We start from the raw sequence: 144,179 nt of genomic DNA, 5'->3' as shown, positions 1-144,179 counted from the left end.
ATCACCTAAAAACACATACAATTTGAAGAGGAACGAAGAGTCCAAGTACATCAACGACTACAACCCGGTGATTTTGTCCATGTGGAATGCTAACATGGATATACAGTTTGTGGCTGATAACTGTATGGCTGTGGCTCGGTATGTGACGTCTTACATCACAAAAAAGAGAAGACAGAATTGAAGGATATGTGGGAGGACATTTCCCATGAAAAGAGCCTCAGCAAGAAGTTGTACAGTTTCAGTCTGAAGATGTTGTTGCATCGAGAAATTGGAGCTTACGAATGCTCTGACCGGTTGTCTTCAGCAAGTCTCTATGCCAAGTCCAGGAGTATCATTTGGGCGAGTCTTGGTCTTGCTGCAACGCGTAATCGAGTTCTGAAACCTGTGCGGGAAATTGAGTATTTGGCGGAAAAGGAGCCAAACAGTACCGACATTTTGAAGACCAACATGTTGGATACATATTATCCAAATAGAAGCAGTCACCTCGACAATGTTTGTCTGTATGAGGTTCTTCAAAATTACATATTCAAGAGGAACATCAAAGAAGATACTGAGAAAGGAGTGTATGCTGTAATAGGAAGTGAGGGATGTCTGGTCAAGCAAAGAAAATGCCACTTGGTAAACCATCGAAAATTGAGTGGCGAATCTCCTGAAAAAAAGGAGTTTTTCTATTTAGCACTTTTGCAACTTTTCAAGCCTTGGCGTGCAGAAGAGGAACTGCTTGGAGATTTCCTCTGTTACGAAGACTCTTTCAATGCCACCAAGGAGACCATAGAATGTCCTGCTTTTCCCAAATATGTAGAAATGTTGAATGCGGAAATTGAGCAGGAAGCAACGATTGCAGCCGAGATTGCCAGAGACAGTTCTCAGGACAGTCAGAGTTCTGCTTCATTGAGTCAGGATCCACTAGGAGGACCTGTTATCGAAAATGAAGCTGCCACTGCCATGAATGAAGTGGAAAGAGCTATGGCACATGCTCAGGAGGATGCGGTTAACTTAGAAGAGTTGGAAAGACAACTCAACGTTGAGCAGAGGAAAATATATGACGAAGTTACCATGCAAATTGATCATGGATTAAGTCATGACAAGAAAGAGTGCTCATGTACGTCGTTCAAGCCTGTCCGACTGTACGTGAGTGGAGAAGCGGGAACTGGAAAAAGTTTCTTCATTAAAGCAATTTCATGCTATTTGCAGGAAAGGACAGAGTCATCGCTGTCTTGTGTTGTCACCGCTCCAACTGGACTGGCAGCACATAACATTAAAGGGATTACTTTACATCGTTTACTGATGCTGCCAGTGGAGCATGACAACAAATTACAATATCACAAGCTATCTGGAGATGCTTGTTTTGAAGTTTCAAGAATCTTGAGGAAAATGAAACTTCTTATCATTGACGAAGTAAGCATGGTTTCCAATGTCATGCTTGCCTTTGTGCATTTGAGAATGCAAGAAGTTCTCAAAACAGAGTATGATGTGTTATTTAGTGGCAAACACATCATTGTTTTCGGAGATCTTCTGCAGCTGACACCAGTGAAAGGGCAACCTGTGTTCAAAATGCTCACGCATGAAGATACCAGGAAGTGCCTAGGCAGCATTGGCAACGTCAATATATGGTTAAACTTCAATTATGCTGAACTGCATGAAAATATGCGTCAGGCGAAGGATGAAGTTTACAAGACTATTCTACAAGATGTTAGAATTGGAAAAGTGACCGAGCATGGGAAAGAAGCTTTACATGCACGATTACTGTCAAATTTATATCCAGAACAAGATGTTGTGCCTGAGAATATTTTTCAGAAAATTACTGATAAGAAATCTGGAATATGTTTGATGCCAACTCTTGCAGAATGTGCCAAATTCAACAACAAAATGTTGCATTTAGAAAAGCAAGAGATTGTGAAACTGGAAGCTATTGACAGAGTAGAGCATATGGGATCAACAATTATTTTGTCTGAGAATCTGAAAACAAAATTGGATTCATTAGAGAAGAGTATATCTAAAACTGCAGGTTTTGAAAAGACTCTGAATGTGTGCTTGAACTGCCGTATAATTTTAAGAAGGAATTTACATGTTGAAAGAGGTCTGGTAAATGGATCAATGGGTAATGTTGTTGATTTTGTAAAATACAGAAATAGAGATGGAATTGAATTTTTAAAAATTAAATTTGATGGCATTGAGGAAGTACAGCTAATTGGTCGTTGCTCTGCTAGATTTTTGCTTGTAAAAGACTTATATGTTTGCCGTAAGCAGTTTCCTGTTTGCTTGGCATATGCGGTGACAATCCATAAATCGCAAGGTTTAAGTGTAGACTGTGCATTGGTGAATATTGGCAGTTCTGTGTTCAAGGAGGGTATGGCATATGTGGCATTGTCACGAGTTAGAACTTTATCGGGATTGTACTTGATTGAGTGTGATGTCACAAACATTTGTGCGGATCTAGATTGTGTTAAGGAATACAATAGGTTAAGAAGAGAGTATGCGCCACATTTGCCTCAGTATCCTTTGTTTGAGAAACGTGTGGTAGGCCGGAAACGAAGAAATGTGACCAATACTGGGGAGGTTGTAGCAAAAAGACGAAAAGTCGATGAACCTAAAATTACAAGCAGAAAGAAAAAGGATTCTGTTGAAGATGTTGTTGGTTTTCAATTTGAAAACAGTTCTGGTGTCAACTGCTATGCTAATGTAGTGGTTAATGTTTTGTTTTCTCTAGAAAATGTAAAAGAAGAGATTGTGGTCAATTCTGATCAAAGATTTTGCAGTTTGTTAAATTCTGTGTTAGAGAAATGTAGCACTGATAGAACAAACATAGAAAGTGTGTCTGAAATTCGAAATATGTTAGACAGATGTGCAGGCCAAACACAATTCTCTCAAAATATTCAGCAAGATTGTCAGGAGTTTTTAATGTATATGCTTGATGTATTGCATGCTGAAGGTGTAGATGTAGATCAGCTGTTTGGGCTTTCTTATCAATGGCAGCATGACTGCGAGAACTGTATGGTATCAAGTACTACTAGTGTAGACTCAGAAAGATTTATATATTTAACTTTGCCAGACAGTAAATCAGTCTCCTTTAATAAGCTAGTAAAAGCAGCTGATCACAACATGGAGTGTAGCCAATGTAAATCTGAAATGATGTCCACATTATTTATACGAACATATGGCCAGTATGTCATTTTAATGTTCCAACGATGTAGGCCTGATGGAACAAAATTGACAACTTTAATTAAAAAATTTGTAGCTTCGCAGTTGTCAATATCAGGAAGGACTTTTGTAACTGCAGCAATTATATATCATGACGGCCCTTCAATAACATCAGGACATTACACAGCTTATTTAAAGTCTAGAAATGGCTGGTCATTCTGCAACGATTCTGTTTTAATTTTCAAAAAAAAATTGCCGTATGACCTTAAAAACTCTTACCTGGTGTTTTTAAAACCAAAATTTTAGGGAAAGAATCTCGGGATGTGCTCTGTGGAATTTCAAGAAGTTCTAATGGCTCCTACACAATTTGGCCTTGAGGATAAGTGTAGTTCAGAGACATAACTTCTAACCATAAGACTGGACGTCATGGAGAAAGAAGTGCACTTTGAATGAGTTCAGAAAAACTATTTCTTTTTATAAGCTAATTGAAGCAGCCAATCAAAACATAGAGTAGAGGGAATGTAAGTCTGCAATGCTGTCTACTGTTTTACATTGCTTTGTGATTGAAAGTGATGTAGAGAATTAAATAATTGTAGTAGTCATAGAGTTAGTGTAAGTCTGCTTCATAGTAAGCAGTATCAGTGTCATAGGAAATGTAGAACATGACTGAGCAAGAAGGGGAAGATATTACTATTCCTGGATTGTGAAAATGATCTTCAACATTTTAATTCTGAAAGTTGCAGAAATGCCAAATGACGGGATTGGCTTACAAGAAATCCAAGAGTTATAAATGGCTCTGACAAGATTTGGCCTTGTGGAAACTTGTGGTAGAGAGCAAGAAGTCATTTATTGCATGTAACATGTTTTTAAAAACGATGGAGATTTTCTTTCAGAAAGTGGCGGGCTGAAAGTAATAACAGCACAACAGAGTGTAAGCTGTTCATAGGACATCCTTTGACGTCATGGAAAGTAAGTTAACTTTAAGGAGTTCTGAATTCTGATTTGTTATGTTGTATGGGTTTTTTAAACACAATCATTTTGATTGTGTTTTTTTTTCCCCGCTGTTATATGATGAATACCTTCAAGTCACTGTTTTTAGTGAATTTTGATACATTCTGAGAACAGCAAAAATAAACCATTTAACATGTATAATTAATTCTGTACTGTTTGCATTTATGATGTATATGTAGAACTGTGTAGGAGGCATGGAGAAGGTGAGGCTTCTGTAAGTGTCAAAGTTGTTGCATGCAGTGCTGCGCTTCTGCGTATTCTTTCATATGCTAGACTACATCTGCACAATGAGATACCTAAGCAAAGGAAACACAAGTGATGTGATTGTGAAATGAGCAAAATAAATTGCACGTATTTCATTTACATCACCTGTGTTTCCTATCATTACGAATCACATTGTGCAGATCAAGTTTAGGTCTGTCCAGGGAAACATAGGAGGTTTGGACTTTGTTCAAGAGTGCAGTGGACATGGCTCACTTCATTGGTAGACCTTCACATATATTATGTCCTCTATTCTCTTCAACAACTCGAAATTTCATCTGCAACCCTGAGTAGGCCTCACCTCAAACAAACCTCTGGATAGGAGACATCTTATTGGCATCCTGAAGCAATTATTTAAAATTTTAGTGTCTTGCGACACTTTTCTGAGACAACAGCAATGCAAAAGATGCACCATGTTTTAAGATAGGCCTCACTTCATCTGCATCAAGATACTGTTAGTTTAAAATGTATATCTTTAGGACTGTGTAGGGGGCCTGGAGAAGCAGAAGCTTCTGTAAGTGTCAAAGTTGTTGAAAAATTGTTTGTCCTTCAATCTTTTCACTTGTCTTTTGTAATTTTTAAATACATGTTTTAATATTTTTCAAATGTTTGTTCTCTCTTTCACAGATTGAAAGTATAAAAACAAAAAGTGAGTAATTTAACGACAATTATAAGGTAAATGTTTTGTACTCTTTTCGTTACATTTCTATCACATTTAACTTCTATTAGTTCCACAGCTTCATTTCTTTAACCCTCAGTTTCCTGCCTTTGCTACTTCCCTCATTCCTTTCTCTATTACCTACTTACTCAACTCCTTCCACTCTTTTTCTCAGTCCCTCTCTTCTCATAGTTCCTCACTCTTGTTCACTCACTCCGTCTCTATTACTCTTAGTGTCTTTGACTGATCACTCTATCACTATTTGTTCATAATGCTTTCTCTGTGTAGTTGAAGCACACTAAGGGGCATAATATAAACACAGCCAATAAAATTATTGCTCTTTTTATTGGCAGAAAACGGGTGCAAAAGTGGTTTTAGCCGCAGTTTTCTGCCGCAAAAGCAGCTTTAGCGACACATTTCTGCCAATAAAAGCTGCAAAACTTTTATTGCCTATGTTGATGATATGGCTCTATGTTACTTACATTTCTTTGCTGTTTCAATTAATCTTTTTCTGTTATTTTTTGTTTTCTGTTTTCTATTTTTTCTCTCTGCTATTCCTCATGTTTTAATCTTATTTTGAACATTCACTCACATTCTCCAAGAAACTCTTCTTTGTTAATGTTATACTCTCTTTTTTTTTCTTTCACTTCGTTATCTATTTTGTTTTTCACAATTATACCCTCTTCCGTCTTTTCTTCGGTAAATAGATCTATTAAACAGTATCTCTTCTTTACTCCCTATAGCTGTCTTTCTTTTAACATCACTCTCTGTTTACTTTCCTTATACTTACTCTTTTTTAAAAAAAAAAAGATTTTTTGGTTAGCTCCCGGTCCGCGTACCGGGAAGCTAACCGGGAAGCGAACCAAAAGAAATAGAGCTTGCCAGAGTGCTAAACATTCTAGCAATTTTTTTTGAAAGGGAAGGTAGTTCTGAAAAGAACTTTTTTTTAAATATTTTTGTTGTTTTATATTTTTTTTTTTTTTTGAAATTTTTTTGTTTTTTTGTATTTTTTGAACGATTTTATATTTTTGGGGGGTTTTTTGGGGGGGAAACAACAAAAAACAGGCATTGAAAAGGGCTCAACAGGAGCAAAAAAAAAATTACTGGGGGCGGTTAGGGCAATTATGGTGTTCATACGCCAGGTTGATAGCATTTATGCTCATATTGCAACATGCTAACAACGCACGACAGTGCATACAAGTGTGGATCATGTGGCCAAAATTTTCTTGTATGTTTGGCACAGTTTCCCGTGCCTCTGCTGGTGTCAATGAAATGGATATTCTTGATCTGGCCACAGGTGTTGATCTTGGATTTTCCTGCAAATCCCGTATTTCCGCCCGGCTATAATTGAGTGGATGCTTCCTTGTCATGTGCCTGTGCATAGTATGGTTGCCATAACTATATTTCTTATCCGTCCCTCTGGATAATTTTTCTTTACAGATGAGGCAGGTGATATACCTCGCATTCACTTTTTTTTGGCCAGGAGGGATCGAATAAAACTGCCAGATGAAACTGGCTTTCTTATGGGAAACCCGGGGCACCTCTTCTAAGAACTGTGGTTCTTCTCCCTCCTCTTCATCCATTTCTTCCTCTTCCTCCTCAGTGTTGGTCATCACCTGGGGAGGTGGTCCTCTCTTCCCATGAGGAGGTGGAGGTGGTGGTGGGGGTGCACCAGCTGAAGCAACTACTGAAGCCATTTCTGATATAGTAATAAAGGTCTTCCTCTCACAATGATGAAAGTCAGAGTGAGGAAAGAAGGAGGGGTTTTCATCATTTGGGAAAAACAATACTTCTCAACCAATGAAAAGTGTTATTTTTAGGTCACCTGACCTAGCCTTACATCATTATGAAACCAAAAGTGAAATGAACCAATGAAAAGTTTTATTAACAAGTCACATGACCTCTCACGCTCATGTTACGCGCTGCGGAACGCGCCCCGGTTAGCTTCCGGGTCGCTGAGCTTCGCGCCTCGGTCCGCGCCCCGGGACACTTCCGGGTGCGCTAACGCGGTACGTCACAAGACGCATTACGCGGCAACGCGATACGTCGCGCTTTCGCGACGCGCCGCGGATCGCTTCCGGGGAGCTGCGTTTCGCGCCTCGGTCCGCGCCCCGGGGCACTTCCGGGTGCGCTAACGCAGTACGTCATAAGACGCATTACGCGGCAACGCGATACCGTCACTATGTTGATTTCTTACCGGTTCGCGGACCGGGTCGCGGCATTAATTTGAGCTAACGGAAAGCTTCCCGGTTCGCGGACCGGGAGCGAAGCAAAAAAAATATTTAAAAAAAATTATTAATAAACATATGAAATATATTTTTGGATTTAAAGAAGAATACATTTTACAGCTATAGATATTAGCTTTTAAAAAACCAATGAAATTCACTGAAAAAACCATAGGTTATAGACCATATATAGTTAGGAATTAGCATTTACAAAACCTTGAAAATTCACTGAAAAAACCATAGGTTATACACCATATATAGTTAGGAATTAGCATTTAAAAAACCTTATTTTACTCACACAAAACCAATGAAATTCCATATATAGTTAGTTGTACTAACTATATATCGCACACCCGCAATCCACTGCTGATCATGTCACATATTACATCATTCATGACATGGTCAGTGACATCACTGATGACATCACTGATGACATCTCAAATGACATCACTGATGACATCACTGATGACATCTCAAATGACATCACTGATGACATCACTGATGACATCTCATTTGACATTACTGATCACATCACTGATGACATCATTCATGTGATAATACGATGAACCTCTTCAGACTCTAATATAACCTTAGATACACTCAGTGTAAACAGACACTCACAGACTGTCACTCATCCATGGAGTTACTTACACACCTAGTCAGTCATGCAAAGAATCAATCACACCTCCATTTTCACAACTATACAGTTATACACACCTTACTTATTCAAACATATACTAAAACATATTTACTCACTTATACAATCCTGGATACAAGTGCACAATGATCCATACAGCCACTCACACATTCACTGGCTCTTATGCACAGTTATTTATATATGTCAACTCTCACATGTACTGTATTTTACATATGTACTTACTTTGACATGTAGCACTGAGATATCTATTCACTCACCAATACAGTCATGCACACAGTCAAACGCCCATACAGCTGTTTCCACATGCACTTTTGAACCCATACATCTATGCACAGAGTCATACACCTCCCAGCCACCCACACACACACTCAGTCTCCCATACAAATGCTTGGGCAACCAATCAATAACCCATATAGTTACTCATATAGCTACTGATCAACACATGCAGCAGTTTACAGAACAACAGACATAATGATGCACAAATTAAGACAGTTTAGTCACTAACCCATGCACTCAGTGAGACACATTTAACCACTCACTCATACAGTCAGTCATGCACCTACTAAATCCTTCATCCAGACACTTATACATCCACTCATTCTTAAATATGTAAGACATATTTTAACTTTACAGAAAAATACAGTCACTGGATGTTGTCATCAGTGATGTCATCAGTGATGTCATTTGAGATGTCATCAGTGATGTCACTGACCATGTCATGAATGATGTAATATGTGACATGATCAGCAGTGGATTGCGGGTGCGCGATATATAGTTAGTACAACTAACTATATATGGAATTTCATTGGTTTTGTGTGAGTAAAATAAGGTTTTTTAAATGCTAATTCCTAACTATATATGGTGTATAACCTATGGTTTTTTCAGTGAATATATATATATATCCATCACTTGCAGGTACCCAGCCCGGTCGTGAATAAGAGCCCACCGCAGCCGCGGGTCCAGGCTGGTACCAAGGGGTCTCAGCATTTGGAAAGAAGAACCTGGCGCTCAGCAGGGGATTGCCAGGAACACTTCCTAATGGCATCTACAAAGCGGGACAGGTGTCCGCCGGAGTTTACTTTGAGCCACTTGGGATTTTAAGTTGTTATTTGCAAATTTGAAAGGCATACCCACTGAGGACTACGAAGTAACGCACTACATATCCCACAAGGCCGCAGTGTTGGCCACGCCCACTGGGCAGGGACTAATTAATCATTAAGAGGGCGCGAACAAACATGCTTTCATCTTTCCTGACAAGCACGCCGCTGACGAAGGGATCACTCCCGAAACGCGTTTGGCGTTTAGAACTTTCAAAGTTTGCCTCGGATGTGAACCTGTTTGCAAGTTGCCATTAAAACGAGTGAAGTACTAAGAACTTCTTGTGGCTTTTTTCAAAGGGTACCTGCAAGTGATGGATGTTGAAGACGGCCAGCCCGGTCGTGAATAAGAGCCCACCGCAGCCGCGGATCCAGGCTGGTACCAAGGGGTCTCAGCATTTGGAAAGGAGAACCTGGCGCTCAGCAGGGGATTGCCAGGAACACTTCCTAATGGCATCTACAAAGCGGGACAGGTGTCCGCCGGAGTTTACTTTGAGCCACTTGGGATTTTAAGTTGTTATTTGCAAATTTGAAAGGCATACCCACTGAGGACTACGAAGTAACGCACTACATATCCCACAAGGCCGCAGTGTTGGCCACGTCCACTGGGCAGGGACTAATTAATCATTAAGAGGGCGCGAACAAACATGCTTTCATCTTTCCTGACAAGCACGCCGCTGACGAAGGGATCACTCCCAAAACGCGTTTGGCGTTTAGAACTTTCAAAGTTTGCCTCGGATGTGAACCTGTTTGCAAGTTGCCATTAAAACGAGTGAAGTACTAAGAACTTCTTGTGGCTTTTTTCAAAGGGTACCTGCAAGTGATGGATGTTGAAGACGGCCAGCCCGGTCGTGAATAAGAGCCCACCGCAGCCGCGGGTCCAGGCTGGTACCAAGGGGTCTCAGCATTTGGAAAGGAGAACCTGGCGCTCAGCAGGGGATTGCCAGGAACACTTCCTAATGGCATCTACAAAGCGGGACAGGTGTCCGCCGGAGTTTACTTTGAGCCACTTGGGATTTTAAGTTGTTATTTGCAAATTTGAAAGGCATACCCACTGAGGACTACGAAGTAACGCACTACATATCCCACAAGGCCGCAGTGTTGGCCACGCCCACTGGGCAGGGACTAATTATTCATTAAGAGGGCGCGAACTAACATGCTTTCATCTTTCCTGACAAGCACGCCGCTGATGAAGGGATCACTCCCGAAACGCGTTTGGCGTTTAGAACTTTCAAAGTTTGCCTCGGATGTGAACCTGTTTGCAAGTTGCCATTAAAACGAGTGAAGTACTAAGAACTTCTTGTGGCTTTTTTCAAAGGGTACCTGCAAGTGATGGATGTTAAAGACGGCCAGCCCGGTCGTGAATAAGAGCCCACCGCAGCCGCGGGTCCAGGCTGGTACCAAGGGGTCTCAGCATTTGGAAAGGAGAACCTGGCGCTCAGCAGGGGATTGCCAGGAACACTTCCTAATGGCATCTACAAAGCGGGACAGGTGTCCGCCGGAGTTTACTTTGAGCCACTTGGGATTTTAAGTTGTTATTTGCAAATTTGAAAGGCATACCCACTGAGGACTACGAAGTAACGCACTACATATGCCACAAGGCCGCAGTGTTGGCCACGCCCACTGGGCAGGGACTAATTAATCATTAAGAGGGCGCGAACAAACATGCTTTCATCTTTCCTGACAAGCACGCCGCTGACGAAGGGATCACTCCCGAAACGCGTTTGGCGTTTAGAACTTTCAAAGTTTGCCTCGGATGTGAACCTGTTTGCAAGTTGCCATTAAAACGAGTGAAGTACTAAGAACTTCTTGGGGCTTTTTTCAAAGGGTACCTGCAAGTGATGGATATATATATATATATTCATATATATATATATATTCACTGAAAAAACCATAGGTTATACACCATATATAGTTAGGAATTAGCATTTAAAAAACCTTATTTTACTCACACAAAACCAATGAAATTCCATATATAGTTAGTTGTACTAACTATATATCGCGCACCCACAATCCACTGCTGATCATGTCACATATTACATCATTCATGACATGGTCAGTGACATCACTGATGACATCACTGATGACATCTCAAATGACATCACTGATGACATCACTGATGACATCTCAAATGACATCACTGATGACATCACTGATGACAACATCCAGTGACTGTATTTTTCTGTAAAGTTAAAATATGTCTTACATATTTAAGAATGAGTGGATGTATAAGTGTCTGGATGAAGGATTTAGTAGGTGCATGACTGACTGTATGAGTGAGTGGTTAAATGTGTCTCACTGAGTGCATGGGTTAGTGACTAAACTGTCTTAATTTGTGCATCATTATGTCTGTTGTTCTGTAAACTGCTGCATGTGTTGATCAGTAGCTATATGAGTAACTATATGGGTTATTGATTGGTTGCCCAAGCATTTGTATGGGAGACTGAGTGTGTGTGTGGGTGGCTGGGAGGTGTATGACTCTGTGCATAGATGTATGGGTTCAAAAGTGCATGTGGAAACAGCTGTATGGGCGGTTGACTGTGTGCATGACTGTATTGGTGAGTGAATAGATATCTCAGTGCTACATGTCAAAGTAAGTACATATGTAAAATACAGTACATGTGAGAGTTGACATATATAAATAACTGTGCATAAGAGCCAGTGAATGTGTGAGTGGCTGTATGGATCATTGTGCACTTGTATCCAGGATTGTATAAGTGAGTAAATATGTTTTAGTATATGTTTGAATAAGTAAGGTGTGTATAACTGTATAGTTGTGAAAATGGAGGTGTGATTGATTCTTTGCATGACTGACTAGGTGTGTAAGTAACTCCATGGATGAGTGACAGTCTGTGAGTGTCTGTTTACACTGAGTGTATCTAAGGTTATATTAGAGTCTGAAGAGGTTCATCGTATTATCACATGAATGATGTCATCAGTGATGTGATCAGTAATGTCAAATGAGATGTCATCAGTGATGTCATCAGTGATGTCATTTGAGATGTCATCAGTGATGTCATCAGTGATGTCATTTGAGATGTCATCAGTGATGTCATCAGTGATGTCACTGACCATGTCATGAATGATGTAATATGTGACATGATCAGCAGTGGATTGCGGGTGCGCGATATATAGTTAGTACAACTAACTATATATGGAATTTCATTGGTTTTGTGTGAGTAAAATAAGGTTTTTTAAATGCTAATTCCTAACTATATATGGTGTATAACCTATGGTTTTTTCAGTGAATTTTCAAGGTTTTGTAAATGCTAATTCCTAACTATATATGGTCTATAACCTATGGTTTTTTCAGTGAATTTCATTGGTTTTTTAAAAGCTAATATCTATAGCTGTAAAATGTATTCTTCTTTAAATCCAAAAATATATTTTATATGTTTATTAATAATTTTTTTTAAATATTTTTTTTGTTTCGCTCCCGGTCCGCGAACCGGGAAGCTTTCCGTTAGCTCAAATTAATGCCGCGACCCGGTCCGCGAACCGGTAAGAAATCAACATAGTGACGGTATCGCGTTGCCGCGTAATGTGTCTTATGACGTACTGCGTTAGCGCACCCGGAAGTGCCCCGGGGCGCGGACCGAGGCGCGAAACGCAGCTCTCCGGAAGCGATCCGCGGCGCGTGGCGAAAGCGCGACGTATCGCGTTGCCGCGTAATGCGTCTTGTGACGTACCGCGTTAGCGCACCCGGAAGTGTCCCGGGGCGCGGACCGAGGCGCGAAGCTCAGCGACCCGGAAGCTAACCGGGGCGCGTTCCGCAGCGCCTAACATGAGCATGAGAGGTCATGTGACTTGTTAATAAAACTTTTCATTGGTTCATTTCACTTTTGGTTTCATAATGATGTAAGGCTAGGTCAGGTGACCTAAAAATAACACTTTTCATTGGTTGAGAAGTATTGTTTTTCCCAAATGATGAAAACCCCTCCTTCTTTCCTCACTCTGACTTTCATCATTGTGAGAGGAAGACCTTTATTACTATATCAGAAATGGCTTCAGTAGTTGCTTCAGCTGGTGCACCCCCACCACCTCCTCCACCTCCTCATGGGAAGAGAGGACCACCTCCCCAGGTGATGACCAACACTGAGGAGGAAGAGGAAGAAATGGATGAAGAGGAGGGAGAAGAACCACAGTTCTTAGAAGAGGTGCCCCGGGTTTCCCATAAGAAAGCCAGTTTCATCTGGCAGTTTTATTCGATCCCTCCTGGCCAAAAAAAAGTGAATGCGAGGTATGTCACCTGCCTCATCTGTAAAGAAAAATTATCCAGAGGGACGGATAAGAAATATAGTTATGGCAACCATACTATGCACAGGCACATGACAAGGAAGCATCCACTCAATTATAGCCGGGCGGAAATACGGGATTTGCAGGAAAATCCAAGATCAACACCTGTGGCCAGATCAAGAATATCCATTTCATTGACACCAGCAGAGGCACGGGAAACTGTGCCAAACATACAAGAAAATTTTGGCCACATGATCCACACTTGTATGCACTGTCGTGCGTTGTTAGCATGTGGCAATATGAGCATAAATGCTATCAACCTGGCGTATGAACACCATAATTGCCCTAACCGCCCCCAGTAATTTTTTTTTTGCTCCTGTTGAGCCCTTTTCAATGCCTGTTTTTTGTTGTTTCCCCCCCCAAAAAAAAACCAAAAAAAATATAAAATCGTTCAAAAAATACAAAAAAACAAAAAATGTTCAAAAAAAAATAAATAAATATAAAACAACAAAAATATATAAAAAAAAGTTCTTTTCAGAACTACCTTCCCTTTCAAAAAAAATTGCTAGAATGTTTAGCACTCTGGCAAGCTCTATTTCTTTTGGTTCGCTTCCCGGTTAGCTTCCTGGTACGCGGACCGGGAGCTAACCAAAAATTTTTTTTTTTTAAAAAAGAGTAAGTATAAGGAAAGTAAACAGAGAGTGATGTTAAAAGAAAGACAGCTATAGGGAGTAAAGAAGAGATACTGTTTAATAGATCTATTTACCGAAGAAAAGACGGAAGAGGGTATAATTGTGAAAAACAAAATAGATAACGAAGTGAAAGAAAAAAAAAGAGAGTATAACATTAACAAAGAAGAGTTTCTTGGAGAATGTGAGTGAATGTTCAAAATAAGATTAAAACATGAGGAATAACAGAGAGAAAAAATAGAAAACAGAAAACAAAAAATAACAGAAAAAGATTAATTGAAACAGCAAAGAAATGTAAGTAACATATAGCCATATCATCAACATAGGCAATAAAAGTTTTGCAGCTTTTATTGGCAGAAATGTGTCGCTAAAGCTGCTTTTGCGGCAGAAAACTGCCGCTAAAACCACTTTTGCACCAGTTTTCTGCCAATAAAAAGAGCAATAATTTTATTGGCTGTGTTTATAATATGCCCCTTAGTGTGCTTCAACTACACAGAGAAAGCATTATGAACAAATAGTGATAGAGTGATCAGTCAAAGACACTAAGAGTAATAGAGACGGAGTGAGTGAACACGAGTGAGGAACTATGAGAAGAGAGGGACTGAGAAAAAGAGTGGAAGGAGTTGAGTAAGTAGGTAATAGAGAAAGGAATGAGGGAAGTAGCAAAGGCAGGAAACTGAGGGTTAAAGAAATGAAGCTGTGGAACTAATAGAAGTTAAATGTGATAGAAATGTAACGAAAAGAGTACAAAACATTTACCTTATAATTGTCGTTAAATTACTCACTTTTTGTTTTTATACTTTCAATCTGTGAAAGAGAGAACACACATTTGAAAAATATTAAAACATGTATTTAAAAATTACAAAAGACAAGGGAAAAGATTGAAGGACAAACAGTTTTTCAACAACTTTGACACTTACAGAAGCTTCTGCTTCTCCAGGCCCCCTACACAGTCCTAAAGATATACATTTTAAACTAACAGTATCTTGATGCAGATGAAGTGAGGCATATCTTAAAACATGGTGCATCTTTTGCATTGCTGTTGTCTCAGAAAAGTGTCGCAAGACACTAAAATTTTAAATAATTGCTTCAGGATGCCAATAAGATGTCTCCTATCCAGAGGTTTGTTTGAGGTGAGGCCTACTCAGGGTTGCAGATGAAATTTCGAGTTGTTGAAGAGAATAGAGGACATAATATATGTGAAGGTCTACCAATGAAGTGAGTCATGTCCACTGCACTCTTGAACAAAGTCCAAACCTCCTATGTTTCCCTGGACAGACCTAAACTTGATCTGCACAATGTGATTCGTAATGATAGGAAACACAGGTGATGTAAATGAAATACGTGCAATTTATTTTGCTCATTTCACAATCACATCACTTGTGTTTCCTTTGCTTAGGTATCTCATTGTGCAGATGTAGTCTAGCATATGAAAGAATACGCAGAAGCGCAGCACTGCATGCAACAACTTTGACACTTACAGAAGCCTCACCTTCTCCATGCCTCCTACACAGTTCTACATATACATCATAAATGCAAACAGTACAGAATTAATTATACATGTTAAATGGTTTATTTTTGCTGTTCTCAGAATGTATCAAAATTCACAAAAAACAGTGACTTGAAGGTATTCATCATATAACAGCGGGGAAAAAAAAACACAATCACAATGATTGTGTTTAAAAAACCCATACAACATAACAAATCAGAATTCAGAACTCCTTAAAGTTAACTTACTTTCCATGACATCAAAGGATGTCCTATGAACAGCTTACACTCTGTTGTGCTGTTATTACTTTCAGCCCGCCACTTTCTGAAAGAAAATCTCCATCGTTTTTAAAAACATGTTACATGCAATAAATGACTTCTTGCTCTCTACCACAAGTTTCCACAAGGCCAAATCTTGTCAGAGCCATTTATAACTCTTGGATTTCTTGTAAGCCAATCCCGTCATTTGGCATTTCTGCAACTTTCAGAATTAAAATGTTGAAGATCATTTTCACAATCCAGGAATAGTAATATCTTCCCCTTCTTGCTCAGTCATGTTCTACATTTCCTATGACACTGATACTGCTTACTATGAAGCAGACTTACGCTAACTCTATGACTACTACAATTATTTAATTCTCTACATCACTTTCAATCACAAAGCAATGTAAAACAGTAGACAGCATTGCAGACTTACATTCCCTCTACTCTATGTTTTGATTGGCTGCTTCAATTAGCTTATAAAAAGAAATAGTTTTTCTGAACTCATTCAAAGTGCACTTATTTCTCCATGACGTCCAGTCTTATGGTTAGAAGTTATGTCTCTGAACTACACTTATCCTCAAGGCCAAATTGTGTAGGAGCCATTAGAACTTCTTGAAATTCCACAGAGCACATCCCGAGATTCTTTCCCTAAAATTTTGGTTTTAAAAACACCAGGTAAGAGTTTTTAAGGTCATACGGCAATTTTTTTTTGAAAATTAAAACAGAATCGTTGCAGAATGACCAGCCATTTCTAGACTTTAAATAAGCTGTGTAATGTCCTGATGTTATTGAAGGGCCGTCATGATATATAATTGCTGCAGTTACAAAAGTCCTTCCTGATATTGACAACTGCGAAGCTACAAAATTTTTAATTAAAGTTGTCAATTTTGTTCCATCAGGCCTACATCGTTGGAACATTAAAATGACATACTGGCCATATGTTCGTATAAATAATGTGGACATCATTTCAGATTTACATTGGCTACACTCCATGTTGTGATCAGCTGCTTTTACTAGCTTATTAAAGGAGACTGATTTACTGTCTGGCAAAGTTAAATATATAAATCTTTCTGAGTCTACACTAGTAGTACTTGATACCATACAGTTCTCGCAGTCATGCTGCCATTGATAAGAAAGCCCAAACAGCTGATCTACATCTACACCTTCAGCATGCAATACATCAAGCATATACATTAAAAACTCCTGACAATCTTGCTGAATATTTTGAGAGAATTGTGTTTGGCCTGAACATCTGTCTAACAGATTTCGAATTTCAGACACACTTTCTATGTTTGTTCTATCAGTGCTACATTTCTCTAACACAGAATTTAACAAACTGCAAAATCTTTGATCAGAATTGACCACAATCTCTTCTTTTACATTTTCTAGAGAAAACAAAACATTAACCACTACATTAGCATAGCAGTTGACACCAGAACTGTTTTCAAATTGAAAACCAACAACATCTTCAACAGAATCCTTTTTCTTTCTGCTTGTAATTTTAGGTTCATCGACTTTTCGTCTTTTTGCTACAACCTCCCCAGTATTGGTCACATTTCTTCGTTTCCGGCCTACCACACGTTTCTCAAACAAAGGATACTGAGGCAAATGTGGCGCATACTCTCTTCTTAACCTATTGTATTCCTTAACACAATCTAGATCCGCACAAATGTTTGTGACATCACACTCAATCAAGTACAATCCCGATAAAGTTCTAACTCGTGACAATGCCACATATGCCATACCCTCCTTGAACACAGAACTGCCAATATTCACCAATGCACAGTCTACACTTAAACCTTGCGATTTATGGATTGTCACCGCATATGCCAAGCAAACAGGAAACTGCTTACGGCGAACATATAAGTCTTTTACAAGCAAAAATCTAGCAGAGCAACGACCAATTAGCTGTACTTCCTCAATGCCATCAAATTTAATTTTTAAAAATTCAATTCCATCTCTATTTCTGTATTTTACAAAATCAACAACATTACCCATTGATCCATTTACCAGACCTCTTTCAACATGTAAATTCCTTCTTAAAATTATACGGCAGTTCAAGCACACATTCAGAGTCTTTTCAAAACCTGCAGTTTTAGATATACTCTTCTCTAATGAATCCAATTTTGTTTTCAGATTCTCAGACAAAATAATTGTTGACCCCATATGCTCTACTCTGTCAATAGCTTCCAGTTTCACAATCTCTTGCTTTTCTAAATGCAACATTTTGTTGTTGAATTTGGCACATTCTGCAAGAGTTGGCATCAAACATATTCCAGATTTCTTATCAGTAATTTTCTGAAAAATATTCTCAGGCACAACATCTTGTTCTGGATATAAATTTGACAGTAATCGTGCATGTAAAGCTTCTTTCCCATGCTCGGTCACTTTGAACACAGGTTGCCCTTTCACTGGTGTCAGCTGCAGAAGATCTCCAAAAACAATGATGTGTTTGCCACCAAATAACACATCATACTCTGTTTTGAGAACTTCTTGCATTCTCAAATGCACAAAGGCAAGCATGACATTGGAAACCATGCTTACTTCGTCAATGATAAGAAGTTTCATTTTCCTCAAGATTCTTGAAACTTCAAAACAAGCATCTCCAGATAGCTTGTGATATTGTAATTTGTTGTCATGCTCCACTGGCAGCATCAGTAAACGATGTAAAGTAATCCCTTTAATGTTATGTGCTGCCAGTCCAGTTGGAGCGGTGACAACACAAGACAGCGATGACTCTGTCCTTTCCTGCAAATAGCATGAAATTGCTTTAATGAGGAAACTTTTTCCAGTTCCCGCTTCTCCACTCACGTACAGTCGGACAGGCTTGAACGACGTACATGAGCACTCTTTCTTGTCATGACTTAATCCATGATCAATTTGCATGGTAACTTCGTCATATATTTTCCTCTGCTCAACGTTGAGTTGTCTTTCCAACTCTTCTAAGTTAACCGCATCCTCCTGAGCATGTGCCATAGCTCTTTCCACTTCATTCATGGCAGTGGCAGCTTCATTTTCGATAACAGGTCCTCCTAGTGGATCCTGACTCAATGAAGCAGAACTCTGACTGTCATGAGAACTGTCTCTGGCAATCTCGGCTGCAATCGTTGCTTCCTGCTCAATTTCCGCATTCAACATTTCTACATATTTGGGAAAAGCAGGACATTCTATGGTCTCCTTGGCGGCATTGAAAGAGTCTTCGTAACAGAGGAAATCTCCAAGCAGTTCCTCTTCTGCACGCCAACGCTTGAAAAGTTGCAAAAGTGCTAAATAGAAAAACTCCTTTTTTTCAGGAGATTCGCCACTCAATTTTCGATGGTTTACCAAGTGGCATTTTCTTTGCTTGACCAGACATCCCTCACTTCCTATTACAGCATACACTCCTTTCTCAGTATCTTCTTTGATGTTCCTCTTGAATATGTAATTTTGAAGAACCTCATACAGACAAACATTGTCGAGGTGACTGCTTCTATTTGGATAATATGTATCCAACATGTTGGTCTTCAAAATGTCGGTACTGTTTGGCTCCGTTTCCGCCAAATAATCAATTTCCCGCACAGGTTTCAGAACTCGATTACGCGTTGCAGCAAGACCAAGACTCGCCCAAATGATACTCCTGGACTTGGCATAGAGACTTGCTGAAGAAAAACCGGTCAGAGCATTCATAAGCTCCAATTTCTCGATGCGACAACATCTTCAGACTGAAACTGTACAACTTCTTGCTGAGGCTCTTTTCATGGGAAATGTCCTCCCACATATCCTTCAATTCTGTCTTCTCTTTTTTCACATACCGAGCCACAGCCATACAGTTATCAGCCACAAACTGTATATCCATGTTAGCATTCCACATGGACAAAATCACCGGGTTGTAGTCGTTGATGTACTTGGACTCTTCGTTCCTCTTCAAATTGTATGTGTTTTTAGGTGATTTCTTCATGACATTATGTAGCAGCGAAGACATCAAACTGTTTACTCTTCCTTTAGAAATCACCGGTCGTGGAAAGCCGAAACGACATTTGGTGTAGAACTTGTCCTTGTTTCGGAATTTACGACGGCAATACTTTCCACATCGATGGCTTTGGAAACGCAGAACTTTTTCTCTTAGGCTTTTCTTCTCCTTTGCGTTTGGAACAACACACGTAGAATACTGTTGGATGAAACTCATCACTGAGTCTTCTGGATCCGTTCCAAATTTAGGTGCATCCTTGATCCACAGCAACATATGTATATGAGGAGCACCTCTTGCTTGGTACTCCTTTCTCCAGAAGAAATCCAACACCTCTCCAAGAGGTGGATTCTTCTTATTCATGATGAAAGACATCATAGCTTCAAATCTATGATTGAATTACCTACATACATTGACTGGATCCAAAGAGCACAGTTCTCCGGGTGTCTTGAATTCGATGTTATCTACGTTAGCATTTGCCTCTCGTAGAAATTCAAGTAAGTCTTCCCAGCCATACTCGGCACAGCTCAGAGTGAGGAACCATGTGGGAGTACCTAAGTTCCTCAGCATACATTTTAAATCACCATGACGACGGTACCAGTACTCATTAGTACCACGCTGACACGCCATGAGATTAATCAGGTGAGAATCCAAAATACTGTCTTGGACATTGACTTTATCCATAAAGTCACTTGCCGAGATGTTTTGCATGTGTATACCACTTTTCAAGATGTGGTTCAATGCATATGACAGTCCAGACAGATCGCTTTCAAACAGGAGATTAAACAAATAAGGAATGCATTGTCGAAACCTAGCATCTCCTGCATACAATCGCAAAGTCCGGTATTCAGAAGCAGGAATTTGATGAGGTCGCTCATCATATCTTCCTCCCTGACCTGTTGGAAAAAGCTGTGGGAAACACCGAGCTTCCAAACTTTCCTCCCAAACACTAATGGGACTCACTTTGGCTTGTTTCATTTGAAACAACTCAATAGCATTCCCCATGACTTCCTTGGAATGCAAAGGATGAACACTATAATGTTCATATATTTCTTCACTAGTAGAGGGTTCTACTTTCTCAATTTGACCAGCACACAAATCGCTATCCTCTTCCTCACTTACTTCCTCTTCTGCAACATATACATTCTTATAGTATTTATTATTTTTTTTCAAATACAATGTTGCCTTTTTAACGTTCCTAACATCTACTAAATCTTGCCATATTTTCGTATTCTTTGTCGGAACCCCATTAACTAAGATAACCAGAGGTTCCTCTTCCACTTTTCTACTCCAATTGTGTTAATGTTTTTCTTCAAATCTAGAGGCAAATAAACAACTCTTCCCTTTAATCCTCTCTGTAAATCTGATGGAGGCAATTTCCCTGTCTTTGGCTCCATTCTTACAATAGCCTGAAAGGGATGGATACTTTGAATCAAAATAGATTCATAAGTATTTAAATCCTTCAATTCAGAAGGAATCTCAACCAATTCCAGATTATTATGAACTGCTCTAGCAGGCATCTGGTTTTGATTTAATTTGCAACAACAATAAGTACACACACGTTGATCCAATCCCAAATCAAAACAATTTTCTACCATCAAGTATGTTGCAAAATCCTTCCATTCACTATTATTTTCCCTTTCACTTTTTGCATATAAATCCACTAACTTAGTCTGATTCTTATAATAAGTGCGTCGACAACACACACAAGTGAAATTTGGCCTCTCACTTGATTTGACCTGAAATGTGACAATTTCCCTCTGGAAATTATCTGTACTGGAAACCTGTACACTATCTTCCACATTACCCGCTTCTTCTTTGTCAATTTCAACATTCTCCTCTTTACTTCCAAAGTAACAAAACTCAATTTCTTCACATATATTCTTCACATCTATTTCAGAACCATGCAAAAGAGCAGCGCATAATTGTTTAAGCATAATTGCTGGACTCTTAGCATAATACAACATTCTAACTAATTTCCTCACTTTATTATGATGCACTGCTAGCATTCTGAAATGATGAAAAACACTCTGGCATACTCTCCTGGAAAGACAAGCCAGTGAATGACCATGCAAACCTGTCACTTCTCTCACTCTGCAAGGATCTAATTCTTGCAACAACCTTATTTTCTGCTTCAAACTTTTCTTATTAAACGACCGTACAAAATCATAAAGCAAATTGATGGAATCCTGTCTCACACTACAAATACTACTACACTTCCAGGTGTACACAGGACCCTTAGCACGTCTTCCTAAAACCTCATTACCTAACACCTCTTCTGCCTCTGTTGTCACAAGTTTTTCTTTTTCAACTGGACAACCATCTTTCACTTCATAAGCACGACCACTGGTGTCAACTGCATGCACCAAATCATTATCCTGGAAATAACTCTCCTCATTAAAAAATGCCTCACAGCTTGAACTATGAATCCATTCTCCAGAAAAAACTTCACAAAAATTACTACGATTAACTATTCTCTTCCATCTACTATTTCTTTTGAAATCATAAATTGCCTTGTTTAGCTTCCTAATTCTATTGATTATCAAAATAAATAACTTTCGTTTAATTTCAAATGCCTGATCAATAACTTTCTCAACTTTTTTTTTCTCTTATAAAAAACCACTTTCTGTTGACCTTTCTTAATATTTTTTAACAAATTGCCAATTATCCTGTTGCGGAACATTCGTTTACGAATGTCCCTAAACTGTTGTTTCCTTCTACTATCATGCACAGAGTTATCTCTTGCTCTAGCAGTAACATTTTTGATTGGCCTTTCCTTTCCATTTGAATTGGTTCTCTTTTTATGGACTGAAACATTTTCTGTAGTAATATTTTTTTTACTACACATATTTCTTATGAATGTTTTTGTACTCTTACCCGGTGCTTTCTTCGTGACTTGACAAATCTTTTTGTTAGAGGACTGCTGCTTCTTTTGATTCACCTGCTGTCTTTGACGTTTTGCAGCCTTTCTCTCTCTTTCTTTCGTTGGCATGGTGAAATGTTGAAATGATCTGCAGTTGAATCTGTGGTAAAATATATTAAAAAATGTTATTAACCACTATTACCAAACAGTAAATCAATAACAGTGATCAAAAACTTAACACACTACTTGACATTTTAAATAGAAGATTTTTTAGTCCTTGGCAAATTTACAATACAGAAATAGCAGAAAAGAAATGGAATTTATGTTCATGTTACCTGTGCTATTTTATATGTGAATCTGATCTAATTTTATGAGCATATTTTAATATTTTATTGAAGACACTACACATAACCTGTTTTTGAAGGTGTCTTTATTTTTAAATTAAACGGTTTACACTTTTACTTTTTATTTATTATAAATTTTAAAAATAAATGTTTATAGTTCCATAGGCTCAAGCAGGTCAGCTTCCCACCCTATGTCATATAATTCGGACAAATCTGCATCCTCATCACGCTCTTCTTCATCCTCAGGATTTAAATCATCCAAGGGATCAACATCCACTGATGTTTCAATTACAAGTTCAATGATGAGGTCAAAATCAACTGATTGCAGATTGTCGCTCATGTTGATGTTGTCTTTATCTTTAAAGAAAGATAACAACAATGAGATGTTGCAGAGTAAGAGACAAATCTCAGAGATTATAATAGTAAAATTGTTTAACAAGAGTAACATTTTGCAGCTATTATTTAGCCATGTCCAGCGATGCTGAGCAGGTGAAGCCTATGTCTAATTTTTCAGTGAACAGGACTCATCTCTTCTTAACCTTGGATAAGCCTCACCAACTCTGTGTCCCCTGCACATACTTAAATGTAAAGGGGCAGATTTATGTTAAATGGCACATCCCCAGGCATGCACCAGTTAACGTGCACCGCTGCTCTGCCACCCATGGTGTGCCGTATTTACAATCAGATAGGAGAAAGCTGCGTCAAAACCCTGCGCCTGCTTTAAGCAGGCATAGGTCTTGACGCAACATTGTGGAGATGGGGCACCCCTGAGCCTTGCTTGAGCTGCATCGCACTTGCGATACAACTCCAGCAATCACTACCTTTACAGCACAGATACGTCACGCATCTGTGCCATTTTTGCCCCATGATGCCCCGCATTGTAAATGCAGCACACCATGGGTGGCGGAACAGCGGCGCAGGATGACTGGCACATCCCTGGTGATGCGCCAGTCATCATAAATCTATCCCTAAGCTTCTTATCTTTTTACAGATAAACCGCCATATGTACCATCAAACTATTTTGCATTTCCTAATTAGCGAATTTTAAGGAATAAATAGCAATTCTTTACCATTCCTAATTTGCAATGAGCAAATTGCTAATTGCAAATTACCCATTCATTTCCATGGGCTAGGAGGCTCATAGGAATGAAGGTACAATTTGCGATTAGCAATTAGCTCATCGCAAATTAGGAATTTTTCCAAGGGTGCAGGGGTGTCTCAAGAACACCCTGCTGCACCCCTGAAAAAGAAATTTGGGGGCATATGGCGCACATAGTAATGGCGTCATATGGCACCTTTTGTTTTTTGGAAAAAAAGCTTTTTGAAAAGAATTCGCAAATTACCACAAACTAGAAGTTGGTGGTAGTTTCCAAATCCTTAATGTCATTTTTTACATATTTTTTGTTTGATACATTGCATTTAAGTAATCGCAAAATTTGCAAATCCTTCAGTGCAATCGCAAAATAAGGAATAGCAAATTTTGCTATTCCTTATTTTGCATCAAACTTGTTTGATACATACCATTTGTCTAATTAGCATTCGCAAAGGCCGAAATTCGCAGAATTTTGATCTTTGCAAATGCTAATTAGCTTGATACATATGGCCCCAAGTGAGGCCTGTCTTGCAACATGGTGCATCTTTTGCATCACTGCTGCATCGGTTTCATGTGGCACGTTTTTTTTACACCATGACACATCTGCCTAAATGCATCAATTTGTAATTTTGTCACCTCATAGCAAATCTTTTGCACTGCCACTGCATCATAAAAGTGACGCACAGTGGCGCAAAAGAGACATACACCTATCATAAATCTGTCTCTACCATTATAAATGATTAATCCAGGATGACGATAAGGTGTGGCCTATCCAGAGGTTTGTTTATGGTGAGGCCTACTCACAATTACAGATTAAAGTTACGCTTGATAAAGAATACAGAGGAGATAATACATGTAAAGGCCTACCAATGAAGTAAGTAATGTCCACTTTATTGCGCCAGTCATCATAAATGTATCCCTAAGCTTCTTATCTTGTTACAGATGAACCGCCATATGTACCATCAAACTATTTTACATTTCGTAAATAGCGAATTTTAAGGAATAAATAGCAATTCTTTACCATTCCTAATTTGCAATGAGCAAATTGCTAATTGCAAATTACCCATTCATTTCCATGGGCTAGGAGGCTCATAGGAATGAAGGTTTAATTTGCGATTAGCTATTAGCTCATCACAAATTAGGAATTTTTCCAAGGGTGCAGGGGTGTCCCAAGAACACCCTGCTGCACCCCTGAAAAAGAAATTTGGGGGCATATGGCACACATACATGCCCTAAGGGCATGTATTGGCGTCATATGGCACCTTTTGTTTTTTGGAAAAAAAGCTTTTTGAAAAGAATTCACAAATTACCACCAACTAGAAGTTGGAGGTAGTTTCCAAATCCTTAATGTCATTTTTTACATATTTTTTGTTTGATACATTGCATTTAAGTAATCGCAAAATTTGCAAATCCTTCAGTGCAATCGCAAAATAAGGAATAGCAAATTTTGCTATTCCTTATTTTGCATCAAACTTGTTTGATACATACCATCTGTCTAATTAGCATTCGCAAAGGCCGAAATTCGCAGAATTTTGATCTTTGCGAATGCTAATTAGCTTGATACATATGTCCCAAGTGAGGCCTGTCTTGCAACATGGTGCATCTTTTGCATCACTGCTGCATCGGTTTCATGTGGCACGTTTTTTTTACACCATGACACATCTGCCTAAATGCATCAATTTGTAATTTTGTCGCCTCATAGCAAATCTTTTGCACCGCCGCTGCATCATAAAAGTGACGCACAGTGGCGCAAAAGAGGCATACACCTATCATAAATCTGTCTCTACCATTTTAAATGATTAATCCAGGATGACGATAAGGTGTGGCCTATCCAGAGGTTTGTTTAAGGTGAGGCCTACTCAGGATTGCAGATTAAAGTTACGCTTAATGAAGAATACAGAGGAGATAATACATGTAAAGGCCTACCAATGAAGTAAGTTATGTCCACTTTATTTCGCCAGTCATCATAAATGTATCCCTAAGCTTCTTATCTTGTTACAGATGAACCACCATATGTACCATCAAACTATTTTGCATTTCCTAAATAGCGAATTTTAAGGAACAAATAGCAATTCTTTACCATTCCTAATTTGCAATGAGCAAATTGCTAATTGCAAATTACCCATTCATTTCCATGGGCTAGGAGGCTCATAGGAATGAAGGTGCAATTTGCGATTAGCAATTAGCTCATCGCAAATTAGGAATTTTTTCAAGGGTGCAGGGGTATCTCAAGAACACCCTGCTGCACCCCTGAAAAAGAAATTTGGGGGCATATGGCGCACATACATGCCCTAAGGACATGTATTGGCGTCATATGGCACCTTTTGTTTTTTGGAAAAAAATGCTTTTTGAAAAGAATTCGCAAATTACCACAAACTAGAAGTTGGTGGTAGTTTCCAAATCCTTAATGTTATTTTTTACATATTTTTTGTTTGATACATTGCATTTAAGGAATCGCAAAATTTGCAAATCCTTCAGTGCAATCGCAAAATAAAGAATAGCAAATTTTGATTTAAGGACATTTTAAGTCATTTCCACATGTGCAGTGTTTTCAAATTATGATTTGAAAATCGTTTTTGGGGAAAAGGAATGGTTTGCAAATTTATGACAAGGACATAATGGTGTATGCTTCTCTATAAGGCATTTCACTGTCTCTGATGTCATTTTCCCCATATTACATTATAAGACCTTTCCCCATGGAGCACATTCCTTGTAAATATGCTCCCACCTTTTGCATGGTGAATTTAGATTTTGACTGTTTGAGTCACATAGCCATGTTAAAAGTGACCCAAAAAAATTGCAAACGCTTTAAAAAAACACATTCATGTGTCTTAAGGACATTTTAAGTCATTTCCCCGTGGACAGTGTTTTGTAAGTGGCGCAAAAGAGGCATACACCTATCATAAATCTGTCCCAAGCATTTTAAATGATTAATTCATGATGACGATAAGGTGTGGCCTATCCAGAAGTTTGTTTAAGGTGAGGCCTACTCAGGATTGCAGATTAAAGTTACGCTTGATGAAGAATACAGAGGAGATAATACATGTAAAGGCCTACCAATGAAGTAAGTTATGTCCACTTTATTTCGCCAGTCATCATAAATGTATCCCTAAGCTTCTTATCTTGTTACAGATGAACCACCATATGTACCATCAAACTATTTTGCATTTCCTAAATAGCGAATTTTAAGGAATAAATAGCAATTCTTTACCATTCCTAATTTGCAATGAGCAAATTGCTAATTGCAAATTACCCATTCATTTCCATGGGCCAGGATGCCCATATGAATGAAGGTGCAATTTGCGATTAGCAATTAGCTCATCGCAAATTAGGAATTTTTCCAAAGGTGCAGGGTTGTCTCAAGAACACCCAGCTGCACCCCTGAAAAAGAAATTTGGGGGCATATGGCGCACATAAATTTTAACAACATTCCTTAACCTCAAAAACGATTTTCAATTCATAATTTGAAAACACTGCCCACAGGGAAATTACTTAAAATGTCCTTAAGACACATGAAAGTTTTTGATTGCCTTTCCAGCATGGTTGGGTCACTTTTAACATGGCTATGTAACACAAACATTTAAAATCCAAATTTGCCATGCACAGGTGGGAGCATATTTACAAGCAATTTGCGCCACAGAGAAAGGTCTTACATTAAAATGGGAAAAATAACATCAGGGACAGTCAATTGCCTTATAAAGAAGCATACACCATTATGTCCTTGTCATAAATTTAAAAACAATTCCTTTTCCCCAAAAACGATTTTCAAATCATAATTTCAAAACACTGCACATGGGAAAATTACTTAAAATGTCCTTAAGACACATAAAAGCGTTTTTTGATTGCCTTTGCAGCATGTTTGTATCACTTTTAACATGGCTATGTAACACAAACATTCAAAATCTAAATTTTCCATGCACAGGTGGGAGCATATTTACAAGCAATTTGCGCCACATAATTCATAATTTTCTCCTTAAAGCACACTATTCTCTATCTAAATTAAAGAAATATTTTCTCACCTTAGCAAATACTTTGAGTTTGAAAACAGTCTCAGAAACACACCAATTTGTCTTCAGCAGAGCAAAAGGTATGCACTCCAGAGTCTGCAGCTATCAAAAGCACAGAAATGCTGTAATTCTTCACACATATCTCTCATGTCACCCAATCAAAACTCTTCCCTCACTTTTTTTCAAATGAAAACCCTTCCCCCCTCTGCCATTTCATGCCTTTTCTGCATGGCAACCACCTCTTGGAAGACCTCTGGTGTTTGCAAGTTCACACAACAATGTTGCAATTGAACTCTGAACTCTCAGTGCACCTGCATATCCAGTGCATTCTTTCATTTAATGATTTTGTATTGACCATTCAAAATACATCTTTCAAATAACTCATCCATGCACCCTAACTTTCTGTTTTCAGCAATCAAAATCCACCAATCACTGTTACTGCTTCATGAACACAGAAACTCCACAGTTTTTTTCATTTTAAACTCTCATTTTTTCAACTGCCATTTCATTGCCACACTTCATCTGACTGCAGGAGAACCTTCTCTCACCATGTTTTCTGTCTGGATTGTTGGACATAGTTATATCCACTGGGCTCACAGGTATGCTGAGAACAGAAAATTACCTAACCTCAATTTACAAGATGTGGAAATTAAGTGGTTTGGCCACAGAGGATTAAAATGTCACCAATTGATACCATTGGTGAAAACCTTTATGCATTTGCCCAAACCTGACCTGTTAATTGTGCACTGTGGAGGTAATGATTTGGGCACTTTGACTGGGGTAGGTCTGGAAATGCTTTTAAAGGACACCTTTGAGCACTTAATGGCACTTTTTCCTCAGACTGCCTTGGTATATTCAAATATATGCCAAAGACAGAAATGGAGGTGGTCAAACCAATTTTGTCCACAAATTGAGAAGTCGAAGAAGCATGTAAACAAATCTGTTTCAGCTTACATGAGAGACCATGGAATGGGCTCCATGTACAACAATAACTTGCGTTACTACATGCAAGATATCTACAGAGGAGATGGAGTTCACTTCTCAGATGAGGGCAACAGAATTTTCACTCTGAATTTAAGACTGTGCATTGGTACCTACTTATAAGTACCTAAATGTACCATAAACCCAAAAGCTCTTCTCAGAGCTACCCTACATCTGATCACTCACAATTATTATTTTACTGTAACATTTTTCACTAATTTTCAACAAAGTACGCTCCCTGGGGCGCTACCCGGTACGCGAACCGGGAGCTAACCTCGCGAAATTTTTTAAAAAAATGTTTTTTTTTCGCACATATAAGCCTCCTCAGCCACCCTCACAAAACCTAGGGGGTCAAGATAAGTCTACCGTGCCCCCTTCTACCCATTCTGAACATTATTTGCCCTCCATTTTGTATCTTAATTCGACCGAAACACAAAATGGTGGACTCCCGTAACGCTTAAGGTTCGCGAACCGGGGCGCTCAACGGTTCGCGTACCGGGTCGCTCCCTGGGAAGCGCACCATCAAAAAAGGTGGGAAAGTAGTTTACAGAAAAGCCACTGGAGACAATTTCACCAAATATAGATTAGCTCATACTACATACCAATCCCTACCATTTTCACAAATTTGATTGGAATTCCATTTAGCCATTTAGCCTGTAGACCTCTCTAAATACCCTGAGGTAAATTACTTCTCAAAACACATCTGAAGTGTTGGAATTGACAACCAATTAAAATGTTACTTTCATTTTCTACTTTTTTTACCTGACATTTGATTGGTTATGTACCTGAATATATATAAAAGAAGAGAATGAAACACAGCCATTTTGACTACTACTTCCTGGTGTACATTTCAATTGGATTTTCACTAATCACTTCAACTTCTTTCTAAAGGTAAGTTGTTATTTTAAAAACTGAACTATATTGTGCACTTTAAGTTAATATGGTAAACTTTTTCTGATAGTTATATACTATCCCTCTGTAGTAGTTATAGATTTAGACAGACTTCTCTGTTATAGTTATGGATGGAGTTAGGCTTCTCTTTTATAAATATGAATTTACTTACGTTAAATCACATACACTTTTTTATATTCCTACTTCCACTCTGATACTATACACTGCCCAAAGATAAATTCTCTGTTAAAAAATGCCTATCTAAAATTAATCCCAACAGTGCCCTATCTCTACTAATATATATTTTTTGTATCCAAATTTCAGGCAACATGGAAGGCGAACAGAAAGTTTCATTTCAAATTGTCCTGCAAGAGAGCAGCCAAGAATTAATTGATCCAAATTATATAGAATTTATGGATGAAACTTGGGACCAAGAACTACTGCAATGTGTGCAAGCAGTGGATGACCTCCTTCAAAATGAGGACATTTTACACCCTCATAGATTACAAGCTATGTTCAATGAAAATGACGACATTTCAGACAGTGAAATGTTAGAAATGTTATTAAATTTTGAAACACAATCACAATAATAAATAATTGCTTAAAAAATAAAAAAAAATAAAAAATAATCAACAAAACCAACAATCAATTAACATACAGTATTTGAAAAGTCTATCATTCATTTTTCATTGCAGTACGCTGCCCAGAACGCTTCCCGGTTCGCGGACCGGGCGCTACTCACGCAAAAAAAACAAAAAAAAAAAAATGTTTTTTTTGCCCCGCGGGGCCCTTTTAAAACCTCCACATTAAACCTAGGGGGTCAGGGAGGATCTAGTATGCCCCCTTATGGTTATTTCCCCCTTTGTTTTGGCCTCCTCTTGTCTCTCAATCCTACCGAGAGACAAGATGGCGGCCGCTCCGGACTGTTTAGAATGTTGACAGACACCGGAGAGCCAATCAGCTTCGCTACGCGAAGTTCCGGTACGCTTAAGGTCCGCGGACCGGAGCGCTGCCCAGAGCGCGCTTACAGATATATATCTTTTTTTAAACGTTAATTTCTCAAAATCCACTGGAGCACATATATTGAGACCTACAAAAGGCACATCGGGCTACCAGTCCCTACAATTTTGCCAAGTTTCATGCAAATCCATTCCGCCGTTCGGGCTAAAAGTGAGGCCAACCGCCTTATGGAAAACTCAATGTTAAAAACACGTTTTGGGACCCCCCTTTTTTCTCGACCCCCCCTGGACGAACCCCCCCAAATTTCCAGGGGCTGCTCAGAAACAAAATGTTCCATTTTCCAGAAAATTTCAGCCAATTCCGTCCACAAACGCCAAAGTTATTAGACATAGAATTTTCAAAAATCCCATAGAGAAAAAATCCTAACTATATAGTACTGGCGGTCGCCAGTAGGTATATATAGTTAGGATTTTTTCCCTATGGGATTTTTGAAAATTCTATGTCTAATAACTTTGGCGTTTGTGGACGGAATTGGCTGAAATTTTCTGGAAAATGGAACATTTTGTTTCTGAGCAGCCCCTGGAAATTTGGGGGGGTTCGTCAAGGGGGGGCTGAGAAAAAAGGGGGGTCCCAAAATGTGTTTTTAACATTGAGTTTTCCATAGGGCGGTTGGCCTCACTTTTAGCCCGAACGGCTGAATGGATTTCCACGAAACTTGGCAAAATTGTAGGGACTGGTAGCCCGATGTGCCTTTGCTAGGTCTCAATATATGTGCTTCAGTGGATTTTGAGAAATTAACGTTCAAAAAAAGATATATATCTGTAACAGCGGACCGGGCAGCGCTCCGGTTCGCGGACTTTACGCGTAACGGAACTTCGCGTAGCGAAGCTGATTGGCTCTCCGGTGTCTGTAAACATTCCAAACAGTCCGTAGCGGCCGCCATCTTGTCTCTCGGTAGGATCGAGAGACAAGAGGAGGCCAAAGCGAAGGGGCAAATGACCATAAGGGGGCATAGTAGATCCTCCCTGACCCCCTAGGTTTAATGTGGAGGCTTTAAAAGGGCCCCGCGGGGCAAAAAAAGAAAAAAAACATTTTTAGTTTTTTTGCGTGGGTAGCGCCCGGTTCGCGAACCGGGAAGCGTTCTGGGCAGCGTACTATAAGGAAAAAAGAATGATAGACTTTTCAAATACTGTATGTTAATTGATTGTTGGTTTTGTTGATTATTTTTTAATTTTTTTATTTTTTTAAAAATTATTTATTAATGTAATTGTGTTTCAAAATGTAATATTTCTAACATTTCACTAGTTTATGAATTACATATAAAAATGATTAAAGACTCAAATAATTTTTTAATATTACATATAATTTTATTTTTCGGATTGTTTTTCAAAATTTAATAGAATGTCTAACATTTGACTGTCAGATATGTCCTCTTGTTGAGTGAACATAACTTCCCACATTTGACCGTCATCATAATGAAGTAAATGATCCACAGATTCTACACATTGAACTAATTCATGGTCCCGTGATTCATCCATGAAATCTGAGTCATCATTATCCTCAATATCTTTTTCTGTGTTGTTCTCCAGAACAATTTCGAAGGAAATATTCTGCTCACCTTCCATTTTATTGCTGTAATTTGCATAAAAAATAATTATATCAGTAGAGATAGGGCACTGTTGGGTTTAAGTTCAGACAGGTACTTGTGAGTTTATAACAGAGAAGTAATCTATGGGCACTGTATGGTTTCAGGCGTGAAGTAGTACTATTAAAAAGTGCCTGTGAAGAAGCCTAAGTAAATTCATAATTATACCACAGAAACCTAAATCAATCCATAATTATAATAAAGAAGCCTTTCTCAATGTCTAACTCTTACAGAGGGATAGTATATAACTATCTGAAAATGTTTTCAAATTTATAAAATAATATCTCACCTTCTAAAAACAAGTTTAAGTTGTGAGTGAAAATGATCTTGCAATGTAGTTCAGGAAGTAGTAGTCAAAATGGCTGTGTTTCTCTCTCTTCCTTTATATATATTCAGGTACATAACCAATCAAATGTCAGGTAAAAAAAGTAGAAAATGAAAGTAACATTTTAATTGGTTGTCAATTCCAACACTTCAGATGTGTTTTGTGAAGTAATTTACCTCAGGGTATTTAGAGAGGTGTACAGGCTAAATGGTTAAATGGAATTTCAATCAAATTTGTGAAAATGGTAGGGATTGGTATGTACTATGAGCTAATCTATATTTGGTGAAAGTGTCTCCAGTCGCTTTTCTGTAAACTACTTTCCCACCTTTTTTGATGGTGCGCTTCCCAGGGAGCGACCCGGTACGCGAACTGGCGAGCGCCCCGGTACGCGAACCTTAAGCGTTACGGGAGTCCACCATTTTGTGTTTCGGTCGACTTAAGATACAAGATGGAGGGCAAATAATGTTCAGAATGGGTAGAAGGGGGCACGGTAGACTTATCTTGACCCCCTAGGTTTTCTGAGGGTGGCTGAGGAGGCTTATATGTGCGAAAAAATAAAAAAAATAAAAAATTTCGCGAGGTTAGCTTCCGGTTCGCGTACCGGGTAGCGCCCCGGGGAGCGTACTTTGTTGAAAATTAGTGAAAAAAGTTAGAGTAAAATAATAATTGTGAGTGATCAGATGTAGGGTAGCTCTGAGAAGAGCTTTTGGGTTTATGGTACATTTAGGTACTTATAAGTAGGTACCAATGCACAGTCTTAAATTCAGAATGAAAATTCTGTTGCCCTCATCTGAGAAGTGAACTCCATCTCCTCTGTAGATATCTTGCATGTAGTAACGCAAGTTATTGTTGTACACGGAGCCCATTCCATGGTCTCTCATGTAAGCTGAAACAGATTTGTTTACATGCTTCCTCGACTTCTCAATTTGTGGACAAAATTGGTTTGACCACCTCCATTTCTGTCTTTGGCATATATTTGAATATACCAAGGCAGTCTGAGGAAAAAGTGCCATTAATTGCTCAAAGGTGTCCTTTAAAAGCATTTCCAGACCTACCGCAGTCAAAGTGCCCAAATCATTACCTCCACAGTGCACAATTAACAGGTCAGGTTTTGGCAAATGCATAAAGGTTTTCACCAATGGTATCAATTGGTGACATTTTAATCCTCTGTGGCCAAACCACTTAATTTCCACATCTTGTAAATTGAGGTTAGGTAAATTCCTGTTTTCAGCATACCTCTGAGCCCAATAGATGTAACTATGTCCAACAATCCAGACAGAAAACATGGTGAGAGAAGTTTCTCCTGCAGTCAGATGAAGTGTGGCAATGAAATGGCAGTTGAAAAAATAAAAGTTTAAAATGAAAAAAAGGTGGAGTTTCTGTGTTAATGAAGCAGTAACAGTGATTGGTGGATTTTGATTGCTGAAAACAGAAAGTTAGGGTGCATGGATGAGTTCTTTGAAAGATGTATTTTGAGTGGTCAAGAAAAAATCATTAAATGAACGAATGCACTGGATATGAGGTGCACTGAGAGTTCAGAGTTCAATAGCAACATTGTTGTGTGAACTTGCAAACTCCAGAGGTCTTCCAAGAGGTGGTTGCTATGCAAAAAAGGCAGAAAGGGCAGAGGGGGGAAGGGTTTTGATTTGAAAAAAAGTGAGGGAAGAGTTTTGATTGGGTGACATGAGAGATATGTGTGAAGAATTACAGCATTTCTGTTGTAGTGTAGTTCCTATTTTCCCAATAGGCTCTACGCATTGGAATAGTACCTACAGCAGTAAAGGCCTAGGCCAGACGTTAACTAGGTCTACTACTGTCGATACTAGACTTAATTTTTGGGTTTGCCAGCTAAGCTCAGAGTTCGCTAGAAACTTTCTCGAATGTTCAAGGAAGGATTAACTTCCCTGATTAGACAAGAAGGGATTTAGTTTCTGACAACCATAGAACATGACAACTTTGCTCTCCCCTAATCAAGAGTCAATCTCGAGAGTCGTGTGAGCACAAGGCAATTATTTTACTCAGTCAGTACGTGCATTCTTAGTCTCATCAGAATGTAGAGAAAAGGAAGAGACGGGCGTGTTCAATAAAAGATGTTATTTATTGATCAGTCTCTTTTCTCGTACAAGAGAAATGGATCGATATTATTGCAATACTTATAGTTAAGTAAAGTGCATACATTAGAAGCAATAGTATAAAATAATACTGTAAAAACATTGATATGGTTTCTGAGCCATATGATGTTTAAAATGATTAAAATATATTTACATACACATATACATTTGACTAAACGTACTCAACTGGTGTTTCTAAATACGCCTACCCCGTGTACCTGACCTAAGTCTAATGCGTGGGCGGGAATAGAAAGTTACAGTTTAAGTTAAGTTTGTTTTTGCCAAGTGAATAACTAAAGAATTCTCTGTGAGGGGTTATTCAGTTCTGTACCTGGAATTTAGGATGAATGAGGAATGATATCTCTTTCTCTGCTCTCGATATTCCAGGCTGCCTGCGAGGGCTACCCGGAAGCGCCGGTGCTGGGTCTCTCGGCTTGAGATAGCAGCGCGTCTCTCAGCGCGTCAGGAAGGCGGGGCTGTTGCCTGCGGGGTCTGCTTCTGCTCTCGGCTTCGGCAAGTATGGCTGCTCCGTCTTGTCACCACGCCTGTGTTTGCATAGGGCAAGGTCGGCAATATTTATACCTTAAAGGTGCCGGGATTGACGTAAGGATGGACATAGGTACGTCAATAAAGATGTCATACGACTTGCTCGTTAGCACATTCTTTACTAAAGTTCTCTGTGAAATCAAAACAATGGCCGCACGGATTATCCAGGTTGTCATAGGTTTGATTTGTTATGAGAACGTCGTATGCCTTATCAGGGGCTGGAGGAATGTCGCTTGTCTAATTAGATCTCAAGCGTTATGACCTAATCAGATAACACGTTCCTGTGCCGTAGTGTGACTGCGTCAGATAACGGTATCTGCATCATGGGGGTTTTCTTGCCTCATGGGCTGACTGTTAGTTAACTAGCTAGGTAGTTTAACCAGAATAGGGTCAGGAATAGGGGGATCGATTCAGAACCTATAGAAATACACGACACCCACTCCACGCTAACTATGGTCATATCTACTAATCTATGCATAGTATAACATAGTACAACATACTATAGAGTATAGTGTATACCTTAGCACCCCAAAATACATAAATGCATTTTGAAATTTTCAAATATACTGAAAAAATTGCAGTCATATATATTGTATGCACTTAAGCTATGAATTAAATGCAAAAGTAAGCACGCATTTTATGCATTATTGCTTGTTGGTATATGAGAAATACACATGAAATGGCTCTTAATATGGCTATACAGAAAGAAAAGTCGAAACCATTTCATCACATAATATATTTTGTGAACATACCAGCGGGCAGCTAAAGTCTATATAAAGTCTATAAAGTATCTAAAAATAGAAATCTTAGCTCTCTAGGAATAGTTTTCTTACTTTAAGCAGAAGATCAGTGTCCCGGGGAAAAAATATATAGAAAAATATTTTAAGGGCTTGCTGAAAAAAGTTGCTGTCCGCGAACTGGATTGTAATTGTTCATGTGACTTTATTTTTAAAGTTGAAGGCCGAATTCAGGGAACGCCGTGTGCGAGTTTACTCAAAAGTCTCTATTTCTGTTCCGGAGAGAACATCATATCATTCAGGCTTTCGAAAAAACTGTCAACAGCTTCATGGGAAAGTTCCTCTAAGTCGGAAATAGGGGTAACCATGCATTCGTGTGCATGATTGTCTCCATTGACATTCTGATTTGCATTGCTGACAGAAGGTCGTACCTGTTCGATGCTGCTTTCATCTTGAACCTCACTACTCTTCAATCGTAGTGGTGAAGATTCCAGGAATGCCGTCATCAGAATTGGCAGCCTTTGAGGGCAGCACAGTGCGTGAACCTTGGTAGGAACCAACAGTGTATCTGCATCCACCGGCGCATCCGACTGTAGCGTCAGACAGGTGTCTAACACGCATTCTTCTCCGCATAGCAGACACCTTAGTACAGGTAAAACACACCTTTGCCACATTGGTCGAAATGATAGAAACCAAGTCATGTTTAGGTCTCTAAGCCGGGAGAGTCCCAGGATTTTTGATATCCGGTCCCGGTATCCAATGGCTAGGATCGTATCTTCCATTGTCGCGAGAGTTTGATCTGTGACATGGGTTGCCATAACGAAAAATAAGGACTAGGAATAGGATTCCTGCAATTAGTCCCAGGATCAGGGGAAGTCCGCCAAAAATCGAATGGACGAAATCTGGAAAAATACCCAGTATGGCTTTGAATGGTGTTAATGCCATCGAAAATACTGTCTTAAATACCTTTGAGACCCCAGTGGTATCAGAAATATTTAAGATTTCGCTCAGGATTTCCGCGAAATGTACGGGGGAATTAGTTGATAATAATGTATGTATCTCTGCAGTCGTCCTTGCGACTTGTAGATCATACGTTTCTTTAGATGACGTGAGCCTTGTAGGCGTCTGAAGAAGCACTGTTTTCGTTCTGCTTAAAGTATCTATTCGAATAGAAGTAATTTTCAAACTGGGCCATGCCCTTGCCTCCCTGTCTGGTAAGGAGCTGGGGAACAAAGAACGTCCACAGCACTTGACCTTCGCCGTCGTAGTGACGAGATAAGGAGTCCCGGGCATAAGACTACAACATCTGCGGTCTACAATAAGAATGTAACTCCCATTATAGAGTCTTTGAAAGAATGGTTCTATTTCAGTTGCAGGTGCGCCTTGCTGGTGACATGAAAGGTTGTATGAATTCCCTTCACAGGCTCCGTGCAAACTAATACCGTTACACAGAAGCGTGCCGCTTAGTGACATAGCACAATTGTTGCCACTAAGAAACACTTTCTGTCCTTTGTTACTGACACATGCATGTGAATAGGGCAGGTTCCAAGTTGTTTTAAGGTACCCCTTTCCCAATTTCTCGTACATGCCAGCCTGTATATATTTTTGGCAGTATTGAAACCTGAAGGTTGAGATTGGAATATTTATGATTCCGTGGATTATCCATTCACTGACAGGTCGTTCTGACATTGTCATTGGTAATCTTTCTAGTTTTTCAATGCTCAAGATTGTATAATCAGCACCCTTCTGCGCCATACCGATTTGTCTATCAGTAAGGTTAAAGATTTGGAATAGTGACGTTGTGTTGATTAAACGCCAAGGCACGTAGCCTGAACGCAGATTTTGTAACGTCCAGCCAAGCTGTACAATAGAACGCAATTGTGACTGTCCATGTTGTAATAACAGTAAGTCTTGCGATAATATATCGATTGCTGAAGACACAATGCTGTCCAATGAAAAAATTCTGGAGGACAGAGTCATTAACCCATTGTCCACTACAGAAAGTGATTTTTCCAAATTAATACGATCAATTTCACGTATTCTCTCTGCTGTCTCAATTTGAGTAACCTTCCAGGCCTCATTGTATGCTGCATATACAGAGGCTGCTATGAAACGCTTATGACGCTGTTTGCGTGGTCCCAGTATGAAATCACGCAAGTCAGCACCATCAGTAAGTAAAGTTAGGTGTTGCTTAATTTCAGGCAGTGTGGAAGTCTGTAGCCATTGAAGGCATAATTTGCCCACACTGTAGGTTGTTATTATCCCTGGGTGATGCCTTTGGGGATATCTAGGGTCTGGCCTGTTCATTTTGAAACCCTGTGTTTTATTCAGGAATCTATCTTGACAGTTATTTGTATCTGTGGGCCAGATCAACCATTGTTTCCAATCAGGATGTGTTCTGTTTTGGTTAGGTATATGGTTTATGTCTATTTCTTCATCTGTTTCAGAGCTATTGCTAAACATTGTCGGCTTTGGAATAGACAGGTTATTTGAATCTTTGATTTTGGCTAAGCCAAGACAGGTGGTTTGTTGAACAGTGTCATTTAAAAATATCATTTGTTCTGGGATCATGCAGGCTCTAAACAAAGCTTCTAAACCCTGTACTTGCCATTCTTTTGTACCCCAAACACTTTTCAAATCAACATTTTTGTCCCAATAATCAAATCCAAAAGTATTCATTTTTTCAAAGAACGAATCAGAATAAATCAATTTTGTGTTGGTTATCATGGTTTTCATCCCTGTCTTGTTTGACAATTTGTAATAAAATGTTTCAGCATTAGTTATGTTAAAACCTGAAAAATATGAATATTTGTCATAAACGGTTCTAGAGCTCCCTTTTGGAGGTGTAGCACAATGTTCCCATTGATTATAATTTAAAACATTTCTAGGTTGTGCAGATTTATGCAAGAAATGGTTACCATATTGGTTATAGCAATACATACTATCATAATTTGTAGAACCCTGCAAATAATCATGTTTTGTAAATTTAGCAGACATTACTAAGTCAGACATCATATTATTTATACTTTCAAAGTCCCAATCATCAGCAAATGAGTTTGGTTTTGCAAAATCACTCAAGGAGATCTTGATTTGGTGTGGATATTTCAGGATCCCGACCGGACCATACATTTCATAGTCAGTGTTGTCCCAGGCTACCCCACCAGGTATTGGAATTGCTGTGAAGTTGGCTGAAGAAAGTTCTGAAGAAAGTTCTCGTTTCTTAACGTGTGAAGATGTGTGTGGTTTGAGGACCAAGTTGATGTTCTGACTTGCTGTGTCCATTTTAGCATATTTTCCCTCAATGAAGCGTCCCAAAGTAAATACCATGATGAGCCAAAGTATGAGGATAAATGTACCAAAACCCACCCAAAATTCAATCCATGGAGAAACCAGATATGTTTCTTTCAGTTGTTTCAAAAGTTCCTTCGCTTTGTCTTTAAAGGATTTTGATGATGGCTGTGTCTTTTGTTCACTGAAGCCGTCAGAGGAATCATCGAAGTTGATGAAGTAACCAGATGCAGTTCTGTCAATTGTTCCAATTGGTTCAGGATTTTTGTTTTTTGCATTTTCACTTGGTACTTCAGTATAGATTGGTGTCTCTCTGCTAAATGTCTTTATTTGGGTTTTCAGAGGTCTTAGTTCTATTGCATTGTTGCATAGTCCTTGTTGTTCTTCTGTAGGCGTTTCGAATGTGATGAGCCTCTTTGATAGGACCTCTGTACTGGTAGCAAACCTTGGTGTTCTGCTACTTATTGGGAGTCCACTTGGCCTACTGTTTGTTATCGGCCACATGTTGTGGTTTTACCAGGTCGATGGATACAACTCGGTTCTCCTTTTTTCCAGCAAGTGGCGGTAGTACAACTGATCTTGTCCCGTTGACAGACAAGACAGGAACTGCTTTTCTGTAAGAAGGCCCAAATTCCTTCTTTACCGCGATCTTCTCCCTGACTAGATCCCCGACTTTTGGAATCCAGACAGGTCTTGCTGGGACAGGTGGTGAATCTTCAGTGGTTGTTGGCTGTTGTTTCAACTGTATGTTGCTCAGGTCTTTTCTTGTTTTGTTTAAGTCCTGCAAAATAGCCAAACGGTCTTTGACATCAAAGGTTTTTTCTATTACCACTGAAGTCTGACTATCAAGGTCAGAGATCAACATCCTAGTTCCGAATAATAATTCGTACGGACTGAATCCCTTCAGAGAATTTCTTGGCAAGTTATTTAGACTACGTTGGACACTTATTAGATGTTTGACCCACCCAGCTCCCGAACCTAATATCCTCTCTATTATAGATTGCTTTCTGCCTTGGTTTTTTCTTTACACCGTCCCATACCCTCAGGAAGGAAGTGAGAAGATTCCCGCTGGGCTGTGCTCATTTGGCCATGTTTCCCCCCCAGGCTGGTTTGCTTGAGTGAAAGAAATGGTCGAACGTAGCATGCTCTTAGCGTATATGCCATTTAGACTCGCAAATCTTGTATAATAGTCCGGACGTCAGCCAAGTGCTGGTGATCTACATTATAAGTGGAAACTAGCCTGTATATGTTAATCGCAAGCCATTCTTTTTGCTGCTAATATTATCTGCCTTGATACGACGAGGTATTAAACTGCTTCTCTCCCCACTGCGATCTCTGTTGCAGTTTGGGCAGTTTTTTACAAACATGGTGTAGTGCAGGCTCATGCCTGGCCACCAGTACCGTGATTGTAATTCTTCCAGAGAATCTTTTAATTTAAGGTGTCTGTGACCCTCGCCCATGTGTGCGTATGCGATTAACAAGTTTCTCCTGTCCATGTTTGGAATCACTCTATCCCCCACTCCAGGGATTCGAGCAAAAGGGACGGAGTTTGCATCGATTATGTATGTATAATTGAGTGGATAATTGATCGGTAACGCTGAGCAGTCGCTTTTTGATGACGTTTTCACCGCCAGCAATGTTTCGCCGTCAATGTATTTTAATGTACGCTTTTTTCGATCTACGGGAGCCGGTTTACTGGCTGCCGCTGCGGCTGTTTCAGCCAATGAATTCCCTACAACGTGAACGCCATCACGCTGGTGACTCAGTGAGTGTGTCACGTGAGTCTTTGGTAGTTCTTTTTTCAAAAGAGCTACTTGTTCCCAGAGCAGTCTCTGCTTTATTGGTGCATCTGTGTCATCTTTGTAACCGTTCTGAATCCATGTCTGCAAATCCTTGTTATATGCTTTGACGCAGTAATATGAATCTGACACTATAAGTGTCGGGAATTCGCGATCCGCATTATCTAGCGCCATTTTCAAAGCTAATATTTCAGTTTGTTGTTCTGAATTGGTTTCTACTGAGTGTGTCTTTGTTAATAGAGGTTTTAGTTTACCTCCGCGCCACACTTCTTTTGTAATCTCACATGTGGGATTGTATGCATGTTCTCCCCAAACGGAGGGTTGAGCATGTCCGTCTGTATAGATTACACAGGCGTAATGTCGTAGAGGCAGAATGTCGATTGGCAGAGGATACGTCTTTTCATATTTTAGATTTTTCAATTCTTCTAGTTCTGGATCAAAGTAGTAGTATACTTTGTCCGTTGTGATTGAATTCACCCATTGTATCCATTCCGGATTCAATGTTGTTGTTGGTAAATTACACGGTGTTGTTAGTGCCTCGAAGGCTGATTCAGCTGTTCTGACTGTGATATGTCTACCATCAGCTATGTCTTTCTCTCTAGCTATTGCGGTTTGAACTGCTTGAACCATTTTTCCTTTGTTGCTGAATCTCTGTTCAGCTTTTGTGTACAAATGTGATTTGAATGCAATTGGTACCTTTTCTCCCTCATTAGAGGTCAGGTATGTGAATCCGCATTTCCCTGGGATGACTCGGATCACAAGGTTGCGTGTATTATCACGGGTTTCTAATTTTGTTTTAATTAGCATGTCTGTTTGTAAGGATCTCAAAATTTCTGTGTGTGCTTGAGTCCAACTGGATCTTTTAAAGTCTGGTTTAATTAGATCATAAAGGGGTTTGACCCTTTCTGCGTAATTTGCAATATATGTTCTTCCGAAATTTAGGAAGCCTAGAATTGACTGTAGGTTTTTTAGTGTTTTAGGAGCTTGGATTACGGCACATTTCTCTAGGAAATTGTCTGCCAGGCTTTTACCTTCACTTGATAACTCATATCCTAAGAATAGGACCGTCAGATGGGCAATTCTGGACTTTTTAAAGTTGAATTTGTAACCCTCTGCAGCGAAACCAAGTATTATGGTGTTCACTCTTTTCAAGTGAGTTTCCAAGTCATCATCTGTTAAGTAAATGTCATCGACATAAGATAATGCTTCATCATCATATAGTTGTAGTAATTCTGTTACTCTTGCTGAGAATACCCCCGGGCTGTTCTTGTACCCCTGGGCTAACCGACAGAATTGTTTTTGAGTGCCATTTACTGAGACAGCTGTTAAATATCTGCTCTCTGGTGCTATGTTTTGACAAAAGAATCCATTGGAGATGTCCAAGGTTGTTTTGTATTTTTTGCGCACTATGTTATTCATTAGTGCAGCACTGTGTGAGTTTTGCACTACAAAAGTTTTGCAACATGTGTTAAGGTGTCGGTAATCCAAAACTAGACGGTATGAATTGTCTGGTTTGGAGACCGGAAACAAAGGATTGTTCATTTGTGAGGTGCAAGTTTCAATCACCCCCTGGTATTCTAGCTGATCTAGTATTTCATTTATTTGTTTTTTAGCTTCTTGCTTGATTGGGTACTGCCTTTGTGCAGTTGGTTGTGATTTTAACTGGACTTTGTGAGGAGGAGAATCCTCATCCCATCCTACATGATTTTTATATAAAGCAGGTGCTAAGGCCACTGCCCACTTTCTAGCAAGTGTATATTTTTTATGAATCGGTATTTGATTCGAGAAGGCAGGCATAATTACTTCTTCGCCATGAGGGCACTCCCTGACAAACTCTGGTGGCCAGTCTTTTTCAGCTAGAAGGATGTCATAGCCCTTGGAGAGGTTATCCCAAAATAGTCCCCTAATTTTCCTAGTCTTATCTCCCTCTATACGTAATGTTATCTCGTATATTTTGTGGGGCTTGCTAACTCTGGTATCTGCAGTTTCCACTTGAAGGTATTCATTCGTGTCCACTGTCTCCAGATGATTCATAAGGACTTTGCGAGCTATGCTCACCTCTGCTGCGCTGTCTAGCATTGTCTGAGCCCACTCTCCGTTTTTCAGTTGTGTCCTCAGTATTCTCGGCATTGTTAACTACCTTGATACTAGCTACCTTCTTTTTTGGAAATTGTGATTTCTTTTTCAGTTGAGCAGGTTCCTTGTCTTTGGACTTGGCGTGCTCTTCTGATCGTCCTCTTCTTTCCGATTTCTGCGAGGAATTCTGAAAAGATTGAGAGGGACGTGTATCAATGTCTTGATATCTATCAGGTTTTTTAATATTATCCCTATTTCTAAGGTTATATCTATTCCCAGAGGGGTCACTCTGGGGTGACCTTTGTCTCGGGTTTGGAGATTTCTCTCTTCGCCTAGGAGACCTTCCTCTGGACTGGAATTTCTTTTCTTTAGGATTGGATTGTTTATTTCCATCCCAGTTCTTTTTTGGTGAATTATTATTATTATTAAAAAACATTTTTTCTGGACTTGTAGTCAGTTGCGGTTTTACTGGTATTCCACCTAGACTATCTCTGCCTAGTTCTTCATAGGATTTTTCTATGATTCTGGCAATTTCAGCTGGTTGGTCTGCTATATCTGTCTCTTTTAACCTCTGGCGGATCGCCACGTTCGCTGCTTCACCTTTTATGTTGGCTAATAATATAGCCGAGACCTGCTTGAAGTCTTTCAGTAGTTTCATACCAAGAGTTAAAGCAGGTTCTGGACCGTATTCATCTTGAATTTGTTTTAGCACATCTGGTATTACCGAAATGGATGGAACACCGTGCGTTTTTGTATAGATGGAAGCAAAGACTGTACCCCAAGTGTCACAGTCCTCAATGTGTGGTGCGATTCCCATTGGGAGACATATAGTCAGAATCCTGTGTTTTTCCAGCGGGGTGGTGTCAGGAAACACCGCCTCTATTTGGGTAATTTTCTGTGCCAACCAGAATGGTATCTGTTCCCGTTTAGCTGGAACTTTACCTAGGCAGGATTGGATGTTCTGTGGTGTAATTTTATTTGTGTTCCCCTGGTGAGGGGTCAGCTGTGGAAGTTTAATCGCTGGCTGAATTGTTGAAGTCCGCATTACATACTGAACTAATTGTCTGTGAATTTTTAGTAGTTGTTTTAGCTGTATTAACAGCTCTGCTGCAGGCATTCTTTCGATGTCTGGATGTGGTGTGTATCCGGCTAAGACCGGCCACGTTGCTCCTGGTCTTCCTAAAGGACCGAGCCTTGTAATGTGATTGTTATGTATTAGGGCGCCATCAAATAAGAGCAAATGCTCTTGGAATTTGAGTGGTACTTCCACCTCCTCGAAAGGAGTGTAAATTTCAGGAGGTTCCTCTACTTTGTAATAGTGGAAGTACTTTGTTACAGCATTTGCTGCTGGAAAATGTATCCATGTATAGTATACCTCTGTCTGCCGATATTCGTGTGCCTCAATTACGAATATGACTGTGCCACCTCTAGGTGTCAGTCCATTTTCTATAAGTTTTAAGGTTATAGATCTCCTTTTAATGACCGGAATGAGTATTATATCCGCGTCTGCTGCTTGCATGGTAGCATCAGCATCTGCTATTTCAGTAGCTAATCTAATTGCCTCTCTTTCTCCATCACTGTCTCCCATTTTACTGACAGGATGGTATTATTTTTGTTTGCAGATCAGGTTTCTTATGGAAACAGAGATTAGATGCACAATATTCTGGAACTGTTTTATCCCTCAACGTTGACTAGACCAAGAACCATACATAGGAGTTCCCTCCTGCGAGGTTTTGGAGGATATAATAACCTTTCACCCACTCCAGACGTCTTTGGAGTATTTGGGAAAAGGGGTCTGAGTGAGAAAGCACGACTGAGTTACTCTAAATGTCTTACGTTAGTTTTATCGCCCTTTCCAAACGCGTTGGGCGCCATGTAGTGTAGTTCCTATTTTCCCAATAGGCTCTACGCATTGGAATAGTACCTACAGCAGTAAAGGCCTAGGCCAGACGTTAACTAGGTCTACTACTGTCGATACTAGACTTAATTTTTGGGTTTGCCAGCTAAGCTCAGAGTTCGCTAGAAACTTTCTCGAATGTTCAAGGAAGGATTAACTTCCCTGATTAGACAAGAAGGGATTTAGTTTCTGACAACCATAGAACATGACAACTTTGCTCTCCCCTAATCAAGAGTCAATCTCGAGAGTCGTGTGAGCACAAGGCAATTATTTTACTCAGTCAGTACGTGCATTCTTAGTCTCATCAGAATGTAGAGAAAAGGAAGAGACGGGCGTGTTCAATAAAAGATGTTATTTATTGATCAGTCTCTTTTCTCGTACAAGAGAAATGGATCGATATTATTGCAATAGTTAAGTAAAGTGCATACATTAGAAGCAATAGTATAAAATAATACTGTAAAAACATTGATATGGTTTCTGAGCCATATGATGTTTAAAATGATTAAAATATATTTACATACACATATACATTTGACTAAACGTACTCAACTGGTGTTTCTAAATACGCCTACCCCGTGTACCTGACCTAAGTCTAATGCGTGGGCGGGAATAGAAAGTTACAGTTAAAGTTAAGTTTGTTTTTGCCAAGTGAATAACTAAAGAATTCTCTGTGAGGGGTTATTCAGTTCTGTACCTGGAATTTAGGATGAATGAGGAATGGTATCTCTTTCTCTGCTCTCGATATTCCAGGCTGCCTGCGAGGGCTACCCGGAAGCGCCGGTGCTGGGTCTCTCGGCTTGAGATAGCAGCGCGTCTCTCAGCGCGTCAGGAAGGCGGGGCTGTTGCCTGCGGGGTCTGCTTCTGCTCTCGGCTTCGGCAAGTATGGCTGCTCCGTCTTGTCACCACGCGTGTGTTTGCATAGGGCAAGGTCGGCAATATTTATACCTTAAAGGTGCCGGGATTGACGTAAGGATGGACATAGGTACGTCAATAAAGATGTCATACGACTTGCTCGTTAGCACATTCTTTACTAAAGTTCTCTGTGAAATCAAAACAATGGCCGCACGGATTATCCAGGTTGTCATAGGTTTGATTTGTTATGAGAACGTCGTATGCCTTATCAGGGGCTGGAGGAATGTCGCTTGTCTAATTAGATCTCAAGCGTTATGACCTAATCAGATAACACGTTCCTGTGCCGTAGTGTGACTGCGTCAGATAACGGTATCTGCATCATGGGGGTTTTCTTGCCTCATGGGCTGACTGTTAGTTAACTAGCTAGGTAGTTTAACCAGAATAGGGTCAGGAATAGGGGGATCGATTCAGAACCTATAGAAATACACGACACTGTGCTTTTGATAGCTGCAGACTCTGGAGTGCATACCTTTTGCTCTGCTGAAGACAAATTGGTGTGTTTCTGAGACTGTTTTGAAACTCAAAGTATTTGCTAAGGTGAGAAAAGATTTCTTTAATTTAGATAGAGAATAGTGTGCTTTAAGGAGAAAATTATGAAGAAAGTTGTGTTTTTCAAATGTTGCTTTGTCTCAAGTGTTTTACAAATAGATTTTGTTTCTTTGAGAAATTGTAATTGGAGAACATGTGAAGTATTAGTACTGACAGGGTTTTTTTGTGCATAGGAGCTGTGGAGTGTTTTCAAATTATGACTTGAAAATCGTTTTTGAGGAAAAGGAATGGTTATAATATTTATGACAAGGACATAATGGTGTATGCTTCTTTATAAGGCAATTGAGTGTCTCTGATGTTATTTATCCCATTTTAATGTAAGACCTTTCCCTGTGGAGCAAATTGCTTGTAAATATGCTCCCACCTGTGCATGGCAAATTTAGATTTTGAATGTTTGCGTTACATAGCCATGTTAAAAGTGACACAAACATGCTGCAAAGGCAATCAAAAAACGCTTTTATGTGTCTTAAGGACATTTTAAGTCATTTCCCCATGTGCAGTGTTTTCAAATTTTGATTTGAAAATCGTTTTTGGGGAAAAGGAATGGTTTTAATATTTATGACAAGGACATAATGGTGTATGCTTCTTTATAAGGCAATTGAGTGTCTCTGATGTTATTTTTCCCATTTTAATGTAAGACCTTTCCCTGTGGAGCAAATTCCTTGTAAATATGCTCCCACCTGTGCATGGCAAATTTAGATTTTGAATGTTTGTGTTACATAGCCATGTTAAAAGTGACCCAACCATCCTGGAAAGGCAATCAAAAAACGCTTTCATGTGTCTTAAGGACATTTTAAGTCATTTCCCCATGTGCAGTGTTTTCAAATTATGATTTGAAAATCGTTTTTGGGGAAAAGGAATGGTTTTTAAATTTATGACAAGGACATCATGGTGTATGCTTCTTTATAAGGCATTTCAGTGTCTCTGATGTTATTTTTCCCATATTACATTAAAAGACCTTTCCGCGTGGAGCACATTCCTTGTAAATATGGTCCCACCTGTGCATGGTAAATTTAGATTTTGACTGTTTGAGTTACATAAACATGTTAAAAGTGACCCAAAAAAGTTGCAAAGGCTTTAAAAAAACACTTTCATGTGTCTTAAGGACATTTTAAGTCATTTCCCCGTGGGCAGTGTTTTCAAATTATGACTTGAAAATCGTTTTTGAGGTAAAGGAATGTTGTTAAAGATTATGTGCGCCATATGCCCCCAAATTTCTTTTTCAGGGGTGCAGCAGGGTGTTCTTGAGACACCCCTGCACCTTTGGAAAAATTCCTAATTTGCGATGAGCTAATTGCTAATCGCAAATTGCACCTTCATTCCTATGGGCCTCCTGGCCCATGGAAATGAATGGGTAATTTGCAATTAGCAATTTGCTCATCGCAAATTCGGAATGGTAAAGAATCGCTATTTATTCCTTAAAATTCGCTATTTAGGAAATGCAAAATAGTATGATGATACATATGGCGGTTCATCTCTAACAAGATAAGAAGCTTAGGGATACATTTATGATGACTGGCGCAATGAAGTGGACATCACTTACTTCATTGGTAGACCTTTACATGTATTATCTCCTCTGTATTCTTCATGAAGCGTAACTTTCATCTGCAATCCTGAGTAGGCCTCACCTTAAACAAACCTCTGGATAGGCCACACCTTATCGTCATCCTGAATTAATCATTTAAAATGCTAGGGACAGATTTATGATAGGTGTATGCCTCTTTTGCGCCACTGTGCGTCACTTTTGTGATGCAGTGGCGGTGCAAAAGATTTGCTATGAGGCGACAAAATTACAAATTGATGCATTTAGGCAGATGTGTCATGGTGAAAAAAACACCGTGCCACATGAAACTGATGCAGCAGTGATGCAAAAGATGCACCATGTTGCAAGACAGGCCTCACTTGGGGCCATATGTATCAAGCTAATTAGCATTTGCAAAGGCCGAAATTCTGTGAATTTCGGCTTTTGCGAATGCTAATTAGACAAATGGTATGTATCAAACAAGTTTGATGCAAAATAAGGAACAGCAAAATTTGCTATTCCTTATTTTGCGATTGCACTGAAAGGATTTGCAAATTTTGTGATTTTTTAAATGCAATGTATCAAACAAAAAATATGCAGAAAATGCCATTAAGGATTTGCAAATTACCACCAACTTCTAGTTGCTGGTAATTTGCGAATTCTTTTCAAAAAGCTTTTTTTCCAAAAAACAAAAGGTGCCATATGACGCCCATACATGCCCTTAGGGCATGTATGTGCGCCATATGCCCCCAAATTTCTTTTTCAGGGGGTGCAGCAGGGTGTTCTTGAGACACCCCTGCACCCTTGGAAAAATTCCTAATTTGCGATGAGCTAATTGCTAATGGCAAATTGCACCTTCATTCCTGTGGGCCTCCTGGCCCATGGAAATGAATGAGTAATTTGCAATTAGCAAGTTGCTCATTGCAAATTAGGAATGGTAAAGAATCGCTATTTATTCCTTAAAATTCGCTATTTAGGAAATGCAAAATAGTTTGATGATACATATGGCAGTTCATCTCTAACAAGATAAGAAGCATAGGGATAGATTTATGATGACTGACACAATGAAGTGGACATAACTTACTTCATTGGTAGGCCTTTACATGTATTATCTCCTCTGTATTCTTCATCAAGCGTAACTTTGATCTGCAATCCTGAGTAGGCCTCACCTTAAACAAACCTCTGGATAGGCCACACCTTATCGTCATCCTGAATTAATCATTTAAAATGCTAGGGACAGATTTATGATAGGTGTATGCCTCTTTTGCGCCACTGTGCGTCACTTTTCTGATGCAGCGGCGGTGCAAAAGATTTGCTATGAGGCGACAAAATTACAAATTGATGCATTTAGGCAGATGTGTCATGGTGTAAAAAAACCGTGCCACATGAAACCGATGCAGCAGTGATGCAAAAGATGCACCATGTTGCAAGACAGGCCTCACTTGGGGCCATATGTATCAAGCTAATTAGCATTCGCAAAGGCCGAAATTCTGCGAATTTCGGCCTTTGCGAATGCTAATTAGACAAATGGTATGTATCAAACAAGTTTGATGCTAAATAAGGAATAGCAAAATTTGCTATTCCTTATTTTGCGATTGCACTGAAGGATTTGCAAATTTTGCGATTCCTTAAATGCAATGTATCAAACAAAAAATATGCAAAAAATGCCATTAAGGATTTGCAAATTACCACCAACTTCTAGTTGGTGGTAATTTGCGAATTCTTTTCAATAAACTTATTTTCCAAAAAACAAAAGGTGCCATATGACGCCCATACATGCCCTAAGGGCATGTATGTGCGCCATATGCCCCCAAATTTCTTTTTCAGGGGTGCAGCAGGGTGTTCTTGAGACACCCCTGCACCCTTGGAAAAATTCCTAATTTGTGATGAGCTAATTGCTAATCGCAAATTGCACCTTCATTCCTATGGGCCTCCTGGCCCATGGAAATGAATGGGTAATTTGCAATTAGCAATTTGCTCATCGCAAATTAGGAATGGTAAAGAATCGCTATTTATTCCTTAAAATTCGCTATTTAGGAAATGCAAAATAGTTTGATGATACATATGGCGGTTTATCTCTAACAAGATAAGAAGCTTAGGGATAGATTTATGATGACTGGCGCATCACCAGGGATGTGCCAGTCATCCTGTGCCGCTGTTCCGCCACCCATGGTGTGCTGCATTTACAATGCGGCGCAGCATGGGGCAAAAATGGCACAGATGCGTGACGCATCTGTGCCGGTAAGGTGGCGCATTGCTGGAGTTGTATCGCAAGTGCGATGCAGCTCCAGCAACGCTCAGGGGTGCCCCATCTCCACAATGTTGCGTCAAGACCTATGCCTGCTTCAAGCAGGCGCAGGGTTTTGACGCAGCTTTCTCCTATCTGATTGTAAATGCGGCACACCATGGGTGGCAGAGCAGCGGTGCACGTTAACTGGTGCATGCCTGGGGATGTGCCAGTTAACATAAATCTGCCCCTTTACATTTAAGTATGTGCAGGGGACACAGAGTCGGTGAGGCTTATCCAAGGTTAAGAAGAGATGAGTCCTGTTCAGTGAAAAATTAGACATAGGCTTCACCTGCTCAGCATCGCTGGACATGGCTAAATAATAGCTGCAAAATGTTACTCTTGTTAAACAATTTTACTATTATAATCTCTGAGATTTGTCTCTTACTCTGCAACATCTCATTGTTGTTATCTTTCTTTAAAGATAAAGACAACATCAACATGAGCGACAATCAGCAATCAGTTGATTTCGACCTCATCATTGAACTCGTAATTGAAACATCAGTGGATGTTGATCCCTTGGATGATTTAAATCCTGAGGATGAAGAAGAACGTGATGAGAATGCAGATTTGTCAGAATTATATGACATAGGATGGGAAGCTGACGTGCTTGAGCCTATGGAACTATAAACATTTATTTTAAAAATTTATAATAAATAAAAAGTAAAAATGTAAACCGTTTAATTTAAAAATAAAGACACCTTCAAAAACAGGTTATGTGTAGTGTCTTCAATAAAATATTAAAATATGCTCATAAAATTAGATCAGATTCACATGTAAAATAGCACAGGTAAAATGAATATAAATTCCATTTCTTTTCTGCTATTTCTGTATTCTAAATTTGCCAAGGACTAAAAAATCTTCTATGTAAAAAAGTCAAGTAGTGTTTTAAGTTTTTGATTACTGTTATTGATTTACTGTTGGGTAATAGTGTTAATAACATTTTTTAATATATTTTACCACAGATTCAACTGCAGATCATTTCAAGATTTCACCATGCCAACCAAAGAAAGACTGAGAAAGGCTGCAAAACGTCAAAGACAGCAGGTCAATGAAAAAAAGCAGCAGTCCTCTAACAAAAAGATTTGTCAAGTCACCAAGAAAGCACCGGGTAAGAGTACAAAAACATTCATAAGAAATATCTGTAGTAAAAAAAATATTACTACAGAAAATGTTTCAGTCCAGAAAAAGAGAAGCAATTCAAACGGAAAGGAAAGGCCAATGAAAAATGTTACTGCTAGAGCAAGAGATAACTCTGTGCATGATAGTAGAAGGAAACAACAGTTTAGGGACATTCGTAAATGAATGTTCCGCAACAGGATAATTGGCAATTTGTTAAAAAATATTAAGAAAGGTCAACAGAAAGTGGTTTTTTATAAGAGAAAAAAAAAAGTTGAGAAAGTTATTGATCAGGCATTTGAAATTAAACGTAAGTTATTTATTTTGATAATCAATAGAATTAGGAAGCTAAACAAGGCAATTTATGATTTCAAAAGAAATAGTAGATGGAAGAGAATAGTTAATCGTAGTAATTTTTGTGAAGTTTTTTCTGGAGAATGGATGCATAGTTCAAGCTGTGAGGCATTTTTTAATGAGGAGAGTTATTTCCAGGATAATGATTTGGTGCATGCAGTTGACACCAGTGGTCGAGCTTATGAAGTGAAAGATGGTTGTCCAGTTGAAAAAGAAAAACTTGTGACAACAGAGGCAGAAGAGGTGTTAGGTAATGAGGTTTTAGGAAGACATCCTAAGGGTCCTGTGTACACCTGGAAGTGTAGTAGTATTTGCAGTGTGCGACAGGATTCCATCAATTTGCTTTGTGATTTTGTATGGTCATTTAATAAGAAAAGTTTGAAGCAGAAAATGAAGTTGTTGCAAGAATTAGATCCTTGCAGAGTGAGAGAAGTGACAGGTTTGCATGGTCATTCACTGGCTTGTCTTTCCAGGAGAGTATGCCAGAGTGTTTTTCATCATTTCAGGATGCTAGCAGTGCATCATAATAAAGTGAGGAAATTAGTTAGAATGTTGTATTATGCTAAGAGTCCAGCAATTATGCTTAAACAATTATGCGCTGCTCTTTTGCATGGTTCTGAAATAGATGTGAAGAATATATGTGAAGAAATTGAGTTTTGTTACTTTGGAAGTAAAGAGGAGAATGTTGAAATTGACCAAGAAGAAGCGGGTAATGTGGAAAATAGTGTACAGGTTTCCAGTACAGATAATTTCCAGAGGGAAATTGCGACGTTTCAGGTCAAATCAAGTGAGAGGCCAAATTTCACTTGTGTGTGTTGTCGACGCACTTATTATAAGAATCAGACTAAGTTAGTGGATTTATATGCAAAAAGTGAAAGGGAAAATAATAGTGAATGGAAGGATTTCGCAACATACTTGATGGTAGAAAATTGTTTTGATTTGGGATTGGATCAACGTGTGTGTACTTATTGTTGTAATAAATTAAATCAAAACCAAATGCCTGCTAGAGCAGTTCATAATAATCTGGAACTGGTTGAGATTCCTTCTGAATTGAAGGATTTAAATACTTATGAATCTATTTTGATTCAAAGTATCCATCCCTTTCAGGCTATTGTAAGAATGGAGCCAAAGACAGGGAAATTGCCTCCATCAGATTTACAGAGAGGATTAAAGGGGAGAGTTGTTTATTTGCTTCTAGATTTGAAGAAAAACATTAACACAATTGGAGTAGAAAAAGTGGAAGAGGAACCTCTGGTTATCTTAGTTAATGGGGTTCCGACAAAGAATAAGAAAATATGGCAAGATTTAGTGGATGTTAGGAAAGTTAAAAAGGCAACATTGTATTTGAAAAAAAAAAAATACTATAAGAATGTATATGTTGCAGAAGAGGAAGTAAGTGAGGAAGAGGATAGTGATTTGTGTGCTGGTCAAATTGAGAAAGTAGAACCCTCTACTAGTGAAGAAATATATGAACATTATAGTGTTCATCCTTTGCATTCCAAGGAAGTCATGGGGAATGCTATTGAGTTGTTTCAAATGAAACAAGCCAAAGGGAGTCCCATTAGTGTTTGGGAGGAAAGTTTGGAAGCTCGGTGTTTCCCACAGCTTTTTCCAACAGGTCAGGGAGGAAGATATGATGAGCGACCTCATCAAATTCCTGCTTCTGAATACCGGACTTTGCGATTGTATGCAGGAGATGCTAGGTTTCGACAATGCATTCCTTATTTGTTTCATCTCCTGTTTGAAAGCGATCTGTCTGGACTGTCATATGCAGTGAACCACATCTTGAAAAGTGGTATACACATGCAAAACATCTCGGCAAGTGACTTTATGGATAAACTCAATGTCAAAGACAGTATTTTGGATTCTCACCTGATTAATCTCATGGCGTGTCAGCGTGGTACTAATGAGTACTGGTACCGTCGTCATGGTGATTTAAAATGTATGCTGAGGAACTTAGGAACTCCCACATGGTTCCTCACTCTGAGCTGTGCCGAGTATGGCTGGGAAGACTTACTTGAATTTCTACGAGAGGCAAATGCTAACGTAGAAAACATCGAATTCAAGACACCCGGAGAACTGTGCTCTTTGGATCCAGTCAATGTATGTAGGTACTTCAATCATAGATTTGAAGCTATGATGTCTTTCATCATGAATAAGAAGAATCCACCTCTTGGAGAGGTGTTGGATTTCTTCTGGAGAAAGGAGTACCAAGCAAGAGGTGCTCCTCATATACATATGTTGCTGTGGATCAAGGATGCACCTAAATTTGGAACGGATCCAGAAGACTCAGTGATGAGTTTCATCCAACAGTATTCTACGTGTGCTGTTCCAAACGCAAAGGAGAAGAAAAGCCTAAGAGAAAAAGTTCTACGTTTCCAAAGCCATCGATGTGGAAAGTACTGTCGTCGTAAATTCCGAAACAAAGACAAGTTCTACACCAAATGTCGTTTCGGCTTTCCACGACCGGTGATTTCTAAAGGAAGAGTGAACAGTTTGATGTCTTCGCTGCGACATAATGTGATGAAGAAATCACCTAAAAACACATACAATTTGAAGAGGAACGAAGAGTCTAAGTACATCAACGACTACAACCCGGTGATTTTGTCCATGTGGAATGCTAACATGGATATACAGTTTGTGGCTGATAACTGTATGGCTGTGGCTCGGTATGTGACATCTTACATCACCAAAAAAGAGAAGACAGAATTGAAGAATATGTGGGAGGACATTTCCCATGAAAAGAGCCTCAGCAAGAAGTTGTACAGTTTCAGTCTGAAGATGTTGTCGCATCGAGAAATCGGAGCTTACGAATGTTCTGACCGGTTGTCTTCAGCAAGTCTCTATGCCAAGTCCAGGAGTATCGTTTGGGCGAGTCTTTGTCTTGCTGCAACGCGTAATCGAGTTCTCAAACCTGTGCAGGAAATTGAGTATTTGGCGGAAAAGGAGCCAAACAGTACCGACATTTTGAAGACAAACATGTTGGATACATATTATCCAAATCGAAGCAGTCACCTCGAGAATGTTTGTCTGTATGAGGTTCTTCAAAATTACATATTCAAGAGGAACATCAAAGAAGATACTGAGAAAGGAGTGTATGCTGTAATAGGAAGTGAGGGATGTCTGGTCAAGCAAAGAAAATGCCACTTGATAAACCATCGAAAATTGAGTGGCGAATCTCCTGAAAAAAAGGAGTTTTTCTATTTAGCACTTTTGCAACTTTTCAAGCCTTGGCGTGCAGAAGAGGAACTGCTTGGAGATTTCCTCTGTTACGAAGACTCTTTCAATGCCGCCAAGGAGACCATAGAATGTCCTGCTTTTCCCACATATGTAGAAATGTTGAATGTGGAAATCGAGCAGGAAGCAACGATTGCAGCCGAGATTGCCAGAGACAGTTCTCAGGACAGTCAGAGTTCTGCTTCATTGAGTCAGGATCCACTAGGAGGACCTGTTATCGAAAATGAAGCTGCCACTGCTATGAATGAAGTGGAAAGAGCCATGGCACATGCTCAGGAGGATGCGGTTAACTTAGAAGAGTTGGAAAGACAACTCAACGTTGAGCAGAGGAAAATATATGACGAAGTTACCATGCAAATTGATCATGGATTAAGTCATGACAAGAAAGAGTGCTCATGTACGTCGTTGAAGCCTGTCCGACTGTACGTGAGTGGAGAAGCGGGAACTGGAAAAAGTTTCCTTATTAAAGCAATTTCATGTTATTTGCAGGAAAGGACAGAGTCATCGCTGTCTTGTGTTGTCACCGCTCCAACTGGACTGGCAGCACATAACATTAAAGGGATTACTTTACATCGTTTACTGATGCTGCCAGTGGAGCATGACAACAAATTACAATATCACAAGCTATCTGGAGATGCTTGTTGTGAAGTTTCAAGAGTCTTGAGGAAAATGAAACTTCTTATCATTGACGAAGTAAGCATGGTTTCCAATGTCATGCTTGCTTTTGTGCATTTGAGAATGCAAGAAGTTCTCAAAACAGAGTATGATGTGTTATTTGGTGGCAAACACATCATTGTTTTCGGAGATCTTCTGCAGTTGACACCAGTGAAAGGGCAACCTGTGTTCAAAATGCTCACGCATGAAGATACCAGGAAGTGCCTAGGGAGCATTGGCAACGTCAATATTTGGTTAAACTTCAATTATGCTGAACTGCATGAAAATATGCGTCAGGCGAAGGATGAAGTTTACAAGACTATTCTACAAGATGTTAGAATTGGAAAAGTGACCGAGCATGGGAAAGAAGCTTTACATGCACGATTACTGTCAAATTTATATCCAGAACAAGATGTTGTGCCTGAGAATATTTTTCAGAAAATTACTGAGAACAAATCTGGAATATGTTTGATGCCAACTCTTACAGAATGTGCCAAATTCAACAACAAAATGTTGCATTTAGAAAAGCAAGAGATTGTGAAACTGGAAGCTATTGACAGAGTAGAGCATATGGGATCAACAAATATTTTGTCTGAGAATTTGAAAACAAAATTGGATTCATTAGAGAAGAGTATATCTAAAACTGCAGGTTTTGAAAAGACTCTGAATGTGTGCTTGAACTGCCGTATAATTTTAAGAGGTCTGGTAAATGGATCAATGGGTAATGTTGTTGATTTTGTAAAATACAGAAATAGAGATGGAATTGAATTTTTAAAAATTAAATTTGATGGCATTGAGGAAGTACAGCTAATTGGTCGTTGTTCTGCTAGATTTTTGCTTGTAAAAGACTTATATGTTCGCCGTAAGCAGTTTCCTGTTTGCTTGGCATATGCGGTGACAATCCATAAATCGCAAGGTTTAAGTGTAGACAGTGCATTGGTGAATATTGGCAGTTCTGTGTTCAAGGAGGGTATGGCATATGTGGCATTGTCATGAGTTAGAACTTTATCGGGATTGTACTTGATTGAGTGTGATGTCACAAACATTTGTGCGGATCTAGATTGTGTTAAGGAATACAATAGGTTAAGAAGAGAGTATGCGCCACATTTGCCTCAATATCCTTTGTTTGAGAAACGTGTGGTAGGCCGGAAACGAAGAAATGTGACCAATACTGGGGAGGTTGTAGCAAAAAGACGAAAAGTCGATGAACCTGAAATTATAAGCAGAAACAAAAAGGATTCTGTTGAAGATGTTGGTGGTTTTCAATTTGAAAACAGTTCTGGTGTCAACTGCTATGCTAATGTAGTGGTTAATGTTTTGTTTTCTCTAGAAAATGTAAAAGAAGAAATTGTGGTCAATTCTGATCAAAGATTTTGCAGTTTGTTAAATTCTGTCTTAGAAAAATGTAGCACTGATAGAACAAACATAGAAAGTGTGTCTGAAATTCGAAATCTGTTAGACAGATGTTCAGGCCAAACACAATTCTCTCAAAATATTCAGCAAGATTGTCAGGAGTTTTTAATGTATATGCTTGATGTATTGCATGCTGAAGGTGTAGATGTAGATCAGCTGTTTGGGCTTTCTTATCAATGGCAGCATGACTGCGAGAACTGTAGGGTATCAAGTACTACTAGTGTAGACTCAGAAAGATTTATATATTTAACTTTGCCAGACAGTAAATCAGTCTCCTTTAATAAGCTAGTAAAAGCAGCTGATCACAACATGGAGTGTAGCCAATGTAAATCTGAAATGATGTCCACATTATTTATACGAACATATGGCCAGTATGTCATTTTAATGTTCCAACGATGTAGGCCTGATGGAACAAAATTGACAACTTTAATTAAAAATGTTGTGGCTTCACAGTTGTCAATATCAGGAAGGACTTTTGTAACTGCAGCCATTATATATCATGATGGTCCTTCAATAACATCAGGACATTACACAGCTTATTTAAAGTCTAGAAATGGCTGGTCATTCTGCAATGATTCTGTTATAATTTAAAAAAAAAAATTGCTGTATGACCTTAAAAACTCTTACCTGGTGTTTTTAAAACCAAAATTTTAGGGAAAGAATCTCGGGATGTGCTCTGAGGAATTTCAAGAAGTTCTAATGGCTCCTACACGATTTGGCCTTGAGGATAAGTGTAGTTCAGAGACATAACTTCTAACCATAAGACTGGACGTCATGGAGAAATAAGTGCACTTTGAATGAGTTCAGAAAAACTGTTTCTTTTTATAAGCTAATTGAAGCAGCCAATCAAAACATAGAGTAGAGGGAATGTAAGTCTGCAATGCTGTCTACTGTTTTACATTGCTTTGTGATTAAAAGTGATGTAGAGAATTAAATAATTGTAGTAGTCATAGAGGTAATGTAAGTCTGCTTCATAGTAAGCAGTATCAGTGTCATAGGAAATGTAGAACATGACTGAGCAAGAAGGGGAAGATATTACTGGTCCAGGATTGTGAAAATGATCTTCAACATTTTAATTGTGAAAGTTGCGGAAATACACCATGACGGGATTGGCTTACAAGAATTCCAAGAGTTATAAATGGCTCTGACACGATTTGGCCTTGTGGAAACGTGTGGTAGAGAGCGAGAAGTCATTTATTGTATGTAACATGTTTTTCAAAACGATGGAGGTTTTCTTTCAGAAAGTGGCGGTCTGAAAGTAATAACAGCACAACAGAGTGTAAGCTGTTCATAGGACATCCTTTGACGTCATGGAAAGTAAGTTAACTTTAAGGAGTTCTGAATTCTGATTTGTTATGGTGTATGGGTTTTTTAAACACAATCATTTTGATTGTGTTTTTTTTCCCCCGCTGTTTTATGATGAATACCTTCAAGTCACTGTTTTTAGTGAAATTTGATACATTCTGAGAACAGCAAAAATAAACCATTTAACATGTATAATTAATTCTGTACTGTGTGCATTTATGATGTACATGGAGAAGGTGAGGCTTCTGTAAGTGTCAAAGTTGTTGCATACAGTGCTCATATTCTACGTAGTCTTTCATATGATAGACTACATTTCCACAATGAGATACCTAAGCAAAGGAAACACAGGTGATATGATTGTGGAATGAGCAAAATAAATTGCACGTTTTTCAATTATATTACCTGTGTTTCCTAACATTACACATCACATTGTGTAGGTGAGGTTTAGTCCTGTTCCTGGAGACAGAGGAGGTCTGATATTTGTTCAAGAGTGCAGTGGACATGACTCACTTCGTTGGTAGGCCTCCACATGTATTATCTCCTCTGTATTCTTCAACAAACCTAAATTCCATCTGCAACCCTGAGTAGGACTTACCTGAAACAAATCTGTGCATAGGTTACACCTTATTGGCATCTTGAAACAATCATTTAAAATGTTAGGGTCAGATTTATGGTGGCCGTGCGCCTCTTTTGCTCCATTGTGGGTCACTTTTGTGTAAAAGATGCACCATGTTGCAAGATAGGTTTCAGTTCATCTCCAGCAAGATACCATCAGTTTAAAATTTATATAATTAGCAGTGTGTAGGGGGCATGCAGAAGCTGAAGCTTTTGTAAGTGTCAAAGTTGTTGCATGCAGTGGTGCACTTCTGGGTACTGTTTAATATGCTGCACTACATCTGCACTATGAGATACCTAAGCAAAGGCAACACAGGTGATGTGATTGTGAAATGAGGAAAAGAATCTCCACATTTTTCAATTACATCACCTGTGTTTCCTAAGTTTACGAATGACATTGTGCAGATGAAGTTTAGGTCTGTCCACGGACACAGAAGAGGTCTGGCCTTTGTTCAAGAGTGAAGTGGACATGACTTACTTCATTGGTAGGCCTTCACATGTATTATCTCTTCTGTATTCTTCAACAACTCGAAATTTCATTTGGAACCCTGAGTAGGCCTCACCTCAAACAAACCTCTGGATAGGACACATCTTATTGGCATCCTGAAACAAACATTTAAAATGTTAGTGTCTTGCGACACTTTTGTGAAACAACAGCAGTGCAAAAGATGCACCATTTTTTAAGATAGGCCTCACTTCATCTGCATCAAGATACTGTTAGTTTAACATGTATATCTTTAGGACTGTGTACGGGGCCTGGAGAAGCAGAAGCTTCTGTAAGTGTCAAAGTTGTTGAAAAACTGTTTGTCCTTCAATCTTTTCCCTTGTCTTTTCTAATTTTTAAATACATGTTTTAATATTTTTCAAATGTTTGTTCTCTCTTTCACAGATTGAAAGTATAAAAACAAAAAGTGAGTAAGTTAATGACAATTATAAGGTAAATGTTTTGTACTCTTTTCGTTACATTTCTATCACATTCACCTACTAGTAGTTTGACAGCTTAATTTCTTTAACCCTCAGTTTCCTGCCTTTGCTACTTCCCTCATTCCTTTCTCTATTACCTACTTACTCTACTCCTTCCACTCCTTTTCTCAGTCCCTCTCTTCTCATAGTTCCTCACTCTTGTTCACTCACTCCGTCTCTATTACTCTTAGTGTCTTTGACTGATCACTCTTTCACTACTTGTTCATTATGCTTCTTCTGTGTAGTTGAGGCACACTAAGGGGCATATTATCAACACAGCCATTAAAATTATTGCTGTTTTTATCGGCAGAAAAGTGTTGCAAAAGTTGTTTTAGCGGCAGTTTTCCGCCGCAAAAGCGGCTTTAGCGACACATTTCTGCCGATAAAAGCTGCAAAACTTTTATTGCCTATGTTGATGATATGGCTCTATGTTATTTACATTTCTTTGCTGTTTCAATTAATCTTTTTCTGTTATTTTTTCTTTTTTGTTTTCTGTTTTTTCTCTCTGTTATTCCACATGTTTTACTCTGAGTTTGAACATTCACTCACATTGTCCAAGAAACTCTTCTTTGTTATTGTTCTACTCTCTTTTTTTTCTTTCACTTCCTTATCTATTTTGTTTTTCACAATTATACCCTCTTAAATCTTTTCTTCGGTAAATAGATCTATTAAACAGTAGCTCTGGTTTACTCCCTATAGCTGTCTTTCTTTTAACATCACTCTCTGTTTACTTTCCTTACACTTACTCTTCTTTTTTTTTTTTTTTTTTTTTTTTTTTGGTTCGCTCCCGGTTCGCGAACCGGGAAGCGAACTGGGAAGCGAACTAAAAGAAATAGAGCTTGCCAGAGTGCTAAACATTCTAGTAATTTTTTTTGAAAGGGGAGGTAGTTCTGAAAAGAACTTTTTTTTAATGATTTTGTTGTTTTATATATTTATTTATTTTTTTGAACATTTTTTTTTTTTTTTTTTTTGAACAATTTTATATATTTTTTTTTTTTGGGGGGGGAACAACAAAAAACAGGCATTGAAAATGGCTCAACAGGAGCAAAAAAAAAATTATTTTTTGGGGCGTTTAGGGCAATTATGATTTTCATAAGCTACATTTATTAATGTTATGCTCATGTTTCCACAGGAAATCAATGCTCCACAATACAAACAGGTGAACTTGAAGTGTGCAAAGTTCTCTTGAATGTTTGGCACGGTTTCCCGTGCCTCTGCTCCTGACAACAATATTTGAGAAGTTGACCTGGCCACAGGAGTTGTTGTTGGGTTCTCCTGCTGGTCACGTATCTCTGCCCGGCTGTAATTCAATGGATGCCACCTGTTCATGTGCCGATGCATGGTATAGTTCCCATAGCTATACTTTTTATCAGTCCCTCTTGATAATTTCTCTTTGCAAATGAGGCAGGTGACATACCTCGCATTTACTTTCTTCTGCCCTGGAGGGATTGAAAAAAACTGCCAAATGAAACTGGCTTTCCTATGGGAAACCCGGGGCACCTCTTCCAAGAACTGTGGTCCTTCTCTCTCCTCTTCCTCTAGTTCTTCCTCTTCCTCCTCTGTGTTGGTGATGACCTGGGGAGGTGGTCCTCTCTTCCCATGAGGAGGTGGAGGTGGTGGTGGGGGTGCACCAGCTGAAGCAACTACTGAAGCCATTGCTCAAGTATGAAATAAGGTCTTCCTCTCACAAAGATGAAAGTCAGAGTGAGGAAAGAAGGAGGGGTTTTCATCATTTGGGAAAAACAATAGTTCTAAACCAATGAAAAGTGTTATTTTTAGGTCACCTGACCTAGCCTTACATCATTATGAAACCAAAAGTGAAATGAACCAATGAAAAGTTTTATTAACAAGTCACATGACCTGTTACGCTTATGTTACGCGCTGCGGAACGCGCCCCGGATCGCTTCCGGGTCGCTGTGCTTCGCGCCTCGGTTCGCGCTCCGGAGCACTTCCGGGTGCGCTAATGCGGCGCGTCATAAGACGCATTACGCTGCAACGCGATACGTCGCGCTTTCGCGACGCGCCCCGGATCGCTTCCGGGGAGCTGCGCTTCGCGTCTCAGTTCGCGTACCGGAGCACTTCCGGGTGCGCTAACGCGGCGCGTCATAAGACGCATTACGCGACAACGTGATATGTTGCGCTTCCGCGACACGTCACGATGTTAATTTCTAACGCGGCAGTTCCTCAAATGGAACGTTTACCGGTTCGCGGACTGGGTCGCGGCATCAAGGTGAGCTAACGGGAAGCTTCCCGGTTCGCGAACCGGGAGCGAAGAAAAAAAAATATTTAAAAAAAAATTATTAATAAACATATAAAATATATTTTTGGATTTAAAGAAGAATACATTTTACAGCTACAGATATTAGCTTTTAAAAAACCAATGAAATTCACTGAAAAAACCATAGGTTATAGACCATATATAGTTAGGAATTTGCATTTACAAAACCTTGAAAATTCAATGAAAAAACCATAGGTTATAGACCATATATAGTTAGGAATTAGCATTTAAAAAACCTTATTTTACTCACACAAAACCATTGAAAGTCCATATATAGTTAGTTGTACTAACTATATATCGCGCACCCGCAATCCACTGCTGATCATGTCACATATTACATCATTCATGACATGGTCAGTGACATCACTGATGACATCACTGATGACATCTCAAATGACATCACTGATGACATCACTGATGACATCTCAAATGACATCTAACTATATATGGAATTTCAATGGTTTTGTGTGAGTAAAATAAGGTTTTTTAAATGCTAATTCCTAACTATATATGGTCTATAACCTATGGTTTTTTCATTGAATATATATATATTCACTGAAAAAACCATAGGTTATAGACCATATATAGTTAGGAATTAGCATTTAAAAAACCTTATTTTACTCACACAAAACCATTGAAATTCCATATATAGTTAGTTGCACTAACTATATATCGCGCACCCGCAATCCACTGCTGATCATGTCACATATTACATCATTCATGACATGGTCAGTGACATCACTGATGACATCACTGATGACATCTCAAATGACATCACTGATGACATCACTGATGACATCTCATTTGACATCATTCTTGTGCTAATACGATAAACCTCTTCAGACTCTAATATAACCTTAGATACACTCAGTGTAAACAGACACTCACACACTGCCACTCATCCATGGAGTTACTCACACACCCAGTCAGTCATGCAAAGAAACAATCTCACCTCCATTTCTTCAACTATACAGTTAAACACACCTTACTTATTGAAACATATACTAACACATATTTACTCTCTTATACAATCCCTGATACAAGTTCACAATGATCGATACAACCACTCACTCATTCAGTGGCTCTCATGCACAGTTATTTATATATGCCAACTCTCACATGTACTGTGTTTTACATATGTACTTACTATGACATGTAGCATTGAGATATCCATTCACTCATCAATACACTCATGCACACAGTCAACTGCCCATGTAGCTGTTTCCACATGCACTCTTGAACTCATACACCTAGTGAATAAACTGCTCACACATCTATGCATAGAGTCACACACCTTCCAGCCACCCCCACACAAACTCAATCTCCCATAGAAATACTTGGGCAACCAATTAATAACACATATAGCCTCTCGTATAGCTAATGATCAACACATGCAGCAGTTTACAGAACAACAGACATAATGATGCACAAATTAAGACAGTTTAGTCACTAACCCATGCATTCAGTGAGACACATTTAATCACTCACTCATACAGTCAGTCATGCACCTACTAAATCCTTCATCCAGACACTTATACATCCACTCAAGACATATTTTAACTTTACAGAAAAATACAGTCACTGGATGTTGTCATCAGTGATGTCATTTGAGATGTCATCAGTGATGTCATCAGTGATGTCACTGACCATGTCATGAATGATGTAATATGTGACATGATCAGCAGTGGATTGCGGGTGCGCGATATATAGTTAGTGCAACTAACTATATATGGAATTTCAATGGTTTTGTGTGAGTAAAATAAGGTTTTTTAAATGCTAATTCCTAACTATATATGGTCTATAACCTATGGTTTTTTCAGTGAATTTTCAAGGTTTTGTAAATGCTAATTCCTAACTATATATGGTCTATAACCTATGGTTTTTTCAGTGAATTTCAATGGTTTTTTAATAGCAAATATCATAAGCTGTCGAATGTCAAGTACGTGGTAAGTAAAAACATTTTCGTGTTTATGCACACTGATCTGCTTTGAATACTGCCCCCCACCCCTCATTTCTATTAGGAGTACTCTCTCTTTGCAGATAGTGAAGGGTAGTTAACGCAGCCCTTTGCCCCCTTTGTAATACGTCGTGCCTGCTTCTCTCTCCATTTGATTGATTGTTCTCTTTGGTTCATTCTCTATTTACAAACAAGCACAGAGTCGCAATACTCTGTTTAGTCTTTGCAGATAGCGAAAAATCGTGTAAAAAAACAAAAGGAATCGACCAAAATCAGTAGGCCACTAATGGGATCTCTTTTTGACCTCGCTAAAATAGAAACATTAGGAACAACCTGTTGAAAATAGCAATGCGTATGTACATAAGCGGCGTTCATTTGTGTTCACAGTACCCCTTGTTGATTGTTTCAATCGAGCATTGAATTGTTCGAAGTTAATTCTCTTAAGGATCTTCTCTACCTGCAAACGAGGAAGAATAGGAATATTCTCTCTCCCTTTGCAGATAGTGAAGGGTAGGTAACGCAAGCCTTTAACACGTCGTACCTATTTCATTCCTCATTGATTGATTGATTGTCCGAACATTGACTGTTTGGGAATTAGTTATTTTTGGAGGTATTCCCTGTTTGCATATAAACGTAGGAAAATCTTTGCAAGTAGTGAAAGGGTACGTAATGCGGACCTTTCTCCCCCGTTGTAATCTGTCATGCCTATCTACTCCCCACTGATTGATGCACCTTTTTCACCCGGACCATTTACTAGAGATACGTCATCTGGCCCGACCAGAGAGCACCCCTAGTGAAAAGGACATATGCAATAATAACGAAGTGATCACTGTATCCTGTTAACAGAAACTTTACCATGAAACAACCTGGAAAGAAAAAAATAGGAAAACGAAAATCAGTAGGCCACTGATGAACATGAACTTTTATTAAACAACAAACAAAGAAACGATAACATAACGTAATGATAAAACCTATTAATGTCCTAGAAACAAGAAAACGTTAAAGTATGCCAGTGGTGAGAGACCAGAAAAACAGTCCGAGAAACCAAATCACCCCTCGCTGTCCCAACTCATGCACTCTGAAAGTTCAAAGTTTTGAGGAGTGCTTGTAACATTGTCTGAAGCCTATTTGCAATTGCTTCATCTTCACTATTCTTAAAGTAAGTGGGGGCTGTTGTGATGCGGTGCCACCCTGAACCGCTTGACGGAGGCCCCCGAGGGACGGTGTCATGTCGCGGACTCGGAGGGGGCGCTTGGCTCCGGCCCCCTCCCCAAGTCGTGTTGCCCTGGTGTGGCCTGAGATCGCCCCCGACATAGGTGGCCGGCTCCCGGGGTCAAGCGGAACTTTTTTCCTTTTGGTGACTCTTCCATTCTTCACCTTGTCCCACAATCCGTTTCACCTAAAGACACGCTGTAGTGGGGCACCCCTTTTCCATTTCATTTGCCATTCAGCCCGCTTTTGCTACACTGTGCCTCTTCCGCTATTCAGCTGTTTACCGCCCGCTCTTTCGACTACAGCGTCTCGCTCACCATGTACTTGAGTTGCTCCCGCTCTTGCGGTGCAGCGATAGGCGGCTGCCACAGGACTCTCAAAATGGCGGCCATCTCTTCAGATTTGGGCGTGGTCCACTAAAATGGGCCTGCGACACCTTGGAACTCGGACGCTTGTCTGCTAGAGCTTGGGCTCCATTCTCGAAAGCGTCCCCTCATCCTTGAAGATTCTACAAAAGTCTTGGGGGGCCCCCGACTCCCGCAGGCTTCTGGTGGGGAGCGCCTAGCATGATTGCTCGTGGAATGGCCACGACGGAGCTACGAAATGGTGGTGCTCTCATGCTAACGCCAGCTTCAGTCTGAAACATCCAGAAACACTGTAGACTACCAATTCGATCAGTTCCGGTAGCGCTCCAACGTGACCCGGTAGAGAAGAACTTGCCCTCCCCTCTTTGACTGATGGTTCTTGTTGCCTGTCCCTTCTGTTGTCATTTAACAGAACTATTTAGCCTGCTGAAAGGGGTTGTGTGCCGTCCGCTGGTTGGTGGAGACATTTTCACTATATTCTGGACCTGCGTTGTCGCGTAATGCGTCATATGACGCGCCGCGTTAGAAAGTTTAATAAATTATTAAACACAATAAACAATCCTTAAAAAATAAAAGTCTATCATTCATTTTTCATTGCAGTACGCTGCCCAGAAAGCTTCCCGGTTCCCGGACCGGGCGCTACCCACGCAAAAAAACAAAAAAAAAAATTTTTTTTTTTGCCCCGCGGGGCCGTTTTAAAGCCTCCACATTAAACCTAGGGGGTCAGGGAGGATCTACTATGCCCCCTTATGGTTATTTGCCCCTTTGTTTTGGCCTCCTCTTGTCTCTCGATCCTACCGAGAGACAAGATGGCGGCAGCTACGGACTTTTTGGAATGTTGACAGACGCCAGAGAACCAATCAGCTTCGCTTCACAAAGCTCCGTTGCGCGAAAAGTACGCGTCCTGGAGCGCTGCCCGGTCCGCTGCTACAGATATATATCTTTTTTTAAACGTTAATTTCTCAAAATCCACTGGAGCACATATATTGAGACCTACAAAAGGCACATCGGGCTACCAGTCCCTACAATTTTGCCAAGTTTCGTGCAAATCTATTCAGCCGTTCGGGCTAAAAGTGAGGCTAACCGCCCTATGGAAAAATCAATGTTAAAAACACGTTTTGGGACCCCCCTTTTTTCTCGGCCCCCCCTTGACGAAACCCCCCCAAATTTTCAGGGGCTGCTCAGAAACAAAATGTGCCATTTTCCTGAAAATTTCAGCCAATTCCGTCCACAAACGCCAAAGTTATTAGACATAGAATTTTCAAAAAACCCATAGGGAAAAAATCCTAACTATATATACCTACTGGCGACCGCCAGTAGGTAATTACCTACTGGCGGTCGCCAGTAGGTATATATAGTTAGGATTTTTTCTCTATGGGATTTTTGAAAATTCTATGTCTAATAACTTTGGCGTTTGTGGACGGAATTGGCTGACATTTTCAGGAAAATTGCACATTTTGTTTCTGATCAGCCCCTGAAAATTTGGGGGGGGTTCGTCAAGGGGGGCCGAGAAAAAAAAGAGGGGTCCCAAAACGCGTTTTTCCCATGTTAATTTCTATAGGGCGGTTGGCCTCACTTTTAGCCCGAACGGCTGAATGGATTTACACGAAACTTGGCAAAATTGTAGGGACTGGTAGCCCGATGTGCCTTTGCTAGGTCTCAATATATGTGCTCTAGTGGATTTTGAGAAATTAACGTAAAAAAAAGATATATATCTGTAACAGCGCTCCGGGCAGCGATCCTGTTAGCGTACTTTTCGCGTTACGGAGCTTTGCGAAGCGAAGCTGATTGGCTCTCCGGTGTCTGTAAACATTCCAAACAGTCCGTAGCGGCCGCCATCTTGTCTCTCGGTAGGATCGAGAGACAAGAGGAGGCCAAAACAAAGGGGGACATAGTAGATCCTCCCTGACCCCCTAGGTTTGATGTGGAGGCTTTAAAAGGGCCCCGCGGGGCAAAAAAAAAATAATAATAAAAAATCGTTTTTTTTCGTGGGGAGCGCCCGGTTCGCGAACCGGGAAGCGGCCAGGGGAGCGTACTATAAGGAAAAAACAATGATAGACTTTTCAAATATTGTATGTTAATTGATTGTTTGTTTTGTTGATTTTTTTTTATTTATTTATTTTTTAAACAATTATTTATTATTGTGATTGTGTTTCAAAATTTAATAAAATGTCTATCATTTCACTGTCTGAAATGTCGTTATTTTCATTGAACATAGCTTGTAATGTTTGAGTGTGTAAAATGTCCTCATTTTCAAGGAGGACATCTACTGCTTCCACACATTGCAGTAGTTCTTGGTCCCAAGTTTCATCCATAAATTCTATGTCATTTGGATCAATGACTTCTTTGTTGGTTTCTGGAAGGACAATTTGAAATGAAATTTTCTGTTCGCCTTCCATTTTGCCTGAAATTTGCATTAAAAAAATATATATTAGTAGAGATAGGGCACTGTTGGGATTAATTTTAGATAGGCAGTTTTTAACAGTGAATTTATCTTTGGGCAGTGTATAGTATCAGAGTGGAAGTAGGAATATAAAAAAGTGTATGTGATTTATCGTAAGTAAATTAATAATTATACAAGAGAAGACTAACTCCATCCATAACTATAACAGAGAAGTCTATATAAATCTATAACTACTACAGAGGGATAGTATATAACTATCAGAAAAAGTTTTCCATATTAACTTAAAGTGCACAATATACTTCAGTTTTTAAAATAACAACTTACCTTTACAAAGAAGTTGAAGTTTTTAGTGAAAATCCTATTGAAATGTACACCAGGAAGTAGTAGTCAAAATGGCTGTGTTTCCTTCTCTTCCTTTATATTTAGGTACATAACCAATCAAATGTCAGGAAAAAAAAAATGGAAAGGAAAGTAACATTTTCATTGGTTGTCAATTCCAACACTTCAGATGTGTTTTGTGAAGTAATTTACCTCAGGGTATTTAGAGAGGTCTACAGGCTAAATGGCTAAATGGAATTCCAACCAAATTTGTGAAAATGGTAGGGATTGGTATGTAGTATGAGCAAATCTATATTTGGTGAAAGTGTCTCCAGGGTTTCTTCTGTAAATTACTTTCCCACCTTTTTTAATGGAGCGCTTCCCAGCGTTACGGGAGTCCACCATTTTGTGTTTCGGTCGAATTAAGATACAAGATGGAGTGCAAATAATGTTCAGAATGGGTAGAAGGGGACACGGTAGACGTATTTTGACCCCCTAGGTTTTCTGAGGGTGGCTGAGGAGGCCCATATGTGCGAGAAATTTCTTTTTTTTTTTTAAATTTCGCGCGGTTAGCTTCCGGTGCGCGTACCGGGTAGCGCTCCGGGGAGCGTACTTTGTTGAAAATTTGTGAAAAAAGTTAGAGTAAAATAATAATTGTGAGTGATCAGATGTAGGGTAGCTCTGAGAAGAGCTTTTGGGTTTATGGTACATTTAGGTACTTATAAGTAGGTACCAATGCACAGTCTTAAATTCAAAATGAAAATTCTCTTCCCTTCATCTGAGAAGTGAACTCCATCTCCTCTGTAGATATCTTGCATGTAGTAACGCAAGTTATTGTTGTACATGGAGCCCATTCCATGGTCTCTCATGTAAGCTGAAACAGATTTGTTTACATGCTTCCTCGATTTCTCAATTTGTGGACAAAATTGGTTCGACCACCTCCATTTCTGTCTTTGGCATATATTTGAATATACCAAGGCAGTTTGAGGAAAAAGTGCCATCAATTGCTCAAAGGTGTCCTTTAAAAGCATTTCCAGACCTACCCCAGTCAAAGTGCCCAAGTCATTACCTCTACAGTGCAAAATTAACAGGTCAGGTTTAGGCAAATGCATAAAGGTTTTCACCAATGGTATCAATTGGTGACATTTTAATCCTCTGTGGCCAAACCACTTAATTTCCACATCTTGTAAATTGAGGTTAGGTAAATTTCTGTTCTCAGCATACCTCTGAGCCCAATAGATGTAACTATGTCCAACAATCCAGACAGAAAACATGGTGAGAGAAGGTTCTGCTGCAGTCAGATGAAGTGTGGCAATGAAATGTCAGTTGGAAAAATAAGAGTTTAAAATGAAAAAAACTGTGGAGTTTCTGTGTTAAGGAAGCAGTAGCAGTGATTGGTGGATTTTGATTGCTGAAAACAGAAAGTTAGGGTGCATGGATGAGTTCTTTGAAAGATGTAATTTGAATGGTCAAGAAAAAATCATTTTATGAAAGATTGCACTGGATATGCAGGTGCACTGAGAGTTCAGAGTTCAATTGAAACATTGTTGTGTGAACTTGCAAACATCAGAGGTCTTTCAGGAGGTGGTTGCTATGCAAAAAAGGCAGAAAGGGCAGAGGGGGGAAGGGTGTTGATTTGAAAAAAAGTGAGGGAAGAGTTTTGATTGGGTGACATGAGAGATATGTGTGAAGAATTACAGCATTTCTGTGCTTTTGATAGCTGCAGACTCTGGAGTGCATACCTTTTGCTCTGCTGAAGACAAATTGGTGTGTTTCTGAGACGGTTTTGAAATTCATAAAGTATTTGCTAAGGTGAGAAAAGATTCATTTAATTTAGATAGACAATAGTATGCTTTAGGGAGAAAATTATGAAGAAAGTTCTGTATTTAAAATGTTGCTTTGTGTCAAGTGTTTTACAAATAGATTTTGTTTCTTTGAGTTACATAGCCATGTTAAAAGTGACCCTTAAAAAAACGCTTTCATGTGTCTTAGGGCATTGTAAGTCATTTCCCGATGAATGTAGGTATATAATTGATTTATATGATGTGTTTAAAATCGTTTTTTGAAAAATATTAGGTTTCTTGATATGTAGTGCTAGAGTTTCATAGGTTGCTTGGGGTATATTTAAAAGGCATTTGAGTCTCTCTGGTGTTATTTTTCTCATTTTAATTAAAGACCTTTCCACGTGGTGCAAGGTCCTTGTAAATACGCCCCCATGTGTGCTTGGCAAATTTAGTTCTTGATTATTTGACTTACATAGCCATGTTAAAAGTGATCCAGAAATGGTGCAAGGGCCTTAAAAAAACGCTTTCATGTGTCTTAGGGCATTTTAAGTCACTTCCCCTTCAATGTAGGTATATAATTGATTTAGATGATGTGTTTAAAAACGATTTATGAAAACAATTAGGTTTCTTGATATGTACTGCTAGAGCTTCATAGGTTGCTTGGGGCATATTTATAAGGCCTTTGTGTCTCTCTGATGTTATTTTTCCCATTTTAATTTAAGACCTTTCCCTGTGGTGCAAGGTCCTTGTAAATACGCCCCCATGTGTGCTTGGCAAATTTAGTTCTTGATTATTTGACTTACATAGCCATGTTAAAAGTGATCTAAAAATGGAGCAAGGGCTTAAAAAACCGCTTTCATGTGTCTTAGGGCATTTTAAGTCACTTCCCCTTCAATGTAGGTACTCTTTTGCGTGACTGTGCGTCACTTTTGTGACGCAGCGGAGGTGCAAAAGATTTGCTATGTGGCGACATATTTACAACTTGATGCATCTAGGCAGATGTGTCATGCTGTAAAGTCCCGTGCCATATGAAACCGATGCAGCAGTGATGCAAGACATGCACCATGTTGCAAGACAGGCCTCATTTCATCTCCAACAAGATAAGAAGCTGAATCTTCTGTAAATGTCAAAATTGTTGTATACACTGCTCAACTTATGTGTACTCTTTGATATGCTAGACTCCATCTGCACTATGAGATACGTAAGCAAAGGAAACACAGGTGATGTGATTGTGAAATGAGGAAAAGAAACTCCACATTTTTCAATTACATCACCTGTGTTTCCTAAGTTTACGAATGACATTGTGCAGATGAGGTTTAGGTCTGTCCACGGACACAGAAGCGGTCTGGCCTTTGTTCAAGAGTGAAGTGGACATGACTCACTTCATTGGTAGGTCTTCACATGTATTATCTCCTCTATACTCTACAACAAGCGTAAATTTAATCTGCAACCCTGAGTAGGCCTCACCTTAACCAAACCTCTGGATAGGCCACACCTTATCGTCATCCTGAATCAATCATTTAACATGTTAGGGACAGATTTATGATAGGTGTGTGCCTCTTTTGCGCCGCTGTGCGTCACTTTTGTGACGCAGCGGCGGTGCAAAAGATTTGATATGTGGCGACATATTTAAAAATTTATGCATCTAGGTAGATGTGTCATGCTGTAAAGTCCCGTGCCACATGAAACCGTGCAGCAGTGATGGAAAACATGCACCATGTTGCAAGACAGGCCTCATTTCATCTCCAACAAGATAAGAAGCTGAATCTTCTGTAAATGTCACAATTGTTGTATACACTGCTCAACTTCTGTGTACTCTTTGATATGCTAGACTCCATCTGCACTATGAGATACCTAAGCAAAGGAAACACAGGTGATGTGATTGTGAAATGAGGAAAAGAAACTCCACATTTTTCAATTACATCACCTGTGTTTCCTGAGTTTACGAATGACATTGTGCAGATGAGGTTTAGGTCTGTCCACGGACACAGAAGAGGTCTGGCCTTTGTTTAAGAGTGAAGTGGATATGACTTACTTCATTGGTAGGCCTTCACATGTATTATCTCCTCTGTACTCTTTAACAAGCGTAAATTTTATCTGCAACCCTGAGTAGGCCTCACCTCAAACAAACCTCTGGATAGGCCACACTTTATCGTAATCTTGAATCAATCATTTAAAATGTTAGGGTCAGATTTATGATAGGTGTATGTCTCTTTTGCGTCACTGTGTGTCACTTTTGTGATGCAGCAGCGGTGCAAAAGATTTGCTATGTGGCGACATATTTACAACTTGATGCATCTAGGCAGATGTGTCATGCTGTAAAGTCCTGTGCCACATGAAACCTGCGTCAGTTTTCATATAGGTGTTTTGTTGCAAGGTATGCATTAATTTGCATGAAAGCTCTGTAAAACTAACACAGTGAAATTTAGAAGATTTCACTGAGTCAGCTTTATAGCATTGCTGAATCAAATCCTTACGCCTGTTTGAAACAGGCATAAGAAGTGATGCACCATGCAATGTGAGGGTTCCTCCTGTGCATTGCAGTAGACATGTCGCGCTTATGACGTGATTCCTGCAATGTGCTGCTTTTGCGGCACAGATGCGTGACGCATCTGTGCTGTTTTTGCTCAATGGTGCTCCACATTGTAAATTCGGCACACTATGGGTGGCAGAGCAGCGGTGCACATTAACTGGTGCATCCGTGGGGATGCGCTACTTAGCATAAATCTGCCCCTGTACATTTAAGTATGAGCAGGGGACACAGAGTCGGTGAGGCTTATCCAAGGGTAAGAAGAGATGAGTCCTGTTCACTGAAAACTTGGACATAGGCCTCATCTCCTCAGCATTGCTGGACATGGCTAAATAATAGCTTCAAAATGTTACTCTTGTTAAACAATTTTACTATTATAATCTCTGAGATTTGTCTCTTACTCTGCAACATCTCATTGTTGTTCTCTTTCTTTAAAGATAACGACAACATCAACCATGAGTGACAATCAGCAATCAGTTGATTTTGACCTTATCATTGAACTTGTAATTGAAACGTCAGTGGAAGTAGATCCCTTGGATGATTTAAATCCTGAGGATGATGAAGAACATGATGAGGATGCTGATTTGTCAGAATTGTATGACATAGGGTGGGAAGCTGACGTGCTTGAGCCTATGGAACTATAAACATTTATTTTTAAAATTTATAATAAATGAAAAGTAAAAATGTAAACCGTTTCATTTAAAATTAAACACACCTTCAAAAACAGGTTATGTGTAGTGTCTTCAATAAAATATTAAAATATGCTCATAAAATTAGATCAGATTCACATATAAAACAGCACAGGTAAAATGAAGAAGAATTCCATTTCTTTTCTGCTATTTGTGTATTCTAAATTTGCCAAAGCACTAAAAAATATTCTATGTAAAAATGTCAAGTAGTGTGTTAAGTTTTTGATGACTGTTATTGATTTACTGTTTGGTAATAGTGGTTAATAACATTTTTTATTATATTTTACCACAGATTCAACTGCAGATCATTTCAAAATTTGAGAATGCCAACCAAAGATAGAATTAAAAAGGCTGCAAAACGTCAAAGACAGCAGGTCCATGAAATAATGCAGCAGTCCTCTACAAAAAAAACTTGTCAAGTCACCAAGAAAGTACCGGGTAAGAGCACGAAAACATTCATAAGAAACATTTGTAGAAAAAAAAGTAGTAGTACAGAAAATGTTTTAGTCCAGAAAAAGAGAAGCAATTTAAACGGAAAGGAAAGGCCAATCAAAAATGTTACTGCTAGAGCAAGAGATAACTCTGTGCATGATAGTAGAAGGAAACAACAGTTTAGGGACATTCGTAGACGAATGTTCCGCAACAGGATAATTGGCAATTTGTTAAAAAATATTAAGAAAGGTCAACAGAAAGTGGTTTTTTATAAGAGAAAAAAAAAAGTTGAGAAAGTTATTGATCAGGCATTTGAAATAAAGCGAAAGTTATTTATTTTGATAATCAATAGAATTAGGAAGCTAAACAAGGCAATTTATGATTTCAAAAGAAATAGTAGATGGAAGAGAATAGTTAATCGTAGTAATTTTTGTGAAGTTTTTTCTGGAGAATGGATGCATAGTTCAAGTTGTGAGGTATTTTTCAATGAGGAGAGTTATTTCCAGAATAATGATTTGGTGCATGCAGTTGACACCAGTGGTCGAGCTTATGAAGTGAAAGATGGTTGTCCAGTTGAAAAAGAAAAACTTGTGACAACAGAGACAGAAGAGGTGTTAGGTAATGAGGTTTTAGGAAGACGTCCTAAGGGTCCTGTGTACACCTGGAAGTGTAGTAGTATTTGCAGGGTACGACAGGATTCCATCAATTTGTTTTGTGATTTTGTACGGACATTTAATAAGAAAAGTTTGAAGCAGAAAATGATGTTGTTGCAAGAATTAGATCCTTGCAGAGTGAGAGAAGTGACAGGTTTGCAAGGTCATTCACTGGCTTGTCTTTCCAGGAGAGTATGCCAGAGTGTTTTTCATCATTTCAGGATGCTAGCAGTGCATCATAATAAAGTGAGGAAATTAGTTAGAATGTTGTATTATGCTAAGAGTCCAGCAATTATGCTTAAACAATTATGCGCTGCTCTTTTGCATGGTTCTGAAATAGATGTGAAGAATATTTGTGAAGAAATTGAGTTTTGTTACTTTGGAAGTAAAGAGGAGAATGTTGAAATTGACCCAGAAGAAGAGGGTAATGTGGAGGACAGTGTACAGGTTTCCAGTACAGATAATTTTCAGAAGGAAATTGCCACGTTTCAGGTTACATCAAGTGAGAGGCCTAATTTCACTTGTGTGTGTTGTCGACGCACTTATTATAAGAATCAGACTAAGTTAGTGGATTTATATGCAAAAAGTGAAAGGGAAAATAATAGTGAATGGAAGGATTTCGCAACATACTTGATGGTAGAAAATTGTTTTGATTTGGGATCGGATCAACATGTGTGTACTTATTGTTGTAACAAATTAAATCAAAACTAGATGCCTGCTAGAGCGGTTCATAATAATCTGGAATTGGTTGAGATTCCTTCTGAATTGAAGGATCTAAATACTTATGAATCTATTTTGATTCAAAGTATCCATCCCTTTCAGGCTATTGTAAGAATGGAGCCAAAGACAGGGAAATTGCCTCCATCAGATTTACAGAGAGGATTAAATGGAAGAGTTGTTTATTTGCCTCTAGATTTGAAGAAAAACATTAATACAATTGGAGTAGAAAAAGTGGAAGAGGAACCTCTGGTTATCTTAGTTAATGGGGTTCCGACAAAGAATAAGAAAATATGGCAAGATTTAGTGGATGTTAGGAAAGTCAAAAAGGCAACATTGTATTTGAAAAAAAATAATAAGTACTATAAGAATGTATATGTTGCAGAAGAGGAAGAAAGTGAGGAAGAGGATAGCGATTTGTGTGCTGGTCAAATTGAGAAAGTAGAACCCTCTAAAAGTGAAGAAATATATGAACATTATAGTGTTCATCCTTTGCATTCCAAGGAAGTCATGGGGAATGCTATTGAGTTGTTTCAAATGAAACAAGCCAAAGGGAGTCCCATTAGTGTTTGGGAGGAAAGTTTGGAAGCTCGGTGTTTCCCACAGCTATTTCCAACAGGTCAGGGAGGAAGATATGATGAGCGACCTCATCAAATTCCTGCTTCTGAATACCGGACTTTACGATTGTATGCAGGAGATGCTAGGTTTCGACAATGCATTCCCTATTTGTTTCATCTCCTGTTTGAAAGCGATCTGTCTGGACTGTCATATGCAGTGAACCACATCTTGAAAAGTGGTATACACATGCAAAACATCTCGGCAAGTGACTTTATGGATAAAGTCAATGTCCAAGACAGTATTTTGGATTGTCACCTGATTAATCTCATGGCGTGTCAGCATGGTACTAATGAGTACTGGTACCGTCGTCATGGTGATTTAAAATGTATGCTGAGGAACTTAGGAACTCCAACATGGTTCCTCACTCTGAGCTGTGCCGAGTATGGCTGGGAAGACTTACTTGAATTTCTACGAGAGGCAAATGGAAATATTGAAAACATCGAATTCAAGACACCCGGAGAACTGTGCTCTTTGGATCCAGTCAATGTATGCAGGTACTTCAATCATAGATTTGAAGCTATCATGTCTTTTATCATGAATAAGAAGAATCCACCTCTTGGAGAGGTGTTGGATTTCTTCTGGAGAAAGGAGTACCAAGCAAGAGGTGCTCCTCATATACATATGCTGCTGTGGATCAAGGATGCACCTAAATTTGGAACAGATCCAGAAGACTCAGTGATGAGTTTCATACAACAGTATTCTACGTGTGCTGTTCCAAACGCAAAAGAGAAGAAAAGCCTAAGAGAAAAAGTTCTACGTTTCCAAAGCCATCGTTGTGGAAAATACTGTCGTCGTAAATTCCGAAACAAGGACAAGTTCTACACCAAATGTCGTTTCGGCTTTCCACGACCAGTGATTTCTATAGGAAGAGTAAAAAGTTTGATGTCTTCGCTGCGACATAATGTGATGAAGAAATCACCTAAAAACACATACAATTTGAAGAGGAACGAAGAGTCCAAGTACATCAATGACTACAACCCAGTGATTTTGTCCATGTGGAATGCTAACATGGATATACAGTTTGTGGCTGATAACTGTATGGCTGTGGCTCGGTATGTGACATCTTACATCACCAAAAAAGAAAAGACAGAATTGAAGGATATGTGGGAGGACATTTCCCATGAAAAGAGCCTCAGTAAGAAGTTGTACAGTTTCAGTCTGAAGATGTTGTCACATCGAGAAATCGGAGCTTACGAATGTTCTGACCGCTTGTCTTCAGCAAGTCTCTATGCCAAAGCTAGGAGTATCGTTTGGGCGAGTCTTGGTCTTGCTGCAACGCGTAATCGAGTTCTGAAACCTGTGCGGGAAATTGAGTATTTGGCGGAAAAGGAGCCAAACAGTACCGACATTTTGAAGACCAACATGTTGGATACATATTATCCAAATCGAAGCAGTCACCTCGAGAATGTTTGTCTGTATGAGGTTCTGCAAAATTACATGTTCATGAGGAACATCAAAGAAGATATTGATAAAGGAGTGTATGCTGTAATTGGAAGTGAGGGATGTCTGGTCTAGCAAAGAAAATGCCACTTGGTAAACCATCGAAAATTGAGTGGCGAATCTCCTGAAAAAAAGGAGTTTTTCTATTTAGCACTTTTGCAACTTTTCAAGCCTTGGCGTGCAGAAGAGGAACTGCTTGGAGATTTCCTCTGTTACGAAGACTCTTTCACTGCCGCCAAGGAGACCATAGAATGTCCTGCTTTTCCCAAATATGTAGAAATGTTGAATGCGGAAATCGAGCAGGAAGCAACGATTGCAGCCGAGATTGCCAGAGACAGTTCTCAGGACAGTCAGAGTTCTGTTTCATTGAGTCAGGGTCCACTAGGAGGCCCTGTTATCGAAAATGAGGCTGCCACTGCCATGAATGAAGTGGAAAGAGCCATGGCACATGCTCAGGAGGATGCGGTTAACTTAGAAGACTTGGAAAGACAACTCAACGTTGAGCAGAGGAAAATATATGACGAAGTTACCAACCAAATTGATCATCGATTAAGTCATGAGAAGAAAGAGTGCTCATGTACGTCGTGGAAGCCTGTCCGACTGTACGTGAGTGGAGAAGCGGGAACTGGAAAAAGTTTCCTCATTAAAGCAATTTCATGTTATTTGAAGGAAAGGACTGAGTCATTGCTGTCTTGTGTTGTCACCGCTCCAATTGGACTGGCAGCACATAACATTAAAGGTATTACTTTGCATTGTCTACTGATGCTGCCAGTGGAGCATGACAACAAATTACAATACCACAAGTTATCTGGAGATGCTTGTTGTGAAGTTTCAAGAGTCTTGAGGAAAATGAAACTTCTTATTATTGACGAAGTAAGCATGGTTTCCAATGTCATGCTTGTCTTTGTGCATTTGAGAATGCAATAAGTTCTCAAAACAGAGTATGATGTGTTATTTGGTGGCAAACACATCATTGTTTTCGGAGATCTTCTGCAGCTGACACCAGTGAAAGGACTACCTGTGTTCAAAATGCTCACGCATGAAGATACCAGGAAGTGCCTAGGGAGCATTGGCAACGTCAATATATGGCTAAACTTCAATTGTGCTGAACTGCATGAAAATATGCGTCAGGCGAAGGATGAAGTTTACAAGAATATTCTACAAGATGTTAGAATTGCAAAAGTGACCGAGCATGGGAAAGAAGCTTTACATGCACGATTACTGTCAAATTTATATCCAGAACAAGACGTTATGCCTGAGAATATTTTTCAGAAAATTACTGAGAAGAAATCTGGAATATGTTTGATGCCAACTCTTGCAGAATGTGCCATCTTCAACAACAAAATGTTGAATTTAGAAAACCAAGAGATTGTGAAACTGGAAGCTATTGACAGAGTAGAGTATATGGGAGCAACAATTATTTTGTCTGAGAATTTGAAATCTAAATTGGATTCATTAGAGAAGACTATATCTAAAACTGCTGGTTTTGAAAAGACTTTGAATGTGTGCTTAAATTGCCGTATAATTTTAAGAAGGAATTTACATGTTGAAAGAGGTCTGGTAAATGGATCAATGGGTAATGTTTTTGATTTTGTGAAATACAGAAATAGAGATGGAATTGAATTTTTAAAAATTAAATTTGATGGCATTGAGGAAGTACAGCTAATTGGTCGTTGTTCTGCTAGATTTTTGCTTGTAAAAGACTTATATGTTCGCCGTAAGCAGTTTCCTGTTTGCTTGGCATATGCGGTGACAATCCATAAATCGCAAGGTTTAAGTGTAGACAGTGCATTGGTGAATATTGGCAGTTCTGTGTTCAAGGAGGGTATGGCATATGTGGCATTGTCACGAGTTAGAACTTTATCGGGATTGTACTTGATTGAGTGTGATGTCACAAACATTTGTGCTGATCTAGATTGTGTTAAGGAATACAATAGGTTAAGAAGAGAGTATGCGCCACATTTGCCTCAATATCCTTTGTTTGAGAAACGTGTGGTAGGCCGGAAACGAGGAAATGTGACCAATACTAGGGAGGTTGTAGCAAAAAGACGAAAAGTCGATGAACCTGAAATTATAAGCAGAAACAAAAAGGATTCTGTTGAAGATGTTGTTGGTTTTCAATTTGAAAACAGTTCTGGTGTCAACTGTTATGCTAATGTAGTGGTTAATGTTTTGTTTTCTCTAGAAAATGTAAAAGAAGAGATTGTGGTCAATTCTGATCAAAGATTTTGCAGTTTGTTAAATTCTGTGTTAGAGAAATGTAGCACCGATAAAACAAAAATAGAAAGTGTGTCTGAAATTCGAAATCTGTTAGACAGATGTTCAGGTCAAACACAATTCTCTCAAAATATTCAGCAAGATTGTCAGGAGTTTTTAATGTATATGCTTGATGTATTGCATGCTGAAGGTGTAGATGTAGATCACCTGTTTGGGCTTTCTTATCAATGGCAGCATGACTGCGAGAACTGTAGGGTATCAAGTACTACTAGTGTAGACTCAGAAAGATTTATATATTTAACTTTGCCAGACAGTAAATCAGTCTCCTTTAATAAGCTAGTAAAAGCAGCTGATCACAACATGGAGTGTAGCCAATGTAAATCTGAAATGATGTCAACATTATTTATACGAACATATGGCCAGTATGTCATTTTAATGTTCCAACGATGTAGGCCTGATGGAACAAAATTGACAACTTTAATTAAAAATGTTGTGGCTTCGCAGTTGTCAATATCAGGAAGGACTTTTGTAACTGCAGCAATTATATATCATGACGGTCCTTCAATAACATCAGGACATTACACAGCTTATTTAAAGTCTAGAAATGGCTGGTCATTCTGCAACGATTCTGTTTTAATTTTCCAAAAAAAATTGCCGTATGACCTTAAAAATTCTTACCTGGTGTTTTTAAAACCAACATTTTAGGGAAAGAATCTCGGGATGTGCTCTGAGGAATTTCAAGAGGTTCTAATGGCTCCTACACGATTTGGCCTTGAGGATAAGTGTAGTACAGAGACATAAGTTCTTACCATAACACTTGACGTCATGGAAAATAACTGCAATTTGAATGAGTTCAGAAAAACTGTTTCTTTTTATAAGCTAATTCAAGCAGTCAATCAAAACATGGAGTAGAGGGAATGTAAGTCTGCAATGCTGTCTACTGTTTTATATTGCTTTGTGATTAAAAGTGATGTAGAGAATTAAATAATTGTAGTAGTCATAGAGGTAGTGTAAGTCTGCTTCATAGTAAGCAGTATCAGTGTCATAGGAAATGTAGAACATGAGTGAGCAAGAAGGGTAAGATATTACTAGTCCAGGATTGTGAAAGTGATCTTGAACGTTTTCTTTCTGAAAGTTGCGGAAATACAAAATGATGGGATTTGCTTACAAGAATTCCAAGAGTTATAAATGGCTCTTACATGATTTGGCCTTGTGGAAACGTGTGGTACAGAGCGAGAAGTCATTTATTGTATGTAACATATTTGTCAAAACGATGGAGGTTTTCTTTCAGAAAGTGGCGGGCAGAAAATAATAGCAGCACAACAGAGTGTAAGCTGTTCATAGGACATCATTCAACGTCATGGAAAGTAAGTTAATTTTAAGGAGTTCTGATTTCTGATTTGTCATGTTGTATGGGTTTTTTAAACACAATCATTTTGATTGTGTTTTTTTTTCCCCGCTGTTATATGATGAATACCTTCAAGTCACTGTTTTTAGTGAAATTTGATACATTCTGAGAACAGCAAAAATAAACCATTTAACATTTATAATTAATTCTGTACTGTTTGTATTTATGATGTACATTTAGAACTGTGTAGGAGGCATGGAAAAGGCGAGGCTTCTGTAAGTGTCAAAGTTGTAGCATACAGTGCTCACATTCTACGTAGTCTTTCATATGATAGACTACATTTCCACAATGAGATACCTAAGCAAAGGAAACACAGGTGATGTGATTGTGGAATGAGCAAAAAAAATTGCACGTTGTCCGATTATATTACCTGTGTTTCCTAACATTACACATCACATTGTGTAGATGAGGTTTAGGCCTGTTCCAGGAGACAGAGGAGGTCTGACATTTGTTAAAGAGTGCAGTGGGCATGACTCACTTCGTTAGTAGGCCTGCACATGTATTATCTCCTCTATACTCTTCAACAAGCCTAAATTTCATCTGCAACCCTGAGTAGGACTTACCTGAAACAAATCTGTGGATAGGTTACACCTTATCAGCATCTAGAAACAATCACTTAAAATGTTAAGGGCAGTTTTATGAAGGCTGTGTGCCTCTTTTACGCCGCTGTTTCGTCACTTTTGTGTAAAAGATGCACCATGTTGCAAGATAGGCCTCAGTTCATTTCCAGCAAGATACCGTCAGTTTAATATGTATATAATTAGGACTGTGTAGGGGGTATGGAGAAGCTGAGGCTTCAGTAAGTGTCAAAGTTGTTGCATGCAGTGCGTACTCTTTCATATGCTGGACTACATCTGCACAATGAGATACCTAACCAAAGGAAACACAAGTGATGTGATTGTGAAATGAGCAAAAGAAATTGCACGTTTTCAAATACATTACCTGTGTTTCCTAACATTATGAATCACATTGTGCAGATGAAGTTTAGGCCTGTCCAGGGAAACAGAGGAAGTCTGAACTTTACTGGTTGGCCTGCACATGTATTATCTCATCTGTACTCTTCAACAAGGCTAAATTTGATCTGCAACCCTGAGTAGGCCTCACCTGAAACAAACGTCTGGATAGGACACACCTTATTGCCATCATGAAACAATCATTTAAAATGTTAGGAACAGTTTTATGATGATTGTGCACCTCTTTTGCGCTGCCATTGCGTCACTTTTGTGAGACAACAGCAGTGCAAAAGATGCACCATGTTCCAAGAAAGGCTTCACTTCATCTGCATCAAGATACTTAGTTTAAAATGTATCTTTAGGACTGTGTAGGGGGCCTGGAGAAGCAGAAGCTTCTGTAAGTGTCAAAGTTGTTGAAAAACTGTTTGTCCTTCAATCTTTTCCCTTGTCTTTTCTAATTTTTAAATACATGTTTTAATATTTTTCAAATGTTTGTTATCTCTTTCACAGATTGAAAGTATAAAAATAACAAGTGAGTAAGTTAACGACAATTATAAGGTAAATGTTTTGTACTCTTTTCGTTACATTTCTATCTCATTCACCTACTATTAGTTCCACAGCTTCATTTCTTTAACCCTCAGTTTCCTGCCTTTGCTACTTCCCTCCTTCCTTTCTCTATTACCTACTTACTCTACTCCTTCCACTCCTTTTCTCAGTCCCTCTCTTCTCATAGTTCCTCACTCTTGTTCACTCACTGCATCTCTATTACTCTTAGTGTCTTTGACTGATCACTCTTTCACTACTTGTTCATTATGCTTTTTCTGTGTAGTTGAAGCACACTAAGGGGCATATTATGAACACAGCCAATAAAATTATTGCTGTTTTTATCGGCAGAAAACTGCTGCAAAAGTGGTTTTAGCGGCAGTTTTCTGCCGCAAAAGCGGCTATAGCGACACATTTCTGCCGATAAAAGCTGCAAAACTTTTTTTGCCTATGTTGATAATATGGCCCTATGTTATTTACATTTCTTTGCTGTTTCAATTATTCTTTTTCTGTTACTTCTTCTTTTCTGTTTTCTGTTTTTTCTCTCTGTTATTCCACATGTTTTAATCTTATTTTGAACATTCACTCATATTCTCTAAGAAACTCTTCTTTGTTATTCTTCTACTCTCTTTTTTTTCTTTCACTTCCTTATCTATTTTGTTTTTCACAATTATACCCTCTTCCATCTTTTCTTCGGTAAATAAATCTATTAAACAGTATCTCTGGTTTACTCCCTATAGCTGTCTTTCTTTTAACATTACTCTCTGTTTACTTCCCTTGTACTTACTCTTCTTTTACATTTTTTTTGGTTCGCTCCCGGTTCGCGTACCGGCGAGCGAACGGGGAAGCGAACCAAAAGAAATAGAGGTTGCCAGAGTGCTAAACATTCTAGCAATTTTTTTATAAAGGGGAGGTAGTTCTGAAAAGAACTTTTTTTTTTGTTGTTTTATATTTTTTTTGTGTTTTTTTGGAGGGGGGGGAAACAAAAATGATTCAGTACAAAGGGCTCAACAGGAGCAACCAAAAAAAAAGAAAATTTAGTTTCGGGGACGTTTTGAACATTGATGATGTTCATATGCTGTATTTATTAGAGTAACACTCATCTGTCCACATGAAATTAATTTGCCACAATCTAAACATGTCATTTTAATTTTTCCAAATTTCTTCTGAATATTTGGGACCGTTTCCCTTGCCTCTGATGCTGTCAGTGCCACTTCATTGGTGGATGTACTGGCAGGTCGGGGGTTGTCCACCAAATCTCTCATTTGTGCAGCACTATAATTAAGCGGGTGCCACCTCTCCATGTGTCGATGCATGGTATAATTACCATAACTATATTTTTTTCGGTCCCTCTGGAGGTGGCAGATCAGGCAGGTAACGTATCTGGCATTTACTTTCTTTTCATGTGGAGGCAAAGAAAAAAATTGCCAAATAAAATTGACTTTAACATGGGACGTCCTTGGCATTTCTTTCAAAAACACCCTTGTCCCTTGCTCCTGTTCCTCGTCTTCCTCTTCTTCCTCCTCTTGTTGGAAGTTGACCTGGCCAGTTCGACCTCTCTTCTTTGGTGGTGGTGGAGGTGGTGGGGAGCCACCAGCTGCAGCTACTACAGATGCCATGAGTAAGCACGCAAAAACAGGTCTTTCTCTCATAAAAATGAAAGTCGGAGTGAAGAAAAAAAGTGGGACTTTCATCATTTGGGAAAAAAAAATGTTGTAAACCAATGAAAAGTGATTATTTTACGTCATATGATCAAACGTTCCATCATTAGGAAACTAAAAGTAAAATGAACCAATGAAAAGTTTTATGAACTAGTCACATGACCTGTTATGCTTACGTTACGCGCTCCGCGCCACGCCTCGGATCGTTTCCGGGGCTCTGCGTTTCGCGCCTTGGTTCGCGTTCCAGAGCGCTTCCGGGTGCGCTAACGAAGGGTGTCATAAGGCGCATTACGCAGTAACGCGATACGTTGTGATTATGCGACGCGTCACGATGTGACTTTCTAACGTGGTACTTGCACTAACGGGACGTTTACCGGTTCGCGTACCAGCTGGAAAAATAAAAATTAATTTAAATTATAATATAAATTAAATTAAAAAAATATAATACAAAAATATATAAAATATATTTCTCCTTTACAAGAAGAATACATTTTACAGCTTTTCATATTTTCTATTAAAAAAACATTGAAATTCACTGAAAAAACCATAGGTTATAGACCATATATAGTTAGGAATTAGCATTTAAAAAACCTTATTTTACTCACACAAAACCAATGAAATTCCATATATAGTTAGTTGCACTAACTATATATCGCGCACCCGCAATCCACTGCTGAAGATGTCACATATTACATCATTCATGACATGGTCAGTGACATCACTGATGACATCACTGATGACATCTCAAATGACATCACTGATGACATCACTGATGACATCTCAAATGACATCACTGATGACATCACTGATGACATCTCATTTGACATTACTGATCACATCACTGATGACATCATTCATGTGATAATACGATAAACCTCTTCAGACTCTAATATAACCTTAGATACACTCAGTGTAAACAGACACTCACAGACTGTCACTCATCCATGAAGTTACACACACACCTAGTCAGTCATGCAAAGAATCAATCACACCTCCATTTCCTCAACTATACAGTTATACACACCTTACTTATTCAAACATATACTAACACATATTTACTCTCTTATACAATCCCTGATACAAGTTCACAATGATCCATACAGCCACTCACACATTCACTGGCTCTTATGCACAGTTATTTATATATGTCAACTCTCACATGTACTGTGTTTTACATATGTACTTACTTTGACATGTAGCACTGAGATATCCATTCACTCACCAATACACTCATGCACACAGTCAACCGCCCATACAGCTGTTCCCACATGCACTTTTGAACCCATACATCTAGTGAATCAACTGCTCACACATCTATGCACAGAGTGATACACCTCTCAACCACCCACACACACACTCAGTCTCCCATACAAATACTTGGGCAACCAATCAATAACCCATATAGTTACTCATATAGCTACTGATCAACACATGCAGCAGTTAACAGAACAACAGATATAATGATGCACAAATTAAGACAGTTTAGTCACTAGCCCATGTACTCAGTGAGACACATTTAATCACTCACTCATACAGTCAGTCATGCACCTACTAAATCTTTCATCCAGACACTTATAAATCCACTCCTTCTTCAATATGTAAGACATATTTTAACTTTACAGAAACATACAGTGTTGTCATCAGTGATGTCATCAGTGATGTCATTGGAGATGTCATCAGTGATGTCATCAGTGATGTCACTGACCATGTCATGAATGATGTAATATGTGACATCATCAGCAGTGGATTGCGGGTGCGCGATATATAGTTAGTGCAACTAACTATATATGGAATTTCATTGGTTTTGTGTGAGTAAAATAAGGTTTTTTAAATGCTAATTCCTAACTATATATGGTCTTCGGTGACTATATATATATATATATTGAAGCTCAGAAAGCACCAAAGCGTCGCACTCCCAGGCGGGTGCTCCCGTTGCGAGGGTGCACTCGCAAAACCAGTACCGCTCTGCCTCCCAACGCGGCAATCATCCGCAGGATGAAGGAAGCACTCACAGGGGTATAATTTCACAAATTTATTTGTAACACAGCACATATATATGTTTATAAAGAAAGAAAGTTTGGCGAAAAAAAAGTAATAACCTGTTTGGTTGTTTTCTTAACTGCTGTGTGACTCTTTCTTGTTCTTATAACTGTTATTTGGTGGTATCCACCATGGTGTTACATTTTGGGGCACTTATCAAGGAAATACTGGTGATGTCTGCAGTTTGCACCAACTTCTGATTACTGTGCTATATTTATCTCAACTTTAGTTGCATTAAAGTGCTGATAATGAAATGCTTACAACAAGGGGTGGTGAGGGACAGAGTCTCTGAATTAAGCAGAATACTTTCACCCAGTCAAGAGATCTGGGCTAGATCCAACACCGTTTTTTAGCTCATTGCACCATCCCAGTTTCAGAACCTGGCTGTATGCAAATTAGTCTGTCCCTGGCCCAGTGCATCATGGGAACAGGGCAGACCAGACTACAAAAGCCAATTCTTACACTGGGAAGGAAACAAGCTTCCGGGGAACGGTTTCTGGCATTACAGCCGTCTTCGGCCCGGCTTGCTTGAATCCTGATGGTGCAATGAGCAAGGGACTCATGTCTGAGTATACCCTTCCACGCTTAGGGTGGACAAAAATATTTACAACAAGGGGTGGTGAGGGACAGATGTGAGTCCCTTGCTCACTGCACCATCAGGATTCAAGCAAGCCGGGCCGAAGACGGCTGTAATGCCAGAAACCGGTCCCCGGAAGCATGTTTCCTTTCCAGTAAAGAATTGGCTTGGTAGTTTGGTCTGCCCTGTTCCCATGATGCACTGGGCCAGGGTCAGACTAATTTGCATGTAGCCAGGTTCTGAACTGGGATGGTGCAGTGAGCTAAAAAATGGTGATGGATCAAGCCCTGATCTTTTGACTGGGTAGGAGTGTTCTGCTTAATTCAGATACTCTGTCCATCACCACCCCCTTTTTGAATCGTTTTGGCCACCACAAGTGTGGAAGGGTATGCTCAGATGTGAGTCCCTTGCTCACTGCACCATCAGGATTCAAGCAAGCCGGGCCGAAGACGGCTGTAATGCCAGAAACCGGTCCCCGGAAGCTTGTTTCCTTTCCAGTAAAGAATTGGCTTGGTAGTTTGGTCTGCCCTGTTCCCATGATGCACTGGGCCAGGGTCAGACTAATTTGCATGTAGCCAGGTTCTGAACTGGGATGGTGCAGTGAGCTAAAAAATGGTGATGGATCAAGCCCTGATCTTTTGACTGGGTAGGAGTGTTCTGCTTAATTCAGATACTCTGTCCATCACCACCCCCTTTTTGAATCGATAATGAAATGCAGCAGAGCTGTTCCCATGCAAAAAGAGACAAGGTGCACCTTTCCGATTTATTCTAAACACTAAAATCCTGTACTGAATTGCACTGAGGTAGTGGCTGCACTTACAGTATACACACAAATCAATGAAGAAATCTCATTGTATTTATATTGATTGGGAATAGTGCGTCAGGTGCTGAATAGACATTAAAATGCTGTGCCGCATGACGGGATACAATAGTGCACCGTACAAAAGTGCGGGGGCTCGTGGGAGGGAGGAGCAGCTGTTTGGCAACAAAAAACACAGTGAACCCACCCATGTGCCAGTAGGTAATATATATATATATATTCATTGAAAAAAACATAGGTTTCAGGGGTGTTATAGTTAGCTGGACATTTCACTCATTCAAAACTATTGAAATTCCTCCATTATAGTTAGTTGTACTAACTGTAACTCTCGCGCCCGCAATCCACTGTTGATGATGTCACTTATTACATCATGCATGACATGGACAGTGACATCACTGATGACATCATTGATGACATTTCAAATGACATCACTGATGACATCACTGATGACATCATCCAGTGAATGTGGTTTGGTTTGTTATTTAAATATGTATTATATATACACCAATTTGAATTGAAGAATCAGTGGATATATAAATATCTGGATAGAAGATTTAGTAGCATTGTGATTGATTGTTTATTGAGTAATTTATAGTGTCTCACTAAATATATTGGATAGTGACTAAATCGTGTGCATATCTGTTTTACTTGGTCACTTGTTTGTGTAAACTGCTGCACCAGTTGGTTACTAGCTACGTGAAAGTCTATATTAGTTATTGATTAGTTAACTGATTATTTGTAGTGGAGAGTGAATGTGTGTGTGGTTTGGTGGGGGATCTGTGACTGGCCAAAGATTTGTAAATAGTTAATTCAGTACGTATATGAGGTTAAGACTATGTGTTATAGTATTTGTTTGGGTGAGTGAATATCTTTATGGGAGGATGACTGCATAACTGAATACGATGTGTGCTTGTGTGTAATGTTAATTTAAGTGTATAAGTATATTTGATAGTGTTCTATTGATCGCTGACAACATGTATGAGTGAATCTATAGGTAATTGATTAAATGTGTGTCGATCTAGAAATCACTGAGTGGGTTTTTAGATACTTGTATTGCTGTGTAAATGGATTAAACTATGATACTCTCTCTTTTACAGTGAGTGATGAAAGGTTATACTAGTGTATGATGAAGTGTATCTGATTGTCACGTGGATGATGTCATCAGTGATGTCATCAGTGATGTCACTTACCATGTCATGAATGATGTAATATGTGACATCATTACCAGTGGATTGCGGGCGCAAGAGTTACAGTTAGTACAACTAACTATAACGGAGGAATTTCAATGGTTTTGTATGAGTGAATTATCCGGCTAACTATAACACCCCTGAAACCTTTGGTTTAGTCAATGAATTTCTAAATTTTTTTAAATGATAATTCCTAACTATAACCTGCTTGAAACCTATGTTTTTTTCAGTGAATTTCAAAGGTTTTTTGAATGATAACTCCTAACTATAACCTGCCAGAAACCTATGTTTTTTCAGTGAATTTCAAGTTTTTTTTAAATTACAATTCCTAATTATAATGTTCACTACGCATATCTGTTTTTTTATTTTTAAATTATCATCCCGTACTCAACGTCGTAAAAACTACAAATATTACCATTCTTCAATGTATTCCTTCCTCCAAGAAAATCGCCTCAAACCAGAACCACAACTAACATTAATGATATACAAATTAGGCGTTCCCTTTGCAAAAAAACAAAAACACACCACTTCCCCATATTTTAATCAACAAGCCAAATCTGCAATACTACCTAAAAAAAGGCAATAGTTTCACTTACCACTCACAAATTAATATCAACATTTAACTAGTGTAAGGACGTGGACTATGTACTCCATGATTTACATCTAACTCACACCCATATCTAAAAACAAATATGTAATACAGGTACTAATTATGCACTTACAACAGCCCAAAAAATCACAACACCTAGCGACACCAGCACTACAACCACCCCTCCTGACCCCTCCCCCTCTACTACCTTACAGGCAGCACAAAACAGGACAATGGACCTTCTCAAAATAATATATCCCCTCAACAGCACACTAGCTCAATGTTCAGAGATGTGGCAATCAACTATGTACAAGGGAAAGAACTCGCACATCAACAATAATGTACACAATGCTAACTCTACCGGTGATATGCTATACACAACTCACTATACAAACCAAAAACTTTTCAGTGTGTAGATATACTATTGATATGTGTAGTGTACTGAACAGTGGACGCAACCATATTATCTCAGACACTGGGGAATATTTCGGTCATGTAGCTGTGTTGTCTGCCCCCCCCCTTGAAGCAGAAGCTGAGTGGGCTGGTCCAACGCACGCAACTCCAGCGTAAGACTACAAATAATTAGCCTACGCCTTGGGCGTGGTTCACTTCTTCAAAGAGAAGAGACTCTGCCACAGCAAAGGTCCTCACCCTGCCACGTGGCTGCCTCCATGACCACATGCCTCCTCGATACAGGCCCATTGAGTACTCAGCACCACAGCACCGTAGAATTATGTCTATATCAACTACTGCCTTCGATCTACACTGCAGACAGCAGGGTTCACAACTTGAATTCAACTTTGGATCTACACTACGCACAGCATTTAAGTTATCCCTGATTTATGTAAGGCAGAGACAATTGTACTCTATGTCCTCAGATTTTGTTAAAATAAGTAACAAAAATTCTTCGTCAATATCTGTGCTGACTACTGCCTTCGATCTAAAGTGCGGTCAGTAGAGTTTAGAACTTGATACCAGTTTGGCATAAACATTACAGACAACATTAAATTCAGTCTCGATTTATTTAAGACAGAGACAATTGTACTCAGTCCCCAGATTTTCTTAAAGAATGTGACCAAAAGCATTCCTCGATGTTTGTGTCGACTACTGCCTTACATCTTCACTGCGGACAGCAGGATTCACAACTTGAATTCAGCTTTGCATCAACACTACAGACAGCATTCAAGTCAGAGACAATTTTGATAAAGCATGCCACAAAAAAACATTCCTCATTGTCTGTACTAACTACTGCCTTCAAATGTACACTGCGATCAACAGATCTTACCACTTGATACCAGTTGCACATCAGCACTACAGACAACATTGAATTCAGTCTCAATTTATTTAAGGCAGAAACAATTGTACTGTGTCCTCAGATTTTGTTAAAGTATGGGACAAATAAACATTCCTCGATGTCTGTGTCTACTACTGCCTTCGATCTACACTGTTGACAGCAGGGTTCCCAACTTGAATTCAGCTTTGCATCTACACTACGGACAGTAGGAAATTCAGCCTTGATTTATTTAAGGCAGAGACAATTGTACTGTATGTATTTAGATTTTGTTAAAATAAGTGACAAAAATCATTTGTCGATATCTTTGCTGACTACTGCTTTCCAACTACAGTGCGGAAAGCAGGGTTCACAACTTGAATTCAGCTTTGCATGTATACTACGGACAGTAGGGAATTCAACCTTGATTTATTTAATGCAGAGACAATTGTACTGTATGTGTTCTGATTTTGTTAAAATAAGTGACAAAAGTCATTTGTCGATATCTCTGCTGACTACTGCCTTTGATCTACAGTGCGGAGAGCAGGGTTCACAACTTCAATTCAGCTTTGAATCTATACTACGTACAGCATGAAATTGAGCCTTGATTTTTTAAAGGGAGAGATAGTTGTACTTTATGTCCTCAGATTTTGTTAAAGGATGCGACAAAAATAATATCTTGATGTCTGTGATGACTGCTGCCTTCGATGTACATTGTGAGGGCTCACGATTCAGGTGGAATGGCGATTGCACATGATGCATTCCAGTAGGCAAGAGACATTGTACCACTGTAACCCCCCGAACCACGAATCATCACAGGGTGCGCACACGCTGATTTTTTCAGGTACCAATAACTCCCTGCACCACAAGTCATCTTCACGTGGCCTTATTAGGGCATAATTCACTAGGCAAAAAACATTGCTACCAGTGCGGCCCCCCTTGGACCACGCATCATTGCAGGTTACATACACGCTCAGTGCCAAAGGTACTACTTATTCAGTGCACCATATTTCATCGCCACGTGCCCGTATTCAGGCAGAATTCAACAGACAAAAGACATTGGTCCAAATGCGGCCCCCCCGTACCACGCATTATCGCAGGATACGTAGAAGTTCAGCACCAAAGATACTACTAACTCAGTGCACCATAAATCATCGCAAAGAAGAGTGAACAGTTTTATGTCACAGTGAGGCATACTGTCCATTTTACATGGAATTCATGCAGAATTCAATCGACAAAAGACATTACTCCAATTACTGTGCTCCATCGACCATTCATCATCGCAGGATATGTACACGCTAAGCGCCAAACGTATTAGTAACTCAGTGCACCAAAAATCATCGTCACGTGGCGTTACTAAGGCAGAATTCACAAGACAAAAAACATTACTATCAATACAGCCAGCTCGGACCACGCATCATCGCAGGCTCCAGAGAACCTTGTTGTTTCAGGTGCCACTAACTGTATGCAAACCAAACTACGTATAACACCTATAAAACTTATACAAAATCCCTTTAGTAGGCTTCCTTCAAAAACTTCTTTTATATCACTTATAGATTTAGTTGTCTAATAAAATTCATGGTGCAAGTGCATAGACACACTTAACGTCAGTCTACACTGTGGACAGCACAGGTCACAATTTTAACTATAATGTCCAGGAAACATACATATTTTGACAATGTATTCCATACATGTTTTATCTTTCATTTCAATCACGATTACAGATGATGCAGTCCAGCCTAAGATCTAAACTGCGGACAGCAGGGTTTACAACTTGAATTCAACTTTGCATCTACACTATAGACAGTGGGGAATTCAGACTTGAATTACTTAATGCAGAGCCAATTATACTGTATGTATTCAGATTTTGTTAAAATAGGTGAAAAAAGCATTCTTCTATAACTGTGCTGACTACTGCCTTCGATGTACACTACGGACAGTAGGGTTCACAACTTCAATTCACCTTTGGATCTACACTACAGACAGCATTAAATTCAGCCTCTATTTATTAAAGGCAGAGACACAAAATACTGCTGTGGCACTGCTAGTATGCACAAGCTCCATCAATCCCTGCATCCTGTGAACTCTACTCACCAAGAATGTAGAAGACTGTGCCAAAATGTACCTCCACCACCGACAATACCAAGTACCTCTGGGGCATCACCTTCAACATCGCCACCAGACATACGTCCCCAATTTGGGAAAGTTAGAATGCACTGCGTGAAGTGCAATCGTTTAATTTGTTATGGGGAGCAATCAGTAGACCTAATTTGCACAGCAATTAATAACCCTTGATGCTAATTTATTTTTTTCACCTCAAAGTTCATGCAGTTCAGTATGCAACAGTCAGTGCATTGAGTGCTGCCCGTTCAGACCACGCATCATCGCAGGGTGAGCACACGCTAAACACCAGACATACCAATAACTCAGTACACCATAAATATTCACTACATGCCCTTATTAAGGCAAAATTCTATAGTCAAAACATGTTTATACCAGTGTGGTCTGCCTGAACCACACATCATCACAGGCTCCACACAAACTGCACCTACCTTAGTGCACCACAACTCATGAAACCTTTACAATAGAGTCTTCTGTGTATTATTTCACATATAGTGCTCCTACCTTTGTACAGCAGAAGTCATAAACTGATTACGATTGACTATCTGTGTATGATATAATGATTACTATTCTACTTGTTACCAACAGCAACGTAATAAAATGGAGTTGAGCACACGTGCCCATACCCACTTCAACTATCTATCTGTGTCTGAGTATTTATTGTTTGTAAAATGCTGCCCCTGCGCCCTACCACATTATATTGTGCTATAAATAGCGTATGCAACCATCTTAACTCTGCCAGTAATAAAAACTTTGAATATATAACTTTCTCTTGCTCATTCTACAAATACGAACATACAAACTGAATCATTATAATACTGCAAACAAAGGGTATAGTAAATTTATAAGGGTGGGCTATTCCTCGTTTTTTTTAGCAGATTTATATAGCGCGAAGTTAACCCAAAACTATATAAGCAATTTACAAGAGCACCGTAATTACTGTACATTTCCAGGCATGCGTAGATTACGTAATTTCTCTACAATAACAGGATGTGGACGGGATTCCGAGCCTCGAACACTGATTTCCAGCACCCAGTTCAGCAGTATACCCGATAACCACATACGTATATATATTAGCTGCCCTTCATGTGCCAAAAACTACACCCTAAAGCTTTCATAGCCCTGTATTACTACAGCTACAACACTCCACTGAATGTACAACAAACATTCATATTCGCAGAAATGAGTCATGTCCACCATCTTTTATGTGTGCAACTATGAATGAATATAATGTCAGTGATGGCCCGTACCTTCCATGTTGGCCATGTTGTGGGACTTTACAGATATAATTACACATTTGCGTTTAAGACCAGGGTGACGGCAGCACTGGAACACGGACACACGAATCCCTTGATTTTTCATATAGCTCACTATGGAACCACGCCCATAGCTCCAGAATCATCGTTCACAGCCTCGCACAGCACTGGCATACGTTAGTCCAGCCCACTCCGCTTACACTTCCAGAAAAACACAACGCTACATGGCCCAGATTTCCATTGTAGTGATTTCTTAGTTCCAGGTCTAGTTGTCAGAACGGCACACATACACTCACTCATGGCTGGTATACACCCACACTACACCCATCCACTACATGCGTAACAACACACATGACCCTACCAATAAAAAAGATGGGGCGCACGTGCTCCACGCCATTTTAGAGTTGCTCCCATCACAAGAGTTGTGATGGCCCGTCCTGGTGGTTCGGACGCCTCATGTAGGCATGTTGGACCCGGGGTTTACCGGTCCACTTAGGGTAGCCTGGCTCAGAGTGGTAAGGCCTATCTCCAAGGCAAATTGTCGCACTTGCGTCACACTCAATGCAGTAACACAGCGTACCTCCACTGAAAAAGAAATGACACCACACCGTATTTAGAAAAAGAAGGTAGAAAAATGTTATCTTTCCTTGTAATTATTTCATTCAGTTACTACACAATTTGTCAATTCTGCATTTTAAACAACACTGTTAATTTGCATGCTTTTGTAAATTCCTGAAGTATAGCAAAGAACTAATTTCAATAGCAGACTTTTCATATTAGCAATAATCCTGCGCAAAAATGTAAAAGAGTTACATTACTATTTCAGATAATTTAGAATGACAGAGAATGAAATACATATCCTGGAAGCAGCTCTGCAAAATTTACACTTCTAAGCAGAATCAACAATAATTTGCCTGGAAGGTCATTTGTGAATCAAGCAAATCATCTTAGAAGCATTTAATGTGTTAACATCTCAGGAAGTCAGGTTCTTTCTCTAGAGTAAACCGGCCTTACATTAGAAGTATTCAATCCCTCTTTAAGCAGTACTCAGTCCCTATTAGATCGGCTTAACTTTGTATTAGAAGGCTGTGAATAACCAGTACATTCCTTGTAATTAAGTTTTCCAATTATGTGCTCCTGTTGGTGTGGAGAACGTATTAGAAATGGGCTGGATTCTCCTTAATCAACAAGCCCCCCCCCTTTTGAGCTATTTGGTCCGAGGATACCTCCCAGAAAAGGTTTCAATAATGGAATCTCCTCCCTCCACCTGAAAGGTCCGGCTTACTGTAACACAAGTCTGATGATTTCCGGCTCTGGTAGTTTCCTCGAACAAACCTTTCTGCTGTTTGAAGCGCTCCGGCGACTGCTCCCACACTGCAGTCCTGCCGGAGGAAGGTGCATTAAGAAAATAGGGGGAAAAGTTGATTCTGGCGTTTCACTTACTCCCAGGAACCTCGCATTTACAGTCTTACGCACGGGGAAGAGCTCCGCGCTGGCCCGGCCTCCTCCCAGCCCGCCCCTCACCTTCCGGCGCCTCGCCTACTGTCAACTCGCCGGGCGGGGCTTCACTGGGCCTACGTTGCTGGGCAACGCTCAGAGATGCTGCTCTGCCTCCTCACGCCGATGCCGGCCGCCTCAGAGAGCACGGGGAAACTCAGGCTGCACACACCCTCTCCGCAGCAGATTTTAGGTCAGAAGCGGCGGGTGAAGGAAAGTGCAAAAAGTGCCCTGCGGCCCGAGGTCCGTTTCTTCTGTATTACAAACCTCCTGTGAAATCAGCTCCACAGCAGGCTTGGGGGAAATAGCCTAAAAGGGACAGTCCTTACGGGATTTTTAGGACAACCACCAAGGTGTGGTGGATTAGGTCAACAGACTTGGGTCCCTTAGTTTGTGGTAGATGCCTCCACCGTCCCACTTGGCTCACTAGTCTTAGACAGGGTTCTCCTCACAGGAGGGGAGTACCAAAATGGGGCTTTGCCTTGGGGTCAAGGATAAAGGCAGGGCCACGTCATCAGACCAGAGGGGACGTCGATAGAGGAGGGTAGCCGGCCCGAAGGCAGTCAATTCCCTCCTCAATGTGTCAGCGTCTCCTATCCAAAGCCTCAGCTCCTGACTGACCCCACTCCTCACACAATGACAAAATGGCCACCCAACATTCCTTCTTTTATAGCCTGGGCCAAGAGAGTCCAGAGTGGACCAGAAGGTTCTGGAACCCCTCAATGCAACCCTATGGCCCCAGGTCATGAGGTGATTTGGACAGGCCACCATTTTGTGTTTCCTACTCTCCCTCCATTTTAGAGGAGCCCTTGCGCCACATGGTTATTCAGTAACCATGGGCGTCCAGAGACCTAAGGTCAACACCAAAAATATGTAGTGGACACACAAAAAGCAAAAAGACGATAACAAAAAAAAGATATTAGGAGGGACCACCCAAAGGGCTGACAGGTCTAACAGGCCCGTACTACCGAACAAGAGGCCCACCACCACATGCGCGGCCTTTTTGGTAACTGAGTTAGTGGTACCGCAAGGACTGACTGGGTGAGGAACCTGCGATCAAGTATATCCTTTCTCATCATGATATCAAGACTGAGCACCAAATATGAAACTTCTTGGTGGCAGAGCAGGACTGCATGATGTAGACCTTACCCTGTCCGCGAAAAGGTGAGCAGTGAGGCCTGGGTGCGCAGCGGACGGAGTAGAAGGGGTGCAGCAGACTGGTTACAGAAAAGCGACGCAGTGATTTAGGCATACACATTCTTAAATTGCATTTGTATTTTTTCTTCCTAAAGCAGGAACGTTTTTATAGTCAGTCAAAAGTCTGTCACTCGTGATGATTGAAACCACGTGTATCACTGCGCACCACTTCTTTTCTATAATCGGATGGAAAACATTGCTACTCTACAAATTCTTCATAAATCAAAACCCATTAAATAAGTTGGAACTGTACAAAAAGTTTCATTTTTAATGCGGGAGGGAAGGTGTGTGAAAGGGCGATGTTATTCTACTCCATATTAAAATACAGGCAATTACCAATCATAACATCTTTCTTTTACTATCTTTTAGATATAGAGATTCAGGGTGCACTATGTCCCGGCATGTGGTGGAAGACACACCAGTGACAGAAAGGTGAGCTTCGAATATTCTGTTCAGTCACTTTCTCACTTCCTCTCTCCTTTGATAAACAAATAACGCACAATCTTATCTTCCTTTTTATCTAACAGGTTGTGTTTCACAATTTGGCGTCCCCCCCAACACCTCCAAAGCTCAACATTTGAGAATTCTGCAATGATGCGTGGCCATCGTAACAACGCCTGAGAAGGTTGCTTCGATACGCGGTGGAACCTCTTTGAATCACGCCAATGGCAAAAGGTGAGCAAAAAAGCTTGTTTTCCGAAGCAACGAGAAGTCACTTGTGGGTGGAGAAAGTGGATAGTGTGCAGCAGCTTGACTGCGTAGCAATGTACAATTACCTCCGGGCAGTGAGAATAGATAGGTTGGAACAGTCTGGGTGCCCAAGAAAAGGCACTCACCTCCGGACTCTGGGATTCAATGGGGTTAAACAGGTTGGGTACGCGTAATAAGAACTCATCGCTATGCAGTGGAAGTGCATGAGGTATAATACTCTGAGAGAAAAAGAGCGCACAGACACCACCTTGCAGTGGAAGTTGATGCAATACAGTATACTGAGTGTCCAAAGGCATAAAGCAGAAATATACTTGTGCAGTTGTGTGTACTCTGCTATTACTATCTCTATACTATCTTTCAGATCACTAAACTTGAGGGTGCACTATGAACCGGCACGTGCTTGGACACACAACGTAGGCAAAAAAGTGAGCTACGAAGATTTTCTCAAGTTTTAACACTAGCTCCCCTGCTCCATCTATTACTTTCTCTCTCTAATACTTCCAATGTCGTTTTTTCTCTCTTTCTCCCTCTCCCTCTCCCCCCCCTTTTTTTCTCTTTCTCTTTTCAAGTTATGGATGCTGCTGTCCACTCTGCAGATAAATAAATCAAGGCAGAATTTAATACAGTCTGCAGTGTAGAAACAAAGCAGAACTCAAGTTATGAGCTCTGTTGAACACAGTGTTTACAAAAGGTAAGCAGAGGGACCTAGATACACAATGCCTCCAATTAAATGTCTTGCAAATAAATGATATTGTCCTGCATACTGACGTGATCTCTCACCTAATTCTGACCTACAGGACCACACTGTAGATCTGACGCAGTAGGCACTTTCCTACAGACACCTCTTCAGCGCGGGCCTATGAGAGGGGTAGGATGTATTAGGCACTCTTCACACATGCAAATAACCAATTTTGCCAAGGTCTATGTTAATTTGTGATCTTTGACCTCATTCAGTCACATCGATCTAATTTTAAACACTTATTTTCATTTTTGTTTTGCAGGTTACCTATCCTCATTCCATTGGAGTCCATCTCACATGTTGTGTATTATATTGTTATGTTAAAATTACGTTTCTAGTTATTTATTTTTTTTCTAATAAAAGTTAATAAAAAAAGAGTGTATATGTCTTCTTTTTCTGACAACATTTCACTATTATTTAGTGTGAAAATCATATGCTAAGAGAACATTTAACAATAAAAAGTACCAATGATGTTTATAACTAGAAGTATAATACTGAGGCCAGCTCTTTACCAGAGTATGTAGCTGTGATTAACAGTTCCTATGGAAAATTTGAAAAACTCCAGCACAGTTACTGTTTGGATTAGCTGCATTGTGTGGTGAACTTGTGACCTGTGTGCTCACTTAATTGTTCCATCAACTGTTACTATGGTAACAGGCAGTAAGCAGTTTGGGGGTAGATTTGAAAGGTACTGGCTGTACAGAAACCGTTATATTTATCCAGGATCCTCTACATGACAGGGGGAAGCAAACTAAGATGACAGAACACTGTGGAACAGATATACAAGCCACTTGTGCCACTTCCGCGTCACTTTTCCCATGTTAAAAGTGAGGCTATAGTGGCGCAGGGACTTGTAAATCTGCCCCTGTGTACATTATGAGCAAAATAAGTACACAACTCTTCAAATTAACATCAAGACAGGGCTGGAGGAATAGCCACTGACATTACATAGCCCCATGTACAATGTACCTACCCTGCACTCAACAATGAACAATTCTTTATCGATCACAATTAGACAGTGATGCTTCACAATTCACAGTGTGCACGTCACTAAATACTTCGTGCCTATTTAAATGGGAGACAGAATTGTCGACATTACAAAACTTAGGGGCGTTAAAGTTATCGCTGCTTTAACGGCAGCAAACTATAACTAATACGGCGATAATGGACTTCAAAATCATTTGTTGTCTTACCGGAAGATTTTTTCAACACTGCTGTTTCCTATGGCAGGGTGAGAGCTGAGGCTCCCGCCCTGCCATAGCACACTTGGGGGCATATTATCAAGAACCACGTTAAAATTATCGCTGGTTTAGTGGCAGAAAACTGCCGCTAAAGTGGCGATAATGGGCTTGATAATATGCCATGGAGAATTCCAATAGAAGCCCATGTTCACACCAGAACATAGAATTCTATTGGAATTCTCAAGGGCATATTATCAAGCCCGTTATCGCCGCTTTAGCAGCAGTTTTCTGCCGCTAAACCGGTGATAATTTTTAACGCTATTTTTGATAATATGCCCCTTGTTTGCATTTTGAAAGAAAGAACACGAAAACCTACTCTCTCTTTATGGGGGTCTCCTCCATGTTATATTGTCATATGAACACCTACCTTGCCACTGGGAATGCCTACATTGCAACTCATTGGAGATACGAGGCGAGCCATTAGCAAAACGGCTGCTAACATGCGTTAATGCATCTTAGCGTCGCCTAGTAAATAGGCCGATATAATTTGCACCGCATTTTTGGCTTTTTTTTTTAAATTGCGGCGAAATGGCATGTGTTAATATGCCCTCAAGTTTGCTATGACAAAGCGGGAACCACGACTCCTGCCCTGCCATAGAAGGCTGATTTGCATATGGCCATGTCTGAACTGGGGTGGTGTGGAGTGCAAAAAAACAATGGATTTAGGCCCAGATCTCTGTACTGAGGTGAATTTATGACATTGTTCTGCATTCTGTCCATCAATTGTTGTTTTTGCATTTGTCACCCTGAGTGGGACGGGTATGCTCAGACGTGAGTCCCGTGCTCTCCACACCACAACCACAACTCCTGCCCTGCCATAGCAGGCTTATTTGCATATGGCCATGTCTGAACTGGGGAGGTGTGGAGTGCAAAAAAATGATGGATTTAGGCCCGGATCTCTGTACTGGGGTGAATGTATGACTTTGTTCTGCATTCTGTCCATCAATTGTTGTTTTTGCATCTGCCATAGCAAACAGCAGTGTCCCGGGGGTAGACACCCCAAGACACAGCAGGAGCCGCTCCTGGGGGGTGAGGTTCACCAAGGCTTTCGACTGCTCCAGAATGCAGACCACGTGGCCCCCCTCCCAAAATATTAAAAAGCCCCGGAGGGTGGTAATCCCGGGGGCTTAGACGGACCTTTGTGCTCCCTCACCCATTTATTTTGTATCACTGAGGAATGGTGATCCCCGAGCTACAGGTCCCCTCGGAACCCCCATCAAATGTAATATTTTAGACCCCGGGATTTGGCCCTCCCAGGCAGCTAGTTTTTAAACAACCACAGGAGCCTAAGCTTTGGTTTTTTACAATTATTATATTTTATTAAAGAGAAAGAGAAACAATGTGAGAGAGAGGGAGAGAGAGAGAAAGAGAGAAAACATGACATTGAAAATGTTAGAGAGAGAAAGTAATAGATGGATCAGGAGAGGTAGTGTTAAAACTGGAGAAAATGTTTGTAGCCCACCTTTTTGCCTACGTTGTGTGTCCAAGCACGTGCCGAATTATAGTGCACCCTCAAGTTTAGTGATCTGAAAGATAGTATAGAGTTAGTAATAGCAGAGTACATACAGAGTACATAAAACTGCACAAATATATTTCTGCTTTATCCCTTTGGACACTCAGGATACTGTATTACATCAACTTCCACTGCAAGGTGGTGTCTGTGTGATCTTTTGCTCTCGGAGTACTATACCCCATGCACCCCCACTGCATAGCGGTGAGTTCTTATTACTGTGTACCCAACCTGTTTAACCCCATTGACTCCCAGAGTCCGGAGGTGAGTGCCATTTCTTGCGCACCCAGACTGTTCCAACCTATCCATTCTCACTGCCCAGAGTTATTTGTACATTCCTACGCAGTCAAACTGCTGCACACTATCCACTTTCTCCACCCACAGGTGACTTCTCATTGCTTCAGAAATAAGCTTCTTTGCTCACCTTGTGCCATTGGCGTGATTCAAAGAGGGTCCACTACATGTCGAAGCAACCTTCTCAGGCGTTGTTACGATGGCCACGCATCATCACATAATCCTCAAATGTTGAGCTTTGGAGGTGTTGGGGGAACGCCAATTTGTGAAACACAATCTGTTAGATAAAAAGGAAGATAAGATTGTGCGTCATTTGTTTATCAAAGGTGAGAGGAAGTGAGAGTGACTGAAAAGAATATTCGCAGCTCACCTTTCTGTCATCGGCGTCTTCCACCACGTGCCAGGACATAGTGCACCCTGAAGCTCCATATCTAAAAGATAGTAAAACAAAGATGTTATGATTGGTAATTGTCACTATGTTAATGTGGAGTAGAATAACATCGCCCTTTCACACACCTTCCCATACGCATTAAAAATACAACTATTTGTACAGATCCAACTTGTTTAAGGGCTTCGATTTATGAAGAATTATTAGAGTAGTTTTCCATCCGGTTGTGAAAATAAGTGGTGCGCAGTGATACACGTTGTTTCAATCAACACAAGTGATAGACTTTTGACCGACTATAAAAAGTTTCCTGCTATAGGAAAAAAAAATACAAATGCAAAAAGATATGGTATATAGGACTGCGTACGCCTAAATCGCAGCGTCGCTTTTTGTATCCAGTCTGCTGCACCCCATCTACTCCATCCACTGCGCACCCAGGCCTCACTGCTCACCTTTTTGCGGAGAGGGTATGTTCTACATCAGGCAGTCCTGCTCTGCCACCATGACGTCTCAGATTTGGTGTTGATATCACTATGTCAAAGGACATACTCGTGCACCTATCTTCTTCGCAGTTTCCTCACCCCCTCAGTCCTTGCAGTACCACTAACTCAGTGACCAAACAGGCCAAGCACGTGGTAGTGGGCCCTCCTGTTTGGTAGTTCAGGCCTACATGAGGCATCCGAACCACTAGGACAGGCCCTCACAGCGCTTGCAATGGGAGCAACTCTAAAATGGCGTAGAGCCTGTGCGCCCGTCTTTTTTATTGGTAGGGTCACGACTGTAGTGTTGCATGTGCTGGATGATTGTGGTGTAGGTGTATACCAGGCATGAGGGAGTGTGTGTGTGCCGTTCTGACAACTAGTTCTGGAAGTAACAAATCAGTACAATCGAAATATGGGCCATGTAGCGTTGATGTGTTTTCCTGGTAGCGTAAGAGTAGTGGGCTGGACTCACATATGCTAGTGCTGCACGAGGCTGTGAACGATGACTCTGGAGTGATGGGCGTAGTTCCATCGTGAGCTATATGAGAAATCAACTGATTCGGGTGTCTGTGTTGTAGTGCTGCCGTCACCCGGGTCTTAAACGTTATTATATCTGCAAAGTCCCACAACATGGCAACATGGAAGGTACGGAGTATCACTGAACCTATATTCATCCATAGTTGTACACATAAAAGATGGTGGACAAGACGCATTTCTGCGAATATGAATGTTTGTTGTACATTCAGTGGAGTGTTGTAGATGTAGTAAAACAGGGCTGTGAAAGCTTTAGGTTGCAGTTTTTGACACATGAAGGACAGTTAATATATATTTGTATGCATTCAGTCAGGTATACTGTCGAACTTAGTGTTGGAAATCGGTGTTCGAGGCGCGTCCACATCCTGTTATTGTAGAGAAATGACGTAATCTACGCGTGCCTGAAAATGTACTGTAAATACGGTGGTCATGTAAATTGCTGATATAATTTTGGGTCGACTTTGCGCTATATAAATATGCTAAAAAATTAGAAATAGCACACACTTATAAATTTACTATACACTTTCTTTGCAGTATTGTAATGATCCAGTTTGTACTTTCGTATTTGTAGAATGAGCGAGAGCAAGTTGTATAATCAAAGTTTTTGTTACTGGCAGAGGTAAGATGATTGCATACACTGTTTACAGTACAATATAATGTGGTAGGTCGCAGGAGCAGCATTTTACAAACATAATAAATACTCAGACACAGATAGATAGTTGAAGTGGGTACGGGCATGTGTGCTCAACTCCATTTTATTACGTTGCTGTTGGTAACAAGTAGAATAGTAATCATGATATACACAGATATTCAATTATAAACGGTTTATGACTTCTGCGGTACAAAGGTAGGAGCACTATATGTGAAATAATACACAGAAGATTCTATCATAAGGGTTCATGAGTTGTGGTGCAATAAGGTAGGGTCGGTTTGTGTGGAACCTGCGATGATGCGTGGTTCAGGCAAACTGCACTGGTAAGAATGTCTTTTGGCTACTAAATTTTGCCTTAATAAGGCCACGTGGCGATTATTTATGATGCATTGAGTTAATGGTACGTATGGTGCTCAGTGTGTTGCCTACTGGACTGCATCATCTGTAATCATGATTGAAATAAAAGATGAAACATGTATGGAATACAATGTCGAAATATGTATGTTTCAGGGAGATCATAGTTCAAGTTGTGACCTGTGCTGTCCACAGTGTAGACTACCATTGAGTGTGCCTTTGCAGCGTGAATTTTGTTTTTCAACTAAACCTAGAACTGATATATAAGAAGATGTTGAAGGAAGTCTACTAAAGGGATATTTTGTAGGTTTGATGGACATTATAATTTGTTTGGTACTGCACTCTATAAATAATGAATGAAGAGTCAGTTAAATTCTGCCTGAATACGGCATGTGGTGATGAATTATGGTGCACTGAGTTAGAAGTACCTTTGGGACTGAGAGTGTACATAACCTGTGATGATGCGTGTTCCGGGCAGGCCGCACTGGGGGTAATGTTTTTTGACTACTGATTTTTGCCTTAATAAAGCCTTGTTTCGATTATTTATGGTGTACTGAGATAGTGGTACGTCTGGTGTTTAGCGTGTGCTTACCCTGCGATGATGCGTGGTCTCAACGGGCTGCACTCAAAGCAGTAACCGTTGCATACTGGACTGCATGTACTTTGAGGGGAAAAAAGGTACCATCAATAGTTATCAATTCTTCAGCAACAAAATGATCAGAATCAGATGATTCTTCCAGTGGTGTAGTCATTTTTGTCTCCAAAAAAGAAATTCAGGTTTTCAATGAAGAAAAAGTGAGGTTCAAATTATGACCCATGCTGTCCACAGTGTAGACTGTCATTAAGTGTCCCTGTGCACTAGCAGTGTGAATTGTATTATTCAACTAAATCTATAAGTGATATAAAGAAGTTTTGGAAGGACGCATACTAAAGGGATATTGTATAGGTTGTCATAGGTGTTATACTTAGTTTGGTATTGTACTCTGCAAATAATGATTCAACAGTATATTTAATTGGGAGCTCTGATGACCGCAGTGGAGGCAGGAGGCCGTGGTTAGCAAGAGCCCATGGCCACGTGGGGTTGACTAGAGCTGCGCGGTATTGGTAATTTAGCGTGTGTGCAGCCAGCGATTATAAGTGGTGCACCTGAAACAACAACATTCTGTAGAGCCTGCGATTATGAGTGGTCTGGGCAGGCTGTACTGATAGTAATGTTTTTGTCTTGTGAATTCTGCCTTAGTAAGGCCTTGTCGCAATGATTTTTGGTGAATTGAGTTAGTAGTACCTTTGGCGCTTAGCGTGTACATACCCTGCAACGATGCATGGTTGGGGGAGGGGGGAGGCACAGTAATTGGAGTAATGTCTTTTGTCGATTGAATTCTGCATGAATTCTACTTAAAAGTGGTCGTATGCCTCATTGCCGACATAAAACTGTTCTCTCTTCTTTGCGATGATTTATGGTTTATTTATTTATTTATGAGGTTTTATATAGCGCTGCTGGACCCAAGAGTATCAGAGAGCTTTACAAGGTAGGTAGACATATTAAGAAATAATAAACAATTTACAATGTGCAGGAAGATTCACAGAAAGGTGAAAACATTGAATTGAATGCGTGAGGGGGCAGAGAAGCAACGGGATAAAAAAAGGGATACAGGGGAGTTGAAATTAGGAAGCGAAGGGGGTGTAGAGAAGGGGAGTGAGAGAATGGAAAGAAGGAGAGGGGATGGGTAAAATGTGAGTCACAGTAGAGCGGTAATGAGCGGGGTCAGAGTCAAAAACATTAGGAACCCCAATGTTTGTTGAGAAGAAGTACTTTGAGTCTTTTTTTGAAGAGAGGGTAAGAGAGGTTGCAGTGAAGGTCTTTGGGGAGCGAATTCCAAATCGTCGGAGCCGTACCAGAGAATGCACGTTTTAGTTTAGGAGGGATTAGCGTAAGGGAGTTAGTGCTCCTCAGGGACCAGGAGCATCCTGCTTTTTGTAGCTTGATAGAAAGGTAAGAAGGGGTGTTTTGGTGAAGAGCTTTGTGCGTGATACAAGCAATCTTATATGTGGATTGTCCTTCAACTGGAAGCCAGTTTAGGTTTTTGAGGACAGGGGAGATATGGTCAAACTTTTTACAAATAGAAATAGGTCTTGCGGCTAGGATGAGTACAGATTTGATCGGTGCAAGGTGGACTTTAGGGGTGCCAGCAAGCATGGCGTTGCCATAGTCGATCTTGGAAACGACAAGTGATTGTACCACGATTTTGAAATCATCAGTTGGAATAAAAGGTTTAATTTTTTTGAGGTGGGGAAGTTTAAAAAGAGCACTTTTGGATGCATTTTTAATGTGGGGGATGAGGTTAAGATTTTGGTTGATGCTGATGCCTACAGATTTGACAGAGTTAGAGGTGGAGAGGGTGCAAATAAGTGCTTTGATATCATTAATCCAGAGTTGAATGGGAAGGGGGTTATTTTTGGGAGTGCACAGGATGATTTCTGTTTTTTTAGGATTAAGTTTGAGTAGGTTGAGATGGAACCAGGTTTGGACTTTCATCAGAGTATCATTGAGGTGAAGGATGTCATTGTGGGATTTGATCTTGTAGTAAATTTGAGTATCATCGGCATAGAGGTGATAACTGGTTTTGGCTTGTTTGAGAATGAGGGTGAGTGGTTCCATGAAAAGATTGGAAAGGGTTGGGGAAAGGATAGATCTTTGGGGGACACCAAGTGAGATAGGTTGATGTTTGGAGAGGCAGTGACCAAGCTTAATTTGTTGAGATCTGTTTTGGAGGAACGAGGAGAACCACTTAAGTACATTGCCTACAATACCAAAGCGATCTTTGAGGGTATTGAGAAGAGTGGGATGGTGGACAGTATCAAATATAGCCGAGAGATCAAGGAGGATTAATAGAGAGGATTCACCTTTGTCTAGAGAGTGATGAATGTCGTCAGTAATATTGAGCATAACAGTTTCGGTACTGCATCCCTTTCTAAAACCAGATTGGAAAATGTTGAGGAGATTGAAAGAGATGATATGGTTATCTAGTTGGGATAGGACACATTTTTCAAGCGCTTTAGAGAGGAAGGGAAGGTTAGAGATAGGGCGTAGATTATTAAGGTCATTAGGGTCAGCAGAGGGGTTTTTAAGAATCGGGGAGATTTGCCCAAGCCGAAGGGAGTCAGGAACACAGCCAGTGGAAAGTGAGGAATTGATGATATCGGTCCAAATAGGGGCTATGATAAATTTGATATCTTGAACTAAATTGGAGGGAAGAGGGTCTTTGGAGTGTGAGAATGGTTTGAGTTTAGAAATGATGTTGATGATAGTGGTTTCAGAAATTGGACTAAATTCACTCCATGAAGCCTTATTTTTCAAAAGGTGTCCAGTCCGAGATGAATCGAGATGGGGAGGGCAGGGGTGTGTTGAGAGGGGTCAATATGTGGTGGAGGGGAGGATGAAGGTGTGTTAAGAATGTTAGGGAAACTGCATTGATTAAGGGGAGGTTGGTGAGAGAGAGGGGGGAAGAGAAGGATAGTTCGATGTTATTGATTTTATTCATAAAGAAGCTGGCGATTTCTTCGCATCTATCCACAGAGGCTTCTAATTTGAGAGGGCCAAAGGTAGTTTGTATTTTGATGATATCAAAGTGTTCTCTGGGGCGGTTTCTAGCCTGGTCAAGTTGAGACCGTAGAAAGGAGTCCTTTTCATTGAAGATATGTTTTTTATATTGGGCTCTAGTAGTTCTCAGGAGAGCCAGGTTATCAGAGGTGGGATGACTCCTCCAGGCACGTTCAGATTGTCTGAGGGTCCGCCTTTCACAATTAAGTTCTGCATTAAACCAGGATTTAGGAGGGATGTTTTTTTTTTAAGTTTGATTGGGGCAATTAGGTCAAGGGCTTCACAAATGGAATTCTTGTAATGGTCAATAAGGTAGTTGGTGTTAAGGGAGGGAGGGGGAGGAGTATGTGATTTTTAATTGTAGATTCCAGTTCGCCAGGTGGGATAAGGTGAAGGCAGCGAGTAGGTTTCATAGGTAAAGTGATTACAGTGGAGGGGCGAGGAGTAGGGCTATACAGGGTGAAGAGGATAACGTGGTGATCAGACCAGTCTACAGGGAGTATATTGGAGAGAGAGACCAGATCCTTGCTCGTCAAAATTGCATCAAGGGTGGCGTCTTTAAAGTGAGTCGGAGCAAGGCATAGTTGGGTCAAGTCAGTGATGTCTAGGGCTTCATTAAATAGCATGACAGCAAGGTCATCAGTTCTGTTCCAGTGAATGTTGTAATCACCAAGGAAAAGATTTTTGGAATGGGAGAGAGATGCTTGAATGATAGGATCAGTCATCTCTTCAGTAAAGGGGAGGCAATTTCCAGTGGGTGATAAATAGTGTGTAGCCGAGTTGTGGGAAAGCCAGGAAGAGTGAGGTTGGCGCAAAGGTATTCAAAGGATGAGGGGTCTTGGAGCTGAACAAGTGCGATGTCAAGTTCATCTTTAAAGATTAGGGCCAGGCCTCCTCCTATTTGATCGATTCTATCTTTCTTAATGATAGAGTAACCTGGTGGAATGAGCAAGTTGAGGATAGGGGTGGAGTGGGCTTTGAGCCATGTTTCAGTAAGGAATGCGATGTCTATGTTTTCGTTAAGAATGGTTTCCGCAATCTCAGCTGCGTGGCAGGAGGCGGATCTGCAGTTTATCAACATGCAGCATAGGGGAGAGGGGACAGGTAATGGGGTGGGGGGACAGGGGGGATAGGTCTAAGTAGTTGTGGGGGTCTGGGAGAGGTCGGAAGCGGGGGGGTCTGTTTGTTCCTAAGGGAACTGGAATAGAGGAATGACTGGTAGGGGTAATAGTGGGTGAGGCAGGGGCAGGAGAGACAGGTCTAAGTAGTTGGGGGGGTCTGGGAGAGGTCAGAAGCAGGGGAAGTCTGGTCGTTCCTACGAGAACTGGAATACAAGCTGAGCTTGTATGTAGCCTGCGATTATGGGCGGTCCGGGGGGCCGCACTGAGACCAATGTGTTTTTTGCCTAGTAAATTCTGCCTTGATAAGGCCACTGGGAGATGACTTATGGTGCACTGAGTTAGTGGTACCTGAAGAACTCGATGATTCGTGGTTCGGGCTGGTCGCACTGGTACAATGTCTCTTGCCTACTGGAATGCGTCATGTGCAATCGCCATTCCACCTGAATCGTGAGCTCTCACAATGTAGATCGAAGGCAGTAGTCATCACAGACATCAAGAAATTCTTTTTGTCGTATCCTTTAACAAAATCTGAGGACATAAAGTACAATTATCTCCACCTTAAAAAAATGTAGGCTAAATTTCATGCTGTCCGTAGTATAGATTCAAAGCTGAATTGAAGTTGTGAACGCTGCTGTCCGCACTGTAGATTGAAGGCAGTAGTCAGCAGAGATATCGACAAATGCTTTTTGTCAGTTATTTTAACAAACTCAGAACACATACAGTACAACTGTCTCTGTATTAAATAAATCAAGGTTGAATTCCCTACTGTCCGTAGTGTACATGCAAATCTGAATTCAAGTTGGGAACCCTGCTGTCCGCTCTGCAGATGGAAAGCAGTAGTCAGCATAGATAGCGACAAATGATTTTTGTCTCTTATTTTTACAAAATCTAAATACATACAGTACAATTGTCTCTGCCTTAAATAAATCAAGGCTGAATTTCCTACTGTCCGTAGTGTAGATGCAGCGCTGAATTCAAGTTGTGAATACTGCTGTCCGCAGTGTAGATGGAAGGCAGTAGTTGACACAGACATCAAGGAATGCTTTTTTGTCACATACTTTAACAAAATCTGAGGACACAGTACAATTGTCTCTGCATTAAATAAATCGAGACTGAATTCAATGTTGTCTGTAGTGCTGATGCGCAACTGGTATCAAGTAGTAAACTCTGTCGATCGCAGTGTAGATTTGAAGGCAGTAGTCGGTACAGACATTGAGCAATGTTTTTTGTGGCATCCTTTAACAAAATTGTCTCTGCCTTACATAAATCAAGGCTAACTTGAATGCTGTCCGTATTGTAGATGCAAAGGTGAATTCAAGTTGTGAATCCTGCTGTCGGCAGTGTAGATGTAAGGCAGTAGTCGACACAAACATGAAGGAATGCTTTTTGCCACATACTTTAAGAAAATCTGAGGACCGTGTACAATTGTCTCTGCCTTAAATAAATCGAGACTGAAGTCAATGTTGTCTGTAATGCTTATGCCAAACTGGTATCAAGTTGTAAACTCTACTGACCGCACTGTAGATCGAAGTCAGTAGTCAGCACAGATATTGACGTAGAATTTGTGTCACTTATTTTAACAAAGTCTGAAGACATAGAGTACAATTGTCTCTGCCTTATATAAATCAAGGCTAACTTCAATGCTGTGCGTAGTTTAGATCCAAAGATAAATTCAAGTTGTGAACCCTACTGTCCGCAGTGTAGATCGAAGGCAGTAAATGATACAGACATAAGTCTGCGGTGCTGTGGTGCTGAGTTCACAATGGGCCTGTATCGAGGAGGCACGTGGTCATGGCGGCAGCCACGTGGCAGGGTGAGGACCTTCGCTGTGGCAGAGTCTCTTCTCTTTGCAGAAGTGAACCTCGCCCAAGGCGTAGGCTAATTAATTACAGTCTTACACTGGAGTTGCGTATGTTGAACCAGCCCACTCCACTTCTGCTTCGGGGGGAGGCAACACATCTACATGACCAAAATACTCCCCAGTGTCTGAGATAATATGGTTGAGTCCACTGTGCAGTACACTACACGTATCAATAGTATATCTACACATGGAAAAGTTTTTGGTTTGTATAGTGAGTTGTGTATAGCGTATCACCAGTAGTGTTACCATTGTGTACATTATTGTTGATGTGCGAGTTCCTTCCCTTATACATAGTTGATTGCCACATCTCTGAACATTAAGGTAGTGTGCTGTTGAGGGTATATATTATTTGGGAAGGTCCATTGTCCTGTTTTGCGCTGTCTGTAAGGTAGTAGAGGGGGAGGGGTCAGGAGGGGTGGTTGTAGTGGTGGTGGCGATAGGTGTTGTGATTGTGTTGGCTGTTGGAAGTGCTTAATTAGTACCTGTATTATATACTTGTTGTGATTGTGTTGGCTGTTGGAAGTGCTTAATTAGTACCTGTATTATATACTTGTCTTTAGATATGGCTGTAAGTTAGATGTAATTCACACAGTACATAGCCCACGCCCTTGCACTAGTTAAATGTTGATATTAATTTGTTAGTGGTAAGTGAAACTATCTCCTGTTTTTTAGGTAGCATTGCAGATTTGGCTTGTTGTTTAAAATATGGGTGATTTTTTGTTATTTACAAAGGGAACGCCTGGTTTGTATATAATTAATGTTAGTTGTGGTTCTGGTTTGAGGTGATTTTCTTCGAGGAAGTAATTAATTGAAAAATGGTAATATTTGCAGTTTTTACGATGTTAAGAATGGGATGATAATTTAAAGAGATAGAAAAAAAACAGATATGCTTAATGAACATTATAATTAGGAATTGTCATTTAAAAAACCTTTGAAATTCACTTAAAAAAATGTTGGTTTCAGGCAGGTTATAGTTAGGAATTATCATTTAAAAAACCTTAGAAATTCTTTGAAAAAACCATAGGTTTCAGGGGTGTTATAGTTAGCTGGACATTTCACTCATACAAAACCATTGAAATTTCTCCGTTATTGTTAGTTGTACTAACTGTACCTCTCGCGCCCGCAATCCACTGGTGATGATGTCACATATTACATCATTCATGACATGGTCAGTGACATCACTGATGACATCACTGATGAGATCTCAAATGACATCACTGATGACCTCACTTTTGCGTGGATCTTACAGATGTCGCTGAGTCCTGAGTCATGAATGGCGGAGACCACATTAGCTTGTCTGCGGATGTGACAGATGTCACTGAGTCCTGAATGGTGGAGACCATATCAGCTTTTCAGCGGCCCGGCAGATCTCACACATGTCGCTGAGTCCTGAGTCATAAATGGTGGAGACCACCTCAGGGTTTGGTGCCGATAAGCCTGTGGAACTCAAATCCGTGCCACGTGGTGGTAGGCCCTTTAAGGCCACATGAATTTCGGGTGGCACTAACCCTACTCATATGAAGTCCACGCCAAGTGGATGATAGGCCCCTGATGGCTATACAGCTGAGGGTGTGACTAACCTTCTGCACACCTTTTCAAGGACTCTTTATGGTTGAGACCTGTGGAGCGTCCGCCAGCTAGTCAGCACCGGCAATAAAGGATGTGACGTTATCGATCTATTATATTTGCGTGGTCATATGGTCTGTGACGCATGTGCCGGATGGGTGTCATGTGCGTGCAAACCTGCCCTCAGGGAGTGGCTGTGAGATGTTGAGAACTAGACCACTGACCTGCAAACCAGCAGCGAGTACGCCTGCAACAGGTAGATATGTGGGGCCAACGTCGGAATGTAATCAGTAAGGCGTGACGTGATATCCACAATGATGCAGACGGCTCATAGTACTGCACCTGTGAGTCAAGCGGACTGACTGCAGCTGTCCCTTGCGAGCCTGGGTGCAAATTGTTCATAACTCACACTACATGAGTATTGAAGAATCATTTTGTGATTCAGTTAGTCAGCTGGCATCTGTCTGAGGCATTCGTGAAAACATTAGGGAAAACAAAAAGGAGAGTGAGGGTATTTTCACGCAAATGTGAGGTGAGAACTCCTGGTCCCAAGTAAATATATGAACAAAAACAAAAGGAGGAGTGCCCCCTGAAGGCGAGACAGAGAAAGTCTCTGCGCCTAAAGCTTACGGCTTAATCAACCTTAACATAAGACATAACATGTCTTTTTTGAAGACCCCTCACTCACCAACCTAGTTGGTGACATGCTTCATCATCGGGGTCCCACCCCGAAGGCCGAGTGCCAACAGGGTGTGCTACGACACCTGATTACAGTGGAGCAGGTATTTTCTCTTTTTATATGTGCAGTGATAAAAGAGGGGTAAGTGTTTTAAAAGGGGCCAGATATACTCACTTCAATACTTTATTCCTGAGTGACTGGACACCTGGTTAAAAAACTGTAACACCTTTGTCTAATTAGGCAGACTTCGGTGTTTAAGACGTGTTGTGTTGTAAAAATAGCGGCGTGTGCTATGTGATTAAAATATAGGTCTTAGGTCTACATGTTTCAACCTCGTATGATTGTGGGTTTTCGTCAGGACCAAAAGGAAAAAGAGAAGGACCTGGGTGGTACGCCCACGCTAAGGAGCGCCCTCCCCTCGATCCGTGGTAGATGGGTGCACACAAATTGTGCCCCTACAAAATGTAGTCTTCTCCCCACTCTGGAAGAAAAAAACCTGCAAAGAAAAATATCAGGAAAGGGTAGTTGGGAATACACATTACAAGACAAACATTACTTGTACATATAACATATAAATGGTAGATTAGAAGAAAGAGATTTTTTCTTCGTGATCAGTAGATAAAGCTGGTGGATTAGCCATACATATATCTACTCCATTCAAGCAGTATCCTGCCAATGAGCTCATCTGTATGTGGCTCTGATATTGCTACTGTTCTCAAAAGGCAATTGCGCTATATATGCCTCTTGTGGGGGAGAGATTTTTGACTATTCAAGCCTTTAGATCGGTAACATTTTTTTGCGGTAAACAATGTGCAATTTAAGCATATCATGGTGAAAAAACGGCTTCTTTTTGGAAGGTGATAATGTCTCACAAAATACCCATGCATGCCACATACAATTATCCCAGTTATAGGATCTGATCGTAACTTTTTGTGATGTAGCAAAATCACGCACGGATAGTGGTAAAACATTCAGCTTACTCATAAAGCGGTAGGAATCCGCCTCATGGGCGTTCGTGGTCCAAAGGTGATGCTCGCGTAATCTGAGGAGTAACGAACAAAACACGATTGAGAAAATGCGATAAGTGACTGACCGTCATCTCGTGCGTGAAAATGGAATCCGGGGAGATCGTGTTAGGCCTGACTTACTTGCGGCCTTCTGATCCTCGGACTGGTAACATACTTGGTTCCATAGACGATACGCCCCGTAGTAATCCCTTGCCTTCAGTGCAGGGGCGTTATAATGGTATGCGCTCTGCTTCCTGGAAAGGGCGTTGTCCGGCTGATCACGTGGATCGCTCAGCCAATCGGCGGATTGATGTATGAAACTGAGGCTTGAAACTCAGTTTCTATGGTAACCGAGGGCGCTTCGAGGAATGTTCGGAGGCGCACTTAGAAGGTTACAATCATGAAGCGGATTTGGCTTATATTATTGTCCCAGTTGGCGTTTTCTTTTACAACAGGAGGATTAAAAAACAGAGCATCAGAAGTATAGGAGCATGGTCTAGCCATGATGTTAATGCTCCACTTAAATAGTGAATTGAAATGCGCTGATCCACATCGTGTCCCAAGAGGTTTTTTTTACCACAATTGTTATGGTAATTAGGATACGTCCACAGACCACATACAAGGAAATCTCGGCTTATGGTCAGACAGAGTCCTATATTATCAAATGGGCAGCGGTAGTTTTTTAAGACACATATTGTTTGTTCTGCGGTGTCCTATCTTATTGTTTGTATGCACTTTCACCCCATGACTGAATTCCAGGGAATATTGTCGTTTAGACCGTTCCTGTGTGTTGACAACCTATAGACCCATCTCTGTTCCTTCTCAAAAAGGCGTTGAGTCAGGTTGTTCCCAGGGCTTATCTGTTCAATGATAGTCCATTGCAGGTCATCAGGTGTGTGTCCTGCAGTTAGGTAGTGTTCTGTCAATCTAGTCATGGACTTCTTACACCTGATGGTGCTCCTGTGTTCATCTATACGCAACTTGACTTTTCTGTTGGTCATACCGATGTAGTGCAGGTTACATGGGCACGTAATTCTGTACACTACGTTCTCACTGTTACAGTTTGTATGGCCTCGGATTGTCCAGATCTTACCTGGTTCTAGGTTCAGGGTCTTTGCGTTTGTCGTGAATGGACACAAACTGCAATTCCCACACTTATAATGGCCTGTTACCTTTGGTAGTCCCCAGGCGTTTAGCACTGTCTCATTTTGTACTGCTTTTACTACTGGTCTGGTATTTACCACTGCATCTTTAATGCTTCTTGCTTTTTCGAACGAGAAAAGTTTTTTTTCCCATTGCATTTTACCAGAATTCAAAATCGACCAATGTTTATTAATCACCCTGGTTACATCGTTGGAAATTCTATTGTACGTGGTGACACATGTGAGGGGAGATTCCACATTTGTTTTCACCTTGTTTGCCAAGAGTACTTCCCGGGGTTGATTGCGAGCCCGTTTTTGGCTTTTTGACTGGATTTTTTCAGGGTATCCTCTGTTCTTCAGTTTTTTGGTGAGATCGCTTGCTTGCTCTTTGTAGTCCTTCAGTTGACTACAGTTGCGACGGATTCGCAAATATTGGCCGTAGGGAAGATTCTCCCGCAATGGCCTGGGATGAAAACTTTCAAACCTTAAAAGATTGTTTCTTGCCGTTGGTTTATAGTGAGTTATAGTTTCAAAATTCCCATTCACTTTGTTGATGACCAAGTCAAGGAATACCAGTGTGTTGTGGTCCTTAACATACGTGAATTTTATATGATCGTCGCAGGTATTCATCCAATTGAAAAAGGAGGCCAGAGAGTCTTCTGTACCATTCCAGATTGCCAGCACATCATCGATGTATCGTCTCCACAGCAGGACATTTGATCTGTAGGGATTTTCTTCACTCAGTATATGTTTTTTCTCAAAGTCGTGGACATATAATCCTGCCACACTGGGGGCAAATGTACTTCCCATCGATGTTCCGCCCGTCTGGAGGTATAGTGTTCCCTCGAATTCAAAGTAATTCTTTTTTAGTGCAAGCCTTGCACATTCCAAGATGAAATTTCTCGGGGTTCTTGAAGTCCACTCTTCTTCTTCTAGAGCTTTTTCCAGGACCTTCAATGTTGCGTCCTGGGGAATGCTTGTATACAAACTCTCAATGTCGAAACTCACCAGCATGGTGTTTTCGTCCACGGTGAGATCGTTGAGTAGTTGTAACAGGCTCTTAGTGTCTTGAAGGTATGTACTCGTCTTTTGTACTAGTTTCTTGAAGAAGACATCACAAAAACGAGATAGTGGTTCCAGAAGTGAACCCAAGCCGGATACTATCGGTCTGCCAGGTGGGGGTAGTTTATTTTTGTGCATTTTAGGGAGCGTGTAGAAGTAAGGTGTTCTTCCTTCACTTTTGCACAAAAAATCAGCCTCCTGTTTGCAGATATATCCTTCTGCTTCTCCGTAGTCTATTAGCGATTTTATCTCACTGCGTAGTTCCTCGGTGAGGTCACTGGGTAGTTCCCGATAGTTTTTTTCATCTGACAGTAATCTTCGGCATTCAGTTTGGTATGCTGACTTGTCCAATATCACTACTCCGCCGCCTTTATCCGCGGGTTTGATCACGATTGTGTCACAATTTCTCAGGGTCTCCAGGGCCATTCTTTCTTTCTTGGTCAGATTGGTGAATGTTGTTTTAGGGGTCAGCTGCTCTACTTCATTGAAGACCGCCTGCTCACATGTGGTTACTGCCACTGGGATCGTGTGTGGTGGTGGCATGAACGTTGATTTAGTTCTTAGTCCTGTTTCATTTGGGTCATCATTGGTGGTCCTTTCATCCTTCTTTTCAAAGAATGCTTTAAGTGTCAGTTTCCTGAAGAAGGATGAAAGCTCACACTGGAGTCTAAATTTGTCCAGGTTGGCCGTCGGGAGAAACCCGAGGCCGCTGTTCAGTACTTGTTCCTCATCCTTAGAAAGGGATCTAGTCGCCAGATTTGTGACTAGGTTTTCCGGCTGCTGGGTCCTGCCTGTGGAGTCTTGTTCCGAAGTTGATTCGTGTCCGGCTCCACCGGTCCCCAATGCACTTGGTTGCCTTGGTTCCCCGGTCTTCTCTTTCCCCTTCCCCTTCTGCGCCTGGCTAAAAAAGGCGGTCTGTAAGCATTTGGTGGGTAGAAGGGTTGCTGAAATGGTGGTTGCCATCCATACGTTTGATAGTTCTGGGGGTTAAATGGATCTGGATAGCCTTGCATCGGTGCTGGATTGAACGATGGCCAGTTAGTTTGCATTCTTCCACGTCCTCCGTCTCTCTGTTTGATGTTTCCATTGCCTGAGTTGTTACTAGCATTGGAGGTGTTCCTTGAGGCATTACTTGAGGCATCTGAATTATCGTCTGCCTTAGAAGGTGGTACATATTCAGGATCTGAATAGGGATAGGTTTTCAACATGGAAAATCTTTTCAGATCTTTCTGAAATGTTTGCACTTTCTGCTGCATTAGATTGTCTTTGTACTCATTGATCTCCTTATTCAGTTCATCGAGTTTCTTTTTGTAACCGGTAATCGTTGTTTTTATCTGACCCTCAGCTAGTTGGATTTCGACTTGTATTTTTTCAGACAATCTTATGGCAGTTTTTAGGATGAGGACTATCCAATCGTGCGTGCAGTGCCACGCTATTGCTGCCCAATCTTTTCGGAAGGCAGCGTCCTCCAGGAAAATGCGAGGGGTGTTTGTAACTAATAGACCCTTGGGTGCCATGTTATTGGGCAAGTACTGTTTCAGGATAGTGCCATGTAGGATAGTTCTGATCCTGCTTCTTTTCAACTCTGTTAGGTTCTCCCAATCCGTTGTTTGTGATATGCTTTCTGCTATATTTGCATCCGCAAATATGGATAGATCTCCCATGATTTCCTCGACCTCCTATGAGGTATAGGAGAGGCCTTGGTTCTCGCTCATGATTGCGGATAAATTATGTGATGACTATGTGTAACTCTCGCAGCTGTGCGCTGCCTAACTTTAGGGAAAACAAAAAGGAGAGCGAGGGTATTTTCACTCAAATGTGAGGTGAGAACTCCTGGTCCCCAGTAAATATATGAACAAAAACAAAAGGAGGAGTGCCCCCTGAAGTCGAGACAGAGAAAGTATCTGCGCCTAAAGCTTAGGGCTTAATCAAGCACTCGTGCCCAACCTTAACATAAGACATAACATGTCTTTTTTGAAGACCCCTCACTCACCAACCTAGTTGGTGACATGCTTCATCATCGGGGTCCCACCCCGAAGGCCGAGTGCCAACAGGCTGTGCTACGACACCTGATTACAGTGGAGCAGGTATTTTCTCTTTTTATATGTGCAGTGATAAAAGAGGGGTAAGTGTTTTAAAAGAGGCCCGATCTACTCACTTCAAGACTTTATTCCTGAGTGACTGGACACCTGGTAAAAAACTGTAACACCTTTGTCTAATTAGGTAGACTTCGGTGTTTAAGACGTGTTGTGTTGTAAAAATAGCGACGTGTGCTAGGTGATTAAAATGGATGTATGACGTTACAACGCATACTTTTACAACGCATACCATTACAACAAATTTTTTACAACGCAAAAACTATTACAACGCATGTATTTACAACGCAGGTTTTTACAATGCAGGTACCTTTACAACGCATACCATTACAACGTAAGTATTGGTAAGTATATATTATTTTTTTTATTTGAAATTATTTGAAATTAATATAATTTAATTTAATTTAATTTAAGTTAAGTTAATTTAATTTAATTTAATTTAATTTAATTTAATTAATTTTATTTAAATGTAATTTAAATAATTTAATTTATACCTTGTACCCCAACCCAAAACCAAAACCCAAAAGTGACCCTGAACCCTAAAAATACCCCTTTACCCAAAAACCTAAAACTGACCCTGAACCCTAAAAATACCCCTTTACCCAAAAACCCAAAACTGACCCTGAACCCTAAAAATACGCCTTTACCCAAAAACTGAAAACTAACCCTGAACCCTAAAAATACCCCTTTACCCAAAAACCCAAAACTGACCCTGAACCCTAAAAATACCCCTTTACCCAAAAACTGAAAACTGACCCTTAACCCTAAAAATACCCCTTTACCCAAAAACTGAAAACTGACCCTGAACCCTAAAAATACCCCTTTACCCAAAAACCCAAACTAAAAACTGACCCTGAACCCTAAAAATACCCCTTAAAAAAAACAAACATATAACATTTTAAAAATAATTATATACTTACCAATACTTACGTTGTAATGGTATGCGTTGTAAAGGTACTTGCGTTGTAAAAGCATGCGTTGTAAATACATGCGTTGTAATAGTTTTTGCGTTGTAAAAGTTTCGTTGTAATGGTAATTCGTTGTAAAAGTTGCGTTGTAAAGGTTGTTTCCCGATTAAAATATAGGTCTTAGGTCTACATGTTTCAACCTCGTATGATTGTGGGTTTTCGTCAGGACCAAAAGGAAAAAGAGACGGGACCTGGGTGGTACGCCCACGCTAAGGAGCGCCCTGCCCTCGATCCGTGGTAGATGGGTGCACAAAAATTGTGTCCCTACAAAATGTAGTCTTCTCCCCACTCTGGAAGAAAAAAACCTGCAAAGAAAAATATCAGGAAAGGGTAGTTGGGAACACACATTACAAGACAAACATTACTTGTACATATAACATATAAATGGTAGATTAGAAGAAAGAGATTTTTTCTTCGTGATCAGTAGATAAAGCTGGTGGATTAGCCATACATATATCTACTCCATTCAAGCAGTATCCTGCCAATGAGCTCATCTGTATGTGGCTCTGATATTGCTACTGTTCTCAAAAGGCAATTGCGCTATATATGACTCTTGTGGGGGAGAGATATTTGACTATTGAAGCCTTTAGATCGATAAAAAATTTTTGCGGTAAACAATGTGCAATTTAAGCATATCATGGTGAAAAAACGGCGTCTTTTTGGGAGGTGATAATGTCTCACAAAATACCCATGCATGCCACATACAATTATCCCAGTTATAGGATCTGATCGTAACTTTTTGTGATGCAGCAAAATCACGCACGGATAGTGGTAAAACATTCAGCTTACTCATAAAGCGGTAGGAATCCGCCTCATGGGCGTTCGTGGTCCAAAGGTGATGCTCGTGTAATCTAAGGAGTAGCGAACAAAACACGATCGAGAAAATGCGATGAGTGACTGACCGTCATCTCGTGCGTGAAAATGGAATCCGGGGAGATCGTGTGAGGCCTGACTTACTTGCGGCTTCTGATCCTCGGACTGGTAACCTACTTGGTTCCATAGACGATACGCCCCGTAGTAATCCCTTGCCTTAAGTGCAGGGGCGTTATAATGGTATGCGCTCTGCTTCCTGGAAAGGGCGTTGTCCGGCTGATCACGTGGATCGCTCAGCCAATCGGCGGATTTATGTATGAAACTGAGGCTTGAAACTCAGTTTCTATGGTAACCGAGGGCGCTTCCAGGAATGTTCGGAGACGCACTTAGAAGGTTACAATTATGAAGCGGATTTGGCTTATATTATTGTCCCAATTGGCGTTTTCTTTTACAACAGGAGGATTAAAAAACAGAGCATCAGAAGTATAGGAGCATGGTCTAGCCATGATGTTAATGCTCCACTTAAATATTGAATTGAAATGTGCTGATCCACATCGTGTCCCAAGAGGGTTTTTTTACCACAATTGTTATGGTAATTAGGATACGTCCACAGACCACATACAAGGAAATCTCGGATTATGGTCAGACAGAGTCCTATATTATCAAATGGGCAGCGGTAGTTTTTTAAGACACATATTGTTTGTTCTGCGGTGTCCTATCTTATTGTTTGTATGCACTTTCACCCCATGAATGAATTCCAGGGAATATTGTCGTTTAGACCGTTCCTGTGTGTTGACAACCTATAGACCCATCTCTGTTCCTTCTCAAAAAGGCGTTGCGTCAGGTTGTTCCCAGGGCTTATCTGTTCAATGATAGTCCATTGCAGGTCTTCAGGTGTGTGTCCTGCAGTTAGGTAGTGTTCTGTCAATTTAGTCATGGACTTCTTACACCTGATGGTGCTCCTGTGTTCACCTAAGCTGAATGTTTTACCACTATCCGTGCGTGATTTTGCTACATCACAAAAAGTTACGATCAGATCCTATAACTGGGATAATTGTATGTGGCATGCATGGGTATTTTGTGAGACATTATCACCTCCCAAAAAGAAGCCGTTTTTTCACCATGATATGCTTAAATTGAACATTGTTTACCGCAAAAAAATTTTACCGATCTAAAGGCTTGAATAGTCAAAAATCTCTCCCCCAAAAGAGGCATATATAGCGCAATTGCCTTTTGAGAACAGTAGCAATATCAGAGCCACATACAGATGAGCGCATTGGCAGGATACTGCTTGAATGGAATAGATATATGTATGGCTAATCCACCAGCTTTATCTACTGATCACGAAGAAAAAATCTCTTTCTTCTAATCTACCATTTATATGTTATATGTACAAGTAATTTTTTGTCTTGTAATGTGTGTTCCCAACTACCCTTTCCTGATATTTTTCTTTGCAGGTTTTTTCTTCCAGAGTGGGGAGAAGACTACATTTTGTAGGGACACCATTTTTGTGCACCCATCTACCACGGATCGAGGGCAGGGCGCTCCTTAGCGTGGGCATACCACCCAGGTCCTTCTCTTTTTCCTTTTGGTCCTGACGAAAACCCACAATCATACGAGGTTGAAATATGTAGACCTAAGACCTATATTTTAATCACATAGCACACGTCGCTATTTTTACAACACAACACGTCTTAAACACCGAAGTCTCCCTAATTAGACAAAGGTGTTACAGTTTTTTAACTAGGTGTCCAGTCACTCAGGAATAAAGTCTTGAAGTGAGTAGATCTGGCCCCTTTTAAAACACTTACCCCTCTTTTATCACTGCACATATAAAAAGAGAAAATACCTGCTCCACTGTAATCAGGTGTCGTAGCACACCCTGTTGGCACTCGGCCTTTGGGGTGGGACCCCGATGATGAAGCATGTCACCAACTAGGTTGGTGAGTGAGGGGTCTTCAAAAAAGACATGTTATGTATTATGTTAAGGTTGGGCACGAGTGCTTGATTAAGCCTTAAGCTTTAGGCGCAGAGACTTTCTCTGTCTCGCCTTCAGGGGGCACTCCTCCTTTTGTTTTTGTTCATTTGTGAAAATATATCTGAGTTCTTTTTGTGAGAGATACCTCTTTGATGCTCCCTCTCCCCACATCACCAGGTAACGCACCCTCTACCTACATTATCAAAATACCCCCAACAACCTTCTTGGTCCCAGAAGTGTCCCTGTGCGGTTGGAAAAGGAAGAATCTTAGTATAGATTTACATATAAAGAAAATTATTTAAAGAAAAGAACAAGAAATAGGACTGAAGGTTGTCTGGTGCTGTGGTCGCTGCCACGAAGTTGGGGTCACTGCCATTCAGGACTCAGGACACAGTTACACATGTGGGATCGGCTTATGTTAAATAGAGTTAGTGGCACCAGAAGCATTGAGACTGTATGAGCCTGTGATGGTGATTGGTGTGGACGGCCTCCCTGGGTGCAATGTGTGTTGCCTACTGCACTGCGTCATGTGGAATCAGGACTCTAGCTGAATTGTGAGGAATGCTGACCATAGTGTAGGCTAGAGGTAGCGATGAGGAAAGGCCCACAGCCACGTGCATAAGTGTGTGGCCCCACCGGCTTGCGTAGTGCAGGTTCAGTGGCACCATGTGTCGCGAGCCTTCAATATGAAAATAATCCTCACTAATCGAAAGGAGTGTGATGCTGTGGTCACTGCCATGAAGTTCGGGTCACTGCCGTTCAGGACTCAGGACACAGTTACGCATATGGGATTGGCTTGTGTTAAATAGGGTTAGTGGTACTAGATGCATTGAGACTGTCTGAGCCTGAGATGGTGCTTGGTGTGAACAGCCTCACTGGGAGTAATGTGTGTTGCCTACTGGACTGCGTCATGTGGAATGGGGACTGTATCTGAATTCTGAGCCCTGCTGACCAAAGTGTATGCCAGAGGTAGCAATGAGGAAGGGTCCACAGCCATGTGCATACGTTGGTGGCCCCACCAGCCTGCATAGTGCAGGTTCAGTGGCACCATGTGTTGCCGGCATTCCATATGCCAATACTCCTCACTAATGGAAGGGAGTATGGTTATGTGCTCAGTGCTACGGACTTGGGCTCACTGCCATTCAGGACTCAGTTACACATGTGGGATTGGCTTGTGTTAAAGAGGGTTAGTGGGAGTTTGTGTGGCCGGCTTGCATATTGAAATATACCTCTCAAATCAAAGGGAGTATAGTCTGTGGTCGCTGACACGGACTTGGGGTCACTTCCATTCAGGACTTTGGACACAGTTGCACATGTGGGATCGGCTTGTGTTAAAGAGGGTTAGTGGGACTACATGTCGCCGGCTTACATATCGAAATATACCTCACAAATCGAAGGGAGTATAGTGCTGTGGTCGCTTTCATGGACTTGGGGTCACTACCATTCAGGACTCAGGGCACAGTTACACATGTGGGTTCGGCTTTTTGTTAAAGAGGGTTAGTGGTACTGCGTGTCGTCGGCTTGAATATCGAAATATGCCTCACTGATCGAAGGGAGTATGGTGCTGTGCTCGGTGCTACGAACTTGGGTTAACTGCTATTCAGGACTCAGTTACACATGTGGGATTGGCTTGTGTTAAAGAGAGTTAGTGGGAGTTTGTGTGGCTGGCTTGCATATTGAAATATACCTCACAAATCGAAGGGAGTATAGTGCTGTGGTTGCTGTCACTGCCACAGACATGGGGTCAATGCCATTTAGGACTCAGGATGCAATTACACATGTGGGATTGACTTGTGTTAAAGAGGGTTAGTGGGACTACGTGTCGCCGGCTTATATATCGAAATATACCTCACAAATCAAAGGGAGTATAGTGCAGTGGTCCCTGTCATGGACTTGGGGGCTCTGCCATTTAGGACTCAGGACACAGTTACATATATGTGATTGCTTGTTTTAAACAGGGTTAGTGGGAATACGTGTCGCTGACTTGAATATCGAAATATGCCTCACTGATTGAAAGGAGTGTGTTGCTGTGGTCGGTGCCACAGACTTGGGGTCCCTACCATTCAGGACTCAGAACACAGTTACACATGTGGGATCGGCTTGTGTTAAAGAGGGTTAGTGGGACTGTGTGGGAAATTTGCCTCACTGGTCAAAGGCAGTGTGGTGCTGTGGTCGGTGCCACAGACTTGGGGTCACTGCCATTCAGGACTCAGGACACAGTTACACATGTGAGATCGGCTTGTGTTAAAGAGGGTTAGAGGGACTACGTGTCCCCTGCTTGCATATCGAAATATGCCTCTCAATTCGAAGGAGGTATGGTGCTGTGGTCGCTGCCACGGACTTGGGGTCACTGCCTTTTAGGACTCAGGACACAGTTACACATGTGGGATTGGTTTGTGTTAATGAGGGTTGGTGAGAGTATGTGTGTCCAGCTTGCATATCGAAATATACCTCACAAATCGAAGGGAGTATAGTGCTGTGGTCACAGCCACACACTTGGGGTCACTGCCTTTTTGGACTTAGGATGCAGTTACACATGTGGGATATCCTTGTGTTAAAGAGGGTTAGTGGGGCTACGTGTCGCTGGCTTGAATATCGAAATAAGCATTATTGATTGAAGGGACTGTGGTGCTGTGGTCGGTGCCACTGACTTGGGGTCACTGCCCTTCAGGACTCAGGACACAGTTACACATGTGGGATCGGCTTGTGTTAAAGAGGGTTAGTGGGACTACGTGTCGTCGGCTTGAATATCAAAAAATGCCTCACTGATCGAAGGGAGTGTGGTTATGTGGTCAGTGCCACAGACTTGGGGTCACTGCCATTCAGGACTCCGGACACAGTTACATATGTGGCATCGGCTTGTTTGAAAGAGTGTTAGTGGGACTACGTGTCGATGGCTTGAATATCGAAATATGCCTCACTGATCGAAGGGAGTGTGGTGCTGTGGTCAGTGCCACAGACTTGTGGTTACTGCCATTCAGGACTCAGGACACAGTTACACACGTGGGATCAGCTTGTGTTAAAGAGGGTTAGTAGGACTACGTCGGAAATATGCCACACAGATGGAAGGGAGAGTGGTGCTGTGGTGGGTGCCACAGACTTGGGGTCACTGCTATTCAGGACTCAGGACACAGTTACACATGTGAGATCGGCTTGTGTTAAAGAGGGTTAGTGTGACTACTTGTCGCCCGCTTGAATATCGAAATATGCCTCACTGATCGACGGGAGTGTGGTGCTGTGGTTGGTGCAAAAGACTTGGGGTCACTGCCATTCAGGACTCAGGACATAGTTACACATGTGGGATCGGCTTGTGTTAAAGAGGGTTAGTGGGACGACGTGTCGCCGGCTTGTATATCGAAATATGCCTCACAAATCGAAGCGAGTATGGTGCTGTGCTCGGTGCTACAGACTTTGGTAAACTGCCATTCAGGGCTCAGTTAAACATGGGGGATCGGCTTGTGTTAAATAGGGTTAGTGGGACTACGTGTTATCGGCTTGAATATCGAAATATGCCTCACTGATCGAAGGGAGTGTGGTGCTGTGGTCGGTGCCACAGACTTGGGGTCACTGCCATTCAGGACTCAGGACATAGTTACACATGTGGGATCGGCTTGTGTTAAAGAGGGTTAGTGGGACTACGTGTCGCCGGCTTGTATATCGAAATATGCCTCACAAATCGAAGCGAGTATGGTGCTGTGCTCGGTGCTACAGACTTTGGTAAACTGCCATTCAGGGCTCAGTTAAACATGGAGGATCGGCTTGTGTTAAAGAGGGTTAGTGGGACTACTTGTTATCGGCTTGAATATCGAAATATGCCTCACTGATCGAAGGGAGTGTGGTGCTGTGGTCGGTGCCACAGACTTGGGGTCACTGACATTCAGGACTCAGGGCACAGTTACACATGTGGGAATGGCTTGTTTTAAATAGGGTTAGTGGGACTATGTGGGAAATATGTCTCACTGATCAAAGGGAGTGTGGTGCTGTGGTCTGTGCTTCAGACTTGGGGTCACTGCTATTCCGGACTCAGGACACAGTTACACATGTGAGATCGGCTTGTGTTAAAGAGGGTGTTATATCCTTATTTTATTGTGTATCTCTTTAAGTAGTATGGTTATGGTCGCATGCCATTGCATGCAACATGTTTTCATTCAATGGTGTTCTATATTCCACATGTTAGTGGAATTGTAATGTTGTTGGATGGAGAGTCAGTTACAGCTGGACTCTGATACATGAAGATGGATTGCCGTGCTGCCAATAAATATACATCATATTTTTACTACTTTTCCTGATTATTCAAGAAAATATGGCGACGAGGATGGGATCACCACTAAGCAGCACGGAATTGAGTGATGTTGAACCCACAATTTTTATTCGTTTTCAATCTTTTTGAAGTTTTGGTATGTACTTTTAAACTTATGTTTCTTAATGTGCTATGAGTGTACCTGCGGCTGAAAGGAGCGTTTCTGTGCTCTGATTGCACCTGCGGCTGGAATTCTTTTCTTTAACTTAAACAGAATGCACCTTCAATTCTACTAGCGTTTTGTACCGTGTCACATTCAAACTTTATTTTTCTTAAATTTTCCTTTATCCTCTGTGCACGACACTCATTCAACGTTTTTGTCAAAATCTGATGGGTATTTACCTGTGTATTGAAGTTGTGACACACGAGGAGTCTCTAAAGTAAACAGTTCCCCGATATTAGTTTTTGAGTGTCTCGAGCACATGCGCAATGATTCCTGATGAAGCATAGCCTTCACCGCGTCTTCACGTCACACGTACAGCGACCATTTTGTTATTATTCACTGGTTGCTTTGGTAACGCGACATATTTCTTTTGCCGATTTAGAGGATCTACATACTTCGTTTTTTGGACACAATTTGGTACAACGCTTGGAAGTAAGTTATTTTTCATTTTAACCTGTTTTCTGGAAAATTTCAAAATTATAATTTCAAGGCTATTCTACACCATATACTGTATCCAGCTACTGGCAAAATACTACCATCAATAGTTTAGTATTATAACGTTCAACTTATTTACGAAATAACATGCAGTTTGATCCTCCTGCAAAATTTGTACAACTCAAGGGAGATCCACCCATGCCTTGGACAAGGTGGAAAGAGGAATTCCTGACTTATATGAAGGCTATTGATGGTGAAAGAATGGGCTCTGAGAGGAAGAAAAGTATTATTTTGCATTGCCTTGGTTCGGAAGGCCAAGTCATTTTTAGATCTTTACCACAAATAATCTCTCAGAGTGATGGAGGGGGAGATTCCATGAATGTTTATACTGAAGCCTTAGCAAGGCTTGAGAAAAGATTTAAACCCAATGTCAGTATTGCTTTGAATCGGTTCAAATTGTACACTAGGTAACAGAAAGAAGATGAAACTTTTAATGACTTTTTAACTTCTTTAAGATCTTTAAGTCTACATTGCAATTTTGGTATGATGACAGATGAAATGATACGAGATCAGATCATTGTACATGTTAAATGCAAAAAGATACAAGACAAACTTTGGGTTATGGGTGATCGCAATCTTACAGAGACAATTGCAATAGCTAAAGCTCAAGAACAATCTGACTTATGGATGAAAACTATTAGGAATGACACGGAGAAGAAAGTTTCTGAAGAAGAAGTTTGTGTTGTAAAAAATAGACAAGATAAAAAACTGGTTGCTAATCAACTTTCAACAAAATATATGTCATTCAGACCTAAACAAAATTTTACACAAAAACCTAATGAATTTAGTAATATGCAAGGAATATGTTTTAGATGTGGGAACAAATTTCACTATGCTTCTTTTCCAGGTTGTCCAGCACTAAAGAAAGAATGCAATTTCTGTAAAAGAGTTGGTCATTTTGGCAATATGTGTAGAGACAGACGCATTCAAACTTATAATAAGGGCTCTGTTTCTTCAGTAGCAGAGGAAAACGTAAATGTTATTAATGATATTGAGTCACAAACGAATGGTTTAGTAGTATCTATCATTGATGACCAAGCATTGTTACACCTTAAATCACCTGATTGCATTTTCAAGATTTGTTGAAAGGAGTTGTCTCTTATGGTGGATTCAGGTTCACCATGGACTATTATAACTCAAGAATATTTCAGCAAAACTTTTGCCAAGTCTGAAATGTTGAATGAAATGAAAGAGTCTGATATTTCTGCAAGACTTTTTCTGGTACAAAAATTGATATACTTGGTTTCTTTCAGGTGATGATTCAATTTAAGAATAGGAAGGCTGACATAAAATTATACATTCCCTCAAAGGTGCTAATGTTTTAGGATGGCTGGATCAATGGAAATTAGGAATCCAGATAAATCCACGTGCTAAAGATCCCATTTCTCTTTGTGATGAAAGTCTTATGGGTACTGTTTCTGCAATTGATCCATCTAGTGTAAAGCTTACCAATATTGAGAAAGGGCTTAATCTAGTAAAATCTTTTAGTTCTGTTTTTTGTGAAAAATTAGGAAAGCTCAAACATTTTTCACATAATATTGTGCTAAAAAGTAACCATACACCAGTTGTACAAAAACTTAGAGGTGTACCCATTAACATCAGGGAAGAAATTAAAGGCATGTTAAAGGATTTACTTGATGAGGGAATCATTGAACCAATAGAATCATCAGAATGGGTTTCTCCCATAGTTTTGGTAAGAAAACCGGATCAAAAATTAAGATTGTGTGTGGATTTAAGGGCATTAAATGCCAACATTGTAATTGACTGTCATCCTTTGCCTAATATTAATGAGCTGGTGTCAATGTTAGAGGGTGCAAAAATCTTTTCAACCTTAGATTTAAGATCAGCTTATAACCAGATTCCATTAACGGAAGCTTCTAGGAAACTCACAGCATTCATAACACCTCAGGGTTTATTTCAATACGTACATATGCCGTTTGGTCTTGCATCAGCGGCATCCGTTTTCCAAAGGACAATGTTCCATATTTTCAGAGATTTGGATATGTTTGTCAAATGCTTTCAGGACGACATTTTAGTTTTTTCAAAAAATGTGAGCCAACATGAGACCCATTTACAAGAAGTATGCAGAAGACTAGAGTCAAATGGTTTAACACTTAAGGCACATAAATGTAAGTTATTTCAGGAGTCAGTTGAGTATTTAGGACACACATTATCGGGGGATGGTGTTGTTCCAAAAAAATCAAATGTAGATGCAATTATCAAAGCGCCCGCTCCAACGAATAAAGATCAGTTGTTGTCGTTTGCTGGAATGTGCGGATATTACAGCAAATTTGTAGTAAACTTTGCAACTAAGATGGAACCCCTAAGAAAATTGTTGAGTCAAGGAGAAGAGTTTAAGTGGTCTGTTGCACAACAACAGGCTTTCGAAACAATCAAAAATTATATTATACGTTCTCCTACACTTAAACCATTTCGTATGAACAAGGAATGTGTAATTACAGTGGATGCGAGTCTGTATGGATTAGGTAGTGTATTGTCACAGAAAAAAGGTAATAATGAGTGGATTGTAGCATTTGCATCTAGAACTCTCAATGAGTGTGAGAGAAAGTATGCGGTGATAGAGAGGGAACTTCTTGCTTGTGTCTGGGCAATTGAGCATTTTAGGTTGTATGTTTGGGGTTCAAAATTCACTCTTAAGACAGACCACAAACCGTTGGTCAACATTTTATCGGTTGGTGGTAGATGGAATTCAACAGCCAGGATAGCCAGACTTTCCTCAAGGTTACAGGAATATAATTTTGTCACTTATTATGTTCCTGGCAAAAAGAATGTTACAGCTGACTGTTTATCGCGTCTACCGTGTGAACAGGATGTAGTGGGTGTACTAAATGAAAGGGATTTTGTGGTTACTGTTCAAGATGTTTTACAAGATACTTTTCAAGATATATCTGAATCGTTGTGGTTGGATTGTGTACAGAAAGATACTAAATGGGAGGAACTCAAAGGTTATATCACAGAGGGATGGCCAAGTAAGGATAGAGTTAGAGCGGAGCTTTTACCATTCTATAATGTAGAAGAAGAATTGGAGTTGGAGTCTGGTTTTATTTTTAAGTCTGGTAAGTGTGTTCCTCCAGAGGGAATGCAGGATGTCATACTTAAGGTGGCACATAAAACTCATCCTGGCATTTCTTCTATGAAGAGGTTGGTTAGGTCATATTTTTGGTGGCCTGGAGTTGATAGATTTATTGATAGAACTGTCAGAGAATGTCAAGATTGTGCATCTAGTGATAAAATGTTGAAGACTATTACCCCACCTCTCAAAATGGTAAAATGGCAACCTGAACCGTGGGAGAAGGTTGCATTTGATATTTCTGGGCCTTTCCACATGTTACCAGAGTCTTCAAAGTATGCCTTGGTTATGATAGATTATCACTCCAAATGGCCGAAAGTTAAGTTTGTTCCCAAAGCTTCCACTGAAGCTGTAATAGGATTCTTCAAAGAAATTTTTACTAGAGAAGGTTGCCCTTCAGTAATGGTCACTGATAACGGCGTGCAGTTGACCTCTGTGGAAATGTCTGTATTTCTTAAAGAATGCAATGTTGTTCACAGGTTAACATCTTTATCCGAACCACATGAGAATGGGCAAGTGGAGAGATTTAATCGGGTGTTGAAGAATTTTATTGTAGAGTCCATCAAATGCGGGAAAAATTGGGTAAGTGCATTAAGAGAGAGGTTGTGGACTTATCGTATTACGCCCCACTCTACCTCAGAGGTGAGTCCTTTTAAACTATTCAAGGGTCGCAACCCGGCCTCCAGTGTTTTACCATGGTGGTTAAAAGAGAAATATAGCAAAGTTCCTCTGTATGATAAGGAGAATGTTGTTGATGTTGCCAAACGTGTGGAAGATAAACAGTTGAAAACGAAATTATGGTATGACAAGAAATGGAATACAAAAAGACAATTCTTTCAGGTGGGTGAATGAGTTAGAGTTCTTAAACCTGGTTTATTAGCCAAAGGATCCAGTAAATTTAGTGATCCTATTGAGATAAAAAAAGTGTTTATCAATAGTGTCATGACCCAAGATGGTAGAATTTGGAATATGGGAAGGTTGGCCAAATGTTCTAAACCTTATAATGTTTACAGTAATCACTCTGACAAGAATCTCATTGTTGACAAAAAAGATTCTATAGCTCGTAGAGTCAAAGATGCAAAACGTGTTGTCATTTTACCCAAAAGATTTTCTGACTGAATGTAATGTCATACTTTTGTTTTTCTAATGCTGTAGATATCTCTTTTTGTTTTTCTTTTGTTGTTTTGTTTTTGAAAAGGAATGATGTGTTATATCCTTATTTTATTGTGTATCTCTTTAAGTAATATGGTTATGGTCGCATGCCATTGCATGCGACATGTTTTCATTCAATGGTGTTCTATATTCCACATGTTAGTGGAACTGTAATGTTGTTGGATGGAGAGTCAGTTACAGCTGGACTCTGATACATGAAGATGGATTGCCGTGCTGCCAATAAATATACATCATATTTTTACTACTTTTCCTGATTATTCAACAGAGGGTTAGATGGACTACGTGTCGCCAGCTTGCATATCGAAATATGCCTCACAAATCGAAGGGAGTATGGTGCTGTGGTCGCTGCCACGGACTTGGGGTCACTGCCATTTAGGACTCAACACAATTACACATGTGGGATTGGCTTGTGTTAATGAGGGTTAGTGGGAGTATGTGTGCCCAGCTTGAATATCGAAACATACCTCACTAATCATAGGAAGTACAGTGCTGTGGTCACTGCCACAGGCTTGGGGTCACTGCCCTTTAGGACTCAGGATGCAATTACACATGTGGGATCGACTTGTGTTTAAGAGGGTTAGTGGGACTACATGTCGCTGGTTTGAATATCAAAATATGCCTCACTGATTGAAGAGATTGTGGTGCTGTGGTCGGTGCCACGTACTTGGGGTCACTGCCCTCCAGGACTCAGGATAAAGTTACACATGTGGGATCGGCTTGTGTTAAAGGGGTTAAGTGGGACTACGTGTCGCCGGTATGCATATTGAAATATGCTTCAAAAATTGAATGGAGTATGGTGCTGTGCTCGGTGCTACGGACTTGGGTTAACTGCCATTCAGGACTCAGTTACACATGTGGGATCGGTTTGCGTTAAAGAGGGCTAGTGGGAGTTTGTGTGGCCGGCTTGCATATTGAAATATACCTTGCAAATCGAAGGGAGTATACTGCTGTGGTCCCTGACACGGACTTGGGTTCACTGCCATTCAGAACTCAGTACACAGTTACACATGTGGGATCGGCTTGTGTTAAAGAGGGTTAGTGGGACTACGTGTCGCCGGCTTGCATATCGAAATATGCCTCACAAATAGAAGGGAGTATGGTGCTGTGCTCCATGCTACGGACTTTGGTAAACTGCCATTCAGGACTCAATTAAACATGTAGGATCGGCTTGTGTTAAAGAGGGTTAGTGGGAGTTTGTGTGGCCGGCCTACATATCGAAATATACCTCACAAATCGAAGGGAGTATATTGCTGTGGTTGCTGTCATGGACTTGGGGTCTCTGCCATTTAGGACTCAGGGCACAGTTACATATATGTGATTGCTTGTTTTAAACAGGGTTAGTGGGACTAAGTGTCACTGGCTTGAATATCGAAATATGCCTCATTGATTGAAAGGAGTGTGGTGCTGTGGTCGGTGCCACAGACTTGGGGTCACTGCCATTCAGGACTCAGAACACAGTTACACATGTGGGATCGGCTTGTGTTAAAGAGGGTTAGTGGGACTATGTGGGAAATATGTCTCAATAATCAAAGGGAGTGTGGTGCTGTGGTCGGTGCCACAGACTTGGGGTCACTGCCATTCAGGACTCAGGACACAGTTACACATGTGAGATCGGCTTGTGTTAAAGAGGGTTAGTGGGACTACGTGTCGCCGGCTTGCATATCGAAATATGCCTCTCAATTCGAAGGGAGTATGGTGCTGTGGTCGCTGCCAAGGACTTGGGGTCACTGCCATTTAGGACTCAGGACACAGTTACACATGTGGGATTGGTTTGTGTCAATGAGGGTTAGTGGGAGTATGTGTGTCCAGCTTGCATATCGAAATATACCTCACAAATCAAATGGAGTATAGTGCTGTGGTCACAGCCACAGACTTGGGGTCACTGCCATTTCGGACTCAGGATGCAGTTACACATGTGGGATCTCCTTGTGTTAAAGAGGGTTAGTGTGACTACGTGTCGGTGGCTTGAATATCGAAATAAGCATTATCGATTGAAGGGACTGTGGTGCTGTGGTCGGTGCCACTGACTTGGGTCACTGCCCTTCAGGACTCAGGACACAGTTACACATGTGGGATCGGCTTGTGTTAAAGAGGGTTAGTGAGACTATATGTCTTCGGCTTGAATATCGAAAAATGCCTCATTGATTGAAGGGAGTGTGGTGATGTGGTCGGTGCCACAGACTTGGGGTCACTGCCATTCAGGACTTAGTACACAGTTACACATGTGGGATTGGCATGTGTTAAAGAGGGTTAATGGGACTACGTGTCGCTTGCTTGAATATCGAAATATGCCTCACTAATTGAAGGGAGTGTGGTGCTCTGGTCGGTGCCACAGACTTGGGGTCACTGTCATTCAGGACTCAGGACACAGTTACATATGTGGCATCGGCTTGTGCTAAAGAGTGTTAGTGGAACGACGTGTCGATGGCTTGAATATCGAAATATGCCTCACTGATCGAAGGGAGTGTGGTGCTGTGGTCAGTGCCACAGACTTGGGGTCACTGCCATTCAGGACTCAGGACACAGTTACACATGTGGGATCAGCTTGTGTTAAAGAGGGTTAGTAGGACTACGTGGGAAATATGCCACACTGATCGAAGGGAGAGTGGTGCTGTGGTGGGTGCCACAGACTTGGGGTCACTTCTATTCAGGACTCAGGACACAGTTACACATGTGAGATTGGCTTGTGTTAAAGAGGGTTAGTGTGACTACGTGTCGCCCGCTTGAATATTGAAATATGCCTCACTGATTGAAGAGATTGTGGTGCTGTGGTCGGTGCCACGGACTTGGGGTCACTGCCCTCCAGGACTCAGGACACAGTTACACATGTGGGATCAGCTTGTGTTAAAGAGGGTTAGTGGGACTACGTGTCGCCGGTTTGCATATTGAAATATGCTTCAAAAATCGAATGGAGTATAGTGCTGTGCTTGGTGCTACGGACTTGGGTTAACTGCCATTCAGGACTCAGTTACACATGTGGGATCGGCTTGTGTTAAAGAGGGCTAGTGGGAGTTTGTGTGGCCGGCTTGCATATTGAAATATACCTCACAAATCTAAGGGAGTATACTGCTGTGGTCCCTGACACGGACTTGGGTTCACTGCCATTCAGAACTCAGGACACAGTTACACATGTGGGATGGGCTTGTGTTAAAGAGGGTTAGTGGGACTACGTGTCGCCGGCTTGCATATCGAAATATGCCTCACAAATAGAAGGGAGTATGGTGCTGTGCTCCATGCTACGGACTTTGGTAAACTGCCATTCAGGACTCAATTAAACATGTAGGATCGGCTTGTGTTAAAGAGGGTTAGTGGGAGTTTGTGTGGCTGGCTTACATATCGAAATATGCCTCACTAATTGAAGGGAGTGTGATGCTTTGGTCGCTGCCACAGACTTGGGGTCACTGCCATTCAGGACTCAGGACACAGTTACATATGTGGCATCAGCTTGTGTTAAAGAGTGTTAGAGGGACTATGTGTCGATGGCTTGAATATCGAAATATGCCTCACTGATCGAAGGGAGAGTGGTGCTGAGGTCAGTGCCACAGACTTGGAGTCACTGCCAATCAGGACTCAGGACACAGTTACACATGTGGGATCGGCTTGTGTTAAAGAGGGTTAGTAGGACTACGTGGGAAATATGCCACACAGATGGAAGGGAGAGTGGTGCTGTGGTGGGTGCCACAGACTTGGGGTCACTGCTATTCAGGACTCAGGACACAGTTACACATGTGAGATCGGCTTGTGTTAAAGAGGGTTAGTGTGACTACGTGTCGCCCGCTTGAATATCGAAATATGCCTCACTGATCGACGGGAGTGTGGTGCTGTGGTTGGTGCACCAGACTTGGAGTCACTGCCATTCAGGACTCAGTTAAACATGTGGGATCGGCTTGTGTTAAAGAGGGTTAGTGGGAGTTCGTGTGGCCGGCTTACATATCAAAATATACCTCACAAATCGAAGGGAGTATAGTGCTGTGGTCGCTGTCATGGACTTGGGGTCTCTGCCATTTATGACTCAGGGCACAGTTACATATATGTGATTGCTTGTTTTAAACAGGGTTAGTGGGACTAAGTGTCGCTGGCTTGAATGTCGAAATATGCCTTACTGATTGAAAGGAGTGTGATGCTGTGGTCGGTGCCACAGACTTGAGGGTCTCTGCCATTCAGGACTGAGAACACAGTTGCACGTGTGGGATCGGCTTGTGTTAAAGAGGGTTAGTGGGACTATGTGGGAAATATGCCTCAATGATCAAAGGGTGTGTGGTGCTGTGGTCGTTGCCACAGACTTGGGGTCACTGCCATTCCGGACTCAGGACACAGTTACACATGTGAGATCGGCTTGTTTAAAGACGGTTAGTGGGACTACGTGTCTCCGGCTTGCATATCGAAATATGCCTCTCAATTCGGAGGGAGTATGGTGCTGTGGTCGCTGTCACGGATTTGGGGGTCACTGCCATTTAGGACTCAGGACACAGTCACACATGTGGGATTGGTTTGTGTTAATGAGGGTTAGTGGGAGTATGTGTGTCCAGCTTGCATATCGAAATATACCTCACAAATCGAAGGGAGTATAGTGCTGTGGTCACAGCCACAGACTTGGGGTCACTGCCATTTAGGACTCAGGATGCAGTTACACATGTGGGATCAAATTGTGTTCAAGAGGGTTAATGGGACTACGTGTCGCTGGATTGAATATCAAAATAAGCCTTATTGATTGAAGGGACTGTGGTGCTGTGGTCGGTGCCACTGACTTGGGGTCACTGCCATTCTGGACTCAGGACACAGTTACACATGTGGGAGCGGCTTGTGTTAAGGAGGGTTAGAGGGACTACGTGTCGTCGGCTTGAATATCGAAAAATGTCTCACTGATCGAAGGGAGTGTGGTGATGTGGTTGATGCCACAGACTTGGGGTCACAGCCATTCAGGACTCAGGACACAGTTACACATTTGGGATCCGCTTGTGTTAAAGAAGCTTAGTGGGACTACGTGTCGTCGGCTTAAATATCGAAATATGCCTCACTGATCGAAGAGAGTGTGGTGCTGCGGTCGGTGCAACAGACGTAGGGTCACTGCCATTCAGGACTCAGGACACAGTCACACATGTGGGATCGGCTTGTATTAAAGAGGTTTAGTGGGACTACGTGTCGCCGGCTTGCATATCGAAAAATGCCTCAAAACCGAAGGGAGTATGGTGCTGTGGTCGCTGCCACGGACTTGGGGTCACTGCCATTTAGGACTCAGGACACAGTTACACATGTGGGATTGGCTTGTGTTAATGAAGGTTAGTGGGTGTATGTGTGGCCAGCTTGAATATCGAAACATACCTCACTAATCCTAGGGAGTACAGTGCTGTGGTCACTGCCACAGACTTGGGGTCTCTGCCATTTAGGACTCAGGACACAGTTACACATGTGGGATCGGCTTGTGTTAAAGAGGGTTAGTGGGACTACGTGTTATCGGCTTGAATATCGAAATATGCCTCACTGATCGAAGGGAGTGTGGTGCTGTGGTCGGTGCCACAGACTTGGGGTCACTGCCATTCAGTACTCAGGGCACAGTTACACATGTGGGAACGGCTTGTTTTAAATAGGGTTAGTGGGACTATGTGGGAAATATGTCTCACTGATCAAAGGGAGTGTGGTGCTGTGGTCTGTGCCACAGACTTGGGGTCAATGCTATTCCGGACTCAGGACACAGTTACACATGTGAGATCGGCTTGTGTTAAAGAGGGTGTTATATCCTTATTTTATTGTGTATCTCTTTAAAAAGTATGGTTATGGTCGCATGCCATTGCATGCGACATGTTTTGATTCAATGGTGTTCTATATTCCACATGTTAGTGGAACTGTAATGTTGTTGGATGGAGAGTCAGTTACAGCTGGACTCTGATACATGAAGATGGATTGCCATGCTGCCAATAAATATACATCATATTTTTACTACTTTTCCTGATTATTTAACAAAATATGGCGACGAGGATGGGATCACCACTAAGCAGCACGGAATTGAGTGGTGTTGAACCCACAATTTTTATTCGTTTTCAATCTTTTTGAAGTTTTGGTATGTACTTTTAAACTTATGTTTCTTAATGTGCTATGATTGTACCTGCGGCTGAAAGGAGCGTTTCTGTGCTCTGATTGCACCTGCGGCTGGAATTCTTTTCTTTAACTTAAACAGAATGCACCTTCAATTCTACTAGCCTTTTGTACCGTGTCACATTCAAACTTTGTTTTTCTTAAATTTTTCTTTATTCTCTATGCGCGACACTCGTTCAACGCTTTTGTCAAAATCTGATGGGTATTTACCTGTGTATTGACGTTGTGACACACGAGGAGTCTCGAAAGTAAACAGTTCCCCGATATTCGTTTTTGAGTGTCTCGAGCACATGCGCAATGATTCCTGATGACGCATAGCCTTCACCGCGTCTTCACGTCACACGTACAGCGGCCATTTTGTTATTATTCACTGGTTGCATTTGTAACGCGACGTATTTCTTTTGCCGATTTAGAGGATCTACATACTTCGTTTTTTGGACACAATTTGGTACAACGCTTGGAAGTAAGTTATTTTTCATTTTAACCTGTTTTCTGGAAAATTTCAAAATCATAATTTCAAGGCTATTCTACACCATATACTGTATCCAGCTACTGGCAAAATACTACCATCAATAGTTTAGTATTATAATGTTCAACTTATTTACGAAATAACATGCAGTTTGATCCTCCTGCAAAATTTTTACAACTCAAGGGATATCCACCCATGCCTTGGACAATGTGGAAAGAGGAATTCTTGACTTATATGAAGGCTATTGATGGTGAAAGAATGGGCTCTGAGAGGAAGAAAAGTATTCTTTTGCATTGCCTTGGTTCGGAAGGGCAAGTCATTTTTAGATCTTTACCACAAATAATCTCTCAGAGTGATGGAGGGGGAGATTCCATGAATGTTTATACTGAAGCCTTAGCAAGGCTTGAGAAAAGATTTAAACCCAATGTCAGTATTGCTTTGAATCGGTTCAAATTTTACACTAGGAAACAGAAAGAAGATGAAACTTTTGATGACTTTTTAACTTCTTTAAGATCTTTAAGTCTACATTGCAATTTTGGTATGATGACAGATGAAATGATACAAGATCAGATCATTGTACATATTAAATGCAAAAAGATACAAGGCAAACTTTGGGTTATGGGTGATCGCAATCTTACAGAGACAATTGCAATAGCTAAAGCTCAAGAACAATCTGACTTATGGATGAAAACTATTAGGAATGACACGGAGAAGAAAGTTTCTGAAGAAGAAGTTTGTGTTGTAAAAAATAGACAAGATAACAAACTGGTTGCTAATCAACTTTCAACAAAATATATGTCATTCAGACCTAAATAAAATTTTACACAAAAACCTAATGAATTTAGTAATATGCAAGGAATATGTTTTAGATGTGGGAACAAATCTCACTATGCTTCTTTTCCAGGTTGTCCAGCACTAAAGAAAGAATGCAAATTCTGTAAGAGAGTTGGTCATTTTGGCAATATGTATAGAGACAGACGCATTCAAACTTATAATAAGGGCTCTGTTTCTTCAGTAACAGAGGAAAACGTAAATGTTATTAATGATATTGAGTCACAAACTAATGGTTTTGTAGTATCTATCATTGATGACCAAGCATTGTTACACCTTAAATCACCTGATTGCATTTTCAAGATTTGTGGAAAGGAGTTGTCTCTTATGGTGGATTCAGGTTCACCATGGACTATTATAACTCAAGAATATTTCAGCAAAACTTTAGACAAGTCTGAAATGTTGAATGAAATGAAAGAGTCTGATATTTCTGCAAAGAATTTCTCTGGTACAAAAATTGATATACTTGGTTTCTTTCAGGTGATGATTCAATTTAGGAATAGGAAGGCTGACATCAAATTATACATTTCCCTCAAAGGTGTTAATGTTTTAGGATGGCTGGATCAATGGAAATTAGGAATCCAGATAAATCCACGTGCTAAAGATCCCATTTCTCTTTGTGATGACAGTCTTATGGGTTCTGTTTCTGCAATTGATCCATCTAGTGTAAAGCTTACCAATATTGAGAAAGGATGTAATCTAGTAAAATCTTTTAGTTCTGTTTTTTGTGAAAAAATTAGGAAAGCTCAAACATTTTTCACATAATATTGTGCTAAAAAGGAACCATACACCAGTTGTAAAAAAACTTAGAGGTGTACCCATTAACATCAGGGAAGAAATTAAAGGCATGTTAAAGGATTTACTTGATGAGGGAATCATTGAACCAATAGAATCATCAGAATGGGTTTCTCCCATAGTTTTGGTAAGAAAACTGGATCAAAAATTAAGATTGTGTGTGGATTTAAGGGCATTAAATGCCAACATTGTAATTGACTGTCATCCTTTGCCTAATATTAATGAGCTGGTGTCAATGTTAGAGGGTGCAAAAATCTTTTCAACCTTAGATTTAAGATCAGCTTATCACCAGATTCCATTAACGGAAGCTTCTAGGAAACTCACAGCATTCATAACACCTCAGGGTTTATTTCAATACGTACGTATGCCGTTTGGTCTTGCATCAGCGGCATCCGTTTTCCAAAGGACAAAGTTCCATATTTTCAGAGATTTGAATATGTTTGTCAAATGCTTTCAGGACGACATTTTAGTTTTTTCAAAAAATGTGAGCGAACATGAGACCCATTTACAAGAAGTATGCAGAAGACTAGAGTCAAATGGTTTAACACTTAAGGCACATAAATGTAAGTTATTTCAGGAGTCAGTTGAGTATTTAGGACACACATTATCGGGGGATGGTGTTGTTCCAAAAAAATCAAATGTAGATGCAATTATCAAAGCGCCCGTTCCAACGAATAAAGATCAGTTGTTGTCGTTTGCTGGAATGTGCGAATATTACATCAAATTTGTAGTAAACTTTGCAACTAAGATGGAACCCCTAAGAAAATTGTTGAGGCAAGGAGAAGAGTTTAAGTGGTCTGTTGCACAACAACAGGCGTTCGAAACAATCAAAAATTATATTATACGTTCTCCTACACTTAAACCATTTCGTATGAACAAGGAATGTGTAATTACAGTGGATGCGAGTCTGTATGGATTAGGTAGTGTATTGTCACAGAAAAAAGGTAATAATGAGTGGATTGTAGCATTTGCATCTAGAACTCTCAATGAGTGTGAGAGAAAGTATGGGGTGATAGAGAGGGAACTTCTTGCTTGTGTCTGGGCAATTGAGCTTTTTAGGTTGTATGTTTGGGGTTCAAAATTCACTCTTAAGACAGACCACAAACCGTTGGTCAACATTTTATCGGTTGGGGGACACCCCCGCGCCGCACGGCCACCAGCTGCTGCGTGTGCCCCATTGCCTTGCCGTCTGCCTCGCTGCCTGCCTCGCTGCCGGCTGACCCTGCTGTCGTTTGTTTTGTTTTGTTTTGCTCCCCATTTGTGCTTGTTTTTTAGTAGTATTTGCCCGTGTTAGCGTTTTTTGATTTTCATTTGTGCTTGTTTTTTAGTAGTTTTTGCCCGTGTTAGCGTTTTTTGATTTTCATTTGTGCCTGTTTTGTCAGCTTGTGCCCGTATTTGCGTTCTCCTTCCTGTTTCCCGCCTTCCTCGCCGCCCCCCGCTTCCCGCCACCACCGCTGACCCCGCACCTTTTTTCCTTCTGTTCCCTCCCTGCTCCCGCCTCCCAGCTGCTCCGCCCACCCGCGCACTTGGCCTTATATGGCGACCGTGCGACACAGGTGAGTGTGACCCACTTGTGGGACACCCCCGCGCCGCACGGCCACCAGCTGCTGCGTGTGCCCCATTGCCTTGCCGTCTGCCTCGCTGCCTGCCTCGCTGCCGGCTGACCCTGCTGTCGTTTGTTTTGTTTTGTTTTGCTCCCCATTTGTGCTTGTTTTTTAGTAGTATTTGTCCGTATTAGCGTTTTTTGATTTTCATTTGTGCTTGTTTTTTAGTAGTTTTTGCCCGTGTTAGCGTTTTTTGAATTCCATTTGTGCCTGTTTTGTCAGCTCGTGCCCGTATTTGCGTTCTCCTTCCTGTTTCCCGCCTTCCTCGCCGCCCCCCGCTTCCCGCCACCACCGCTGACCCCGCCCCTTTTTTCCTTCTGTTCCCTCCCCGCTCCCGCCTCCCAGCTGCTCCGCCCACCCGCGCACTTGGCCTTATATGGCGACCGTGCGACACAGGTGAGTGTGACCCACTTGTGGGACACCCCCGCGCCGCACGGCCACCAGCTGCTGCGTGTGCCCCATTGCCTTGCCGTCTGCCTCGCTGCCTGCCTCGCTGCCGGCTGACCCTGCTGTCGTTTGTTTTGTTTTGTTTTGCTCCCCATTTGTGCTTGTTTTTTAGTAGTATTTGCCCGTGTTAGCGTTTTGATTTTCATTTGTGCTTGTTTTTTAGTAGTTTTTGCCCGTGTTAGCGTTTTTTGAATTTCATTTGTGCCTGTTTTGTCAGCTTGTGCCCGTATTTGCGTTCTCCTTCCTGTTTCCCGCCTTCCTCGCCGCCACCCGCTTCCCGCCACCACCGCTGACCCCGCCCCTTTTTTCCTTCTGTTCCCTCCCCGCTCCCGCCTCCCAGCTGCTCCGCCCACCCGCGCACTTCGCCTTATATGGCGACCGTGCGAACGCGCAGCGTTGACGCGCAGCGGGCGCGCCGATTGTGCGCCGAAGGCGCGCCAAAGGTAAGCCCGTCTGCGCCCATCCGCGCCTGGACCGCGCCCAGCGCCAGGACCCCTGGCCCACGAGGACCCCGACCTCGACCGACCCGCCTGACATACTCCGCCGCCACCCTCATCGCTCTCAACACCGGCCGACTCCCAGAATGCCACCAAGCCTCACCACGACGCACCCACGGACCTTTCAGCTGCCACGCCTGCAAATTCGCCTGCACCCGGACCTGCCGCACACCTGCACCCGCCAAGTCGAACACCAGCAGCACCCACCTCAAGTGCATCCTGCTCAACACCCGCTCCGTCCACAGACACGCCATCGAACTCTGGAACCTCCTAGACGCCACAGCCCCTGACGTTGCCTTCCTCACGGAGACCTGGATGAACGCCTCTTCAGCTCCCGACATCGCCATCGCCATCCCAGAGGGCTACAAGATCGTCCGGAGGGACCGCAACGCCAACCAGATGGGAGGAGGCATCGCCATCATCCACAGGAACACCATCCGTCTCACGACCAGCACCGACAACACCCTGACCACCGCCGAACACCTGCATTTCCAGATCCACACCGACCCGAACACCACCCTCAGAGGCCCCCTGATCTACCGACCCCCGGGTCCACGCACACAATTCAGCGAGGACATCGCCGACTTCGTCAGCCCGCACGCCCTCCCCTCCGCCGACTACATCCTCCTGGGGGACCTCAACTTCCACCTGGAGAACAACAACGACCGCAACACCAGCTCCCTGCTCGACAACCTCGCCAATCTTGGACTCAAGCAGCTGGTGTCCACCCCCACCCACCTCGCCGGACACACACTCGACGCAGTCTTCTCCTCCAGCCCAGACATCGACTTCAGCCACGTCACAGAGCTTCAATGGACGGACCACAGCTGCGTCCACTTCACCTTCAAGAGAACGACGACCCACCACCACCAGCAACAGACCGCCCGCAGAAGCTGGAACAAGATCACAGCAGACCAGCTCGCCACCTCCCTGAGCCAGCACCCTCCTGCCAGCTCAGCGAACCCCAGCCAGGCTGCCGACAACCCCACGAAGTGGATCAGCAGCTGCGCGGACGAGCTCGCCCCGCTAAGGACCCCGCCCAGCAGACCCGGCAGCAAGAAAGCCCCGTGGTTCACCGACGAACTCAAGAGCTCCAAGAAGAACTGCCGAGCCCTCGAGAAAGTCTGGAGAAGGGAACCTACACCGGACAACAGGACCACCTTCAAGCTGGCCACCCGGAAGCACCACCAGCTGATCCGCGCCGCCAAGAAAACTGCATTCAAGGACCGACTGGACAACAACGCACACAACTGCAAGGATCTCTTCAACATCGTGAAAGAGCTATCCAACCCCAGCGCAGGAAACAACGACATCACCCCATCGCAAGACCTCTGCAACTCCCTCGCTTCATACTTCCACAACAAGATCGCGGACATACACAACAGCTTCAGCAACCAACCAACGCACACCAGGACCGAACAACCACCCCCCACCGCCACCCTCCACGCCTGGACCCCGATCAGCACCGAAGACACCATCCAAACGATGAACTCCATCCACTCCGGATCACCGACTGACCCCTGCCCTCACTACGTCTTCAACAAGGCCGGCGCTGTCATCGCACCCCACCTGCGAGACATCATCAACACATCCTTCGACACCGCCACCTTCCCTGAGAGCTGGAAGCACGCCGAACTCAGCGCTCTACTCAAGAAACCCACAGCGGACCCCACCGAACTCAAGAATTACCGCCCCATCTTGCTCCTCCCGTTTCCAGCCAAAGTCATCGAGAAGACCGTCAACAAACAGATGGCCACCTTCCTCGAGACGAATGGATCCCTCGACCCCTCACAGTCCGGCTTCCGAGCCAATCACAGCACCGAGACCGCCCTCATCGCCGCCACCGATGACATCCGAGCCCTGATGGACAACGGAGAAACAGCGGCCCTCATCCTCCTAGACCTCTCCGCGGCATTCGACACTGTCTGCCACCGCACCCTAGTACAGCGCCTCAGCAACGTCGGAATCCAGGACAAGGCCCTGGAATGGATCATCTCCTTCCTCGACGGAAGAACACAGAGAGTCCGCCTCCCACCGTACAAGTCAGAGGCATCCGAAGTCATCTGCGGCGTCCCTCAAGGATCCTCTCTGAGCCCCACCCTCTTCAACGTCTACATGAGCCCCCTCGCGGCCATCGCACGCCAACACAACCTCAGCATAATCTCCTACGCCGACGACACCCAGCTGATCCTCTCCCTGACCAACGACCCAGCCGCCGCCAGAGCCGACCTGCACGAAGGGATGAAAGAGGTAGCCGAGTGGATGACGACCATCCGCCTGAAACTGAACTCCGACAAGACGGAGGTCCTCATCCTGGGCTCTTCACCCTCCGCCTGGGACGACTCCTGGTGGCCTCCCGCCCTGGGCACCGCACCCAAACCAACAGACCATGCACGCAACCTGGGCTTCATCCTGGACTCCTCCCTCTCCATGACCAGGCAAGTCAACAACGTCTCCTCGGCGTGCTTCAACATCCTACGCATGCTACGGAAGATCTTCTGGTGGATCCCCACCGAGACCAGGAA

This window comes from Lissotriton helveticus, chromosome 4_1 (assembly GCF_964261635.1).
Source record: "Lissotriton helveticus chromosome 4_1, aLisHel1.1, whole genome shotgun sequence".
NCBI classification, from domain to species: Eukaryota; Metazoa; Chordata; class Amphibia; order Caudata; family Salamandridae; genus Lissotriton; species Lissotriton helveticus.
The sequence above is the reverse complement of the archived record's forward strand: the minus strand, read 5'-3'. Positions refer to the sequence as shown.